This window comes from Leptidea sinapis, chromosome 2 (assembly GCF_905404315.1).
Source record: "Leptidea sinapis chromosome 2, ilLepSina1.1, whole genome shotgun sequence".
In the NCBI taxonomy this organism is placed as follows: domain Eukaryota; kingdom Metazoa; phylum Arthropoda; class Insecta; order Lepidoptera; family Pieridae; genus Leptidea; species Leptidea sinapis.
In genome coordinates, this window is record NC_066266.1 from 1672124 (window position 1) to 1816302 (window position 144179).

Here is a 144179-nt window from a genome sequence, read left to right on the forward strand (position 1 = left end):
AATTATATACATTATATATTATGTTAATGCAATGATATTATATACAATAAAGAGGTAGATATCGCACTACCGCGTGCAAATTGTTGCAGACAAATTCAGACAATTGTCGTAATTTCATTTAGTCGGCTAATAGCAGCGAGCTAAACGGGACGTTTTCGTGGCAAGATAATAATAATCTAAAATGCCAACCTGTCTGTTAAGAAAATGTAAAAACTATGTTTGCAAGATATATAAGAGTGAAGGTATTTAATACCATACGAAAGTATATAAAAGAACGTCGTATTTGTATTTTATCACGATTTTATTTCCTAATTTCAAATAAATCTCGAATTATTTACGTGGTGGTTTGAGCAAGATAGAGATTATGATGTCAACTGCAGCACGACAAGGACAAATAGTATGTGTCATAGATTAATCAACCAGAAGTGAAATCGTAGGCACCTTGCGGAACTTTGTTTTCTTGTTTGTTAGTGAGCGTCTTTCTTAAATAATATTATGATGATTATAATAAGTTCTGGCTTTCAAAGTCTTATAATAAAGGTGGTATAGAATGAGATTAGTAATAGCAGGCTATTTGATATTTTATTAGTTATTTATCTTGGAATGTATGTAACGTACTACGGAGGTCTACTCGCAAAATCGACAACGACACATTTGGAACGATACGATAATACTCCGAATATATCGCAACTACCCTGTCTGCTGCGGGTAGGAGGTAGTATATTTTAGGACAATTTAGGAAATGATGTAAAAAAGGCGTTGTTGCAGTTAATGTAATACGAAATTTAATATTTTTAATAAACAAGTGCGTATAGCTGAACAATCAAACTTTAAAAATAAGTTTTAGGGTAGGTAGCGGACGTAGGCAGTAAGTGCTATCTGCTTCCGTAGGAGTTTTTTCAGTAACACTGCCCTTTCGGTTTATCCCTTGCTAACTGCAGAAGAATCAATGAATAATTTTCTGTTTCTCCCATTATCTTATTGTTATACACCCTCAACAAAAATCTATTCATAAATAATATAATATACAAGAAATAATAATTGTGAACTTTAAACTTTTTGGGAGCCGTCGTTAGTAAAATTGTAAAAATGGAACCCTTATTGTTAGTACATTTCGGTTTTGTTTTGATATGTATATTTTTTATTATTTTATGTACAAATAATTTAAATCATCAATATGGCTATATATTATAATCAATATTAAATTATTTTTTTAAAAATCAATAACACCTAATTTACCTAATGTAAATGTAGTTTTACTACTTTATAACTTTTATTTCTCATGAATGAATCGTATTTTAGGCATAAATCACGGTTTACGGTAAAAAATCATATCTGGTGAATGATTCTGTGTTTTTGCTATGCAAATACGAAGCAATTAGCAAATTATACTTATCTCTTTTTCACTTGCGATAATTGCATTTACTATCCTTCTTTGACGTGTAATCGTAATGTAGTGTGCCATTGCAATGTTAAATTATTCATGTGTGCGTTTGTGTATCAATTACAAACACCGAATGTTGTCTAGGTAACCTATCTATACTTTTAAATATCATTGTGTTAATGTCGCGTAGCAACGCTTCGACGTATATGACGAGAGTTATCAAACTTCAAAACATTCATAATTTCAACAGCTCCGTCAGCAATACTCGTTGCTCAGCGAAAAAGTAATTACTTTGAACGCTGTAGACCCGGGTTCAGTACATCTATCAGTGTTTGGAATTTTTTGGGTTTTGTAAAGTTAATGGAAATTTCTAGTAAGTTCAGGATCAAATTGAACAGAAAAAAATGGATTGAAAATGTGTAAGGAGGCACGGACGATTAAAAAAAGAAGGATTCCGCGCCGTGATATTTACAACTGAAGCACTATTATGCTAGTGTGCTAACCGCACAGGTTACGGGGGATACAAGTTACACAATTTTTTCTCCCTTAAATAATCATATATGGCCACAAATACTTTTATAGTATTGTTTTTATACTTTTTCAAAACGCACGACGGCATTTTTAAAATATATTATTGAGACGCAAACAGATCTGTCACAGACGATGACAATTCTCATAATGGCGACGGATCGGCTTGTATTAGTATAAGTGTGTACGTGGGGCTAAGTATTTACACGTTTACCGGCTTGTTTTGGTGCTTCACTGTTATATGAGGTAACACGGAGCCCTTCTTTTTTTACTCGTCCGTGTAAGCAGGATAAAATAGTTAAAATAAACTAGTACAATTTAAATTATGGAATGGGAGAATCATTTTGAAAATAGAACAAGCGTGGCCTACGGCAATTCTAGTTCAAACTCGATAGTGTAAAGGAAAAAGAATGAAGAAAAGAAGAAGTGAAAAGTGGAAAGTGATCAAGGAAAAGAAGAAGAGGGAGATAGAAGACAACTAGTGTTCAGTTAAGTTGAAGGTACCACCGCCGATAAAAGGAACAGCGGCAGACCGGCGAAGTGGAAGTTCAGAAAAGTGGACGTAAATAGAGACTCGTTCCCATAAGCAAAGTATTATTTCCAATCCCTAACCCACTGTCGTGTCATTATATACATGGATTTCTGCAAAACCAGGGTCAAGAGATGCTTAATCGGCCTTTAAGGGAGTACTCTTGGAGAAAGAGGTGAGCAGTATCGAATCGGGAAAACTGCATCTGGTAATTGAATTATAAGTATTTCTCAAATTAATTCCCAGCAAATCTATAAAGTTTTAATCCAAATTTCATACTACCTTTGCCTTAAATGCCTTAGTTGTTTGGTCTGTCTGGCCACGAATCAATATTCTAGGAATTAATAAGACCAAAAGGGATGTTTTAAAAGCCGATTTTAATCATCATCATCAGCCGAAAGACGTCCACTGCTGGTCAAAGGCCTCCCCCAAAGATTTCCACGACGATCGGTCCTGCGCTGCCCTCATCCAACGTATTCCAGCGATCTTGACTAGATCGTCGGTCCATCTTGTGGGTACGTGGTCGCCATTCGACGACTTAACTGCCCCAACGCCCATCTGTCCGTCGAATGATGTGCCCTGCCCACTGCCACTTCAGTTTCGCAATCGTTTGGACTGTTTCGTTTGATTTGGTTCTCCAACGGATCTCCTCATTCTTGATTCGATCTAGCAGGGAAACTCCGAGCATAGCCCTCTCCATTGCCCTGTGAGCGACCATGAGCTTTCTCATAGGGCCCATAGTTAGCGACCACGTCTGCGTACCGCAAGTCATCACTGGCAACACACACTGCTTGAAAACCTTCGTCTTGAGACACTGCGGTATTAGGAACAAGAAGATTTTACGGAGCTTCCCGAACGCTGCCCATCCGAGTTGGATTCGACGAGTGACCTCTTTCTCGAAATTGGACCTGCCTAACTGGATTGTTTGTCCGAGGTAGACGTACCCGTCGACAATTTCGAGAGTACAGTTCCCAATTGTTATGGGGGTAGGTGCAACATGGACATTTGACATGATCTTCGTCTTGTCAATGTTCATTTTGCGCACTACTCCTTGGGAAGCTGTATTGAGGCCATCGAGCATATGGCTTAAGTCTTCCATGGTCTCTCCCATGATTACAATATCGTTTGCGAATCGAAGCTGGGTGATGTAGTCGCTGTTGATGTTGATGCCCAGTCCGTTCCAGACCAGAAGCTTAATGACATCTTCCAACGCAGCGGTGAACAGCATGGGTGATGTGACATCGCCTTGTCTGACTCCCCGCTGCAGTTGTTTAGGCTTCGAGATCTGATTCTGGTGGCGTTTCTATAAACGCCACCATGTCAGTCCGTTTCAAGTTGAAAGTTTTCGGGGTTTTAGATCTGGATGGGTGCGGCTCGGTGCGTAGACTTCACCAGTCGAGACCGCTCCAGTTTTGAATTGATATTCAATGTGCCTCTTACTATGCGGTGATCAATCCCAGTTTTCACTGAGTTGATCACGGAGACATCATAGAATATATGTCTTTTGGTCGACCTAATGAAGTCGATCTCATTTTTGGTGGCACCATCGGGGCTGATCCAAGTTCGTTTGCGTTGTTCTAGCTTCATGAAGAAGGAGTTCACCATATAGAGATCCTCTTTCTCCATGAAGTCAGCCAGCAGCTGGCCTCAGGCGTTCCGATTTCCATAACCTAATCGCCCCACTCTCAACTCATCGCCGCTACGTTTGCCCAGTTTTGCATTTAAGTCTCCCATGACAACGTTTAAGTGGGTCTTCGGAGTGTGAAGGGCTGTTGAGATGTCCTCATACATGGCCTCCACCTCGTCGTCTGAGTGTGTCAAAGTGGGAGCGTAAACTTTAATGACCTTCAACGAATACCGTTCAGTAATTCTGAGTATAAGGTACGCTACCCTAGTCGACACGCTCCCCACCTCAGTTACGTTGTTGACGAGACACTTGTGAACGAGGAACCCGACACCACCCTGGGACAGTTGGTCGCCCTCCTTTATTATATGTCCGCATTTATTATATGTCCTGACTTCGGACCTTAGATAACCCCACGACATCCCATCGTAATCTACTCACAGCTTCCTCCAGTTCCTCATACTTCTCGTCGGTCCGGAGTGTCTTGACATTGTATGTTGCCAGGGCCAATGGTCTTCGTTTGTGGTAGCGCTGCCGCACCCGGGGATTCTTAGCACCCGCTGCCCCGTCGCTTATGTGGCTGCTACCGTGACCACCACGAGCGGGGCCGCCGGGGTCTGGGGGCCAGGGCCTTATTGTGTCTTTCATATTTAGGGGGTTTTGCGATAATCACCACTCTTGGCAGGCGGGTTGGCGATCGCAGTAAATGGTGTGCTCTTAACGGAGATGCTGCTGCTCATCTTCCGTTGTGTGTAGGTATTCCTTAGTCGCCTACGACACCCACGGGAGGAGATGGGGTGGTGATATTCTGTTACGACACCACACGCACAAATGTTAATATCACCAACTAAAAATTCACAATCAAGCTAACATCAAAATAATTAACTGTAAAGTAGAAAAGTGTTTCTAGACTAAAATCAGCTTCTTATTTATTCTTAATAACGAATTATAACACTGACTTATATTCAAACAGTAATCGTACAGAGTTACGATCTAACTCGTCAACGTCAGGGAGACTGCGCCTTTTTTAAGACATCTTCGCCCTCTTCTCCTTTCACTTTCTATAATAATTCATTCCATTTCGTCCCTTTGTGCTAGCCGCAGTCTTGCTAAGAGGTTTCTTAACACGTTCTAAGAGTCTCTTGAACTCTTTGATCTGAACGAGTTAACTGTTCTATGTTTTTTAGCTCTCGTTCTCAAAAGTCTGGCAAAAGGTTAATAAAACACTATTTTTTAATTTACAAACGAACATTTTTGAATTAATCAACCGATTTTCACGCGGTTAGTAGCATTCGTCGGCGTTTTTTGAGTCTCATGAAGCATCTTTGAGTTTCAATTGATTGAACTCGGATTTCGAAGTAATTTCGTAAAACACCTTTTTCGATTTTTTTTCGTCAACGATAACTCACGATTTATCTAATAAGTATAGTTATTATTAGTTTTTTTGAATCGTTCGGTAAATAAGTTTAAAAGTTCAAAAAAAACAAATCGAAAAAAAAGTCGTACTTTAATTTGAGATATTTCATTTCATAAAAGCTACATGTCTGAATCGAATTGTATTCATAATGTAAGTTTGATCAAGCCCTTTCGAATGGTGCCAACCGCGATGAAATCGGTCTAGCTGTTCAAAAGTTATAACGTATAAGAGCTTTTTATATGCTTATAATATACCTTGTAACTAAAGATTCAGACTCTACACTCTTTATTACGCAATAGTTGCTAATGCGATTTAAAATGTATAAAATGTGGCCGCAAGGAAGGCCGATTTGGTGCTTACCTAAGACTTACTCAACATTTATTCCGCCTTTGGGCTTAAGAATAGAATTGCCATTTAGACATCCCTATTATTATAACGAACCGAGTAAGCAAATGGCTTGCTACACTTGTCCCATTTTTAAATGAACCTGGGAACACCGCGAAAGGAAAACATGCCAATTTGTTAGTGCATAGTTAACATCTAATATCCAGATGGTAGGAATGGTACTCAGGTCATACTGTAAGTTCCTGGATCTTCATTAATCATGCCACATACTCCACCTTTATGATATATTTACGGCTTTTCGAAGTATATTACGTTACTTTTTCTATACTTTTGCATTCTTTGAAGTCATTGTACCTATAAAGCAGTTTGTTCCAGTCTACTTGAGGGACGGACGCCTTGAATGGTCCCTTACCGAACTAAATCATTTATCTCTTAGCTCATGTTTAAATTTCGGAAAATAGCTACTCATTCATCAAAAACATATATGTCTGTTAGCGAATCTTCAGGAATTTTGGTCGCGTTTTTTTCTATATTCGCGATAGTCATCGAGAAAACACGCGAATTCATTATATTATTGAAATTTTTTAATTAATTTTGGCATGGTTTTATTATAGAAAGCCACGAGACATTGCACGTATCATGAAAAAGTTAATAATGTATTTAAGATATGTAAATTCAGGAGGTGTGGAATAACACTGTATTAATATTATAATAATTTCCGACCGCGTCATATAATTTCTGCATCCAATAAATAGCCAATGCCGTTATAAACGAAAGCAGTAAAGATTCAGAACAGAAGCCAAAATGTTGAAATATATTTGCGTGGCTCTCTTCATTGGTGTTACTATTGAAAGTGTAAGTTAACATTAATTTCTTTATTATTTGATTAATCTTTCCTATTAAACCCCTGCTTCCCTCAATTTTGCCGGCAATGATTCTCCTGATTCTAGTACGCAGCTGTTCTCTTTACCGTTTTGACAACTTCCATCTTTTTCCTCATTCTTCTTAGCCCTTCTTCATTCGTAATCTTGTCTGTCCATAAATATTTGTGGATGCGCCTATAAAACCACATTTCAAAAGCATTCAGTTTGTTATTGGTATTCCTGTCCTACATCCATCCCTCCCGTACACCATATGGATAGAACGTTACACTTCACCAGACGCCAGCGATGCTTAAATTTATTTTTATTGTGTCGATAAAAAGTTATTTCATTAAATTTAAAATTCAATAAATGTACTGCTGCTTTTTACCTCTTTCTAGCAGGAAGCTTATTGCCAGTCATTCATATAATATTTATGTATTATAACTGTAAATATATAAATAACAAAATGCAGCAGACTTGTCGATGACAGGATCAATTTAGCTAAGATCAGTAGCGATCGTTCATGCGTATGACGCATGGACCACACACATCCTATTAATATTATAAATGTGAAAGTTTGGATGTATGTTTGTACTTCTTTAACGCAAAAACTACTGAATGGATATTGATGAAACTTTACAATCATATAGCTTACACACCAGAATAACACATAGGTAAATAATTTATAAAACTATCGCGTGAATTATTCTTTATATGGCAAAACAACGTTTGCCGGGTCAGCTAGTAACATAATAAATTGAGAAATAGAACGACCCGTCAACTGAAATAACAGCCTTTTGAACTTCCTCACTAAACTCATCAACTTACAGTTAAGTTATCCATTTTGTATTACAATATACTCGTATCAAATATCAATGCAGTTTAATTCAAATCTCTTTCATCCCTAATGGTTATTGTCAATAGAATAATCCTTTACAATAGTTTTTTTAACTGCTATGCTTAAGCTATTCATTGTATAATTATTTATAAATTTTACTAATGGTTCTATAAATTTTTTCAGAGCTTTCAAGCTGATACAGGTAAGTAATTATTATTCAAACATTTTTTTATAGTTTACGTATAATTAGATATATCAGTCAAATAACCTTTTCTTACACTAACACAAGAAACAGTTTTATTTTAAATTTAAAATAGAGTTATATATACAAATGAATTGCTGTTCGTTGGTCTCGCTAATACTCGAGAACGGCTGGACCGATTTGGCTAATTTTGGTGTTGAATTATTTGTGAAAGCCCGGAGAAGGTTTAAAAGGTAAATAAATATGAAAATGCTACTTAAAAAAAACAATTTTGTTTTTCATTTTGATGTGTCGTCCCCCGTCGTTCAGAAAACAAAATGAAAGAATAGTTTAAAATTAACAGGCATTGACTATTTGACGTTTGAGTATTTTTGTTGCATCATTTTACATATTACATTGTAATTGAAATGATTTGTAAATCGATGGAAATGTAAATCTTGATATAAAAGAGTGGCAATGAGTTTCTTGCTACTTCTTCTCATTAGCTCAATCCTTTACGAAGTAGCGGTAGATTCAATAAGAAAAATTTTTTTTGACATTTATACGTGTCATTTCCGTAACCTACATAAAGTGATTTTGATTTGATTTGATTTAATAACTAATGAGCATTTTTATATTTTTCTAACTTTCTCAGGAGGTCAAAAATAAACTAGCTGTAGTTAATCTACCATCTAACTATAGATGGTAGATTAACTACAGTTGTTAACTAACAGATTATTTTTATGTACATTGACAAATCTAAAGTTTTGTCAGAAATTAAATTTCTGAACCTAACTATAATATTGACATTTGACAACCAATATGTCGATCCATCTTATATGTCGATCGATACCTTATATAAAGAGTGCATCCTTCTATCTTTGTAAGTGACGGTTACTAGACTTCGTGCGCGAGAACTTTCTTAGCTTCAGTTATCCTTTGTGATAGTGATATTTCAAGTGATATGCTCTTTTTGACATGCTTTTTATTAGCTTCACCTGTACATTTGTTTGCTTGTAACTTTAAACGGCCTGATTTTAGCGTTACAAGAGAGCGTCAGATTTAACACCGTTACACGTTATTTAAACATTCCTACCGAGATATATCGTATGCGAACAAGCTGTAGTTCGTTGCCGAGACGGAATGTCTGTTAGAGACTATTCGGGTACGGAATCCAAGCAAGAAGATGCGGTCATTTAAACATTAAAATTTGCATGTCAAAACCTCACAGCAACAACTAACCATCCCTTGTTAAATTACAAAATTGATAGAGTCACTACAATTGTATTCACTGCATATAATTACTAACACAATTAGATTATAAGTTTACTAACAATGGATCCTAGTTATATGAAAATAGAAGTTTTATTATTATTTATTTTATTATTATTATATGGAAAATCCCTTTTAATTTTACTTTCTAGAATATATTAAACTACTATGCTGATAATATACGAGTAATCTTATCACCAGTACATATTCTAAAAGGTTATTTAAACTTTTCAGATGTTCTAGGACCACCGCAGAGTGGGGAAGTACCTTCAGGTAATTCTATATTATTATAATATTTGAACCATAAACTTAAGATATACTGGCGTATAGACGACCGTCATGTACTGTCACCTGGAATATTGCCAGAGACAATAATCAATTGTGATCACTAACTCACTCTTGACTTAGGTTAAAACAAGTTTGCGTCCCTTTTTCATACAACGTTGAGTATATCAAAAAGTTTTATTTTAATATTTATTTGATTTTTAGACGGCGACAGGATTGCCAAATATGTCTCATCGGGATCTAGGGGACCTCTTGGACCAGGTAATCAAGGTACAGAAATAGTTTGACTTGCACTAAAATCTAAAAATAAATAGGGTGTAATAGGGAACCCATGGGTGATAAGAATGATATTGCCGTTTTGCACAAAATTTGAGCAACCTTGAGCTCAACAAATTATAAGAAGATATTTTGTATTGCTTCTTGAGAAGAAATATTTTTTTTACCATATAAATATAGCCCAGCGGTAAAAATAGTATTCTTTTGGGGAGAGGTCTGGCGAGTACAGATGACGTCGGAGCTCTTCTAAATATATCCTTTAGAGTTAAAAACGGTATATAGATCCTAGGCCTTGGGTTATCGCGGAGAAATAATACTGAAAATATAATGTTGACGAGACTGTCGCACTGCATATGTTCCACATCGGACTCGTACAAATAAATTCTCTAAATTTCCATGTATTCTGCCGTCAAGAAGTAATGTGTTAGTATTATTGTGTTTCGGTCTGAAGGGCACTGAAGCTAGTGATATTACACCAAACGAGACTTAACATCTTATGTCGCAAGGTGACGAGCGCAATTGTAGCGCCGCTCAGAATTTTTGGGTTTTTCATGAATTCTGAGCGGCACTGCATTGTAATTGACACGGCGTATCAATTACCATCGGCTGAACAAAAAAAGGTAACTATTGAGATATTTTCCAGTTTCGATTTGTTTATTGGAAAGCAAGGCATTCATCTAATGGTGAATGATGAGCCCTGCCCATTACAATGCTGCCCATTACAGTGAATTCCGCTCGTCAGTTTGAGATTTCAGATGTCAAGTCTTTTTAGTACAGTAATATTTGTTACGATTCAATGCATGAACTTTAGAATGAAACTATTGAACTGTAAACACTGGTTTTATTATAAATTACTACAGTACAATTTGGTAAACTGAATAGCAGAGCAGAAATGCGCGTGCATCGTTTGTCGAGATGTATGGGGAAGATCTCCCCCAACCCGGCTCATTCTCATTGTGTGCATATCCGGGCGTCAGCGGAGACGCCCGAACATTTCACAAGTTAAACCGAAACACAATAATGCTTCCAAACTCCTTACTGCTTGACATCAGAATAAGGCGCGTGGTATCTAAATAAATAAATTCTTTGTTATTAAGCTTTGAAACAAAATAGGCAAAAGCAGAAGGCTCAGTTTGACATGGGATCATGGATTCATGTTTCCATGTAGCACTATTTTTCTACCATCTTCTTCTCCCTGAGGTGTTGAGCTATCTTCTTGAAGTGAAACTTCTATATCGACGTATAAGACAAATTTTATAGCAAATCGTCAGGATTTTCGGTTACGCGCCTTGTCAAAAACTGACAACTCTGTCATTTAAAGTCAGTTCAGTTTTATGAACATACACATAAAACAAAAACAACATGGATCATAACAGAAAATCTTGCCTATAAAAGTTCTCTCTTACATCGTTAAAGAAGTTTCACTTCAAGAATGAAATTCCAGCAATTGATTGATAATGAAGTTGCTAACAGCTCACACTTTTCGAATTAGTTTTTGACTTTCATTAATTTCCCTTATCGCTTTGTCTTTAATTAATATTTTAATATCATTTAATTGATCAACAGTAAAAGGATCGCCATCACCGTGCGGGGGAAATGGTCAAAATGGAGGTAATTCAGTCTACAATAATTAAATATATATTAATAGATGTAAAGGTTAACAATACCTAAAGATGGTGATCTTTGAATATTTAAATGTTATAAAGAATGACTTGATACTTGCCACCACATTCTATCATGGCATTACAAATCACAAACTTAGATAATTTATAGGTACGTCTAGATCAAAGAGTATAATAATATATAGGGAAAAGATAGCCCTCTCTACGCTTTATGAGCTGTCTATTTGAAAACTAGCGCCATCTGGAGATTGGCCCCGAAAATAACTATATATAAGCTCGAAATTATAAAATTCATTTGTAATGTTGTGACGCAATTAAATAACTAACTCTACTTTTTAATGTAGGTATTGCAATTTTTTACCATGTTGGAATTGCGCGTAGAGATAGTTATTTAATTTTGTCACATTTCTATGTTTTGTCACAACATTTTATGTTCTCATAAAGGAAAGTTTTAGTAGTGTAAATATGAAAAATGGAACACGAGAGCTACATACATACGCAAACGCTAGAAGTAGCCGCCATTTTATGACCAGTGGGCAGTGACACAACTAGAGAAAAGTTGAAAGGTTTCATAGCGAGTGACAGCTGACAAAGATTTCATTTTCGGGCCAACTAGATATAACCGCTTGCTGTAAGGGAATGCTATGACAAGTGACAACCTGCCAGGCTTATGACTTTAGTGTGTATATATATATACAGCAACGTCAGTCTTTTCAGTTTTAGTGTGCGCGAGTGTTGCTTAAAATAAAGGCAGAAAAAAATAACGGCGTACTGCCGCTATTATTTCGACGTTTCACAGCTGTTCCAGTATATCTGAACGTATTATAAATTATCAGAGCTTGCTGGATTTTTTTGTAGAATATCTGTATTTATATCTTTTATATATCCTCAGGAACGTTTAAAAAGCTTTTGCGGTAATTTTAAACTGGAATTGAAAGACTGATACATGACAGTATTTCTTATTCATTATTAGATTATTATTGCCCACTCACTAGATGTAGGTGCGCGTTATAATATTATCATGCTACTACATTCGTAAGTGCGAACAAACAGCAAGTGACGGTGGCTGGCATAGGAATCGTGACGTCATCACGGTCACACTTTCGATGTCGAATGTAAATGCGTACTTAGATCTAATTGGTGTGGAATTTTAAGAATAAAACGTTTGTCATGTCAACTCACTTTGAGCGACTCTATTTAACACGATTATTTTCGAATGAACAATTATTATAAGTAGGTATTTTTAGCAATGTTACGAAGGTTTTTATCTACGGTATTTGTGTTTATAATTAAGTACCTATAGATATTTGGAAATTAAAACCTATTTTAGTACCGCACCTATTTTAGGGTTCCACGTAATGATAGTTTTAATTTTATGTATTCATAGTATTGTAAATACTAGTTCTAAGGAGTGGTAGTGCCATGTTGGGTCCTCACGGACACAACTGAATTGGGCCGGCACAGCCGGAGAAATACCACTCACCCACTCGAAACCGGCGTGAAATAGCGGCTACGTCGTTGTGTTTCGTCCGGTGAGTAGGGTATCCAGAGGCCTACATCCCCCCTCCCAAATACAAATGGCTGCCATTTGTATTTTGGAAAGGGGTACGGACTAAAAATAGACTACTCCAGGACGGTACCAGGCAATCCTGGAGAATCCGTCCCTGGGCGTCCACAATTAGGGCCTGCACCTAATAGTGGTTGCCCAGGCTGCGCCGCGTATTCTGGAGGGGGCAAATCTGCGCTGACTCGGGGCAAACAGAGCAGGAGGCTCAAACCACCCTCCTCCACACTCACTGTGGACTTTTGCAACATCAGGGGGCTTCTTTAAAATTCAAATGCCGTCCACTTTCACTTGGAAACTGCGAAGCCGGCCCTGCTCTTTTTAACCGAGACACAGACATCCTTCCTAGCTGATTCATCTTACGTTTTATACCCGGGGTATAATTTGGAACACTCCTTTATACCACCGGCTGGCGTGTGCGTTTACGTCAGGGAGTATGTCTGTTCTCGACGCCTGAGTTTTCATGAAAGACAGGACTTATCCACAATCTGGCTGCGTGTAGACTGCGATGACCATCCGCGAATCTACGCATGCGTATAGGTCCCATAGCAGTAACGCAGAGACTGACCGGCTCCTCGAACACATCCAAATGGTTACATATTCCGTGTAAGAGCAGATACCCTCTGCTGCCGAATGGCTAGGCTCACGTACCAGCGATCATGCAGGGAGATCTGTTCACGACTTCGTCTTAGCATATGGTCTGACGCAACTGGTTATTGCGCCTACGCGAATCCCAGCTGTGGCCATCGAGACCTTCTGTTGATCTCACATCCGGACGGCTACCTAGTTTCCGTTGTGGATCAACGGAATCTCTGGGATCGGACCACTGCCTGATCCGGAGCACCGTGCCGATCACGCGCCAAACACGGCCCCACTTATTAGGCTGTCGCCGCGTGAGGCACTATAGGTCAGCAGAGTGGGTCGAGATGCGGTATTTTTTTGCATCCTACCCGTGGAGGCAAATCTGTTTTTCGCTGTGTGATCCAGATGCCGCTGCTGTCGCTGTTGTGGATGTGGTACTGCAAGGTATGGAACTCTTCATTCCATCCTCCTCTGTGCCTATCGGTGGCAGATAATGACTCGCTGGCCCATGACGCGAAAGAGAAAGCTGATCTCCTGGGCTCCCTCTTCGCGTCCAACTTGACTCTGGATGAACAAGGTGCACCACCACCGCATATTCCGCGGTGCGAGTCATACATGCCGGAGGTAAAAATCCGGCATGGCGCCGTGCTTATAGCGCTTCTCACATTGGACATTCACAAATCGAGCGGGCCCGATGGAATTCCCGCGATAGTGCTGCGGACATGTGCTCCGGAACTGGCGCCGGTCCTTACCCGTTTTTACCGGCTCTCCTACTCATCAGGCGTAGTCCTTAAAATTATGGAAGGCGGCTTTAGTGCACCCGATCCCTAAGAAAGGTGTACGCTCGGTTCCGTACAACTACCGCCCCATTGCCATTATTACCTCCATGGAGTACTGTTCTCACCTCTGGGTGGGTGCCAGTACCAGCTTCTACCATTTGACCGCATACAACGAAGAGCGGTTCGAATCATCGATGATCAAGTTATCTCCGATCGGCTTGATTCTTTAGCATTGCGTAGAGATGTGGGTTCTCTCTGCATCTTCTACCGCATTTATCACGGGGAGTACTCAGAGTAGGTGTTCGGGTTGATTCTAGCGGCCGAATTCCACCACCGGACATTACGTGCAAAGTACCATCCGCATCACGTAGACATCCGGATTTCCACAACACACACAGCTACTTTGTGGAATCAACTACCGGCGGCGGTCTTCCCGAACAGATACGACTTAGGGACCTTCAATAAAAAAGCATACTCCCACCTTAAAGGCCGGCAACGCATTTCTTGACACACCTGTTGTTGCGGATATCCATGGGCGGTTGCCTCACGTCTCCCAATCCCGTGAGCCTCTTGCCGTTTGCCCCCTCTCATTTAAAAATAGATTAATTTTGTTTATTATATGAATAAATCCACATCCTAAAATACCACAGTGTCTATAATAGAAAGTAATTATTTCTTCACTAAATCAACAGGTAAAGATTCAGGACCTTCGCCGAAGGGACATGGCCACAAAGGTAAGCGAATCTACATTAACGTTTACATACTTAATCTAAACATACAATACAATGTCCAGTCGTGGAATATGGCTCCTGGTAACCCGAACAACTCCACAGAGCACTCCACGTGATAAATGAGGTAGAAAATGCAGAGCGTATCAACATCTCTACGTAACGCCAAAGGACGAAGCCGATCGGAGAAGACTTTATCATCGATGATTCGAGCCGCTATTCATTGTATGCGGTCAATTAGAATAATCTGGTACTGGAGAGCCAACAGATGAGAACAGAACTCAATGTGAGGCCAAATTTGGGCCTTATAAGTATTGTTGCAGGCGGTGGCTTTGTGAAGGCAGTTAAAGGAATGATTTCGAATCAAGGGAATATGACTTTTTATCGGTGAACGCACAAACTTGTGTCTTCTTTGGGATAAATTGAACTAAATTTTGTTTCTGTAAACATGATTTTTATTTCTGAGTCGTGAATGTTACATAATATAATATCTTTTTATATTATATTCATCGTCTCTGGTACCTATGCCACAAGTTATATTAATTATTATCTAACTTAAAAGTCTATGTCAGTTTTTGATTGGCCATGTTACTGCTATATTGAAGCACACATTTTTAATATAACCCTTCTTCTATTTCCAATATCTCAGTGTCTATAATTATATTAATATGATTTAAAATCAACAGAAAAAGGAACAGCATGTTCACCGAAGGGACATGGCCACAAAGGTAATTGGATTTATAATTTATGATTGATTTAAAGATCTTGTTTATATTAAATTGATTTAAAGTTTATATTTTAAATCTAAACACACTATTATTACTTCTTCATCATTTGTTTTATTAAACGAAATGAAATATTTTTGTTACACTTTATACTTAGTTCTTAATATTTACTTCTTTCTTTCTTTCTTTACAGGAGGGGGTAAGTCATTCTATATTTTTGCTGCAGAGAATCTGAAACATCCCCTTAACCGAGGTTCTTATATCTAGCTTCCACATCTCTGTTCGTCTCTAGTACCGTAGAAACAAGATCTTATGTTAATTATTACTTGAAATAATCATCATCATCATCAACGTCAAGGTAACAGCAAAGTGTGACGATTCTTTTTTAAATTCTGCCATACACCGATATAGACGTTTCACTTCAAAAATTCAATTGTAATAGACAATGTATTTGTCATTAAATGACAGAGATGTCAGTTGTCAGTCAGTTCGGTGGCACATAAAACAAAAACAACATTGCGCGTAACCGAAAATCGTGACGATTTGCTATAAAATATCTCATACACGTCGATAAAGAACCTTTTTAAGGGAAACTTCACTTCAAGAACTGCCATATCCTTTTTGAAGTGAAACTTCTGAATGCCAGTTGTTGATTGATGATGAATAATAATGACTAAATGCAAGCTTGACGATCTGCATAGCCCAGTGGTTAGCAACCCTACCTACTAAGCTAGAGGTCCCGGGTTCGAGTCCCGGTAGGTGCAAACATTTGTATGATGAATATGGATGTTTTTTTCCGAGTCTTGGATGTTTATATGTATTTATGTATGTTCAAGTAAGTATATTGTATTAAATATCATCGTCTTGTACCCATAGGACATGCTATGCCTAATTTGGGGCAAGATAATTTGTGTGTGTGTCAATATTTTTATTATTATTATTATTAATAAACCGCACAGTTTTCGAATTAGTTTTTGGCTTTCTTTATTTGCTTTTGTCGCGTTCGCTTTGCTTTAATATAATTTAATTGATCAACAGAAAAAGGAACACCATCACCGTGCGAGGGAAATGATCATAAAGGAGGTAATTCAATTTTTTTATATAAGAGGGGCCAAACGGGTAAGAGGCTCACGGGATGGGGAGAGGTGAGGCAACCGCCCATGGACATCCACAACAACAGGTGTGTCAAGAAATGCGTTGCCGGCCTTTAAGGTGGGTATGCTTTTTTCTTGAAGGTCCCTAAGTCGTATCTGTTCGGGAAAACCGCAGCCGGTAATTGATTGAGGTAATTCAATCTACAATAATTTATGTAGTTGTCGTTGTAAAAGTAAACACTGAGACACGACACAGAATTTCTCATTCATTATTATATTTTTATTACCCACTCACTAGATGTAGATGTTCGTTATAATATTATCACGCTACATGTGTATTTCTTCACTTAATCAACAGGTAAAGATTCAGGACCTTCGCCGAAGGGACATGGCCACAAAGGTAATGGAATCTATTATTTATGAAATTTGTAACGTTTATATACTTAATCTAAACACACAATACAATGTCCGGTGGTGGAATATGGCTCCTGGTAACCGGAACAACTCCTCAGAGCGGTAACGGATTAAGCTTACGCGGGGCCCGTAGCATATTCTTTCAATAAGCCCTTGGTGTATATTATGGAAATAGTCAGTTATCGAGTGTCTGACGTGGGTTGTCTCAGTAGGTAAAGCGAGAAATTCAATATTTAATAAGTTTTCTCGAAATATTATGCCCAGACAAAGATGAGTGGGAAATGCGGGGCCCCCTTTTGCGCGGGGCCCCCTTTTGTGCGGGGCCCGTAGCAATTGCTACACCTGTTTTGTGGCTAATACGGCACTGTCTCATAGTACTCCACGTGATAAATGAGGTAAAAAATACAGAGAGAATCAACATCTCTACGTAACGCCAAAGTATGAAGTCGATCGGAGGTGACTTGATCATCGATGATTCGAGCCGCTATTCATTGTATGCGGTCAATTGGAAGAATCTGGTACTGGAGAGCCAACAGATGAGAACAGATCTGAATGTGAGGCCGAATTTGGGCCTTATAAGTATTGTTGCTGGCGGTGGCTTTGTGGAGGCAGTTAAAGGAATGATTTCGAATCGAGGGAATATGACTTTTTATCGGTGAATGCACAAACTTGTGTCTTCTTTGGGTTTAACTGGACTAAATTTTGTATTTGTAAACATGACTTTTTTCTAAGTCATGAATGTTATATTTAATATCTATTTATATTATATTCATCGTCTTTGGTACATATGCCACAACTTATGTTAATTATTATCTAACGTAAAAGTCTATATAAGTTTTCCATTGACCAATTAACTACTGTATTGAAGCATACACTTTTTATATAACCCTTCTTCTATTTCCAATATCTCAGTGTCTATAATTGTATTAATATGATTTAAAATCAACAGAAAAAGGAACAGCATGTTCACCGAAGGGAAATGGCCACAAAGGTAATTGAATTTATAATTTCTTTAAATCAATCATTTAACGTGTATTTAAATCTAAACACACTATTATTATTTCTTTATTATCTGAATTAGTAAAGATAACGAAGCGAATTTATTTATTTTTATGAATTGTGGTTACTATACTTCTTAATATTGGTAGTTTCACAGCACAACTCGGAAATAAATTGGTATACAAATATATGATTGTCAATAATAATCCGGGTCTGCTGAGGCAATTTTTTAACAACACACGTTAAAAAACATTTTGCAAAACAGTCCGTCCGCTGCACCCTCGTTACAGTAAAAGTGTTCTGTGGCTGCACCTGTTTTTGTTTCATTTCAACAATGAGTTCCGACGAAGTGCATACAGCTTTTTGTATTTATTATATCTACCAATGTCACATCCCAAAGAACCGGTCTTTCTGTTATCAGTTGCATAAAATAAAGTATTTACTTTATTTCACTCCATCAGAAACAAACCAAATAGAATTAGGTCACGAATGATAGGTAAATTATGCGTTAATTTCCCTACCCGCAGGCGAATTGAGATGTTTTATTTAACAAAGTGTTAAGCCACACCCCTAATCTATTTATAAAACATGCTTTTGTGTTAGCAAACACGAAGACATGGCGCAGCGGATGCAGCTTTTAAATTTTCCGTGCGTTTTTTGACTTCTACGACAAACTTTTGTTGTTTGCCTCGCGCTTGGTTAACATTTAACATTTACTTGTTCATTTAGTTATGTTGGTTAGGTACAATTTTATTCAATGTCCATGACTTATGGAAAACCTTTACACCATCGAAAAGTAAAGATTTCAAAGGATAGAAAGTAACAATCTTTTTGGAAAAAGCTGATATTTTGACGGGCAAATTTTCAATTGAAAATAAGGGTTTCTTTTCAGATATTTGAGTGAAAATAAGGTGAAAAAATAAATATTTCAATTCTACGTTTTTTTACAATATTTCATGTTTTTGTTTTGTAAAAGATAAAAACCAAATTACTTGGTTTTTTGAATTTTTCACATTAACTTTGCGGCTATGTGGAAAAAGTGTGAAAACAAAAGTTGTAGATCGTTGTATTACCTACAACTTTGCCATTTAACTTTATCCCATGGGATTTTCAGTTTTGCCGGAAATCGAGATAAACCGTTTTTTACCCTAAAACTTTCGAAACATATTTCTTAAGTTCTTGGATACTTGTTTTGTACAGTAGGTACAGATACCAGTGGGAGGCTTCTTTGCAAGGCTAGATTATGGATACCACAACGGCGGCTATTTCTGCCGTGAAGCAGTAATGTGTAAGCATTACTGTGTTTTGGTCTGAAGGGCACCGTAGCTAGTGAAATTACTGGGCAAATGAGACTTAACATCTTATGTCTCAAGGTGACGAGCGCAATTGTAGTGCCGCTCAGAATTTTTGGGGTTTGTTAAGAATCCTGAGCGGCACTGCATTGTAATGGGCAGGGCGTATCAATTACCATCAGCTGAACGTACTGCTCGTCTTGTCCCTTATATTCATAAAAAAAGATTAAGCACGTAAATGCTAAAAGATACACACTTTGAATATTATTTTTCTTCTATTTCCAATATCACAATATCTTTAATTATATTAATATGAATCACTTAATCAACAGGACACAAGGGAAAAGGCCACAAAGGTAATTGAATCTATAATTTATAATAGATGTAAAGTTAACCTCTTTTAAATAGACACAATTATTACCTCTTTATAAGATTAGAGATTTGACTTGGGTTCATTCATTCTTGATTGAATGAATAGACAGAAATAATAAACTGTACATGCCGTGCAACAGATTAGCTAGGATTATGGGTTCCTTCATAGGTCTTAGTATTCCATTTTACAATAAAATACCAGACAGACATATAGACATACTAAGACTTACTGAGCACAAAATCAAGAAATATATTAAAGCTTCTTTGACAAAGAAGGCATTCTATGGTATATTAGATTATGTAGATCTGAGCTTTTACCAACTTAGCCAACCGTTCGAGTGACGTATCGATCGTAAATCTTGTTCAACTCAAGGTTCAAAACAAGATTGTGGGTCCATCTACAGGATTTACTTTATAGTTGGTAACCTGCTTGACCCCAATATTTGCATATTAGTATATTAGGAAATTCACTTGAGAGGCGAGGGTTCAAGTCCCGCATCGTCCATAAATTTTGGTACAAATTAAATTAGTATATTAGATCTCATTTAGAATATGTTGCAGCAATCTGGAATATGCAATCTACATTCAAAATTAGAAATGGTACGAAAAATAATCTAAGAACCCTTAATTACCGTATGCATAACACTGCTCTTGCAATCAATTGTTAGTAAAACAATACCCTATCCTTGAGTAACCATAGACGGTTAATTGACGCAGTAACCCTCTATAAAATTTGTACTAGCGAGTCGTCCCATTTGTTATCTGAGATTAAATTTCTTGCAACATTTATAGCTACAAGATCGCAAAACTTATTCCACGTCTCCAAAACTAGGACCGCTATTGGCAAAACTGCGCCACTTCACAAAATATGTACACTACATATTCTCACGTTCTCAGTTCGAATCAAATTTAAGTCTTGTTATTTTTGCTTTCTATGTTCAAGTTTTACAATTACAATCTATAGATATATATATATATATATATATATATATATATATATATATATATATATATATATATATATATATATATATATATATATATATATATAAGAGATTTCTACGTATACTCACTATGTATAGTCACTCATCACGATTTCTCTGGAACCATTAGAGCTAAAGTCTTGAAACTTGGTAGGAATATTCTTTTCACCGAGTAGAGGTCTGTCATCTAAGGAATTTTCCAAACTAACGGATTTTCCAAAATTCCACCCGCAAGAGTTTTTTCTTTATTATGAACAACGTCTGTCGGGTCAGCTAGTTATATATATAGCTTACTTTTACCAAATTTTGCTAACCTTTGCTGCGATTAACTTTTACTGTAAATTGTACGTGCAGTGTGCACGCTTGCAGACAAGCAGATGTCGCTTTTATCTTTAACTTTTTCTTTTATATTTTTTTTTATGTTCTCAGTGAGACGTTCCAAGGGAACAATTGTAATTATTTTAGTTAGTTATAATTTGAATGTGCATTAAATTTTTCTGTTCTTGTTTTTGTCTCCAATAAAGTTAATAAATAAATAAACTAGTTTCACAACTATAGACAATGCACTTCGATATTATGACTATATATGATTTACAACTATAGCTTAATTATTTATTGCGATACTGGACGGTGGACCATTACTATAATGAAATCTACTTGCAACTGTTTTAATAGCTTTGGTTTTTATACATTTATTAAGTTTCATTTATTATTTTAGGTTAATCAAGAAGTCACCCCTCCGGATCTAACATAGGTGAAAGGTAAATTTTTATAACTACTTTGTGATGGATGAATAACCCCAATCATATTAAAATAATCCGTGATTGTCTCTTTTAGGCACAATGGTAGTTTTCCAATTACAGAGCATAATGCGACTCAGTGCCGCATATCACCGAATTGTGCTGATGTTTAATTGGCACGTGAATTAGTTGTCAAGTACACCAGTAGAGTGCGCTAAGTTCAGTGTTGAAAAAAAAATGCACGGACTAGAAATAAAATAAGGACTCCGTGTCACCTTACAGAACAGTGAGGCACCAAAATAAGCCGGTAAACGTGTAAATACATAGCCCCACGTATACACTTACACTAATACAGGCCGATCGGCCGCCATTATGAGATTTGCCATCGTCTGTGACAGATCCGTTTGAGTCGCAATAGAATATTTTAAAAAAGCCGTTGTGCGTTGTGAAAAAGTGTAAAAATATTAATATAAAAGTATTTGTGGATATATGATTATTTAAGGGAGAAAAAATTGTGTAACTTGTATACCCCGTAACCGCACACACACTAGCATAAAGCACGGACAAAAAAAAAAGAAGGACTCCGTGCCGTGATATTAGCAAGTGAAGCACCTTTCATAATCATATATCCACAAATTCTTTTATAGACTATTGTTTTTACACTTTTTCACAACGCACGACGGCTTTTTTAAATATTTTAATGCGACGCAAACTGATCCGTCACAGACGATGGCAAATATTATAATGGCGGCCGATCGGCTGGTATTAGTGTAAGTGTATGCGTGGGGCTATGTATTTACACGTTTACCGGCTTGTTTTGGTGCCACACTGTTATGGAAGGTGACACGGAGTCCTTCTTGTTTTACTCGTCCGTGGAATAAAGGTGCTTCATTTGGTAATATCACGGCGTGGAGTCCTTCTTTTTTTACTATTCCATGGATAAATGTTATGTTTGTACCTTCATCCATACTTCCATTTTTTTTAATACAGTCTGAATAATTAAATTTTATTATTTACAAAAAACGACTACACGAGATTAATTAAAATTCCGGACTTCTAAATGCAAGGCCACACAAAATATAAAACAAAGTGTATCTGATTATAAATGATGACGCGAAGCGAAGTTTTAATTGCCTTACAATATACATACTTAATAAATATTATTAAAATACTTATGTGTGATTTACTTTAATTAATAACATTTATTAATTAATTTCAACAAATAGCAATATTTTAATTATATATTCAACGCGATTTTCTTACTACCAAGTAATTTAAGTCGTTTTATTGATTGTTTATGCGTGGAAAGTAAAGCAAATGGCCGCCTGAGAAATAGGAAGTCGACGAGAAGGGTTGATATACTTTTTTTTACATTTTCTTATCCGCATGTTTTGTGTTATTTATTCAATTTTAAGTGGTCATATTATATTCATTTCATAATTTTGGAATATTTACATTGTGTGTAAATGATGCGAATTGGTGGGGCAGAGTCTGGCATGGTCCTGTGCGTTAAGCCTAAGCTATGTTTTGACTTTTCACACTTAACAGCGCCATAGCACAGATAATATTTAGTTTGTCAAGGTTTGCACCATAGACCAAGTATAGTAACTAGACATCGGTTTGGTGTGGCCAACATGAGACAGAAAATATCCTATATGATATATAGGTACCATAGGTACATACTATAACACAAGTGTTCTTTTACTATCACTTTTACATCGTAAAATACAACATCGCACCATATTTCCTTCGACTCTACTTAAAAATTGTCACTGATGTTGAATAAATAGTGGATATTTCACACGTTTCACAAAATATCTGTGCAGCACTGTCAAGTTACTATACTTAGTATAGACTAAGTATAAACCATAGGGTTTGCACATCATTTATTGACTATTCATCATTATTCACGATAAACGATAAGGAATTCGAAATTTGTTAGAGTAGGGTTGTTGCGATATATTCAGAGTATCTGAGAGTACTCGATATTGTGAGGCGATGCTGTAGTTGTCACATTCAATGTTGAGCATTATGCCAACTAATGCGTATTTGTGCTGTAATTGGAAAACTACCACACACTGTATTACGTATTGAGAAACCTTATAGTAGGTATAGAAACATAGAAGAAAAATTTAAATTAACGTAGGTTAGATATATGCATAGGAAAACTCAATAGAAAAAACTATATAGTGGTAAACTCAAAATTATTGTTATGGTGGTACATTACACTAAGCTATAATATAAACATAATATTGGCCTTGCTAGTAAGCTCCTTTGCAAAAACGGGTACTTTTGGTTTTTTCGATTACTTTTAGTACCTACAGTGAAAGCATCTTATTCGTGGGGTATATGTTCCGTTAATATGCACCGAATACAGAAACCGTAAATAAAAGAAATGATTTAAAGAATTTTGAAATTATTTCTCGCTTGGAATTTTTTAAATCTTCAATTTGTTGTATTATGGTCCATTTTATTTTTTTATTCTTCCTTTTCATTAATATGTATAGAATCCTTTTATTTACATGTATAACCCGATGTACCGATTAGATCCACGAATAAAAAAATCTTTAGCCGCAAATAAAGGTTGGGTGGCATAATTTTTTCCACGAAAAGTGAAAACGCGAATGAAGGAAGCGCGAATAAGGACCCTCAACGGTATTTAAAAATAAATTATATTAATAATAATCACGAATTTAAACATATTTTGTAAAAAGGATTTGATGCAAAAAATTAAAATAAATACAATTTACTGATGTAAAAACACTTGTTTGGGAATATTGATGATAGCACAAGCTATTTAAAGTATTTGCATTGCGTACAATTCTAAAGTTACATCAAGTTTACAATTACTTCTCTCTGTCATGTAATTCAGTAGTGACAAAGGTAAGATAAAGACAAAAAGTTTTAAATTTGGAAATACTTTCCTTCGCGTTTATTAATATTCAGCAAAGCTTATTTAATTAGATATAATACAAGCTGCTATTTAATTTTAAGATTTATTCTGTATTATAATTGTGTGCATTGTTTCAGGTGATGACGTCGTTAATTCAAATCAAATGTCGACTATTTTAGAATAACTTTTGTATACTTACTTATAAATTAAAATAAACTCATTAAAATTTACAAGCATTAACTTGAGATTTGTTTTCTTTTTTATAATTATAATCCATAAATATAATAATATCATAAACTTCACAATATTAACAAGAAAATAGTTATTTTATTAAAACACGAATGTGATAATAGTATCCCATGAGTGATTTAATACCTAATTATCAACAAAGAATCTTTAATAGAGGATTTAAAGCATGGGTCTAGATAAAATATAATAATGCACTCAGTGAGTACTTATGTAGTGTTAGTTTTTATGTCATAAATTAACGGATACTACAGTAGTAAATGTATGCTTTAAAAAAATGAATATAAAATGTAATTGAGGAACAACTTCATAACCAGTTGTCACGAGGAGGATGATGACGTGGTGACGTGACAAGCCAGAAGCTGAGGTGTCATATCTCAACATCTGGATATTTTGCATTTCACCACAGTGCGGTTTACAAGAAACTTTCTGGCACAAACAAAATGTGGAATGATCTTTCTCGCGCAATGCTTCCACATCGATACGACACAAGTGCCATCAAAAAAGGCTCTCACTCACCTAAAATGCAGGTAACGTTCGAGTAATTGCTTTGGTGCTGCAAGAGAATATGGGCGGTAGTGATCACCAAATGATCCGTACGCTTGTTTATTACCAGTGGGAGGCTCCTTTGCACAGGATGCCGGCTAGATTATGGGTACAACAACGGCGCCTATTTGTGCCGTGAAGCAGTAATTTATTTATTTATTTATTTTATTTTATTTTGGCATCAAAAAACAAAAAAAAACTTATAGTGCCGAAAATTACAATACAACAGTCATTTCAGTAATGTAAATCATTACTGACTTTCGGTCTGAAGGGCGCGCTAGCTAGTGAAATTACTGGGCAAATAAGACTTAACATCTTACATCTCAAGGTGACTAACGCAATTGTAGTGCCACTTAGAATTTTCGGGCTTCTCAAGAATTCCTTCAGGGCTTATCAATAACCATCAGCTGAAGGTCCTGCTCGTCTCATCCGTTATTTTCGTATAAAAAATTCTCTTCTTTATAAAAATAATACCTGTCAACTAATATTTAAAAATTTAAGTACTCATTATAGACATTTAGTACTTATTAATTAAAATAGTACTTATTAATTTGATAATACAAAATGTATTATATACAATTAACACAATATTTTATTGGAAAATATTAAAAGAACAACATTTTACTTAATCATTTATTGACTCCAGCATATGTACACATACAACAAGCTACCTTTCCAACGCCACTTTGTAGAAATCAGTACATATTGAGTGAATTTAAAACGTTTTAAATCGACATTAAACATTAAGTAACTTCTTGGCAGTGTTGGGCGCTTACGTTTATCCGTTTCGATTAATCATTACATTAATATCAACGATTATAATAAAAGTCGATAATAATACTCGTTTTACGTAAAAGCGAAGGTGATGAAATAAATGATTCACAAAAAAATATATAATTTAAGATACTATGTACAGCGAATGACTATTAAATAAAAAATCTTGGTAACCTAGTGGAACATTTAGCGTTGCATAATTTAATATTTCGCAAAAACTAAATTGATAGATAATTTACCATAGATATAATTAATGATTATGTGCAAATCAAAGACACACGATAAAAACATTAAATACTGTAATTCCTACTGCGTAACAATCTCTCTCTGTAATACGTTTATATTCAGTTATATCGACAACGCCGTAATACGCCAAATCTCGAACATCCGGTTCGTCTACAGAATTTTTTTCTTTCTCAAAATCCTTTAAGTCGTGCCTACCTGGATGATTTTTTAATACTGCCGATGTAAAATGAATTGTGTTTTTAAGTTACCTAAATGATAACGTAATAACCTTTTTTAATAGTATGATATAACAGTATTGGAGTTAAATTATTAAGAAAATTATAATATGGTTCGTTTATTATTCGCTATGATGCAATAGGTGTAACATAATATGAAGTGTATATAATTTTCGCAGTCTTGCAACCTATGTTGAGATATAACTACTGCATTCGCGATGGCCATACTAAATTGTATAGTATTAGTTGGTTATTTAGATTAAAGAGACATATATTAAATACTAATTTTAGTACATCATAGGACAAAACATAATCCCAGTTTAAATATAACAAACATCTAATCCACAAAACTATAAATAGCTCTCCATCCTAACAAATTGCATCAATACAAATATAATTGCTACAATACAAATTTATAAATGCGATACAAATATCATATAATTGGATCTAAATAGGTGTCAAAACACAGGTCTAGACCATAAGACAGCCACTAAGTAATAATTAGGCGTATAAATGACATACAATTTTAGACAACATAACATATACTTTTATACTGAATAAATACAATCTTTGACATAACTGAGACCAATGCAAAATAATTGTTATACTATAGCTATCTTCAAAGCTCGTGGATCGATATTTCCATAAGTATAGTGTGTTAGTATGTCCTATAATTTCATAATGAACAGTTCTCTACACATTATCTAGACGTGGTAACCACGTTTCCCACAAGTTTCGACGATAGCTTTACTAGTTAGTGAAACGATCTAAGAATTTGGTTAGTTTCTATTATTTAAAACACTTATTCAATAACGATACATTTAACTACATCTATATAAATATCACTAATAATTAATCACCGTCTATCTCGACGTTTAATACACAGTTTGACCAATTTACATACAAAAGATTTTGGGATCTACAAAGATTTTATGTAAATTAGCCATTTTTTTTGAGTAAACACATGAAACTGAAATGTACTACCTTGGCTTAATAACACAAAATATATATACGCATCGAATGGCTGTTATTTTTTGACAAATCAATTAGTGATAATATCATATCCTATTTTGAATAAAAATATTTGAATTTAAATTTCATTTTGGACAACTAGCATAAGTATTTTTTAAATTAAATTTTTTTAAAATTATAATTGTTGAATCTATTGAATGAGAGATTTATTAATTATATTTAATTTTTTAATTATATTAGAGAGAGAATTATAAATATTTTAAGATTTCAAAGAACCCTATGAATCTGGAAATGATTAGATTAAGAGACAGATAAGAAACAACAGCAGTGGTAAAAGATGTATATATATGTGTGTGTGTTATTAATCCAGTTAGAAACATAATAAATGCATATTCAGTCAACATTACTCAATACAATGAATCTTTGCACTTTATTGTAAACCTTAATAATATTTGTATTAGTGCAAACTAAATATTTTGCATTTCAGCAATACAAAACTAAGCCGATACAAAAGTGCTTAAAAGCACCAATACAAATTAAAACTAGCCCCAATAGAGGTAAAGTGTCAGATACAAAAATGTGTGAAAATTAAATGGTGTTCAAAATTTGTACGAGCCGTTCGAAGGCCAGTTTGACCTTCAAATGGAATGATTTGTCAGTCTTCAATCAATGTAATACGTGATTTTAATTATTGAAATTTGTACTTTTAAATATCAAAAAAAAACCTGGATACTGTGCTACTGAAGCCTTTGCATTTATTGATATCACCCACCAATCAAGTGAGCATTTCAAAAATTTCGCCGTTGGTGTTATTTTTAAGTTTAACCTCCCAGACAGGTGCCACAACGTCACAAAAAAAAACAAACAAACAAGCAAAAAAAAAAAAAAAAAACAAACAAACCTTGTGTGTGCATATAGCTTCAACTAAATCATATTTAATCGAACGTGATGTATGTAGGGCAATGTGAAATATTTTTCAAGGGTTATTGCAAGTAACCATACTTTAATCATTTCGAGAAAAAAAAACCTGATAAAGAATTATAATAATTACCTTCGAGGCGGATATACATGATTGAAGTTAAACAATATCAAGATAAAGTAATAATAACTTTACAAAACCAATTAATTTATATTGCAATAATGTCTTACTGTCGCTGTTTGTTTCTAATTCATATAAATGTACGCTTGTTTCATGCGCTGTTGTTAAGCAAAATATAAATAAATATATATCACTAATTAATTAATAAAATAATAATTGACAGTTATTAAAACCGTAAATTTTCAGATAAACGTAGAAAAAAACCGAATGTAAAGTTGTCAATGTACTTTAACCGGTTTTTTTCGACTTTTCTCGACTTGTTCCTAAAAGAGTTTAGAGTAAAGAATACCAAGAGTAACAGAGCTAGTAGATGGCGAATGGATAAAGCAAATATTTGCACGAACCATAGTAAAAATAGAGTGACGTTATCTCTACCCAGGGAAACTTTCTCAATTGTACGTTTTAAAAACCATTTTATAATCAAGTATTACATTGATTACCTAATTATACATTTATTCTACTAGCTATATTATGTATATATTGTGTATATGTGTACTTACTCCAAAAAAATAAATATTTTAAACGAAACTTCTAGCGATTTTACTTAAAAAACCTATTACGCAATAAAACTGCTAACCTTAAAATGTTATTCAAGCCACCAGTTCTCCTTTCCCTCGATATTAAATGGTTAACAGTTGTAGAGAGTAGCAGGTTGAACTCTGGTATCTGTAACTTCCCATATAGCTCGTGAGTGCGAGCGAGAACAGTACATCGACAATACTGCTCTTTTCTGTCTTCTCAATACTATACATATTGAAATCAAACAAAAAACTGTCCTTAGACTACACCGCAAATTTTGTAAATTAATCAAAGATAAGTGTACAGTCATCAAAAAATTCAAATAATTGCAAATAATTGTGAATTAATCGAAAATTTATATTTTCGTACAAAAAAAAAGGCCATTTTTTGCAACGCAAAATAGCGTCAATGCCCGCTTATAGTAATTATTGTATATTATAGTAATTTAGTACTAAATTGCGAGATGTCATAGTTTTTCCTAAAATGTTAGATAGGTATTTTTTTTATGCGCGTGATTGTAAACCTAAAGTCAAACTATAAAAGTCTACAATAATTATTGTATAACACAATCTAACAGTTTCATAATATTTCTAGTTTTAACCAGAACTATTTTGTAATGTTGGCAACTTTAATAACGAGTTCTAATTATTGTTGGTTTGCAGAAATACACGCAATTCTCGATATTTACCACTATACCTACATGTCAATAATTATAGAATAAATATTTTAAGTATAAAATTTAAAAAAAACACAATCATATGCATAGTTTCGTGCGCTAAACATTCATGCACAATAATTTGCGTTTTTTCACATGGCAATACATTTATGTTGCCAGCTCATGAGTGACTAAAGCAGGCAACACCCGTTTAAAACACAATTACCGAACATACAGCGTTTTAATATATGCCTACACGACAATATGTAGTAGCTTAGTGAGCATTTTACTCGGCATTCCTTAAAAAAAACTGTAAAAAACAAAAAAGAAGATTTATAATGCCAAATTTCAGTAATAAATACGAGATAAATTTAATGAAATATTAATAAATATAAATGAATCAACTACTAACAGTGACATACTGATATTCAACCACAGAGTATATTCAAACTGTCAAAACCTCACCACAGCTTTCATTTATTACGCATTTCGCGGGTGAAAAAAGGTACCAGTTATTGTATTTTTATTTAAAAAACACATTTATTAATTTGGTTTTTGTCCGAAGTTTCAATATAAAAGATTATACACGACACTATAACTGTAAGAGTTGCATCGAAAAATCTAAATTTTAAACATTCGTACTCTGTCTTGAATTATATAAATTAAATAATGTATAACTAAACATAAATTTTATAATCAACGATCTCTATAATAAATAAAATTCAATCGCCTGTCTAGCTGCTTTGCAACGCGTAGTTCGGTTTCCATTTGTAAGCCCCGTTTTTATCTACGGGAGAATTCCGTTTTCATAGCTGTAAAATAAATAGATTTATTAATATATTTAAGTTTGGAAAAGGTAGAAGTTTTTCTATCCGAAAGTTACATACATTATTATGAAACGGACAGGCCACTATAATCGACCAAGAGTGAGTATGCCGCGTGGCGATCGATTAAAATAAACTATGACTGTATAAAACAAGTGAGCACAAGAGATCGGTAGTGGAACTATGTGGCGGCAGCAACGTATTCTGTACTATCGACACTATTAACACTATTGAGAGACGGACTATACTATACTATACAGGAACTCGTTATAATAAGAACTTTCTTTCTTCCTGTCTCGTGGAGGAGATCACTCTTAAACGGATGGTAGTTGTCTCTCAAGCGTATCTATAAACTGTGTCTCTATGAAGCTGTGTGAACTGTGTTTAAAAGTGTGTCCATGCTCACAATATATACTCATTTCTATCCCTGCCACCGTTCCCCAACCGTTTCCCATGCCTCAAACACTTGTGCAATTTATTATCTAAAAACACAATTTTACAAAACACATTTTAGAGAAACTTTACAATAACAGATGCTTAAACAATAACTATGGGACCTTCACGCCCTGCTACGAGTACGCAGTAGACCCTTTTTTTTATTATCCTCTCCAAACCTATTCTTTGTAAAGGAGGCTACATATTACTTAAACTGCTAAAATGGACACATCGTAGAAAATAAGTAACTGGCCGCATCTGCACATCTTTCAAATGCTTTCTAAATTACATTTAGTGAAGTGTCACAAGGAATTGATGTTAAGACGGCTAATATTCCTACTTTCAACTAATATTAAACTATACACTAAAACCCGACGAACCTTTCCAGCTGTTGAAAAAGAGCATTGGAACGTAACTTTTGCTGTATTCTGTACAATTATATATATATATAAACAACAAGACACACAATCACCTATATTAAAAGGTCGTCAAAAACGTCCGAGTGGCGTGGTGGATACGTATTAACTTTTAACATTAACAGACATACAGGTAACGGAAACGTAGAGAGACGGAAGTCTCTTTCGCACATTTCTTCTGCGATGTATTTTGTTTTAGCAATTGAGATGTAATTATTTAGCACAATGATTAAAAACGTCAAGTTCGTTACATAATTTTGTAAATTTAAAGGGGCGCTTACTTGAAATACGTCACTCCATCCTTTTTGAGTTTGGATATGCTGTTATTGGGACAGTCTTCCACTAAACACTTTGTCATTGCGTGGCGGTGTATTCAAAGCGCGGTCGAAACACAACTGAAAGAAAACACTGCCTAATAGATGATTAGGCAGAGCTTAGCTTCAGACAAATTTTGAGAGTCTAGTAGTTTATTATACGTCAATGTATATTGTGTATATTATAATGTTTAAATTAATGGTGATGTGATCTAGCGTCACTTAGTCAACTCGGAGTTTAATCGAACATTATATTTTCCACACTATTTACAATTTTGTACAAAAAGAAGTGTGTGTGTGTACTTATGCACGCACGCAGAAAGTTGGCGTGATGAAAAAAAACCTTAAAAATAATTATTCCTCGTGCTATTTCACGTTTGTAGAAAACACAATATTGTTATAAAGAAAGTATTTAATACAACCAATGAAAATATTATTACACCGCATTATATAGTAAAATAGCGTGTAATTAAGTATCATTATATTATTTTTATACAATTAGGGATTTTTTTTTTAGACTTGTATATAAATTGTAATTTATTTAATTCTCGTCCATTGGTTGTGGTTCAGTAGACATATGAGTTACAAGACTTAGCAGCTGAAGTATGATACAAATGGTTAACAAGGTGACGTCAGAGTGTCGTAAAGTCGCCCTGATAATTTTTCACTAACATGGCGCGTTAGCAAAAATGATCATATATATCATATAACTTCTCGAACTCTCCTCACGACAACAGACCGACTCACCATCAATGATCTCTCTCTTCATAATCGCAAATTGGCTCTTCACTTCCTTCATCAGCTCTAGTTTGAAAGCCTCCCATTCACCAGCGGTAATGCAGCCTCCGTCACTGCCATTTCCGTTTACCTGCTGGGTTTGTATATAAAATAACACATTATCAGTAGAACTAAAGTCCAGCCGCGAAGCAGAAAGAATTTCGTACATTAACCTCTTATTACATAAATATTATATTAAATCAAGCGAGACATTATATTAATGCGGAAGTATCTGGGACAGTTAATAACAGGCGAAAGTACAAAAATATTTCTGCGTCGCACTCGGAACATAACTATATTTGCAGAATTAACCTTATAATCCATAGATAAAGAAAATAAATCTTATCTATATAAATACACAATAGCGATTATTTACGATATATTGTGATCGTTAGCTGACCAATGAACTTTCAGTACCACGTGCTCGGACGCTGGAAGTTGGTTGATAGAATTATTTGCATTGCGAATATATAGGAGTCTAATGGGTTCAAAAATGGATGATATAAAGTTTCCTTTCATTTATTTAAAGGACTTAGTTGCAATGAGTTTGCTCCCATTCCTAATCTAGGACCAAATAAAGTGACCTTCCGAAAAGGTGTAGTATTCAAATATTTTTTCATCAAAATAGGATATTTTATTTCTTATTGAAAGTCAATAATTAACAGTTTACCTCAGACCTAAGAAGAACGGGCGCAAGAAACTCAGCGGGCTTTTTTTTCATAAAAATATGGTTACAATGTAATAATGTATAATAAAATTTATTATTTAATAGCCTAAGGAGGTCGCTCCATTCCTAATCTGTGATCTCATTAAGAAAGTCATTATGTTATAGTAACCTTTAAAACAAACGTTTTTTTTATCAATTCTTTTGAATTTTGTAGAGTGAAAATGTGCAGAGATTTTTGTGAGAATTTTCTTAAGTTACTAAAAGAATGTGCCATCCATTTGTTTAATATAATATAATACTAACCTTGAGTATTGTTTCTTCACTCGCAGACCCAAACCTCTTGCGAACTGATCGGGGAGACTGAGGCGGCTGCTGTTGTGGTGATTCAACGCTCGCTACAAACATAACTTATTATTTTAATAAATTACTTTAAAAAATATCAACGAATTAATTTTTACATTATTATTAGAATGTAATTCCAAAAAAACGTTCCAAACCACAATCATGTCGAAATTGAGTTAAGAACCCAAAACTGGTCACGTGATTCATATTAACGGACTGACAAAAAATGGCAGCCCTACTGTTACTCTTTAAATGACATCATAACTTAGTAAACCAACCCACATGTATGGAATACACCAATATTTTTAATAAACTTTAAACACGAATTCTTTAAAGTGTGATGTTTGTGGCTTGGAACGTTTTTCAGTAAATACGTCCATTATGAGCTTAGATTATTTATCTTGGTTCATAATAATAATGTAAAATCTAGATAGACAGCTGTGAATATGACGAAAAAAATTGTGGTTGACAGTTAACATTCTTTTTGAGTACACTAACACAAAGTAACATACAAATCGCGAGTGTAAGACGTAGCACACTAAAGTAATAAACCTGGCCTGTTTTCAGCGGATGTCTAGCAGCAAGAGGCTATATGAAGATATATAAATTGTGTAAGATTATGAGTAAAAATGTGTATATGTGTTGTTACGCGAACCACTAAAGCCTATGTATTGTCGTCGTGTCGTGTTAACGCAAATCTATACATTACCTCTACAATATGGCCGCAGCATTTAAAGGAGAATAAACTATTTTTTAATAACAAACTTTGTAGTACTATTTAAATGATAAGAAAGCTTGGGTATGCACTGCCCTAAAAGATTGGAGCTCTCAATTAATTACTCTTAATAGAAATACACGAATGCTGCGACCGCTAGATTAGTGTACTTCAGTTATTTTCATAGCATCATGACGTACGGCATTTTACTATGGGTTCATGCTACTGACATTGATATAGTGTTTGCTCTGCAAAAGAGAGCTGTTCGTACTATAAATCAGCTTGGTTATAGACAGTCTCTCAAAGATGAATTTAAAGAAATAAATATTATGACTGTTCATAGTCTGTACATTTATGAAAATTTAATATATGTTCACAAAAATCGTTACCTTATTGCTCTTAATAGTGATTTTCATTGTTATAACACTAGAAATAAGGGATGGCTTGTAACTAATTCTAGTAGGCTTCATAAGATACATAATAGCTTTAAGGGTAAATGTATCCACTTCAATAATAAAGTCCCAGCCACTGTTCAGGCATTATCTATAAATAAATTTAAATGTTTTATAAAAAAAATGGCTCTGTCGTAAATCCTATTACTCCACTGCTGAATATCTAAATGATCGGACAGCCTGTGACTAGATTATGATTTCTTTATAGCGATAGAAATGACTGTACAATATTATATATTCTTATTGAAAAGAGCGCAAAAAAAGAATGCTGGGAGAGTTTCTTGCGCCGCTTCTTCTCTCTCAGAGCGCCATTTGTTTCCGAAGCGGTAGTAGTATCTAGTAGTTATTAGAAATGACATCAAAAAGAATTCTAAAGGAATCAATTTTGAGAAAATAAATGCCTTTTATGCCTTTTAATATTACATTAAATATTTTAATATGCGTATATATATACGGGGAATTTGAATTAAATTTCTTGGGTCACACGAACTTTTAAAATATTTGAAATATTCTATAAAACACTGTACAAAAACTATTTGTGTAAGCTATAAAATGCTATTTGTCTGAAGTATAACGTTGCGATAAGAAACTTAGTGGAGTTTTTACCAGTGGGAGGCTCCTTAGCACAGGATGCCGGCTAGATTATGGGTACCACAACGGCAGTAATGTATAAACATTATTGTGTTTCGGTCTGAAGGGCGCCGTAGCTAGTGAAATTATTGGGCAAATGAGACTTAACATCTTATGTCTCAAGGTGACGAGCGCAATTGTAGTGCCGTTCAGAATTTTTGGCTTTCTCAAGAATCTTGAGCGGTACTGCATTGTAATGGGCAGGGCGTATCAATCATCATCAGCTGAACAATTATAAAAAAATGTGCTAATGTTATCATTCCTTGGAAGAGGTGTTACAATAAAGAACATCACTCTATTTCATCACTAACACATAAAGCGTGTATAATAGTTGCACTACAAGGCGTAAGCTATACTTTAATAAAAAAAACACTGAACTATGCAGCTGTGGCTAAAAATACAATCAAATAAAATTGCCTTGCGCTTGACAACAGCTGCGTACCTCGTACCAGAAAACACAGTGCAGACGATAAGCGACAGTTACTATTTCGAAATGTTTCTTAATTATTATTAATCATTATATAATATTTGACATTAAACTTAAGGTCGTATTGTATTTTAATATAGCCTTAGTTGGTGTTACTTTATGCTCAGATCACAGTAGAATCGGTTTTCTCATACAAAAATTGGTTGATATATTACATACATTGTAACTGAAATAATTTGTAAAAAGATGAAGCTGTAAATTTTGATTGAAAAGAGTGGCAATGAGTTTAGTACATACAACAAGAAAAATTTTTTTTGACATTCATAAATTTCCGTGACCTACATGAACAAAGTGATTTTGATTTGATTTGATCACACATCTATAGGGATATCGTAGGTTCTACTGTAATTTATAAAATTATTTAAATATAAATATCGAGCCCGTTAGTCAAGGTATAAATGTCTGCCTGCCAAGCATTGGGATGAGGGCTCGATCCTCAATAAGAACATACTGTAAAATTGGCAATTTAAAATTCTGTTCCCTTCAGACATTTACAACATTACATAGAAAGCTTTTGTGACAACCCTAACATATTTGTAGGGTTTATTTGTTAATTATTATACATATGGTTATGCTTCAAACAATGGAGTAAATGCAACATAACACAAAGCAAAGCACACTCACGGGGAGTATTGCCATTACAATTGGCTGGAAGTCGGTGCGGTAGAGTGGCAGAGCGTTCCCAGGTCTTCATCGGAGTGCCGTTGTTGGAGTTTTCTGATGAGGACTCCTGAAATAAAAATATTAATAAATCAATTTTTTATAACTCCATGTTAGTCCTGACTTTTATATAAAGAAACTTTAAAAGGAATTTGCAAGAAAATATTTTGGAACCATTATACAAATTTAATTTGTACCAAAATATATGAACAATGTGGGACTCGAATCCGTGCCTCTCGGGTTCTATCTGAGAGGTACCTTCAAACTTTTGATATTCAAATTTGTATATATATAATCCCAGAAGTGAGGAATATCACTTAAAACAAACCATTACAGTCATTATTATTTTTTCTATATCCCCCTTATTCATAGTGGTCCGCTAACTTTAAACAGCCGCTGAGGAGTGCTTTTTCTCATTCTGACTTTTATTTTTATGATTAGCAATGCTTTTGGTTAGCAGACTATTATGAATAAGAGGGTTCATGGCAAGATCTTATCTTACCATAGTTATGTCCAATATGGTTATAGTCCAATGCTATCTTTCAATAGGTTATTGAAATGTAAGTAAGTGTATAAGGATAGATTTGTCTACCTCTAGTAAGTTAAACTAAGGATAGATAGGTTATTGAAAACAGTCGTTAGTGAGTAAGAGACAGCTGTCTCGCGTAGTGCACGTTCGGGCAAAGAATAAGTAATAAGTATGGGTTAAGTCGCCTTGTGTGCTAACCGACAGAGTAAAATATACCAGAGCAATTTATTACCTTGTATACATATTTTTTTATGATAAAAAAAGCCCGTTGAGTTTGTTGCGCCCGTTCTTCTCAGGTCTAAGGCATTCGTTTTAGAATGGGTGGTAGTTTTTAACTTTCAATAAGTGATGTCACATCCTATTTTGAATGATAATATTATAATTTAAACTAACCGGTGCTCGGTCCAAGTTGGCTCGTCTCCTTGCCAGTGTCCTCTGCATCTCATGCATCATGCAGTGTAGACTGGCACGTTCTGCTCCACTGCCACTGCCCGAACTACCCCCACTGCCAGAGTTTCCTCCAGGGGGCGATGCCGCTTCTGTGTTCGACGCTTGCTGAAAATAAAAAAGTGGCACATTAGTTTAAATATAGGGCAAGTTATTTCAAATATGTAGAATTTATTACGCATAAATACAAAATCAAGGATGGTAATTTTTACTTTATGGCATTTCATTATTAGAAATCTTAATATCGTCTGAGAATAACGTTGTTAATTTATTTAAAGAATTTAACCTGTATGCTCTGAGGATTCAAAGGCAAATATGTTTACATATACATAATACATTTAAGTCCTATTGTGGCTTATATAACAAATGGGCATACAGTTTTTTTTATAAGTACATGTATATACATAGCTTTTAAAGTAAGTTAAGTTAGTAAGTTAAGAGTTAAGTAGGTTTAAAAGTAAGTACATAGCTTTTAAATAAAACACTTTTAAAGGATTAAAATGCGTGTAATTGAAACTGTTATTACATTAGATTTTTGGGTAAAAGTTACATTTTTAACCGACTTCAAAAAGGAGCAGGTTCTCAATTCGTCGATTTTTTTTTAAGTTTTGAGGTAATAATATAATTTTTTAATACCTCAAAACTTTCGACTAGGTGAACCGATTTTGATAATTCTTTTTTTATTTGAAAGCTGGTGCTTCCTGTGTGGTTCAGATCTGACAATGGCATCCATGAGAAAATCACAAAATTCTTAAATGGATAATAAATGGAATAATATTAAATGTGGATTATAAATTTATATTTATTTTTAGTTTTCATTGCTGCATTGAAAAATTAAGTATATCTACACAAATTGTTGGTTACTGTACTTCAAATACACTAAAAATCAAAAAATAATAACAAAATAAACAACCGACTTAATTTATTAATTAATTAGATTGTATAAAAATATGCAATTATTTTATAGCATTTTTTATCTGTTGTTTTGCAATGGTGTTTTTGAAGTCTGATGTTTATTTTGTTAAATTTTATTTATTTATTTTCCAAGTCCCATCTGCGTCCCCCTGAAAAGGATATCTGAAAAGGTCTTGAAACGTCGGGTAAGCTAAAATAAAATGTAATTTCTACGCAATAATGGTTTTCACCATATTTACACAAATAAAATTAATTCGATAGTGGCTGATAATACCTTAGCCTGTCTCTTCAGCCTCGCTTGTTGCAGTTGGGCAGCGAGCCCCGTGGGATCGGCAGGCTGCGGGGGCGGAGGCGGCGGCGGTGGTGACACGACTGCCCCCGGCGGGGGAGGAGGTGGCGGGGGCGCGGGGGCCGCTGGCTGGATGACGGGGGCCGGTTGTGGCTGCATCTGTAACGTATATTTAACGATGGTGGCCTTAAACGTGGCAGTATGCTCTATTCTTGTATGCTGACGACCTGTATAGCCGATTGGTTAGCGATCCTATCTACTAAGCTAGAGGTTTTCGGTTATAATAGGTGCAATCATTTATAATTATGATGAATATGGATGTTTGTTTCAGAGTTATGGAATTTTATCTGTATTTATGTATGTTAAAGATTTTTTTATATATTCATTTAAAACGTTACACACTAACATAACAGCAGAACAAAAATCACATAAATTTGTCCGGATTGCTAACATGAGTTGAGTTCGTAATGATGATTAAAATTAAGAACAGAAAAAACTTAATTAAGTACATACACAAAGTTTACAAGCAAAGCATAATTAGATCAGGTTCGTATTCAACCAGTCATCACTGAATAATATCTCTATACGAAAACGGGACACCGCTATCTCCCGATAGCGCTATTCCATCGCACACGCACAGCAATATGACTATTCGCTAGGCCGATGGGCGGTGACAAAAATACCCGATGTTTGACCCAATTACTATGTAAGCTACAGGTTGTTCAAAAATGCAATTTTAACTTATCTCTAAATTTTTTTCTTGTGATACTAATTTTTTAAAAATGAATCAATATCATTTAATAGCCGAAAAACCAAATATTGTGTTGTAAGCGTACCATAAATGTTATTGGACTTTAATGTTATTAAGTGATTTTTGTAGTAGTTATTTTGTAGAAAATTTTACTTTGAATTTCAAATATTCGAAAATTCTTCCACAAGAAGACAGTAATTAAATTTTGTGTGTATCGATAAGATTTTACAGTGCCTGAAGAGATCGTTATATTCATTCGCTTTATGTTATTCTTTTACTACTGGGAAGACAAATTTTAATATCCTAATTTGAATGTTTTCTATTTTATCTAGGTAGGTTTTAAGTAAGTAAGTATATTGTATTAAATATATCGTTGTCTTGCACCCCATAACATAAGGCTATATGCCTTATTTGGGGTAATCTAATTAATTGTGTAAAAGTGTGTCAATATTATTATTATTATTATTATTCTTAAAAATCCCTAAGTCGTATAAATACACGAAAGTAGCTGCCAGTAATTGATTCCATAAAGTGGCTATACAAGGTAAGAAATCTCTTAAAAGCACGTGCCACAATACCAGATGTCAACGTTATACGGGTGGTAATTTTGCATTTTAACTTAGTGTCCCGTGGTGAAATTCACCTGCTAGTTATAACCCAAACAGCTGTGCATTAATAGCATTGTCCCTGATAAATGCGGTATTTTGCTATATCAAAGAAATATAGTCTTATGTACATAGATATATCAAAAAAACTTTTTTATTTCACAACTTACCATGGGGGGTGGTTGCGGAGCAGCCGGGGGTGTTGGGGGTGCAATAGGGCCCTTGAAACAAAATATATATTAAGTGTCACTGCTACTTGATTCATAAATATGGCGTAGTCAAGACCGTCGAGCCACGAGCGAGTAAGAAGATGTTTATATTTCGCCGGATTTCGCTCATTACATTAAGAATTATTTATAGAATGAAAAACTAACATATCAAAGCGTTGATGACGTAATAGGATGCAGTTTGTTTGCTTTCCATGGATCCTCCCGTACGATCCTCGTCTGCCACTTACCAATGTGTTTTCGGTTTTTTAATTCATTTTATGTATGTTTATTGGACTCTTTATAAGGTCAGCAATGTTGAGATTCCTCAGATGTTACAACAGAGTATAGCTGAGGTGATCACTTTCTATTGATCCGTTTGAATGCCCTTTGTACCAAAATTGATGCACGATGCGGGACTCAAAATGCCTCTCGAGTTCCGTTCGAGCGCTCTTAATAACTTAGCCAACCGTCTGAATGACTGTAAAGTAGATCCTGCCTGCAACTGTTAATTATAAATCCAGGAAATCCAAGTATTCCTGTTGATTTGCCGCCGTGAGATCGTAATGATTTCTTCGTAAAGTGTCCCGCGAAATATATATTGTGGTTTGCCAGCACACTCAGGCGAATATAGAAGAACCCAGGATCTTGCAGAAGAGGTGAGTACCGGCTATTCCCTTTACTCCAATGATTCCTGCTCTGTCCACCTGAGTACCCTTTTTATAATACAGTCCACTTTAAATTCTTCGGCGCCACCACATACCCAAATTTACGATCGATGCGTCACTCGGACGGTTGGCTCAGTTGTTAAGAGCGCTCGCACGGAACCCGGAAGGTGCGGGTTCCAGTGCCGCATCGTTCATAAATTTTGGTTCAAATAAAATTTGTATATTAAATCCCAGAAGGGATTTCACTTAAAAACAACTTACTAATAACTGTTTGATATGTATAAAAACGCCGAGTTCGGTATTTATGGGTACAGAGCTCACAAGATGTTTATATTTTTTTATGAAAATAAGGGATGAGACGAGCAGGAAGTTCAGTTGATACGCCCTACCCATTAAAATGCAGTGCCACTCAGGATTCGTGAAAAAGCCAAACATTCTGAGCGGCACTACAGCTGCGTTCATCACCTTGAGACATAAGATACTAAGTAATTTGCCCAGTAATTTCACTAGCTACGGCGCCCTTCAGAATGAAACACTGCTTCATGGCAGATATAGGCGCCGTTGTGGTACCCATAATCTAGCCGACTTCCTATGCAAAGGAGCTTCCCACTGGTATATACTTACATTAGCTGGAGCTGGCAAGTTCTGATGAGGGGGCACTGGCGGTGGGGCACTCACAGTATTTGTCCCCACGGCTGCAGCTGATAGAGACATATTTGGGGGCATCGGGGCACTAAAATGATAAATATAAAAAATATAATTTTTAAACTTTATTTCGTCTACGGTGACACAGGCCGCTAGCCTATTGTGAAAACCACTTTAAATTTACTACACGGCCACATTATCTCTGGAACGTGTAGCCCCTCTTCCGTTCCCCTTTCACTCCCTCGCGCTCGCCCGCTTGCGTCAGTACGGCTTGCAGTTTCATTACCGTTAGGTACATGTCGTGATATTTTCGTGCTATCAGTGATTTTTTGTTGTTTTTGATATTTAAATTGTTACGTTTTGAGTTATGTTGTTAATAGTTCTGTAGTTTCTGGTGTTTTGCTACCTTTTTTTAAACAAGTAGTTTTAAGTAACTTGATTATTCAAAAGTAGAACTTGCTAAACAGCTCCACAGAATCTGTTTAGTCAACACAAATATTTTAAGTGAATAAGTTTTTATTTATCAGGCTCACATACGTATTGATTCTTTAGTATTCATTCCAAAAATCGGTGAATCTAAGGGCTGGAGTCGAATGATTGGGAATTAACGAAGCTATTCGGCAACATTCGAAAATATCGACACCAGTAACTCTGTCGACTAACTCTTTTGTTAAATTGTATGTAAAAAGAATCTTATAAAAATCAAATATGTATTGAGTATAATTACTAAATAATGTATAATCTATACATATAAATACAATTTGAGTATCTGTTTGTAATATTGAAATAACCGTTTTTTACTACATGTATATGAATATATATAGTTACTATAATAGTTATAGTGACTGTTAGTTCCGGCTAATCTCAGATATGACTGGACCGTTTTGAAGGGACTTTTATTGGCATTATCTTTGGTAGCTAATGTAATAAGGAGTTACTTAGGCTACGTTTATTGTAGAATAATTATTTTGTTTTATAAAAATAAATTAATGTTGCAATGTTCAAGAAGCTAACTCTAAAAATGTTAAGAACTGGCCAGTAAGAAACATTGCTAATGAAAACATTTTTGAATTTCAATTTTAGAACTCTTTTGTAACCTAATGTAGTATATTGTATTCATTTGTCATAATAATAAAAATAAATATAATGAGTCTGCCGCCATACAGTCCTGACCTGACGTCCTGCGACTTTTATTTATTCCCAAGAACTAATAGTTATTTATGCAACTGTTGTGTAATAGGGGGTATTAAAACACGAATGTGGATTTATCGATGGATGGTGATAATAGTATCACATGAGTGTTTTAATACCTAATTATCAACAGTTGCATACAAGACTTTATCTACACTCATAATATAAATCCTCTAAAAGATTCTGGAACATTTAGCTTACTGCTATCATTAAAACACCAGTCCTAGTAGTAACCTAATATCGTTCATTACTGATTATATACAAATAAACTAAGTATCAATGAAACAATTATTTATTTTTGTAGTATAGTGCAATAATTAAAATTCACTCGAATATAAAGTTCTTTTGCAGCGTTTAAAATGAATCGCTCATTTTTTGTAAACAAAACAATAAAAATATCTAAGAAAAATGGCGGGGATCCGAATTACCTCCTTTTTTTACGGCGCGCGACGTTCTGGTAGTGTGGAACGCGCGTAAACAAAAATGTTCTTTTTTTGAAATTCATACAGATACCACACATCGAGCAATAAGAACGTGGCTGTCTGTTAAAACTCTTTGAGCACGAAGGGATTGAAAAACAAAATTAGGAGTGTTGTTATGAAATTCAGTACAACATTACAACACTCGTTTGGATGATGTAATGGTTATTAGAACATTGGGTGTTTTAATGTTGGCAATAAGCTAACTGTTTCAGAATCTTTAATAGAGGATTTAAAGCATAGAAGACACCCCTGAGGAAGAATGGACCCACTGCTTTTCTCAGTGGTTGCATCGAATGCGACGATGTGAAGAGAGGAACGGAGATTACTTCGAAAAACAAAAGTATAGGTAACTTTCTATAACAAGCCGTTTTTCATTTTCTAAACATATTCAGTGTTACCTAGGTAATAAAGCACGCGTGGCAACCCTATGATTAATAATATTAGCTTTTTAATATTAAAGAATGATTACCTGTTAGTGCGATGATGTCCGTGCGGCGGTGGCACGTGAGCTGCATGAGGAAGTGTGTGTACACCGTGCGGGGGGGGTGCGGGGGCCGCGGGGGCCGCCGGGGCCACGGGCACGCTCTGTGGAGGGGGACAGATAAACAATATTAGCTTATATTTATTTTTACCATGCTCTAAATAGTAGATTTTACAACGAGTGCACAAAACGAAACACTATTATCCGAGAGTTTTAGCAGCTTGAGCCGAAGGCGAAGGCTGATAGTAATGTCGAAGATAGAATGGTTTTGTAGACGAGTTATAAACTCTGCTTTTCATTTCGATTGCGAGGAAATAAAACAGTAGTATAACATGGACATTTTTAACAATTTTAGCAAATTTGACGAAATTAATAAACGCACGAAAAAACAAGACCTACTTCCCGCCGCTTTTATTTTTAATCTTACGACATTGATATTAGGCTTGGGCTCCAGACTCATACAACCTACTATTAAATTAATTTTGTAATATATATTTAATTAATAAAATAACCTACCTGTTTTAATTTTAATATCTTTTATGTCTTAAAAAACACACGAGGCACATAAATTAGAGTAAATATTATAAAATAACAAATTCTATCTCTAAGCTTTTTTGTGATTGGCTAAGGAGAAGAAAATGAGCCGAGTCATACGGCTCATTTTCTTCTCCTTAATATAGATACATTTATGAGTAGATACGTTAATGCACTTGTGCACAAAAATCGATTTTGTGCAGCCTATATCGTGCACAAATAAGCAATTTTAGCTACGCTGTCGAGGTAGGCACTGCATAGCTAGTGCTTGACCACTCTGACGTTAGTAAATGCACTTTGCGGCGCGCCATATTGTGACGTCACGCGACTCCAAAAATTACAATAATCGTAACTACAATTAGATTAATTAATTAGACTGTATAAACATACTCAATTATTTTTATACTTTTTAGTGCACATTATATATATTGTTTTGGAATAGTGTTTTTGAAGGCGGTTGTTAAAATAAAATATTTTACGATTTTTAATGAATTTAAATTTTGAATGATAAAATACTCGAACGATTTGTTACACAAGCCAGCCTCAAAAGAGTGACGATTGTAGTAACTGCATCAATCCACATTCTAAGTCTATATGTATAAGTGAAGGTATGCGAGCATTTCATCTATAATTATGGACGGTGTGGGATTGAACCTGCGCTTCTAGGGCTACACCCCAGAGCCCCTCCAACTGAGTCAACCGTCCGTGTTAATTGTCATAATTTGAACATATACATTATATAAGAGTCACTTAGATTGGTCCCTGGTCCCATACTGTATGCATATAGCTATAATGAAATTTAATAAATTTTGGAATGGTTTCTTTCAAAATTCAATATATGCGTGGTGTGTGTGTTCTGATCATCATGTCATTTATATAATCATTAGTTTGGAGGCAAAAGGCGAAGAGCACGACATCCTTCTCTCATAGGCGATGCGCGACTGAGCAGTCGCGCTATCGTAAAAAATTCGCATCGCGGATTGTTTGCGGTAAAATATCCGCGCGGATTTTTTTCCGCAAGTGCGTGCAGCTTCATATAATATCATATGTCACAGACTTTAGCGGAAAAAATTCGCAATGCGTGCTAAGTTATTCTTAAGATAGGCGCTGCATAGCGGGCATTTGCGCATAGTGTAGTATGACGATACGACTATGCGCACTCTTCACGGCGCGCCATGTTGTGACGTCACGCGGACATTGGCACAAGAAATAATTAAATAATACAGAAACAAAAAGATTTTTAAATTACAGAATGTAAAAAGGCAATAAAGTATAAAATATTAGTATAAATAAAGGTGAATTAATATTTTAGATATAAATAGTTTCCAAAACATTAAGCTGAGGCTGTGTAGCGGGCGTTTGACCGCTGTGACGTCACTACATTACACGCACTCTTCACAGCGCGCCATGTTATGACGTCACGCGGACATTGGCACAAGAAATATTTAAATAATACAGAAACAAAAATTATAATATTTCTAGACATAATATAATCTACTACACGATAGTAACCCTTCTTTGTCAAAGTAGCTTTAATATGTTTCTTGAATTTGTACTCAGTGAGTCCTAGCATACTGTCTGATATTTTATTGTAAAATTTGAAGATATATGAAGGAGCTCTTAACCTTAAATAACCTACACTGCACGTAAAGTTGCTTTCTTAAATTGAATGAATTCGAGATGAATGTGCTTCTACAAATCAGCACCTTTCTCGCTCAAAGTAGTAACATTTATGCCTTTAATACGAGAAACAAGGAATTGCTAGTTCTACTTTACTAATTGGGTATTACACTATCCCCTCACTGAGTTCGAATGGCGTGTTTACACTAGACGAGTAGGGTCCTTAAAATCAGGTAGCTCTTCTTTTCCGAGGTGTTTTTGTCTTGGTAATGTAAAGGTGTACCCGTGCACAATTTCACTGGACGTTCGAATTTCATTAAAGTATTTATTGCTACAAAATAAATACTTTTTCGCAATAAAATAAAACAATAGTCGTGTGAAGTATTTATTATGGAAATTTTATTGAAAATGTTTAATAACTAGCAAATGAAATTGCTTTTTCCGTGGAAGATTTAGAGGAAAATCTGAGAATTTATTGTATCGAGTCCAGTTTTGTCAACCGTGTTTCGACTCCTATAACTTACTAACTAGAATCCTAAACATAACATGTTTCTCATCAAAAAATATTACAATTTCATATCTCTTTGTATTAAAATATGGTTTTTGGGACTCACACTTTTTTTTATCGAATAGGAGGACAAACGAGCATTCACCTTAACATTAGTAAACTTGTTACTATATACATATATATATTCTTGATAATGTTATATATGTACATAGACACATAATTGGATTAGAAACGGTGGTAATCATAATGTTAACACCAGGAACAGACATAAACTTATATTGCCTACTAATCAGCTAATAATAATAATTATTATTAATTTTCAGTTTACAAGACCCATAGTTTTACATATATGTTACATTATACAATAAAACAAGTTAAAAATAAATATTATTTTATACTTTTTCAACAAGATCCCAGAAAATATTCAAAACAAATATATAAAAAAAATTCAAAAGAATTGTTAACAAACGTTCGCGTGGCAAAGGTTACTATAACATAAATATTACTTTCTAAATGATACCACAGATTGGGAGCGACCTTCCTCAAGCTATTAAATAATACATTTTATTTTACGATATTACATTCTAACTCTATTTTGGTAAAAAAAAAAAGAAGCCCGCTGTGTTTGTTGCACCGGTTCTTCTGAAGTCTGAGGCATACCTTTTCGAATGGTTGGTAGTTTTGACTCTCAATAAGTGATATCATATCCTATTTTGAATAGACATATTGAATTTACTTACAGTGTGATGATGCACCGGCGCATGGTACTGGCTCGGGGGCGCATGATGCGGCGTGCCTGGCTGGTGATGTTGTTGCGGGATTGGTTGCTGGTGTTGATGATGAGGGGCGTGGTACTGTGGCTGCTGGAGCATGGCAGCGTCTTCTCGGGTCATTGTCCTAAAATACACATTTAATCTTATGATATTTACTAGCCGCGCAATTTTTTAATGGAAATAAATTTTATTTTATTCATCTTATAACAAACACAATAAAAAAACTAAGTAACCATAATCTAGAAAAAATTTCGCATCGAATGGTGATAGTTTCATGTCAATACGATCAGTGGTTTAGGCGTGATTGAGCCTCAAACAAAGACCATTTTCACTTTTTTAATTTCACTTTTCACTTTCTTAATATATATAAATTGCGCGTCACGTTGTTTTTCCGCGATGGACTCCTAAACTAATGAACGGATTTTAATGCGGATTACTTCATGGAGTGCAGTTTAGTCCAACTTGAGAGATAGGATAGTTTGTATTTCGATTTGGGACCCATAATTAATTTTATTTTTAATATTTGTTTTGTAATCTATTCAAAACTAGCCGCGCCGTCCGCGTCGTCAATCTTTATGTATGGAACAACGCTAGCGCTCCGCACAGACGTAAGTATAAATGTGAAGGAGACCGCGTGTTACGCTACTCTTCTATTACTTGTACTATGGTATAACTCACCTGTATCCCATGTCCTCGTCATAATGGGTGTTATGTCCGTTGTTGTGACCATTATATGGTACAGGCGGGTTGGGAGCCTGTGGAGGCACTGGCACTGTGTTGTTTGTTGCTTTGTTGGCAAGAACCTGAAATAATAATATAATTATTAAAAAAAAACCAACCAACTTCAACAAAAAACTATTCAAAAACAATATATAACATACACTAAAAAATAAAAATCTAATTAATTAATCTGATTCTACTTTTAATTGTTGTTATTTTTTTGATCGGTGTCCTTCCGCCGCGGCCCCACGTAGTCACGTTGCGCGTACGACACAAGCGCATCTTACCTGCGACCTTTCTATGTAACTGTTTATATAATAACAAACCTACCGTGGCTGACACCGACACCAAAAATAACAATAATTGTAACTAAAATTAGATTTATTAAGTTACTACTTAATGAAAATACGCAATTTTCTACTTTATCCCACTAATATTATAAATGTGTAAGTTTGTATGTCTGGATGTATGTTTGAACTTCTTTAACGCAAAATCTACTGAATAAATTTTGATGAAACTTTACAATAATATAGCTTACACACCAGAATAACAAATAGGCTATAATTTATAAAACCATAGTGTGAATTATACAAAATATAAAAGAAGTGTGATTGTTACTAATGAATACAACTAGCACCATCTCTTATCAACTAGCAAGGAAAAAATCAATACAATTTATATGGCAAAACAACGTTTGCCGGGTCAACTAGTTATATATATATATTTTTTATTTTAAGTGAATTGAGATTCACTAACTAATAATTTGTCTTAAAAATGTAGTACTACGCTAGTGCCTACGCTAGCGCATGGCTACTAGATTTCTTACAGGTTGCTCTGAAATGACATTATTATTATTATTATTAATATTATTATGGAAAATGTATTTAGGTGAATCAAGTATTTTATTTTTGAATATTTTTTAAGATAACGTAAAGTAGTTTAGTAACTACCCGTGTGTTCATTTAATGTCTCCTTTGTTGCGCTCGTTGTATAAAGATCCTTGCATGACAAAAAATGGGTAGTTTTTATGTGGAATACTTATAAAAGCTACATACCTCAAGTGTGTGCATCATAGCTCTCGCAAAACTGTCAGCATCTTCTCTGCAGGAGAAGTTCAGGCCGTAAACATGCCTTGCATCTCGCCATTGGTGAAAAGTCGCCGTAGCCTGGTTATACTTCAACCCTCGTACGATCCCGCAGTTTATTACCACCTGGAAATAGCGCAAAATAAATATAATAATAAAAAATATTTTTTTATATTAATATATAAAACTACTTCGATTTGCACTGGATGCCGGCTAGATTATGGGTACCACAACGGCGCCTACTTCTGCCGTGAAGCAGCAGGCTGAACGGCGCCTAGCTATTACTGGGCAAAACGAGACTTTAAAACTGATGTCCCAAGGTGACGAGCGCAATTGTAGTGCTGCTCAAAATATTTGGTTTCTCAAGAATCCTCAGTGGCACTGCATAGTAGTGGGCAGGGCGTATCCAATATCATGAGCTGAACGTCCGGCTTGTCTCGTCCCTTATTTTCCTAAAAAAAATCTATGCTTTTTGCAAACTGAAATGTTTATAATTAATTAGCACTTATTACATTACATCTATCTATAAAAATGTTTTCACATGCGTCAGGTGTAGTCCGACAACTTCGTGCGCGACCGTCCCACGGGGACGGGGAGGACAGACGGTGGCGGAGATGGGGTACTAAACATGCCTGCGGGACCTGAGAGACGGTCGCGCACGTAGTTCTCAGACTATAGTATTTCTCTTAATAATGATGATACAAGCAGGCTATTCACGAAAAAGTAAATCTTCCAAAGGTGACAATGAACAAAAAAATAAATTCTAGAACTGATCCATCTATGGTATGGTATCTGCTATGGTATTTGTCTTTTATTGCACTCACCTCATGATCGTTGAGTTTCCTGCCAACCACCCTAAAAGTGTTATGCTGTGTGTGATGGTAGATGTGGACCTTGGACAACCCAGAACTGGTACCCGAAGGCACCCAGCGCTTCAGCGCGTCATCGTACACCATGACCGAAGCCCTAGCACTGCTTATTGACTGCTCACTGTGAACAAATAAATGGGCTGATAAATATTTGTTTTAAATCTCCGGATTTAAAACATTCCGCTGTTTGTGTAGCTTCAAAGCGAAGGTTTTTTCGTTTTGTATCAACATTTTAGAGAGCACGCCATCTGTTGTTACACTAAGGCAAATATTTGTTTCAATTAAAATAAGTTCACACTATCGTGGTAATATATGACATTTGAGCATAACCTACCTATAGCCATATTAATGGCTTATTTCTCACATCTAATGGCTATGCAGTTTTGTAACGCTTTTTAGGTACAACGCTATCTGTTTTTTTTTGTACACTACGACAAGCATTTCTTCAATTAAAATACGGTCACACTATTGTGACATATATGTGACGCATAGCCACATTAAAGGCTTCATTCTTGCCTCTACTAATAACCACATCACTTTCCTGAAGAAACAATTTGTTACTTTAAAGTGACAACCCTCACTTCTGGGATTAGTTATACAAATTAAATTTGTAACCAAAATTTATTAACGATGCGGGACTCGAATCCGCGACCTCTCGTGTCCCGTCCGAGCGCTCTTTCCAACTGATCCAACCGTTCGAGTACGCATGGGTCGTAAATTTTGGTATAATATATTGTTCAACGCTCAGGTTATGGCTCGAGGTCAATTTCAATTACTTTGATTTTTCGAATGTTTTTTTAAGTTTTCATTTAACACATTTTATCTCGTTCCTGTTCAGACTAGGGTTGTTAACTATGTTCTACAATAGAGTTTTTATTGTACTATATTATTCTAATAATCTATAATACTTATAAGAGTACGCTAAAATAATATTTGGCTGCGGCAGCCATAAACAATTAAGTCCATGTGACAATTCAAAATAAAGTATAAAAAAATTATAAACTACATTTATTGATTAATCTGGGCTCATTATACCATTTACCTTCTCTGACATGAAATCGAACGAAAAGTTCGCAGCCTTAATTCAATCAGAGAAAAACAGAGAGGGATTTTATATTATTTATTTTTGGCATTGCTCCAAAATAGAGGTTAACTGTCAACCTAACCTTTTTTCGGCGTTTTCACAGCTGTCTAAGTCAATCTAGACGTATTAATAAGGCTGTATATATTTGAGAGATTAAGTGATCAGTTCATTAGAAAGAGACGAAAAGTGGTTCGTAATAGCACCAACAATTTGGGTGTTTGGCATTACCATCAGGCAAGGTTACATAACCTGTCTGAGCCCTTTTGTGCGGCCCACATCTGACTTATATCTTTTGCCATAGCTATAAAACCATCAGTGTAGGCGATTTTACGAAATACAAAAAGGTCGAATCATGTTCCTAAACTGGAGAACAAGGCTATATCCACCTACAGTATTTTCGAAACGATAAGCTATCTTGCTTCAAAGACCGGCAACCATTAGAACTGATAGTATGTGATCATGATAGTCGTCGAATAAATATATAGCTATATATGAATTAGAAACCTGAACATTAAGGCCTCATTCACACGAGACCTAAAAAACCAAAATGCATTCTGGGTACATCCTCTGTATTAATAGAGATACAAAAGAACAGTTTGAATACGACAAGTAGTAAAGGCAATACCCGGTTAATTTTGTTTAATAATTTTCGAATGTATATATAACATTTGACGAATTGTTGGAAATAGTGACGCCTTAAATATATTGCGTAAGCATCAAACAGTCACGTCGGTGCGGTGCACTGAACGCAACTCCTTTTTTTTAGCTCTCGTGTAAATAATAATATAGAGTTTCAAATTATGGTCTATTCGATTTAATGCAACCTCCACCGCAGAAATACAACACTACTCGATATAAAACCGTCGCGTTTTAAAAGCGCTGACGTGTGAATATGTACTTGGGAATACAGTCCGATTAAACGTTTTTTTAGAGGACGTTAAAAAAGCTCCAGTGCGAATGAGGCCTTATGAGGGTATCGTGGTGATAATCAACGGTTCATGGCAGTTCTTACTTTCCACATAAAATAAATTCTGCTATAGAGAGTGACAATAACATTACATGCTGCAACAACGCTTGGTAATCGGTGGTGCGTAAAGGGGCTTTATGATGGGGAGAACAACTGGGAAGAACAACTGATGAGAAAGTCCCAGCCCATCTTTTAAATCGTATAACAACTTAACCTACTTAATATAAAATTATACAAATGACCTGGGCAGAACCAGATAAGAATGGTTCTTGTATATTGTATGGCATCATTATCCTCTATATAATCTACTATACTATAGTAAGCCTTCTTTGTCAAATCGAATCGAAAAAAAGTCGAATCCTAGTGAACTGACTGGTATTTTATTGTAAAATTAACTCTAGCAAACGTCTTAAACGGCATACTACAGCTTTTTCAAATATTTTTTTTTCTTTAATTCAGTAATAATTTTTCTAAAATAGTTATTTGTGGCCTACTGTCCGTTTACCAATGACCAAGTGTTTCGACAGAGTCTCAAACTAGATAGATAGCTTTCGAATGTACGTTGTGGGTATGTTTGGCCTCGAACCCACGAACCTTCAATGTTACTTACGTAACTTAGCGATATTGAGTTAAAAGTTATAACTGACGACATAGTATTGTACGAATCATATATATTTTTGGGTATTATTTTGCGGAAATCCACTATTATCCAAATTTGTGATATCTTATGAATGTGAATTCTCCTATGTTTTGTCTTTAATCAACTCGACACATGTTTCGCCTCTACGCGAGGCATGCTCAGGAGATGTTCCTTGTTATTTCTTCTCATTAGCTCAACCCTTTACGAAGTAGCAATAGATTCAATAAGAAAATTTTTTTTTTGACATTCATGAGTGTCATTTCCGTGACCTACATGAATAGAGTGATTTTGATTTGATGTTGACTCGCCAAATTCTGGCACGAGACTGCAAAAAGCATCAGCCTTGTCAGACCAAACCTAATAATAAATCATATAACTTAATAATGAAAGTAATCGGTGTACATACATAAAAAAATATATCAATCGAATTAAGAACCTCCTCTTTATTGAAGTCGGTTAAAAACCGTAGTATGTAGTTAGTCTATGACATAGACTGACATGATGCACGTGTTGTGTTGTTAAAAATGGCGCCAAATTTCAGGCACTTGTGTGTGTCGGGATGCATGCAAACCCTCGTTTTTTACCCTTATGGTTGCGTACCCAAAGAGTGAAAAACGGGAACACTAATACAAAAACTCTGACCATCCGTCCATCTGTCTGTCAACTGGCTTTGTATTAACGTAAAACTTAGGTGATATAATACTCTCGCAATAACAAACAATAATAGAAACCGGGATATTTGATATTTAAAACTTTTTTAACTTTGATCACGACTCATATATTAGATGAAGCATCTTATAAACTAATTCATTTGCATATTACATTTATTGCAACATGCTCTATTTATTGAAAATAATGGCCGTTGAGTTTCTTGTATGTTGTTCTCACGAGCTCTTCTTTTACCGAACATATGGTAGATCCAGTAATTTAAAAGAAATATTAATAGTGACGTTTCAAAAGCGCTTAGTGTAAGCCTAATTGTATAAAGATTATTTTACTTTGACTTATAATCGTGAGTAAAATTTCGGTGAAGGACATTCAATGTATTAATGTACTGTACGTCCACGCGGACAACGTCGCGGGCAGCACCGAGTGAATTACTAACAAGGCGACACTAATTGTATAACAAAATACGCTTCATTATAGTTACAGATATTTGCAGCAAAAATAATCTCGAAAGTTTCAAGTTTGTACTCATAATATTCCAGCAGACAGATAAAAAAGTACTCCCTAAATTGAAAACATAACGGCTGGCTGACAACGGAAGTGCTTCCCCAGCGAATATAATAAAGGACTAAAGGTTGATGCTGCAACTATGCGATAAAATATAATTGAAATGGCTGAACTCGTGTTCAATACCGCTGCTAGTTTCTAAAGGTAAATTATTCACGGCAGCTACGCGCTCAGAGTTACGAGTTGTATTTGGACCAAAGAATTACAAATACTAGCGTATAGGCAAACCAGTGGGAGGCTCCTTTGCACAGGATGCCGGATAGATTATGGGTACCACAACGACGCAAGCATTATTGTGTTTCGTATTTTGCGTCGTAGCTAGTGAAATTACTGGGTAAATGAGACTTAATACCTCAAGGTGACGAGCGCAATTGTAGTGCCGCTCAGAATTTTTGGGTTTTTCAAGAATCTTGAGCGGCACCGCATTGTTATGGACAGGACGTATCAATTACCATCATCAGCTGAACATCCTGCTCGCCTCGTCTCTTATTTTCATAAAAAAAGCAGAGCGTGTGGGAGAGTAGAACTGTCCGTTAGTTCTTCTCTCCCACACTTCAGATTGATATAAGGGAATTGAATCTATTGTAACTGTAACCGATTTTAATTGACAAGTTATACCTGTTCAGCCACGGTAACTTATTATAGCTAACACAAACATTGGCACATTATTGGTCACGCATCATCGGTAAGTCATGCGCAAGTATGTATATCCCAAGTCTACGGTTTTTTAACTTTTGGTTAGTTTGTAGTTAGAAGGTATAAAAGGCATTTATTTTTTCAATATTGATTCGTTTTGGTTAATTCGTAGTTAGAAGGCATATAAGGCATTTATTTTTTCAATATTGATTCCTTTAGATGTCATTTATTTTTGATATCATTTCTAATATATAGACACTAACTACCGCTTCGGAAACAAATGGCGCTCTGAGAGAGAAGAAGAAGCGGCGCAAGATATAAAGCATTCTTTTTTTTGCGCTCTTTTTAATGAAATATACAATATTGTACTGTCATTGCTATTGCTATAAAATAATCATAATCTAGTCCCAAGCTGATCACTTAGATATTCAGCTGTGGAGTAGTAGGATTTACGACAGAGCCATATTTTAATAAAACATTTAAATTTATTTATAGATAATGACTGAACAGTGGCTGGGACTTTATTATGAAATTGTATACATTTACCCTTAAAGCTATTATGTATCTTATGAAGCCTACTAGAATTAGCTACAAGCAACCCCTTATTTCCAGTGTTATAACAATGAAAATCACTATTAAGAGCAAAAAGGTGACGATTTTTGTGAACTTATATTAAATTTTCATAAATGTACTGACAATGAACAGTCATATTATATATTTCTTTAAATTTTTCTTTGAGAGACTGTATATAACCAAGCTGATATATATCACGAACAGCTCTCTTTTGTAGATCAAAATACTATATCAATGTCAGCACCATGATCCGACAGTAAAAGTTAAAACTCAATGTAACTAAATATCCGATCTGACTTAGTCTCATTAATAAACGCAATTAAAAGTTACTCCAAGTTTAAAATTACTTCTCCCTGTAATTTTGTAGTGGCAATGGTAAGATAAAGGCAAAAAGTTATAAACTTGGAATAACTTTACTTCGCGTTTATCAATAACACAGAAAAAGATAAACTTACGCACAAGGTTTTTGGGCAAAAAACATTTTGAAAAAAGTTTTAGCGCCAGACGGAAAGCTGCGGATGGCAATACAAGCCCAAATTATACCACCTGTTTGGCGAACCTGATATCTTGAAGACCATACGACATTTAAATCATCAAGTAATAAGAATAACATATCACAGTAAGGTCCTTACTAATCTTTCCTTTACTTCATAGTTATATTAATATTTTTGTGTACGTATCAGACCTCGTCTATAAAAAGGAGGCATTTATTTTCTAAAAATTGAAAAATCCGTTCTTAGCTGACCTCTACCTGAAGAAAAGAATATTCCTACCAAATTTCAAGTCTTTAGCTCTAATGGTTCCAGAGATATCGTGATGAGTGGCTATATACGTGGAAATCAATATAAAAGAGATAAGAAATATATATATATAGATTGTAATGTCATTACTATTGCTATAAAATAATCATAATCTACTCCCAGGCTGTCCGATCACTTAGATCATGTTCAGCAAATTTAAGCTTCATATTAAGGAAGTTTAAATGAAGAAAGCAAATTAAGTTTCGGAATATATAGACGATAAAATAGTATGTATACTGTGAAAACTGTAAAGGGAGGATAAAACTTGGTGAGTTTCTTGCCGGTTCTTCTCAGAACAAGGTCTCCTGGTAGTCTATTGAACCAATGGCATGAAAATTTACTTTCGTAAGCCTACAAATTATACCTAAATGAATAAAGAAATTTCATTTCTATGGTTTAAACATCTGGGTAAAATTTATGTTATTTACCAGTGGGAGACTCCTTTTGGATGCCGGCTAGATTATGGGTAGCACAACGGCGCCTATTTCTAGCAGTAACGTGTAAGCATTATTGTGTTTCGGTCTGAAGGGCGCCGTGCGTAGCTAGTCAAATGACTGAGCAAATGAGACTTAAAATATTATGTCTCAAGGTGACGAACGCAGTTGTAGTGCCGCTCAGTATTTTTGGACAGGGCGTATCAATTACCATCAACTGAACGTTCTGCTCGTCTCGTCCATTATTTTCATACAAAAAATATTATTTAAGCTTCATAGAGAAAACCCAAACACTCCCGACTTAAAATAATACACGGAATTGTATTAGAGTGTAGATACAGAATCGAGGTCCTTAAGATTTATATAACGCTGGCCGGTAACTGTACTTATTACAAAGGCATTACCGAACAATGTCTTTTGTTCTGTAATTTGTTAATAAACAATAACGGTTAGAAAATGAAAGTTGGCTTATCTCAGGTAGGCGGTATTGTATCTCGTCTTTATGAGAAACCTTAGTGGTCATTTTTCCATACAAACAATTTCGACTCTTCAACTTGGATTTTAATAGTAATAATATAAAAATTACTACCCATATAATTACCAGTGGGCGAGTGGAGTGGTAGATTATGGGCACCACAACTGCACCTATTTCTTCCGTGAAGCAGTAATGGGCCGTAGCTAGTGAAATTAGTGGGCAAATGAGACTTAACGCGTATATTATAGTTCATTTGAGAATTTGTTTTTTTTTTCGTACTAGAAACACATATTTCAAATTTAAGTATACGTACAGATTTATAGATAAAGTTGAAAATAGATTGAATTTTATATAACAATGATAAGGTTATCACGTGCTGCGAATCTATCTATAAGAGATTTGAATTGAGGAAGTGAAAACTATACAATTTTGTGTGTTAGAGTTATTTTTATAAAAAAGAGACAAACAAAAAGCACAGGGGTCACCTGAAGGTATGTGATCACCGTAGCCCATACTCTTTCGTAATAACAGAGAAATCACAGGAGCGTTACCGACCTTATAAAGCGTCGAATAGGTAGGTACATGATATGAATTCGAAAATCGAAAACACATTGATACGTGGTAGTTCCAGTTCAGTGTACATTGCTGACCAAGAAGGGAGAATATTAGCGAATCCGACGAGGGTGTAATCGTGGGACTGGCGCCTTCAACTGAGTAGGTCAATCAGACTTTCTACCGAACAACACATTGGTATTTATGGTACACTAACGAAAAATAATAATTTTTTCATAAATATTAAGCGCATCGAACTATTTGAAGACCTATACAGGTAATTGTTAAGTATGACCAGGAGATTACTCCGTAACTATTACAAATATCAAAAAACTTAAAAATGATATCAAAAGTACGTTAACTTATTATTAAATTACATCAATAACTTTTTTTAAATCAAACGAGAAGTACTATCATATGTTTTAATAATGAATACTTCAAAACATTTGGTACAACTTTCTTTCCCGAAACCAAACAGTAGAAAGAATTTCCTTACTTGCATTTTCAGGTCAATTGACATGGCACAGGTACCATTAAATAATTCTCATATACTATTAGATGAGAATTATTTAAAGTTATTTTTATGCCTATGCCGGCAAAACTCCTGTGATTTCTTTTGTGTTGCAAGAAAGTGAATAGCGGTGTTTACATAAGGTTATCGATTAGGTTCTTTGACAAAGTAAACAATGTGCCCAATATGACGTAACGGCCCTAAATCATCAAATTAATATACTCACTGTGCCCAATACTCCTCCCAATTCTTCTCCTTACTAGATCCATATCCACGAGGCAATGTAGCAGTTTTGGATCTACCATTCATAGACGCTGCATCTCTTTTATCAGGTAGACTCAGGACAGAATGTCTCTGAACTGGCTCCGAACGAAATGACTGCAAGGAAACTTGAGATCCTAATTCTTCGAATGACTTTAGGCTTGGAGAGTTAGCATGCCCATTTTGGATACCAATCCTATCAGGTCTATAGCCCAGCTCACTGTTTCCTCTGGATAGTTGTGGTCTCCGGTACTCAAAACTATCCTTATTGAACGACTGGGTTCGCTGCATCTTCGGTGACTCCTGTACATTCGTTAGGGAGGGCATTTTACTCTCCAATTCCAAATCGATTTCCTGTTCAATCTGCGTCTGAACATGAGCCAACATCTCCTCCAAGTCCCCTAGGTCAGGGTTTACATTCATTTTGATTCTTCGTTGCATTTTATTCACTTTTCACTTATCATCACTAAATTCACACAATAATTTTCCGTTCAACAGTTCATATTCTATTATATTTTATACAAACAGGGTTCCCAGTGTTCACATTTCTTGTAACTACATGAAAATATCGCAAAACTCGATAATATGTTCTGTTATTATACAATAATTGACTATTACGATAAGTTCGTGAATAGCGCGACACACGTCCTTTCGCGCCGAACTCTAGACGGCAACTGACATACAAATTATAAACCACTAGTTTTTTATCAACCCAGTGAACCCACAAGTTGACAGCCTCATCGTTCCTTATCACTTGACACGCGATATTGATAACATCAATATGGCTTTTATGCAAGACTAATAAATGATATTTCTCAATGTATGCTTGATTTTAAGTTAGCGGGAACTGCGTATGCGCATGTTTGTGGATTACGAGAACTTAGATACGGAACGGAACTTCACTGTGCTTATGTACATATTGATAATTAAATAATTACTATTACAGAACCCATTAATGAGAAAAAAAAAACATACAAAATTCGTTCAATTCAATATTTTTGCCATTTATCGCGAGTTAGCCTTATTGTTATTATACTAATGATCTCCATATATTTTATTTAAAATTTACAGATGAAATATAATATTATCATTAGTATATGTGGGAGAGATTACGCTTTCAGATTTAAGAACAACCATATTAATTACGCGTTTTTTTTTTTACGATTGCCTAACTACTATTGACTAACATCGATTAATCATTATTCATATAATATGTAGACACGTCACGTTGTTCACAATAATTAGTTTAAGATATACCGCTTAGTGAGAAATGTTTAAGTTTATAATTACATTTTATTTTAATTATTTTTCTTCTTATTTTTATAATTAATATTAACTGTTTTTCTCCAATAAATTAATAACCGGCCAGTGGTCTAACGGCCGTTTTCAATAAGGTATCTCTAGTTACGGACGCGACACATTAAACGGTGATAGCAATCTATCACCGTTTAATGACAAGATCGTATATATCCCTAGTTATGTCCAATATAGTTATACGACCGTTTTCAATAACCTTTCTATCCTTAGTTTAACATACTAGAGGTAGACAAATCTATCAATTTACGCTAACTTGCATTTCAATAACCTATCGACATAAAGCATTGGACTATAACTATATTGGACAGAACTATGGATAGATAAGATGTCGTCATTAAACGGTGACAGCAATGTATACGTAACTAGAGATACGTTATTGAAAACGGCCGATAGTCCAACGCTTTATGACGAATTGTCGATAGGTTATTGAAATGTAAGTAAGCATAAAAGAATAGATTTGTCTACCTCTAGTAAGTTAAACTAAGCATAGATAGGTTATGGAAAACGAACGTATGTCACATGAGGGGCGCGTTTAACGCGGCTATGTAACAGTATGTTCTTATAGGCTATATAAGATTCCTTTAGCATTTGGAATGAAAAATCCTGACGTCGACTTCCTATGACCCTAATACTCATCAAGTCATTAAATATAAAAAAGGTAAAGTTAGCAACAGTGTCACGAAGTAAGTCGGCAGAGAAATCGTGTGGCCGAGTGATAGAAAGGCAATCTTGATACTATTACATTGAGCCCATATTGGTAGGATGAGCGATATTATTGCTATTGTTATTAAGAAAAAACACCTAGATTTACACAAGTATTACAATTTTATATAAAACAATTTTAAAAGGATTGAAACACGGTTCGGAAAGCATTCGAAACGTCGGGTTAAATTAATAGATAAATAATAATATAAACGTTGATTTTAATTTAAATTTTAAAGTTTGAAAACTTGAATAAGTAACAATACAATATTTAACACAGTACAGTTTAGAGAGATTTATTTAGCTTTTTTACCTGTTCTGTGATATTTAACAACGTTGGACTAATATAAAGCAGAGTAACCAGGATAATAAAAAAATGTCAGAGCCCGACTCAGTTTGAACCAGTTTTTTTGAAGTGACTGTCTCGCTCGCCTATGTAAGTCGACTCTAAAGGAAACGCGCTTGGAGAGCATTACTATATTTCAAATTCAAATATTTTTATTCAAAATGCGATGTGACATCACTTATTGAAAGTAGAAAACTACCACCCATTTCAAAACGAATGGCCCAGACCCGAGTTGAATAGGCGCAACAAACTCAGAGGGTTCTTTTTTCATCAAAAAACATGTTTACAAAATAATATTGTACAATTAAACTTATTATTTAATAGCTTGAGGGCGTTCGCTCCATTCCCAATATGTGGTATCATTGTGAAAGTCATTTATGTTATAGTAACCTTTACTACACAAATGTTTCTTAACAATCCTTTTGAATAAAATAATACTTTAGTTTTGAACATTCTCTGGGATCTTATTGTAAAAGGATATACATCGCCCCACAAAAAAATTGTTAAGAAAATATTTTTAGTGATTGACGTTGACGAGAATTTTGTTGATTTTATGTCAATAAAGTATTCTTGACTTTGACTTATAAATTTCAATCGATTTATATACCCGCGCCCGCTTCCGCTTATAATAACATGATCGCGGCTTCGTTAAGAACATTGATTTCATTTCAATATAAGGGCACTCCGGTTGCAGGAAATAGAATGATAAAAACTTGCCGTGACTCAATTACCTATAATGTGTTTACGTGGATTTATATATCATTTATATGAGTAATTTTTACGCCGAATGCGTCACGATTTTAATCCGGAAAATGTATCTGGTTTGCTTCAATAAGCCAAATGAGTTTTTGACGCTTTTTAAGAGTTTACTGAGATGAGCTATGGAAAAATGATCAAGTGTGAGTCGGGTTCGGACATCATCATCGGTTCAAAAATGTTTTCTTTTAGATTTACATGGTGACCATTTTGCAAATCGATTATAGTTTTTATTTTTTGACGACTTCGTAGCTTAGTGGTGAAATTGTAACCTTGACTTTAAAAGTCTAGTAGGCTACGGGATCCGGGATAGGTGAATTTTTTTTTGTATAATGAATATAAATATTTATATTAGCAATGTGTTTATTTTACATCATAAAATATTTTAAACTAATAAAGTAGTTTTACATGTTTTTTTTATTGGTATTTGTGACGGAAGTTCAAAAGTATTAATGCTATATAATACATAGTTTCATTCATTCAATCTATCAGAGTTAAACGGAAGTAACGTATTTGATAACACTATTAAAAGGCAAAAAATTATTATTTTAACATATTAAGTGATTATTTTATTTAAATGTAGGTAGGTACCGCCACTTAAAGGAATTGAAATACTTTTAATATCTTAATATGTTACAAGGCATTGCGTATTCAGTTTTTATAATAAAAAACGAACTAGTGCGTATCGGACTCGCCCGCTAAGGGTTCCGTACATATTATTAGGCACCTACCTATACTAAATATCAAAAAAGGGAAAAGAAAAGTTTTTCTTTTCATTCTTCGTCATAAATCGAAAACTGTGCATAATAAAAATAATTAAATCTGTTTAAGCTTGTGCCAATGGACCCCTTTCTTGCGATACGACATTCAAAAGTCCCTGTTTTTTTATAATTTTATTACAAAATATGTGTAGTTTTCAGATGTTTTCCTATATTTATAGTATAAGACGGTGCTACTTACCAAATTTCATGATTCTAGATCAAAATTACCTTATACATTTTGATTCCCTTGTGAGTGTTGAAATATACGTTATTTGCGGCGTAAACGGCTGTATCATTATATTTACGACTAGCTGACCCGACAGACGTTGTTCTGTATATAATAAATAAAATTATGTTTTTTTATGAATTGAAATGTTACTATCACAAAGGCCTATCGAAGTAAGTAAATTTCTCGCGCACGTAGCGGTAATCGTCAGTCACAAAGATAGAAGGATGCACTCTTTGTCTAAAGTATCGATCGACATATAGGATGGATTCTAATGGTTCATAAATTTAATTTGTGACAAAACTTAAGATTTATCAATCTACATAAAAATAATGCGATAGATAGAAAGCAATTGTAGTTAATCAACCAACTATTATGTAAAATTAAGTATATTCTTTACCTCCTGAGAAATTTAGAAATATATAAAAATTCTTATTAGTTATTCATTTTAAGCTATTCTTTCAATTCGACTTCTGGACCACGGGCACACATCAAAGGAAAAACAAAATAATTGTTGTTTTTACTTAATTCCGAGAATTTTCATATTTATTCACCTTTTAAACCTTCTCTGGGCTTCCACAAATAATTCATGACCAAAATTAGCCAAATCGATCCAGCCGTTCCCGAGTTTTAGCGAGACTAACGAACAGCAATTAATTTTGATATATATACATATAGATAACTTAGGAGTTTCTTCTTTGCACAACTTTAAAAGATTGAAGAATATAATAACACATTGTTTTAGTTTCAACTCGATACTACCACGCGTTCCCGAAATATAGAGTCTTGACAGTAAGATGGACATTGTTTTGCCATATACAGGGTGTAATCGTTAAGTGTGCACAGGCGATTACTCCGTAACTATTACAGATATAAAAAAACTTTAAACTGGTATCGAAATAACTTTATCTAATGAGAAAAATGACAATAATAACTTTTTAAAAATAAAACGAGAAATATCCAAAAAAATTACATTAAACACTCCCATACACTTTATTCCTTAGCAAGTACAAAATTTTGTATTCAAGCAGATGTTTGAGTTGACGTCCTCATTGTCCAATACAATGACGAGCTCTATTTACAGTTTCTAAATGAACTTTTTGCGATTGTGGCCCACTAATGCATAAGTTTAACACTATCCTTGGTGACTACACCCTGCTCCCAGATGCTGTTTGTAATACTCGCATCAAGAAAATACTGTAGTACGTATATGCGACAGGGCTTGACGATGAGTTATGAGTGGTAAATACAATAGTTCAATTCTGGACGCGGTATTACTAGGAGTCATTAGGATTAGACAAATAGCCACTTTCTTAAGATCTTCTCGGAAACACGCTGCATCTCATGGTAGAAGTACTATACCGATCTGTTCGGTAGTTGTCGCAGTTTAACCGAAGGAAAAAAACGGCTCACCATTTATTAGCATAGATGATTATAACTTGAGAATTGACTTTAAATAAAAGAACACAATATATGCTGTCGCGACACTTGTGGGAGGCCTTTGCACAGGATGCCGGCTAGATTATGGGTCCCACAACGGCGATTATTTCTGCCGTGAAGCAGTAATGTGTTAACATTATTGTGTTTCGGTGTGAAGGGCGCCGCTAGAGAAATTACTGGGCAAATGATACTTAACATCTTGTCTCTTGGTGACGAGCGTAATTGTTGTGCCGGTCAGAATTTTTGGGTTTCTCAAGAATCCTGAGCGGCACTGCATTGTAATTGTCTCGTCCCTTACTGTCATAAAAAATGTGTTCTACAAAGTCGTAATACAATATTTCAATCTATCATCAATACTTTCGCAGCGCACGCCATGTAAAGAATATTTTAGGTAATTTTTTTACACACTGGGTTACATTATTAGACTTTTAGTAAGGATCCCTAATTTTTTTGAAAATATAACACAGCCGGATATAGTGGACTCTTCCCAACAGTAATTTTTTTTAAGTCTGTTCAGTAGTTTCCACGCCTATTCAATGCAAACAAACAAACAATCAGATCTTTCCTCTTTATAATATTAGTATAGATAGTATATACTGACAACCTGTAACAAATGATAAGATAATTTTCTCAGCAGTATGATATGAAGGTAGTTTACAAAACATTCCGTCTGCAACGTGGGAATTTATAAGCAATCATCTTCCACAGATTTAATAGCTACTCGTACAAACCGTTAAGTTGATCACAATATGTGAGTATAACGAATGCTAATAGAGGTATGTTTTAATTTTTGTTTTGTTTTCAATTGCTTATGTCTTTATGTTATTATAAATACAAATATATAGGTATTCTTTGTGTTATATGGATATTATTTACCAAAATAAAATTGTTTCTTGATAAATTAGAATAACTAACTGTATGTACAGTGTTCGTCCGGGGCAGCACTACCACCATACATATTTCTGCTGTCAAGTCTCATACCTACCAAATATATCGAACATAAAATTTCTAGAACCACAATAATCATTATATTCCATCTTGCAACTGCGTAACTGTGCTTGGAATAGAATAATATTAAAATCGCTATACAAAAATAGGTGTTGATCGTAGACGGGTGACAATTTGAAGTTGTATGTATTATAAATAACTAAATGCCTAAAAAAATTGCCAACAACACATATTTTGGGGTGGGTGACCATTATCATATAGGAGAATGAAAAACAGATGTTGGCCGATTCTCGGACCTACCCGATATACACACAAATTTTCAAATAAATTCGTTTAGCCGTTTTGAAAGAGTTTGGTAACAAACACCGGGACACGAGAATTTTATATATAAGATGACACATATCGCTCCATCGGGGTTACGTTAACGCTACGGTTTAAGTCGTCATGTAATGCTTTAGCACCCGGAGCTCTTGATACTTATATGGGCCGATGATTCAAATCAAATCAAATTCATTTTACGCGTCCGTTAAATTAAACATTATTAAGATCTTAGATCTATTATTAACATACAATTAAATTAGATATTAGTCAAGAGATTTAGATATTAAGGGATTTACAAATTTTCCGCAAGGTTATAATGCAACAAAAATGCCGGAATGAATTCCATGATCGGCATTTATAAAGGGGTTTTTGCGCAAGTCACAAGGCTTCGAATAAAAGTCCAGCTTCGGAAAGTGGGGTTGAAAATAAAACAACCTGTACCTAACACCCGTGTAAGCCTGCAAGAGTTGTCCTTCAGATTTCTTCCTCTAAAAGGTTCATACAAAACATGATTGTGAAATCCATGTTGAATTTGAAAGTGCATGGATACAAATGCTGCTGCAAGTAGTGGCCAACTATTAAGTCAGCAGTAGACAGAAAAAATGATGTCGATGACGTCAGGTCGTCGCTTGGTTACGGTGTGCAAAACAAGCATCACTAGGATATTATTATTAATTCTTAATTTAAATTTATATAATTAAAAAATAAATTTATCTTTTCTGTATTATTGATTGAGGTAAAGGTGTTTGTTTCTGATGCTGATTATTATTATCATTATTATAATGATGAAAAAACAATGAAGCCATCTGGGTTAAGTAAAAAATGTAGGTATTTATTTTTCTGTTAGAACTATTATAGCGATACAGAACAACAAAAGTCAAAACGTGAATGTATATCACTATATGTAACGGTAATGAAACTGCAAGCCGTACTGACGCAACAGGACGAGTGCGAGGGGGTGAAATGGGAACGGAAGGGGGCTTCACTTTCCAGCGAGGTCCAGAGATAATGTAGCCGTGTATTCATGAAATCATATAACACCAAAAATGAGTTTGAAGTATTCATCTTAACACCTAGTGTTCTCTATCTTCTCGGTACGTCACTACTCCTGGTAGGAAGTAAACAGCAGAATGACAATTGATAACGCTCCGTAAAGCGCGCCAAAACTTTCTAAGTATAAAACAACGGCACAGTTATTAGGTAGGGAAAGGAAATGAACACAGGAAGAAGCCAATCACATCGCTGAATGTGATTGGTTGACAATTAAAGCTGTCCCACTCAACAGACACGTTGGATAAAACGCGCCAGCTAGAATTAGTTTATACTGCCTTCAAAAATACTCAAGCGAGTCGGACTTCGACATTTTAGCGCCTTACAAATAAACTTGGTTTAAAGTTATATGGGAATTGATTTTAAAATTATGTACCTGAGAATAAACCAAGAATATGTAAAATATTGACTATATCACTGACAACACTATTTAGACGCCTCTTAATATGCCTAATTTTAGGGTAGATAGTTTGCATGAGAGCGTCAATTATTGAGTATTTAATATACAGTAAGTTATCACTTATGTGACGCAGTCATTGCCCACTTATATAAAAATTCCAACATGGCCGACCAAGCACAAAAGCTATAAGTTATAATGTGCCATTTGTCATTGTCTCTGCGTGACAATACCAACTTCGTCTATTGTTATTGGTGCAGCGTCGGGTTACCTAGTTTCATAATTGCTAGAACGAATATGGCAACAAAAAACTTAATGCGTATATGGTTTGTTATGGAGTACTTTACTAACAGGAGACGACATTACCATACCATCTAACCACACAATCCATACATAAATAAAATTGATATAACTGTTGCCGCTACAATAATATATAATAAAAACCAAAATGGCAAAATACCAAACTTGCATAGGCAAACAGATAAAAAAAACAGTGTGTAACAGTTTAGCGAGATTAATGATTTTTTTCCCCATAACAAAAAATGCCAACATGCATGTGTTTCTATGTACGGTACATATACACAATATACAAACTTACTAGTTGATCCGATACACGATGTTCTGTACATAATAAATAAAATACTGTTTTTTATCGAATTGTCAATAATATTTCATAACATATAGAATTATTTCTTAAAATATGATCCCGGTTGTTATAATGAAATTGTTTCACAGCAGAACTGTCAAACCATGTGTCAATAAATTCTCTCATAGAAAGGATGTCCATACAAAACAAATTTTGGCAATAAAAATAATTATGGGTCCCAAATCGAAACTAATAAAACAAACTATCCTATCTTTCAAGTTGGACTAAATTGCACTCCATGAACTAATCCCGTTAATAAACCCGTTAAAATCCGTTCATTATATTATGTATAAAACGTCTTTGATTAGTAAAGGAGTTCACTGGAAACAAAGAAGACAGAGGTGTCGGTTACGTAAACAGTACTGCCAAAAAAATAAATACAATTTTTTGGTTTATAGGGTTCCGTACCCAAATGGCACAAAACGAATCCCTTATGGATTCGTCATGTCTGTCGGTCGGTCCTTCCGTATGTCACAGCCATTTTTTTCTGAAACCATAAGAACTCGTTTTTTGTAAACTGAATAGTTTGCGCGAGAAACACTTCAAAAATATATGATATTGTTATGATGTGAATTACCATGCAAACTTCCACCGAAAATTGGTTTGAACGAGATCTAGTAAGTAGTTTTTAAATCGAAAACCTACAAGAACTTTTATATTAGGTATGTTACTCGCATTTGGCCGCTTTCCATAATTATAATATTCACCATCACAACAAAACACCTTTACAGCAATATATAATACAGATAAAATAAATCGTAATTTATTTATATTATTATTAATAAATAATGTTTATAAATAATAGTTTTAGTATTATTAATAAAATAAAATAAATAGTCCTATTGATGCTTGTTTTGCACACCGTAACAAAACGACGATGTGACGTCATCATCATAGGTATTTATTAGTCAAAAAATATACGTGTCGGATTAGTAATAACCAACAATATACTAAAACCATCTCCAAAACACGCTGCGTATGGATTAAGTATTATGCCGATCGGTTCAGTAGTTTTCGTCGTATAGCCAATGGAAAAGAATGGCTCTCCATTATTTAATATAGATATACTAGTCTTTCCCGCCCGCTTCGCTGGGCGAATTTTAAAAGGAAATAAATTAAATTTTATTTATCTTATTACAAATAATAATAAACAATTTAGGATAAATTTCGCATCGAATGGTGGTAGTTTCATGTCGATACAATCTGTAGTATAGGCGTGATTGAGCCTCAAACAAAGACCATTTTCATTATATATACATAGATAGAAGGTGTATGTACTATTCAGTAAATGACGTAAGTTTAAGCTTTAAATTGATATAGACAGGAAAACAACATCACGGACAGGAGGATAACAATTATTATGGGCGTAAGTCTTAAATCCCTGACATAATTACATGTCATTATCATACAGCTCCGTACGTATCCAACAAATATTCTCTGCAAAAATGTTTATGTCCTGAGATCAATATAATGTAATGTGAAAAAAACAGAGGCACCTAAAATGCAGAATTATAGTAAATGCATTTTATACAAATAATATCCAAAAACTTCTTTGTCCACATCTAAAGATCGAAAGACAGATAAAGTTGCAGAATAAAAAGTAAGCGTAACAGAAGTATGAAATAAAAATATTTATCAGAAATGAGGAGATCCGTGGGAGAACCAAAGTAACCGATATAGTCCAAATGATTGCGAAACTAAGTGGCAGTGGGCAGGGCACATAGTTCGACGGCCAAACGTTGGGGCAGTAAAGTCCTCGAATGGCCAACACGTGCCGGAAGGCGCAGTGTTGGTAGGCCCCCTACAAGATGGACCGACGATCTGGTTAAGATTGCCGGAATACGTTGGATGAGGGCAGCGCAGGCCCGATCGTCATGGAGATCTTTGGGGGAGGCCTTTGTCCAGCAATGGACGTCTAACGGCTGAGGATGATGATGATGATGTAACAGAAGTAACACTTAGTAACACCTTCTAAAGAAATAGCTACTTTAAAATCGCGCTGCTAAGAATCATTTTAAATCATACACAGTGCGTAGCCGTGTTGGATTCATAACACATTCATAAATAAATGAGTGTATGCACAAATCGCACGATACGTCTACTAATGTACTAAGGTGTAATGTGTACGTTTGTTTTGTTGTTGTAGTAGTTCTTTTATAGTAAATATTATTTAACATATTCATAGAGGAAGATACCCACGAAATTGACGGAGATTGTACACGTTGGTGACCGTACTTGCATAACTCTTTTATGAATAGATTTTAGTTTAATATTTAACTTTGTATTTATGTACTTGATGATAGGAAAATTAATAAAGTTTTTATTAAATTTATTTATTTTTATATATTTTGACTTTGATTGACAACCGACCAACATGTCTACCTCGAGGTATCCGCGCGCCAGTATGTATGTTTTCGTACCTAGGCGCAGTGACAGACATCAGTTATGAGCGGAGGTCTCCTACACTTGCCTCGCTACAAACACTCTCTTTCGTTTCATAGCTTTCTTTCCTCATTTGTGAACCGGCCTTACCGGAACAAATCTCTCATTCCCTTCACCATTTGCTATGGTCACACCTAACACCATAACTAACACCTAATATAAAACCCTTTAGAATTCTTCATAATATTTCTTAATCGCTTTATCATTACTGTCTTGTAGCGATAAAGTCGAGTTTTGTGGAAATTGCTCTGTGACTCTGTCTATAGTATTTATTTACTTCTTAGGGTTCCGTACGCGTTCTGTGTGTATTTCTACGGTATAATCACAAATTTAATGTAAAATGAAGGATTTTGAAATCCTCAGTGCAAATGAAAAAAGTTTATTTTTTCAAAAGTATTTCAAAATTTACCAGTAGCAGTATACCCCAACAAATATCACTTGGGGACTTTCAAAGTTGGAAGCAATCGCCCACCTTAAGGCCTGCAAAGAATCTCTTGATCTTGCTATGTTCATTGGTTGTTAATTTTTTTTATGACAGTAAGGGACGAGACGAGCTGGACATTCAGCCGATGGCAATTGACACGCCCTGCCCATTACAATGCAGTGCTGCTCAGGATACTTGCGACATAAGATTTGCGCAGTAATTTCACTAGCTACGGCGCCCATCAGACTGAAACACAATAATGCTCACACATTACTGCTTCATGGTAGAATTAGGCACCATTGTGATACCCATAATCTATCCGGGATCCGGTGCAAAGGAGCCTCCCACTGGTAGCTCATCATCACCTATCCATATGAGACTCTTGCCCGTTAGCCCCCGAAACTATAATTTCAAAATACATAGTATTATATCTTGTACCAAACCCTTTGTGGCTGAAAACGACTCGCACTTGAACGGTTATTTACGAATTTTATTTGTCCGACGAATTTTATACTTCCTGCACATTCAAATTCTACCGCCAAATATTGACGACCCATATAGCCGAATAGTGACCCTGAGTACTAAGCTAGAGGTCCCGGATTCAAATCCCGGTACAATCATTTATAATTATGATGAATATGGATGTTTGTTTCCGAGTCATGGATGTTTAAAAGTATTTATGTATGCTTTATTAAGTATATCGTATTAAATATATCGTTGTCTTGTACCCATAGTATAGGCTGTGCCCAGTTTTGGGCAAGATAATTTGTGTAAAGTGTGTCAATATTGAATTAAAATTGAAAATTATTATAAAATAGCGATGTACACTGCGTGCATATCATATAGGCAATGCCTTTCTCGTTAAGAACCTAAATAAATATAACACTAGTGTTGAAGTTGTTTTTATTTAATTTGTATTATATTATTTGGTTGGTAGCTAGAATGACACAAACTAAAATTAAGTTGACCAAATGGTCTGGAAACTATTTGCGAAACACAAACATGTTCAACATTTAGAACTCAACACTTAGCGCTGTCGGTTGACTAAGCGGAACTACTACAACTAGTTAGATCTATAGTGCGAGTGCCTACCGCACCTGTCTTCATAAAAATCGAGTTATTTATATGGAATGTGCTTTCTTGTGCGGTGTTACCAGGATGAGACAGGATACCTACAAAAAAGCGTGTACGTGTGTGTCTAAAAGGCCGGCAACGCTCCTGTAAGTCCTCTAGTGTTACAGGAGAATGGCGGCCGTGATCACTTAACAGGTGACTCGTTTATCATCATCTTTCATAAAAAAGTGTGTGTGCGCATGCAAGAAGTTTTACTTCTTTGGCCTAAAAAAGCATACATTCTTAAAATTATTTATTCCTCGTGCTATTCTATGTTTGTAGAAAGAACAATATTGTAATATTGCAACAATGGTTTTGACAATTAATTATTAAATAACAAATACGGCTGTACGGGCTTGAACCCTTTGCATGTCTTAATAATGGACGAAGAAACCAAAAAAAAAAAATAACGAATGTCGCAAACGTCAGAAAATTTTATGAACCAACTTCAACCTGGTACTTTTGTGTTACAGTGATGCGCGGGCATATATATTATAATTTCACTCTCATAATTTTTTCATAACGCGCCGAAAGAAGTATAACTTCAACAAAAAAAAAATAGAAACTACGAGCGACCACTAGATACTTTAATACTTATATACATATATCCGTTAAGTTAAAAAATACAAACTACCAGTCATAAGAAACACCAGGGAGAAAACTAACTAGATGGAAGGACGACCTTAGACGGACAGTTGGCCCTAACTGGATAGACGTAGCACAGGATAGAGACGAGTGGGCATCTTTGGAGGAGGCCTTTACCCAATCCTGGGTTCTTGGTAACAAATTTAGTTATAATTATTACTTTTCTTACAATATTTAAAAAAAACTTTGTAAAAGCAAGAAACAAATGGCTTATTTATTTACCAGTCATTATGAAGACAACTTGACCTCGAAGGTACGACCTCTAAAGCTAAAGGCACAGTAAAAGACATTTAGTTCGACGTATCGATTTGCGATTTAGCCCTCATAAAAGTATTCAAGGAAATTGGACGAAGACTAATACATGATCAATGAGTTTACTGTCGCATTATGCGGGTATTTGTATAAAAGCGTTTAAATGTATAAGCAGGTACAAGCCTTTACTGACGTAATATTTAGATGAGTTTAGGCTTAGCGTAATCTTCGTTTACGTTTTTATCGTCAATTGACATATGAATTTATACTGAACTTAAGTAAGACATGTGTTTCATCACACTCAGCTAAGTAAAGTCTGAGCAAAGTCTAAGTAAACTCCATAGATTTCAGGCTCAGTGTACAATGGTGGTCATAATTTGATATAGATTCACTTTTTACCAGGGGCGTGCAGAACCTAAGCAAATATAATCCACTAGTGATAGGCAATATTTTAGTTCCATTATTCTATAACAAAATTTCTATTGAACCCATAAAGTTTTAGCTTACTTACTTTTAAAACCACAAAATTAACATGTTGAGAGTAAATCACAATGACAACCTCTTCGCGATATGTGTGCTATATCTAAAAATTATATTATTAAGGTAGGTACTTGTATCTACAGTGTCTACCTTGCGAGAAAAGCAATGCACACTCTTGATTTTTAACTTATTCAATAATTTTGTTTGTTTAAACGGGTCAATGATTTCTTTCCTAACTGATTTCACCAATAACACTACAATTTAAACATAATAAAACTTAGTTTTACTTAAACTACTTCAAATACCAGTCTTGATCTCGATTTAAATCATTTCACTGACAGATGTTAAGCACATTTACGAAAAAAGATTAAACATGACAAAAAAAAAAGAATGTATCAAAAGTCTTATCGATAAGCATGATCAAAAATCAAAATTCTTATATTTCAATGTTTTCTGTCCAACGCGTAAACTATTCTAAATGCAAGCGTTTAGGTAAATGGATTTCAATCTGTCCGTTTTCATCACACGTCCACTCAATTGGAATTGATGGACGTATCATCATAGGGCAACTATTGTCGACCAATACATATCGGAGTGAAATATAAGCTGAATACCCACAAAATAGTTCCCAGGGTGCTTAAAAATGCTTTCGTTAAGAGCCCAGTGTAAAATACGCACAGTGGGTATTTTATGGCAAAAAAATATTATAAGCGAAAGGAACTGCAGGGTTATTCACCTTAAATTGAATTGAAATTTGAAAGTGATGCCTATTACAATGCAATGCCGCAGAAATTAATGAAAAACACAAAATTTAGAGCAAATATTTAAGGGCCTATTTTATATCATTAAACGAGCAATAATTGTATTCAATTTTGAGTCAGAAAAAGTTTGAATATTGTGTGATATATATATGGAAACGGTTCCAAAGATTTTCATAAAATCAGGATTACGGGGGCGATAAATCGATCTAGCAAGGTTTCAATATTTAAAACAGTGTACTTCTATCCATCTTTAAATGAGAAACAGCTACAATAACATTAGAATAGAAAGGCAAATTTCGCCACTGTATACAAGACTGTAATAGCTCAGATGGGTGATTCAGAAGACCCCGGTTCGAATCCAGATGTCCTATTAGTTTTTTTTTGTTCAAGTATTGTATATTCTTAAAAATCCGAGCAAGTCTCGGTGGTCCGGATATTATCTCATTATGTGGCCTCTGATATTGACAGGTGTAGTTCTTTGATGTGCGGTATTCGAAACTGAGCCCCAGAGTAAATCGTGATATCGGTCATCAAAGAAATCAATAGTAATATTGAAGTGTACGAAAATGACGGCCAAAGACTCCTGCATATAAATAGATATAACAGACATTCTTAACTTTTCGTTAGATTATTTTTAACATGAGTGAGTTTGAATAAAACAATTATAAAAGGTGACATTAAAACAGCACAAAAAAGGCATGTCATGTAAATAAACTCAGACATTCCAAAAAGGGGAATGAGACAGTTTGAATGCTATAAAAGTGTTTGATATCCATTAAATATGGTAACGCCGTGGTAAACAATACTAAATCTTTACTTAATGATTAGTAATCCCATATAAGGAGACGTCCAAACTTCACAAACGCCAACGCTCGAATGAGCTGCTATGGTCGGTTGACCGAACGTAACCCGCTTTCCTATTTCAATTCTTTGACTACCCACATAAATTACTTGACGTTGACTAGATTGTGAAGTAAATCTGTATACCGCTGTTTTTCTTGGAATAACGCTAGATGCCAAACTCCAATGGGGCCCTCATATAGAAAAATTTATCAAGTAGATTAAGTTCTGCTGCATACGCAGTAAAAAAGATTAGTTCCTTAACAGACATTGAAACTGCAAGATTGGTTTATTTTAGTTACTTTCACAGCATTATGTCATATGGTATATTATTATGGGGTAATGCTGCTGATATTGATTCTATTTTTGTGCTGCAGAAAAGAGCTGTTCGGGCAATTTATGGTATGGGACCAAGAGAGTCGCTTAGATCTAAAATTAAAGATTTTAAAATTATGACTGTTTCTAACCAATATAAATATGAAAATTTAGTGTATGTTCATAAAAATGGCAATAAATTTCAAAAGGTATATGAAAAACATAATATTAATACTAGAAACAAAAATAAACTGTTAATGCCCACTTCTAGGCTTAGTAAACTCGACAAGTCATTCGTCGGTAATTGCGTTAGATTTTATAATAACCTTCCTGAGAACATAATGGAAATGTCTCTCAACAAGTTCAAAGCCTATATTAAACATAAAGTTATGGAAAAATCATATTACAATTTAAAGGATTATTTAGATGATAAGAAAGCATGGGTATTAATTGCTCTAAAAGATTTGAGCTTTAGTTACCCATAATTAAATATAATAGTATTTATAATTATATATTAAATATATAGTATGAATAATTTTTGGAAAATTGATAATTTATACTAAAAGCAAAATGGTCAAATTATGGGTAGAGGTGTTTAGCGAGTGTTGTTGAATATAGTTTAGATGAACATTCTTGTTTTTAGTTATTTGGTTAAGTTCCTGTGACAGTTTTTATCATGCTCGCTTAAATGTCACTGCTTGTGGCGGCGACGTGGGACGGGTCGTTCCCTTCCCTAAAATATGGTCGAGGGAGGCGATGGCTGGCCCATGCGTCATGCTCGTGAACGGGCGCTGCTTGCGGTGGCAGGATGATCCTGTAGCCGGAAACTGACACATGGTTTTAAAATTAAAATTTTTATATTTTTATAATTGCTAATAAAATGGTCGCTAAATACCTTTATTTATTTACGGTGTGTGTGAATTAATGCATCTACTGTACCATGGCCTGGTATTATTGTTGATACAGTAGTAGTCGGCCGTGAATGTACTCAATAGCTCTTGTTTTTTACGTATTAATTTACATTTTTTTTTGAGTATTTGTAGTTTGAGTATTATTGCTGCATCACTTTACATATATTGTAACTGAAATGATTTGTGAGTGATTGCCACAAAGAGTTTCTTGCCACTTCTTATTAAAGCTCAACCCTCAAAGGAGGTGGATATAAAAAGAAAAGTCATTTCCTTGACCTGCCTGAATAAGGTGATTTTGATTAGATTACCATAGAGGATTGAGCTATTGATTACTGTTAGTAAAAATATAATATTAATTACAAGTTTAAGCAGAATTATCAAATTGTAAGTAGAGGTATTTGGTGAGTATTGCATGATATGTAGGATTATATGGATGTGTTAGGATTATTTTATTGTTATTTGCTGAGTTCTCGTAACAGGTTTCATCATGCTCGCTTAAATGTCACTGTTTGTGGCGGCGACATGGGACGGGTCGTCCCCTTCCCTAAAATATGGTTGAGGGAGGCGATGGCTGGCTCATGCGTCATGCTCGTGAACGGGCGCTGCTTGTGGTGGCGGGATGATCCTGTTGCCGGGGACTCGGTTTCAGATTCTTTAAAGTTATTGTGTATACATATATATGTATGGTTATATACATGTTTATTTATTTATAATCGCTTATAAAATGCTCACAGAATACCTTTATTGATTTATGGTGTATGTGGATGATGCAGCTACTATACTCAATAACTTTTGTATTAATTTACATTTATTTTTTTTGACTTACTCGTGTAAGACATTGACTACTTGACGTTTGAATGTGTTTGTTGCATCATTTTACATTTTACAAATTATATTGTAATTGAAATGATCTGTAAATCTTGATATAAAAGAGTGGCAATGAGTTTCTTGCTACTTCTTCTCATTAGCTCAACCCTTTACGAAGTAGCGGTAGATTCAATAAGAAAAATATTTTATTTTTTTTTGACATTCATAAGTGTCATTTTCGTGACCTACTTGAATAAACTGATTTTGATTTGATTTGATTTTATTATATACACGTTAACATCCAAGATATCGTTACGAAAAATCATTGCAATAATATGAATAAATTTCCAATACTTTTCCGAAAATTGGAACTCAAATAAAGCCAAAACTAATATATTTTAACTGTTCTGTGGCTAACATTGAGTCAGTTAAATTAATTATAGAAAGTACGTTGAATGGTGACCAAATGTGACGAAAAAAGTTGGAACTGATGCTTTTTATTTAATAGCTGTTAAGTCTCGGGCAAACAAATTGGTTGGCTAAACAAGTCTTATTGGCTAAAAGAAACATTGCCATACTTGTCAAGGTATTCAACATGCTATATTACAAAACATGAATTCGTTCTCAAGTTTTTTTTAAATTAAAAAACGGTAAAAGAGTGTTTTTATGAGTTTTACGAGGCGAACAGAATGTTCATTTCATTCATTCTTCATTCAAATTGTAATAGGGTGTTAGAAAATACTATGGATTTCCCCACAATAACAAACCATATGACATTATGTTATGGAAGTATGTAAAATAGACCTACAGATATGACATAATTATTATGGCATTTTACTTTGGGGACATGCTTCTGATGTTAACACTATTTTCCCACTGCAGAAACGAGCTATTCGGGCCATCTATAAATTAGGACCAAGAGTGTTATTAATAAATAAATTTAAGGAAATAAATGTTTTGACTATGACATCGCAATACATATATGAAAACCTTGTTTATGTAAAAAAAATATTGTTTAAGAAAAATAGGGACACTTATAATGTAAATAATAGAAATATGGATAAGCTTGCTGGTCATGTAAGTCGACTTCATAAAGTCACAAATTCATTCAGAGGGTTTTGTGTACGTTTTTACAATAAGGTCCCTGTTGACATGCAGAACCTACCCTTAAACGAATATAAATCAGTTATGAAGAAAAAGTTGTATACAATTTACCTACGAAATAAAATATTTTTATTTGTTTTGTTTGAGACCTAACGAGCTGTTTTCAAATCAGTCAACTGTATGATCTTTTTAACGGCAAAAGCTGCAGAGCTCAATCTATTTGCTAAGTTATTGATATGTGGGCCCCATTGTAAATTACTATCTATGGCAATGCCAAGAAAAACAGTCTTTCAACAATCACCAAATGTATGTAATTTCACTAGCTACTACCATTCCTGTTTCACGGAAGAAAATGGCGTCCCTGTGGTACCCCACCTAGACCCCTGTGGATAGAAGCCTCTCCCACTGGTGTAGATTTTATCTGCACTTTAAGAAGCTAAATAACCCATAGGTAATTCGACCATCATCTATATACCTATATAGCCCAGTGGTTAGTGACCCTGCCTACTGAGCTGGAGATCCCGGGTTGGGATCCCGGTAGGTGCAAACATTTATATGATTTCATATAAATGTTTTTTCCGAATCATGGTTGTTTTTATGAATGTTTAAGTAAGTATATCGTATTAAATATATAGTTGTCTTTTGCCCATAGTACAGGCTATAGGTACCTAGTTTGGGGCAAGATAATCTGTGTAAAAAAGTGTGTCAATATTATTATTATATACATTATGTCTATGGCGACAGATTTAAAGCCTGGTTCCCGAGAGAGTGCGTGCGGTTTAAAACTCACAATGAAACTTCTTTATCAACGTATGAGAGACATTTTATAACAAATCATCACGATTTTCGGTTACGCGCCATGTTGAATTTGTTTTAAATAAGACTGATTAGTGTTAACACTAAAATTATGAATGCATATAATGATTGAAGTAGCTACAAAGCTAAAGTGAATAAATTAACTTGTCAGAAAAACTGGCAGAATACCCAACCGGTAACAAAACCTTGGTATAAATAAATGTATGGTGATGCATATTTATCGAATTCCTCATATGGCAAACTAGATTCTTACCACGACTTTTTCCGCGTAGAAGACCCCATAGTAAAATACCGTACGTCATGATGCTGTGAAAATAACTGAAGTACACTAATCTAGCGGTCGCAACATTCGTGTACTCTGTAATCTTTCTAACTGCATATACCGCAGAGCTGTGTCTATCTGCCAGATGGGCAATATGTGGACCCCACTGAAGCTTTTTATCTAACGTGATACCCAAGAAGACCGTAGTGTCCACAAGTTCCAATCTCTGGTCATTTATAAGTACGTTGGATTGTACCTCCGCCGTGTTTGGTGTAACGAACCGTTAACACTTTGCTTTTTTACTGTTTAAGTGCAGATTATTCGTCTCAAACCAAATTGATTTTTGTTCATTAATTTACAAAAATGCATTTGTAGATGTTGAAGCAAAAGTTTTTCAAAAATTTTACTAAAACAGGCAGCACAGAAATAGGTCTGAAATTAGCAGGGTCAAAAGAACTGTCCGATTTAAACAAAGGTATAACTGCTGTATTTCATGAGGTCAGGGAACACACCCTCATCTATTTTTAGTACTCAATAACTTTTGTATTAATTTACATTTACTTTTTTTGACCTACTCGTGTAAGACATTGACTATTTGACGTTTGAGTGTGTTTGTTGCATCATTTTACAAATTATATTGTAATTGAAATGATCTGTAAATCTATATAATATAAAAGAGTGGCAATGAGTTTCTTGCTACTTCTTCTCATTAGCTCAACCCTTTACGAAGTAGCGGTAGATTCAATAAGAAAAATATTTTATTTATTTTTTTGACATTCATAAGTGTCTATTTCGTGACCTACTTGAATAAACTGATTTTGATTTGATTTGATAATGCATTCATTAAATATTATTGCTAATTCATATGTTATAATGACAAGTAGGTATATTACAATATTAGTCGAATGGCCGCATAGGTCTTTTGTATTTTTTAGGTTAATTAATTTAAAGATTTTTATTATATCGCTACCTGTAACATACTTAAATTTCAAATAAGTGAAAGTTTAAGCTGTGATACATAATAAACTATACAGCCTAATTCAAAATTATAATTTAAGTGATAAAATGCATATATTTCATAACAAATTATTGTGAATTATAAATAACTAGCGGACCCGACAGACGTTGTTCTGTTATAAAAAAAAACTCTTGCGGATGGAATTTCTTTAAATTCTTAGCTGATCTCTACTCGGCGAAAGGAATATTTCTACCAAATTTGAAGTCTCTACGCCTTATGGTTATTGGTGACTATATACGTGGAAATCTCTTATATATGTATTTGATTTGATAATAATAAAGCGTTTTTCGTCTTAATTAGCGACACCTTTATTTATACCAAAAATGTAAATGGATTTGCAGCGGTATAAAACCTTTGTTGCAACAATAAAATGCCCTGTTTACTCCAATAAAATATGCAGTTAGGTACTAACTTAACGTTGTAGGGATAATTTTGTGTGTGTGCAACTATGCCACTTTACGAGCAAGTGTGTTGAAGACAATAATATAACATATTAGTAAAATTTATAATTTCATATTTTTTCTTCTTTACACCTGCATGATCCTGTCTGATATCATCATTCCGTATTCATTCCGTTCTCCGTTTACCTTCTCTGTGTCGTGTGTAGGAACTATCTTGTAACAATGTTGTTCCATTGCTCTTGTCTTGGAAGTGAGTGTTAATGATTTCTCAAATTGACCTCTCGGTAATCGAATCCACGGGCGGCCACTATCGCGATCTATTTACGAGACATTGTCTGTGGTTGACCGCAAAAACAGTAGAATATCGGGTCGATTTCATTCGTTATTCAAGGTTGCAGCGACGGTTCCGTATACAGATCAAACAATGTAAAAATGTCTTGTTGCCCCTCAATTTATTTTAAACAATAATTGGTTCATATAAATTCATATATTTCGAGTATTCTCGAGTGTTAATTCCACTAAAATTTGTCTTTAACCAATTCGACACGTAATTCGTCTCTACTCGAGGCATCCTCAGGAGATGTTCACTCGCCGAGTTCTGATACAAGACTAAAATTCAGTCTTAGAATCTTAGCGGAATTAACGTTTGGATGATTATGGATTCCCGCAAAATAACGCTCATTTCAATATATTTTTTGGTTAATTTAAATGAAATTATGAGATGTGGAGATAGGACTATTTATATTTAGTCCAAACTTATGAAGAATAATACGAAAATTTAGGCCTAAAATGGATATATAATTATAACTAATGAACTTCAGGATAAATGGAAGCCACAGAATTTAACAGGCTCGAACAACCCTCAAAGAAACAATTAAGTCCAGCGCTTAATTATGTCTTTGAAAAGAAGAACTTATAGCTCCAGAATATTGTTATGATTGACTTAACATGGACACTCTTAAAAGGCCTAGAAAAAACCAAAGGAGCATAGCGTCAAACGTCAAGATACGATGAAAAAACGCAAGTCATAGGTGGATTAGAACAATTTCACAATCAAATAAAGGTAGAGAGGTCATATTATGCGGGAAAATAAGGATCGTTTCCAAGATATGTAAGGAATAACTATATTAATAATAATAATAATAAGGAATAAATATATTATAACGGGTCAGGAGACTAAATAGTTCGTCGGAAAACATCAGCGTAAGTTGCTGCAATGGCAAAAGACCAAACAATGTAAATGATATTGTTAATTGCTAATAGATTATTAGCAATTAGTTAAATTAAAAAAAAGCATGAAAGGCGGACTGAAAATAATGCATAAAATAGCAATAGTACGAAAGTTGACTTCAAAAGATGACAAATAATTTCTATAAGACAACAAAAGGAATCTAAATCATTTTCAGAGGAAGGAGGAAAGATTAACTTTTAAAGAAAGTCCAAGAAGAATTGGCACTCTCTTGAAATTAAATCTTTTGACAAGTTAAGAAGAGCCATGGAAAGGAGCAAGCATAGTTTCAAACCTTACGATAAGATAAGAAGAATCGATCTTCTATCAAAAACGCAAGTGATAGATGAATTAGAACAATTTAACAAAAAAGTGACCAAGTCAGGCGGGAGTCTAAGGATAAGAGTAACAAGTCAGTTACCTGATGTTATCCAAGAGAAGAATGTAAGAAATTACAGTAGACAAATTAATGTTATGATTCAGGACTAAAGGGTTTGGAAAACGCAGTAAATTTTCACAAATAATTTATTACACGACGCAGTAGTCAATGATATACTCCTTATAACACTAAACACAAGAATCGATTAACATAGATATCGACCTGACTTGAGAGCTGTTACTGAATGAATCAACGAACCAAACGTTCTCCTACTTATACAAGAATAAGTCTCGAATATTTTCGAACAGCAACATGTTTTTGTAAACAACTCTGTTAACAAAAACAACTAGGTATATCAAAACATTTAAGTCCCTAGTTATTTTTTTATCTTTTCCACATTACGCAGGAAATATGTAATCTTGTTATTAAATAAACAAACAAATCAATATAGGTCATTATTTAATTAGCGTTATCACATACACACAAATAACGGAATAACACCGGACGTTCAATTATTCTCTCTTATCGAAATACTGCTACGAGTATTATATTGTTCAAGGAAAAATTTACCGGCAATCAAATTGTTTTTTTTATTTTATGTTATTTCTCTTATTACCTGGTGGTAAGGGGTACATAAAGACAGGAAGACGCGGTGTTACGCCCCCCACAAGATGGACCGACGATATGGTCAAGATCGCCGGAATACATTGGATTTTAGCGCAGGACCGATGTCTCCCGGCTGATGATGATGAAGGGGTACGTACTGCCCATAACATAAAATTCTAAGCAGAGACACAAGATATTAAGCCTTAACTTGGTGCGGCACCCTTCACAACAAAACACAATATTGCTTGCACATTACTGCACTGACACACACACACACACCTAGCCGTCAGGCGGCATCCAGTGAAAAGCATGGTACCTACTTAATATAATAATATACTCCGCCTAGACTACGTCACGATAAGTGTTACTTTATTTATTTATTGGTAATCAACAGCGTTACAATAAACGTTAACGTTAACATTGATTGTCCTTTTCAGTAATTTGAGGAACCTTCTGATTGACTTAATGAAATTAAAATAAATTATTAACTAGTTTAACTTATTAGTAACTCGTGTGATCTATCTCCTTAGATTAAAATTAATTTATTTATTGAATTATTAGTTCATAATTGCTTTAAGTTAAAAACATATGTTGCTCGGGTAATTGAATCACACACAGTGGCAACACATCACATTGACAAATGTCAATCTGACAGCTCGCCAGTTTAATCGCTAATAATTATTGTCGTGTCGCTCACATCTATAGCGTTGTTTCACTCGAAAATGGTTTGAGAACATCATCGCAACTGATGACTTAGTCTTAGGAGAATCACGTGACGAAGCTGTCACGGGATGAGAATACCAGGCGGAGTATATTATTATACCATAGTGCAAAGAAGTATTGAGGTACAATTGGGGGGCCATCCATAAATTACGTCACACTTTAACCTGATTATCCGACTGCGACATGGGACAACGGGGATGCAAAGCTGAAGACACATGAATAAATCAAGATAAATCTTAAATATAAAAACTCAAAAGTTATAATGTAAAGAAAAAATTTAATAGGGGCGCGGGACGGGGGTTAAAATCCATTAAATTTGTGTGATGTAATTATGCATAGCTCCTTGTAATAGGTCTCAGAGACGTGTGGGCTAACATTAAAGTGAGTGTATATTATCCCAATGATATATGCACTTACAAGAAAATGCAGGGAGACCTCCATCGTTGGTCATTAGGAAACTTAACAGAAAATATTGATTCCTGCGAATGAACCATTTAAATATAAACTAAATGAAAGTCGTATTGAAATATTATAAATAGGAGCATTATTATGAATGCAGACAGATTCGCGACCTCGAGCGACATGACTTATTACTCAATTGGCTAGTCGACGACGCCGTATCTGATTTATTATTCTGTGATCGTTATTTTAATATCAATCAATCAACTGCGATATGAAATACGTTTTGAGTACTCATTTAAAATGGGATAATGAGGACAAACGAAATGTTGTTCAATTATATATATTTACGACGACCTGTATAGCCGAGTGGTTAGCGATCCTACCTACTAAGCTACAGGTCCAGGGTTCGAATCCCGGTAGGTGCAATCATTTATATGATGAATATGGATGTTTGTTTCCGAGTCATGCATGTTTATATGTATTTATGTGTGTTGTGTGTATATTGTTAAATATATCGTTGTCTTGCAACCCATAACACAGGCTGATAATTTGTGTAAAAAAGTTTGACATTATTATATATTAAAGTATACAGTGTTTTATTAACTGGTACAGTATGGGTATACCTAATCCAGAAAATATGCAGAAAACAGTCTGATGAACCATTAGCCTTGCATTAAGGATTGGTCTCCGCTGCGCTCCAACTAGAAACCATTAGAAAGACTACACCACAGTGGGCGTACTCGAGCCAGTCTCGAACAATGTGTGACGTTGACGTGCGACATGATTTGAGGTTGCGTAGTAAAAGTTTGTTAAAATAATATACAAGAAATAAGAGAGACACTGGGATCGCATAACATAAGTAATATTTTTGTATTTTATTAAAATCAATGTAAAATAACATGAAGCGCAGCATCTAATAGTTGCTGCAATAAAAAAGCTATTGTTCTAAGGTTGTACGGTATCTAGTTGGAGCGCAGCGGAGACCAATCCTTCATCTATGCCATTAGGCTCTATTTCAAAACAAATTTTCCGTAGTTATGTCATAAGTCCAGCGTGAATATTTTATACATTTATACATACACAATTTTATTTTACTTTTTTATTCATTTTGTACACGCAGTCTATAGATAGAACCCAATTAAAGATCCAAACTCAAACCCACATGCACACACTCACTCACACACACCCACACAGTTTTCAGACTTGTTTTAATTGTGAGATAATTGTAAAATTTGGTTATTAATCATTTTTGTTTATTTCTATATAGTTTATCAAGTATTATGTATCCGCTAAGGAAGTTGAGAGATATTCCCAATACAAGTGTCCTAAGACAACACACTGGGAAGTCTCAACCACTAAAACGTAGGTACATGCAAATTTTGAAATAAACGAAATTTAATTTTATTTATAAATTCACAATACAATCTATTTGTTATATTTCATAAAAATACCCTGCAGATTATCTGCATTATAATAAGTGAGGGATACATTTTCGGAGTTCTGACTTTCGGAGAGGTGCTACTGTATTATACCTAGTAAAGTAATAGTCTGTATTCTAATACGTATTCAAGTGTATGTATGTCTCTCTCTTCATAGCTGTGTATAAGAGACAGCAGTAATACATGAGTTTCTTGCGTCGCTTCTTCTCTCTCAGAGCGCCATTTGTTTCCCAAGCGGTAGTAGTATCTAGTAGTTATTAGAAATGACATAAAAAATAATTCTAATGGAATCAATTTTGATAAAATAAATGCCTTTTTTACATTACCTATTGATAGTTTCTGGATAACAAAGTGATTTTTCTCGGGATCATCACAAGGTAGGTAAATCTGGAGACATGGTATTTCCGGCACTTGTCGACGAACCCCCGAGAGAGCCCTGCATGACTAATATATTGTATATGTACCTACCTATTTAATGTTTTCGCATTTTTTTTGGGACCAGACGAGCAGGACGTTCAACTGATGGTAATTGATACGCCCTGCCCATTACAATAAAGTGCCGCTCAGGATTCTTGAATAACCTTTAAATTTAACTTTTTAAAAGGCAAATTGGTATTTATTTTCTCAAAATTGATTCGTTTAGAATTATTTTTGATGTCATATTTATAATTTTTGTTTGTGAACCGATCGGCAACAAGCTAACACTAAATTATATGGGGAATTTGCCATACTTAATACATCGCTGAAGCCCGCATTTAAAATGGCTGAATCATTTTAAATTTAATTTCTGATATTAGCGTGCACTAACAAATAAAATAATATAAATAAAACAACATTAATTAATTAAAATGTAATAATACTTCAGAGTATTGTACGTTCCTTCGCAGCCATTTGTATTATACGTCAAAATTAGTATTAGTACTATGGACGCTCGCGAGAGGCGTTTCAAATAGGCACAAAAAATTTGCAGTCAAACATATGGAACAGCCTGTCCAGTGGTATTTATACAGGTCAGTGCCTATTACTTACTTTAGCTAGGGCTCTCAGCAATGTTATTATTGTGGTCCATGTAGTGTAATGTAACACTAATAAAATATTTTAATAGGATATTTTATCGTATAAAATACTCTTTATATATAATAGTTTATAATATTTAATATAATAACTTGTATTATATATATCGTATAAATAGTCACTTTTCGACACATACTAGCCATGCACATTAAGATCTCACAAAAGAAAGACTTGCTGTGAAAAAAAAAATATCTGTTACCCAAAGACACAAAACCCTCTTCTTTGTCAAGGTCTGTATGATCGCAGCCTTAAACAGCCACGTAATAATATTAATTTATAAACAATGACAAAAAACATGTTTTTACTTTGTATGGCATTATAGTTAATTTTATTCATCTGTAAGTGTACAGTGTGTATTTGACTCCCCCCCCCAATAAACTCCACGGCGAGCGGTCCTGCGCTGTCCTCATCTAACGTATTCCGCGATCTTGATCAGATCAGAAGATGTTTTTTAAGAAACTTTTTTTATTTGTGATTGATAATATTTTATAAAGTTTTCGTAATCCACAAAAAAATAAGAATGAAGGTAACTAATAGTATACAGTATTTATAATATACGACATAACAATCATCGAAATATTATTTTACCAGAAACTTTTATACAAACTGTTTCAAACGGAAAACCTCAAGTAAACAATTTAAAATAACAAGTTATTTTCATGTTATGCAACACTCAATCAAATCAAATTCCACTCACACAATTGTTCATTGTCATAATAAAACATTGATCACTCAATGAAAAGTAGATACACGTATGCGCATGCGCATTACTCGCGGGCAACTGAACTAGACAAAACAGTAAACTAACACTAAGGGCGGGAACGGTGCAGATTTGTTTATATTGGACATAGATTAAGTTATAATCACGAAGATACTCCAAAATGAACATGAAAAACATTATTCTGTAGTCAAATTTAATTTGGCTCGAAAGAATTTTGTACAATATAAATTTGTATATATTTAGTCCGAGAATTGGGGGAAAATAATAAACTGATGAGATTTGAAAGAGCAACATCTCAAGTCAATTTCCTCATATCCAACGGTTAACAGATATCACCTGTAAAGTAAATGCTGTAGATAAAGACACAACCTGAGAGTTAACCAAGATATTCCAAAATTTACGATTTATGGTGACAGTTTGTAAGAGCGTTCGGACGGAACTCGAGAGCCGCGGGTTCGAGTCCCGCACTGTCCTTAAATTTTAGGTACAAATTTAATTCGTATAATAAATTCAATAAAGAGGGATATCACTTAAAAATGACAAATTGTTAATTCTGTACTACTAACTTTAAAATATGTACTATGCTATATTGTAAATATAATTTTCAATAGATTTTGAAGTAATAACTTATTTAGGCTCACTTTAATTAGCGCGTATTGAATGAGACTGAACTGTCACGATTCGGTACGTAACACTCGTTCGGGTAAACTCGGCGCGATCAGTCAGTGCTTCTTACTTTAATTATAATTGCATGTATTGTAAAATATATTATAACTAATTCGTTACTATTCGTAAAACTACGAATATACAACTAAAAAATAAGTATATTATAAATAGTATGTGCGTTAAGAACAAAAACTGATTGTATTTCTTATTATTAAAATCGACTTGGTGTTCAGTTGTTTCGACCGCGCTTTGAATGACAAAAGTGTTAAGTGAAAATTTTCCAAATCATATCCAAACTTAAAAAGGGAGGAGTCTTATTTCATGTTAGTGTCCCTTTAAATTAACAAAATTGAATAACTAACTTGACGTTTTTAATCATTTTACTATAAAATAAAAAATGTTCTTGCCCCGTGTTCGCGTCCGTCTCGCGCGTGACGTAGTGTTACTACATCTAATGGGCGATACAATAGACTTTGAACATTACTATCACGAAATAAGGTGTTAATTAAAATGAATGTTTGAATGTTATCTGTATAAGTTGATGGATACATACATACAACGCCGCATTTTTTAACGATCTTTTAATAGGCGATTAGGAGTCCAGTTGTTTATTGTACCTAACCTGTACGAAGTTGAATGCCTTATAAATGGCGAATTTCTGTGACATATTGTTCTACATATTATAAACCACGGCTAACGAAACAATGGAACGAAAGAGAAAGGTATATAGGCGAGTGAAAGAGATAGTATTCTTTATCTTGCTGGCCGTTGTTTACTGCGATTTAACAAGGCATAGTAAACTTATTAATTATATAAATAATGATAAGCACATAAATGCTACAGTAAAATAAAGGATGCTTTTTTATTTGGGTGAGAATTGCTATACAACAGTGCTGCTCTAAATTCAATTCAGACATATAGTTTTATCTTCCCACAATAAGTATAATACTTATGAAATTATGCAGCTTTGTGCTCGAAGTTATACCGCAATGCAGTTTTATAATTATAATTATGTGTAACTCGCAATCATTAGAATTAATCCTGCCCCGGATTAACTTACTAAATGCTTTACATCTTTTCAATGTAAGTTTAACGTCAACTTTTTCCGGGTCACGAAATACACGTTTAAGTATTCGTTTATTGAATATTATACTCAGAGTTAATTCTTTAATACGGAACCCAAGAGACCCAGCAGTAATCTTTAAGTGTTCTATTTTGGAAATAAATTACCATAATAAAAATTAACTAAATTATCAATTTTTTTTTGTAATACACATAAATGTAATTATACCAATAGTTTCAAGAAGTCCCAGGAACAACGAAAACGCGAAGCGAAAGAATTGGTAAGCATTATTGTGTCTCGGTCCGAAGGGCCCCGCAGCAAGTAAAATTAATGGTCAAATGAGACCCGTAATATCTTATGTTTCGGGTGACTCGCGCAATTGTAGTGCCGCTCAGAATTTTTGGGTTTTTTAAGAATCCTAAGCGGCACTGCATTGTAATGGGCAGGCCGTATCAATTACCATCAGATGAACGTCCTGCTCACCTCGTCCCTTATTTTCATTTAAAAATAAAAGACTGCGAATTATATGTCCTTATATGTGTACATAGAACGTCATTGTGTTCTACACATAGCTCTATACTGAACATGCAGACTATGGTAGAGAGAGACAGCAAAGAGAGAGCAAACGTCTCTCAACGTGGTTGCCTATAAAAGTACCGAGAAACTGTAATAGGCATAAACTAAAGTTCAGTTCTGCACAAGTGCGCATTCGCTGTTCATTGACATGAAATAACAATAATATTAGTACGATTGGGTAGAGGAAGTTAAATTTGATATTATATACAAATAATAATATCCTCGAACAGATTTAATTAGTTCATAGTTTATGCTAAGATAAATAAACATATATATGTACATGATAAACTGTAGGTAGGTACATAATTTTCATCCATAATATAAAACAATTATCCATAGCATAATAAAATCGTGAGCGACGTATTTGTACGTTATATATATACTTAAAAAAACTTTGCATATGATATATGTAACCGAGTCGCAATTTTTTTCTTGTGTAATGCTAATTAAATAAAATTTGAATATTTGGATATTATGATTCAAGTAAGAGTCAATTTTATTAGCAACCTATATTTGAATAATGATTATGCGTACATCAATATTTGTGTTATGATTCCATTGATCAAATAATTATTTTTTATGAACTACAAAAAAATCTGATTATTATTATTATAGGATGCACCGATGATCTAGTCAACATCGCCGCAATAGGTTGGATAAGGGCAGGAGGTCTCCTGCAAAATCGACAGCGATATATTACAACGATACGATAATACCCCAAATATATATAGCACCTATCCTACTCTAACCGAATATGTTCGTATTCCATATCGTTTATCGTAACAGCATCGTAACCATAGACTAATATTTTGATTTTTTTATGATGTTAGAGTGAATGAATTACGCGCAAACCTTGAAAAACTAAATATTATCTGTGCACTGTCGCTGTTAAGTGTCAAAAGTCAAAACATAGTTTAGGCTCTAAAGACCATGCCAGACTTTGCACCACCTATTTGCATCATTTTCACAAAATGTAAATATTCAAAAATTTTGTAATGAATAGAATATGACCATTTTAAATTGAAAAAATAATACAAAACTTGTAGATAGTAAAATCTAAAAAAAAGTAACTCAACCCCTCTCGTCGACTTCCTATTTCTCAGGCGGCCATTTGCATTTCTTTCTACGCATAAACGATCAACAAAATGACTTAAATTACTTGGTAGTATAAAAATCCTGTTAAATAGTAAATCTTATATAATTATTTTAATAATATTTATTAAGTATTTATATTGTATGGCAAATATATCTATACAACTTGAAACGATAATAACAACGATAGCCTAGAAGGTGTTGAGATTTTTTTTTTATGGAATAGGAGGACAAACGAGCGTACGGGTCACCTGTTGTTAAGTGATCACCGCCGCCCGCAATCTCTTGCAACACCAGAGGAATCACAGGAGCGTTGCCGGCCTTTAAGGAAGGTGTACGCGCTTTTTTTGAAACCCGGAAACACCGCACAAAGAACCTCATTCCACAGCTTTGTAGTACGTGGAAGAAAGCTCCTTGAAAACCGCACTGTGGAGGACCACCACACATCCAGATGGTGAGGATGATATCCTATGAGTTTGATTATTTGTGAAATTCGAATATTTGTCTCTGACATTTTCAACTAAGAGTAGCGTTAGGAGCGATAATATCGAAAAATGTTGCGTTCGTTCAATCATCGTTTCGATATTGAATACGATGTACTCGTAACTTAGAGTAGGATTAGCCACGATATATCGAATATCGATTTTAGGAATAGGCCCCCAGAGCAGGACCGATCATCGTGGAGGCCTCTTTCCAGCAGTGGACGTCTTCCGGCTTATATGACGATCAAATCAAATCAATCATATCAAAATCAGTTTATTCACGTAGGTCACGGAAATGACACTTATGAATGTCAAAAAAAATCTTATTTAATCTACCGCTACTTCGTAAAGGGTTGAGCTAATGAGAAGAAGTAGCAAGAAACTCATTGCCACTCTTTTATATCAATATTTACATTTACATCGATTTACAAATCATTTCAATTACAATAAAATATGTAAAATGATGCAACAAACATACTCAAACGTCAAATAGTCAATGCCTTACACGAGTAAGTAAAAAAAGTAAATGTATATGAATACAAAAGTTATTGAGTACAGTAGCTGCATCATCCACATACACCATACATAAGTAAAGGTATTCTGTGAGCATTTTATAAGCGATTATAAATAAATAAATATGTATATATCCATCCCTATACATATTTATGATCATGAACTTATGAATGATCAATATACCAGTGAAACATTGTTATAACAATTGAACAATCTACCAACAATTGAACGCATACATAAAAATAGATTAATAAAAATGACGCTATGTAGCGGTCACTATATAGTGAAATATTTTGCGTGCATATATTTTATGCAATTCGTAAGAGAATTTGTAAGAACAAAACTCTTGACAAACGCTTCAATTAGGGGTATTTGTTATAGTTTGGAAGTTGGAACGTTTAACGGATATTTAGGACACTGAAGACAAAACAAATAATCGAGATTCGAGAAGATTTTCGCTCGCAGTTATATAAAGATTATAATTAAAGACGAGAGGAGGAATTCTATACGGGTGTATTGGTAGTTTTAGTCGTAGAAATTTGATAATTGAAGTATTCTAATTGAAGCATCTAAATTTCTTTTTAAGTATAACTTATTTTTTTGTATGTAAAATGAATTCTATTCAAATATTTTTATTCAAAATAGGATGTGACATCACTTATTGAAAGTCAAAAACCTATTCCAAAAAAACGCATTCGTTTGGGCGCAACAAACTCAGCGGGCTTCTTTTTTCATCGAAAAAGTATGTTTACAAAGTAATATTGTACAATTAATATTAATTACTTATTATTTAATAGCCTGAGGGCGGTCGCTCCTAGTAACCTTTACCACACAAACGTTTTTTAACAATTCTTTTGAGGATAGTACAATAACACCCATAAACAACTTGGGTTTGTGTGTAGTGCCGAACGTCCTGAATGAAGATGTTATTAAAATGGTAACCATGTAGAGACCATGCTTTGCTTCAGTCCTCAATATAAAATAAAATAGTTTTCTTTTTATGTATCGTTGTGTCGTTTTTGTGAGTTATAACTGTTATGGCGTGTTTGTGGGAAAATGATTAGAGTGCATTTTTGTAGCGGTTTTCCGACACCTCCCTCTAGTGAAAAAAAGAAGTCTGGGAGAGTTTCTTGCGCTTTTTCTTCTCTCTCAGAGCGCCTTTTACTTCCGAAGCGGTTGTAGGGTCTAGTACTTATTTTAGAAATGACATCAAAAATAATTCTGAAGGAATCAATTTTGAGAAAATAAATACCTTTTAGTATAGTGTGAAGTGACACTGCCAATAGATAACAACAGGTAATTATGGTCATCAAAACAGCAGAGTTCTGTATTGCAAATAGTTTAACTTGTTATGATGTGGCCATATTGTAGCGATAAGGGCCAGATTTACGTCACCCATTGTCGCGACACCTCTTGAGCAATCAATATGTCATATCCACTATAAATATAACTTCTAGAGTTATTATCTTTGTGCCCTACCAAGGAAATATACTTAACTTGTTAATGTATTATATAAAAATAGTAGGTAACCGTGAGATTCTTTGTTGGTACATACTGATACAAATCTATATTTTCCAAATTAAATTTGTACCAAGATTTGTGGACAATGTGGGACTCGAACCTCCGCCTCAGTATACGCCCCAGCACTCTTAGCCAAGCGTTCAAACAACTAAGCCGACCTTCGGAGTGACGGTTGTTAAATTTTGGTGTGGTTGGTAAGCGCGCTGGGGCGTTACCGAGATGTGCGGGTTCGAGTGACACATCGTCCACAAATTTTAGTATTAATTAAATTTGTATACTTACTAAATAAGTAGACTTGGGGAGATTGGATATCTATTTAAATTAATAAATATTTAATTCTCAAAGTCTGTCTCGGTGTATAGAGAATACCAGCGTTGAGAAGTAAAATCCCCGACATAATGCTGACTAGACACCATTTTGGTTAGAAAATTTATTGAGGTAGGCGTTACTTTGCGGAAATCCATAATTATGAGACATTCGGTCTCGTGCCAGAGTTTGGCGAGTCAACATCTCCTGAGGATGCCTCGTGTAGAGGCGAAAAACGTGTCGAAAGATTAGCGGAATTAACACTAAAGAAAACTCAAAACATTTAGACCATTTTGGTTGTTTAATGTACAATATGTTTAAAAGATTTCTGTAAACTTTTTGAACCAAATAAGCCTTTTAATTATTAATATCCGGACGACCGAGCCTTGCTCGGATTTTTAAGAATGTACAAAACTTAAACAAAAAAAAAACTAATAGGACATCTGGATTCGAACCGGGGTCTTCTGCTTTCCGGATCACCCAATGTCCCATCTGAGCTATAATAGTCTTGTATATAGTGGCGAAATTTACCTTTGTATTCTAATATTATTGTAGCTGTTTCTCATTCAAACATGGATAAAACCATTTTTTTTAAATTGAAACCTAGCTAGATCGATTTATCACCCCCGAAATCCCCTGCATACTTAATTTTATGAAAATCGTTGGAGCCGTTTCCGAGATTCAGATTATATATATATACAAGAATTGCTCGTTTAAAGATATAAGATAGGATTATTGTAGTTCCAAAAGGTTAGGAGATGACTTAAAAATAACAAATTGTCAATATTTTCTGGTCCGCTAGTTTCGTAACTTAATTACAAAAACAATCAAGATAAGTTATATCATACACATTACTTATCGAACTTGGTTGGGTACACTACAGTTAAAAGCAATTGTTTTAAGCATTACTTTATCGTAAATTTCTTAGAATTTGTAACATACAGTCTCTTAACACATATTACCCTCATTTTAACTCAAGTAAAATCAAAAATCTGATCGAATTTATTTGTTGCGCGCAGCAGTTCCTCACGTGATGCAAGAGAGTATTGCAATGTTCTGACTACTACTCGGATTTAAGTTATTTTTTGTTAATAAGAATTCAAAGATAATTATGGTGTAATATGTGGTATGTTCCATATTTCGGATTTATTGTAGCACGTCATTTGCTTGTATGTATAAAAAATCAGAATAAATAAAAAACAAGATGGCTTATTGCTAATTTAAAAATAATTGCAAATTCAAAGGTCCCCACGTGTGAAAGTTTACGAAAGCCTAAACGAATAGCTTTATATTAGACGAATATATAATGTAATACTTAGATAATTTATAGGTTAACTCTCAAACTCAATTTTTGTCGCATTTCCACAGCTGTTACTGTCTATCTAGTAGTACAAATGATCGATAAAATAAAAAACTCAGAAGTAAACCCCCAGTAAGGATACCTTACAAATTTTATGAATAATGTTTGAAATATACGGCCAGCGAGTTATACAATAAATTGCGACAGGCAAAAGTTTGTCAAAGAAGTATTGCTGTTACTTTTTTAACAGGCTTTAAATTATTGTTTTACTTCTTTACTTAATCACGGAGAAGTTTTATTTTGGAAGAGGAAGACAAACATGCATATGTACATATAAGGTTCACCTGATTGGTGTGTCTATACGGTATGTCGTGACAGCGTCCCATACTAAACAACAGAGGAATCACAATGTTGCCAACCAAGCGGTCGGGGGGGGTTTATGGAAACGGTCGAATAAACGTATATAGGAACATATTGTTATGTTTTTCAAGTGATAATCCTCGTATCGTAGCATCGTACATATTTGTTTTCAAATTTTAATTTGAAAACAAATATGTACGATGCTTTCAAATTGATTGATGAACTATTGATTTCAATCCCAGAAGTGAGGGTTATCACTTTAAAAATATTTAACAAATTGTTTAGATTTGAAAGGGCAACATTTTAAATCAATTTCCTAATCTGCAAATATTGGGGTTGAGCAAGTTATCAACTGTAAAGTTGATCCTGTGATGATGCCACAACCTGAGAGTTGAACAAAGCATACAAGATTTTATAAACGATACGTCACTCGAACGGTTAGCTCAGTTGGAAGAGTACTCGCACGGAACGCGAGAAATCGTGGGTTCGAGTCCCGCATCGTTAAATTTTGTTATCAAATTTTATTTGCGTATATAGGAATTCGAAAATTGAAAAGACATTGGTATGTACCGGGGGAGGATTGGACCCGGGGCTCCGTACTGAGAGTCAACGGTTGTACGTATCAGAACAATACAAGTTATAGAACAGAAGCGTAACAAAGCTGTCTCCTTCAAATTTATATTGATCGACGTCTGTCACTCTACTGTATACAGGGTGTAATCGTTAAGGGTTACCAGGGGATTATTCTAACTATTACAGGTCCCCCGCCGCGAGACTTAGTCAATCGAGAAGTATCTAAAATTTTGATATTAAATACATTTAGAATGAGATTACAAAATTTTGTAGTACGAAATATAGTTTTATTACTTTGTTAGGTTAATAAACAGTTACCTTTAATATTCGTTCTAAGATAAAATAACATTTTAAGATAAGGAAATCAAAACCTATATACTAATCACATACTACATCTATGGAAATGTTTAATATAAAAATTTTGGATACTCTTCGATGGATTTTTAGGGTGCTGTATGGCAAAAAACGGAACCTTTATAGTTTCGTTATGTCTGTCTGTCTTGTCCGTCCGTATGTCACAGCCACTTTTTTCCGAAACTATAGAACTATGCTTTTGAGACTTATTAAGTATATGTATTCTGTGAACCGCATTAAGAAAAATAGAAAAAAAAAAACAATAAATGTTGGGGGTTACCTATCCTTAGAACAGAAACTCATAGTTTTTTTTTCATCAAACCTATAAAAGTTGCAAAACGAACGTTAACAAAATGAACGTTACATGCTGCTACGGAACCCTTCGTGGGGGTGTCTGACTCACACTTAGCCGCTTTTTAAACAGTTATTGATATCCTTTTACTGATTAGGAACGTTCGTTCGATATCTGTTTAAAGTTTTTTGATATCTTTATAATCATCTGGTCATACTTAAATTTTGGTTAATTTGATTTATTCAATATTTTGAAAATGAAACCAAGTATAATTAAAAAAGAAATATGTTTGAGCTTGAATGTTTCATTACGTTTTGAGCGAAGCGTGTATTGGCGACCTAATTTACGTGTCGTTTTAATTTCCGCTCTCGTCCGACCCATTACAAGTTTGGGAAATGTGTTTTATGACATCGCTGACGAAATACACCGGTGATGGCGAAGGGCTTTGTAACTGAATAATCATTTAGATGTTTTTTGAAATTAATAAATGAAGAATCTTTGTTTAACACTTAGAAAATAATTCAGAAACTGGGAGTATCTTATTAGTTCTTCTCCCCAAGTCAAAGCCTCTTTCGTTACTCTTTTCTCGTTACTCTGTGGTAAATAAACATATTTCTATTCTATTCTACAAATATATTTTTTAAAGCGACTGCGTAGCTGCGGACCTGCGGTGCTTGCGCTCGAATTAATGCATGACGGAGCTAGGGCTGTCAATTTTTTTCTAGAAGATATAGAGTATTTTCTATATTTCTTCTCCAACTTGTTACCTAAATTAACGTTATATTATGAGGCATATAATCAGTCAGATTATGGCTGCAGTTAGAAGCGCCCGGGCGTTAATGGCTTCAGCTTCCAACAAGTTTAGTTAGTTCAGTAAAATAGAGAATATTATTTGTTAAGTTAATGAACATGTGACAAAAAAGTTTATTGTAAAAAAAATTTTAGTATATTCTTTTAGTGTAATAATAAAGAGCTACATGAAATATAAAGGACAATGTTTTACTTTAAAGTACGGTTGGCAACCCTGGACGGGCGGGAATGATCCTGAAAATGATGTCCAAAATGCTATGAATTCCTTTTGTATATTTGCTCTATTGAACGATATTAAAAATTCCATACCAGAAAATGGCATATAAGAAACAATGTTATCTATTCTACTACTGGATTTTAACAGGGTGTCTACTCGTCCACAATTTTCTGTCTCACTATATAGTAATAGCACAATTGTTTGAAGTCTAAATTAAAATTATTTTTTTACTACTTGTTTGTACTTTTTACTGCATTACCACTCGTACAAATTAAAAGTATTATTATTTTTTTATATATATTTATAGCATAATTGGCACCAGGTCAAATGAAACTATGGTATAAATTAATAATAAGATAAAAACAATTTTTTATCAAATTAATACGAGATTACATGAATGGGAGTACTAGTAGAATTATATTTCAGCCCTTCATTTGCAAAATACTTCAATATTTGCAGAAGCTTTAAAAACATCAGCCTCTCCACGTGTGTGGCAGCCTAGCTAAACTCTATAAAAAACGACACATTCGATGGTATGAAACGTGCAGTCATTGATAGATTGACGTATGACGGCTATAATCTTGTAAAAACCGGAGAAAGCCGAAATCCACTACATTTAAAACAACTGTTCGCTTTCAAACTTAGCCGGATTATACTTCTTCATCATATTGTTATTACTATTTCAAACTTATGACAAATCTCACTGTACGTTTCATACTAAACCAAATTTCAATTTTAAAAGATTTTAGGGTTCACATAATTCATATATCAAATAAATTATCAAAGATAATTTAAATGTCTCTAGAGATTGAGAAAACAGTTAAGCTTCTAATGTAAATTTATTACACTGAGGTTCTTCGTCTGTGGCAGTCGTACTCTGTGGCGCAGAGTCAACAAAGACGAATGCAATGAACTATTCAAGAGAGCCAATCGCCCGCGGAGCGTTTGCATCGCTCTGAATCGGAAATTCGCCCCTTTGAAACATTGCACTCTCGAAATAGAACTTTAGTGACAGGGAGTCTAGAAACACCACACGCATATATATACAATGTGTCCCGGCATGTAGTAATAAAACTTTAGGGATAGTAATTATAAACTATTTCATCGACGAAGTACCCCATATTGGGGGTCAATTCTAAAACCCTACCAGTCTGCTTTACTGCTACTTTTATTTTTATCTTAGCAAAATTCAGCTAATTTTGTAAAACACTAGTTTAAGTTCAGTGTCTTATAGGGGCTCAATCTTTGTCTTATTTTAAAGGCAAAGGTGTAATTTAAGGCATGTATTTTTTTTAAATGATGTTATCAGCTACGCTGTCCAACCAATAAAATTCCCATGACCCATCGCTCGATAAGCAAGCGTAAAAGTGTATTTAAAAAAATAATTCATAACAAGACAGATGTCAAATAGCGGAAATTTGACACTGCAACAATATGGCGGAACTAAATGAAGCGAAAAATGGCGGGAAGCCGTACAATAAAGCACAGATGACGTAAATATAAGCTTATTTAACGAGATTGTTTTAATTATGTACGCTAATATAAGCTTGACTTGTACATATTCCATAGAATAACAAGAAATACTTAGTACTGTATCTGTTTAATCTTTTATCGTAAAGTTTTCACGTCCTATAATTTGCAAGCGTATCGCGTACGTGTCGTAAAATATATCATTTAAATGATCACAAAAAATTGATTAGTTCCCTATCTACTATATTTTCTTGAGTACTGAATCCAAAATTCTATATTCGGTCTCAAAAATGTTCGCAGCCTTATCTCTACCTAGCCTCCAGCCTGTGGAAAGAATCCTCCCAGGTAAAAACAAGTAACAGTTCGAACTTCGAATATACAATAATTATATTAATATCGAAGTATGTCGCGCAAACGCTTTTAAATTGTGCTGTCTGGTTATGAGACACTTTCCCAGTTCTTTTAATTTAATCCTCATTATTCAAAGTACTAACAACAGTTAGCGTAAGTGACTACTTAATTTGGGCGGTTGTCGCACACGCTACGACAAACGGATGAAGCTATTAAATCATACAAATGTGGTCAGGGTCCCTAACGGAACATTGCTCCTAATTCATAAGCTGAAGCGATTAATATAAATAATATAATATTCAATAATCGGCGAAATGCGTCTCGATCGTCTAACTATTCTCAGATTTTTTCGACTCGCATCAATTATTTTGTTTCAGATTTCGATGAGAGGACCGAAGATAAATTTGGTTTGGTGCAAAATTAGCCGAAAGGTGAAACACGTCAGGGTAGGTACAATCAAAGCAAAATCGACGACCCGTTAACGGTTTCATTTAAATTAAGATTTTTATTGCAAGCCCCATTAAGAAAATGTAACACAATAAGTATGAGCGTAGGTGATGCAAAGGCAGTGCTTATGAAAAAAAAAGATTAGAAAGGTTTCTATAAATAAATTGCATCATTATGGTCATAATTATATAAATAAATAAATAAAATAAGATAAGCCTTTATTCAGACAAAACACTTAATTTTATTCATAATTATCACTATTTAATTTTTGGTTTATTTTAGTACCAGATGAAAGTGAGAATTCGCTTTATTTTTAATAAAATTGGGAAAATCATTAAAAAATATTTCCATGTTTTTTTTAAATTGAATTTCTATAGTATCTTATTGGTCAGACTGTAAAGTAAAATATACGGCCAAATACTTTCAAACAAAGCACTCTGATTCTTGGTACTCTTGATATGGCCGCTTTGTAAAACATTCCCGATCGTGTTATATAAGCCTGTACTGCCTCGAATGTCCGCGAGTATTCAAGAATGTACTAAACACATACGTAAATGAATCTTGTTCGTGAAGTTGTTTACAAAAACAAGTTTTTTTGATAGCTGTTACTGCTAATTGTTGATCCTTATCTGTATATTTCAATGCGGGCATCGAACATTTGACATATTAAGTATCTATTCTCATAAAAAAATATGTAAATATTATTTTTTACTATTGCGTTATACATATACAATCTACAGTTAAAGTTTGATAACAATTTTGTTACAGTTCCTAATAGATAAAGCAACAATTTAATCCCTTAACATTAACAACTAACGAACTAAAAAAGTATACTAAGCGTCGAATTAGAAAGAAATATTAAGCCTGTGACTTGTTCCACGCCTCGTATTCCGCGATCATTGAACGTAAGTTGCGAAAAAACCTCATCCGTTTGTCCTTCTTGGTGTTGATAGATGGGCATATTATAGTTAATACACGTTCGTGTTCACGACTCTGCCTGTGTTAAAATGTACCGCTCTAGTGCCTTATTAAATTTACGCACACACTCACGTGCTTCCTTTACATACACAACTCTTGTCATATGCCGGTTCCGGGTGCTTCAGATCTTTCCTTTTTGTTCTACGACGTCTTCCGCGACTAACTTGACCACACACTTACCTTATATATTTCATAAGTCATTCATTCTTCACTCATTCGCTCCACGTGTTCAGCATTCCTTTCTCAGTCCCTGTCCTGACATCTTCTTTCACACCACAGCACGCTCGTACTACCCCATTCGGAATTCTGTCAATCAGTCTCACCCCACGCATACCACGCAGTGAAATATATATATATACCAAGCCGCTTAGGATTCTTGGAAAACCCAAAAATTCTGAGCGCCTACAATTGCGCTCGTCACCTTGAGACATAAGATGTTAAGTCACATTTTCTCAGTGACTTCACAAATTCATCCGATGTGGAGTTGGTCCCAAATGAAGGTGGCGACCAACAAACAAACAGAAATTCTGACAAAGACAAAATATTATTGCGGTCCTTTTTATTCATAACAGTTAACAACGGTTAATAAACTGTATTGATATTTGCGTGTCACATCCAGGTACAGTTCACCCTAGATAGAAACAGTCAGCATTTAAAATAAAATCAGCCATAAAAATTCAAGCGAAAAATGTAGGTGCAAAGTTCACACTACCGGTTTTGTTGGTATACCTTTTGTCAACTTCGTGACAACGGTAAATTCGGAGGCGTTGATTCGAGTATTTCTCGTCGGTAATATTTTGCGAGCTCGTTTTGACAAGCTTTTCAATGTTTCCATGGAATCCGGCTAGCATTGTGTTTTCGTGTACATTCATCGCAGTAAAAATTATTGTTGTATATTTGAGGTTATTTATTACAAAAATACGATTTACCAATAGGAGATTTATTAGTTGGGAAAGCCGGCCGTTTTCTGTCGTCAAGTAGTAGTTAATGTATGTAATGTTTTTGTTTGAGGGGCACCGTAGCTAGTGAAAACCCCATTTAACTTTCGTTTGGCTCTTTCAATAATTGAAAGCGGTTTTTTCGTGTGGACATAGCCAATAGCTATATCCTTTGCTGTGTGTAATCTTTACACTGTGCTTATTTTTGTTTATCAAGGACATGCGTTAAAGCGCAGTCAACATGGCACGTGAGGCATGCCTTTATAGAATGACAAGCGCGCGCTGTGATTCCCGGTTTCCTGCATCAAGTGGATTTCTGTGCCACAAAGCGTTTAACAACCACGACGGTATTAATTATAGCTATATCGGCTGCCAGTACCGTTTTCTGGCAAATAGTTCAATTATCAAATATAAAAGAAAAGAATACGATAAGAACCTTAATTTTCTGCAGAAATTTAATGGAAATAGTCTACACTTCCGTACATTATCGAACCGTTTCCTAAATCAGTCGTCATGCCTATGAAGCTCTAAAAAGCCTTAACGTATTAAGCCGTACAGACGAGGCTAGTATTTGGTCGAGTTATTTAGTAACTAAACGTGTGTGAATCCACTCTGTTGTATTTTTCGGGCGTAGAACCCCCCACGAAGCGAGACTGCTTACTATTTCATCAAGAAACAACTTATATCACTTGTATACTGTACTCGATCGTACATGTACTGTAAGACCTATTCCACACACAGCGAATGGTCTTCCGTCTCTTTTACTCAACACGGCAAACTCAGTCGCTCTTTTGCTTCCTAGTTTTCTTTTGACGCTGTTCGTTGTATGTGAATACGGCCTTTTTTGAGCAGTTGCGAGTGGTTTCTATATTACTTGGTTCTACGACTCAACACTAGCATAGTCTGATAAAGCCTTTAAAGTTTTGGAACAGAGATCTAACGAGAGAGCAACTCGAAATAAACGAACTGAATAGTACGGTCACATAAAACCTCATACGGGGTTTATAGCCGTTCATTCCAACGTCGCATAATTGTTCGTTATTTTTTATCGTCACTTCCGTGGCTGACTCATTTCTTGGTGACCTAAGCTTAAGGAAATTGTTGTGAAACATAGGTAATAATATAGAAGAAGAGATAATTGTATGTAGGTAATGTATTGGAGTTTCAATTTTCATACGGGAATTCTTATTTATTGATTCATAATGATTATAGAGGACGTATACAGGTGTCCACCGCTATGCCATAAATTCAAATATTTTTATTGAAAATAGGATGTGACATCACTTATTAAAAGTCAAAAACTACCACCCATTCCAAAACGAATGCCTCAGACCTGAGAAGAATGGGCGTAACAAACTCAGCGTGCTTTTTTCCATGAAAAAAATATGTATACTAAGTATTATTGCACAATTAAACTGATTATTTAATGTCCTGAGGGCGGTCGCTCCACTCCCAATCTGTGGTATCATTTAGAAAGTCATTTATGTTGTAGTAAAATTTACCACACAAACGTTTTTTAACCATTCTTTTGAATAACGTAATACTTTTACTTTGAACATTTTCTGGGATCTTGTTGTAAAAACATATAATACATCGCCCCACAAAAGACTTACTAACTCGACTTAACCGAGTTGTAGGCATTATTAGTTAACATGGAGAGGAATTATTTTAAATGTTGAAAACATTTGACAGAAAAAAAATCTTCACATATTTAATTTTAAAGCGGGTTCGATTTTCGGTTATGGAAGGTGGTTTTTGAAAAATCTGTGATCGCAGTATTTAAATAAAACACTTTTTAAATTATTAAAACGCGATTAATTACTGTGTTTTTACATTAGTTTTTGCGTAAAAGTTACAATTTTATTGTTATTTTACCGAACCCGAGGTTTCATTGTTTACTTTTTTTTAACACTTTAGTGCTTAAATCCGTCGCTATTGAGCTTTAATAATAATCTGATGATTCAAAGGCTAAGAATTACGTACAATGAATAAACGATGAAGCATGCACTTATTCGTAACAAAGGGATTTGCACCCATAAATATCATATGTTACGCCTTGGCATTCTTCAGATTCTTTGTGTACCATTTACAAAGCGTTGGGCTTATTTAACAGAAGTCGAGTAAGGTTTATGAGAATTGCATTTTTTTTAAAGTAAAACCTTTTTTAGGCGCTCGTTCGGGTAATGTTGTCTGAAGTCAATTTGAATATCTGTCAAATGAAAGAATTACAAAAAATGGCGCCCAGAATAACTGATGAGGTTTTATCAATAACAAGTATTGGACTTTTTTTTAGATTTGGAAGATAATCTCTTCAAGAATGGCCTTAAAAAAGCTTGGTGTGCTCAGAGACGCGAGACAGTGCTTAAAGTCAGTGCCTATTTTTTTATGGAAAAGCTGCCCACATTCTATTGCAACATACAAATGAATAAATTACCAAATCATAAAAAAACACTATTTTTGCAATGTATTTAATTAATATATTATAGTTCATTAACTATAATTATTTTTGTGTTCCGTTTGACGCGTTGACAGTTGTGTATGGAAATCTGTTGGTTGGAAAAATAACTGTTCTGGGCTGTTCAGGTATATGATATTGATATTTGGTTCCTGCGCTGGTTTTTAGACAATTATTTTATTGAGTATGAGATTTTGTAATGGTAATTGGTACCTACCTTACATATTGACATTTCTGCTGATTTTACATTAAATAATTTAAAAAATGTTTGTGTGGCAGAGGTACTATAACATAAATAACTAATCACATCACAGATTGGGAATGGAGCCCCCCTCATCAGACTATTACATAATTAGTTTTATTGTACGATATTACATTGTAACTATATTTTATGAAAGAAAAAGAAGTTTCTTGGGCCCATTTGTCTCAGATCTGAGGCATAGTTTTTGGAATAATCGGTTGCAGATTTTAACTTTCAATAAGTGATATCATATATTTTTATTAAAACTATTTGAGCGAATTCTTTGAGCAGCTCTTTGAATGTGGTCGAATGGAAGATGCTAGTACTGGTAGTTGGGACTCAGAGGTGAGAACAGTATTCCATGTGAAGTCGAATTTGCGCCGTAATATATTATTACAGGGAGTGTGTTTCAGAATCACGGGGAGTGTTCCAAAGAGCTGTTTCACCTGATTACTGCCACCAACTTCCACTTTTGCACAACACAAATTAGGATATCATCCCCACCATATGGATGTGTGGCAACGCTCCACAGTGCAGTTTTCAAGGCACTTTCTTACACACCAAGCTGTGGGATGAGCTTCCTGGTGTGGTGTTACGATACAACATGGGTTTCTTCAAAAAAAACGTAAACACCTTACTTAATGTGTGGCAATGTTCCTGTGATTCCTCTGGTGTTACAAGAGAATGTGGTTGGTGGTGATCACTTAACACCACACCCATACACTTCTTTGTCCTCCTTTTCCATAAAAAAGTCCTATATTCCGAGCTTTTGTGCTAATGTTAAAAATAATTAACCTTCCAAAGTCACTATTACAGAAAGGTCACAACTAAAGGACACATCCAATGGGAATTATGTTAAATAGTTTTAAAATGTTAATTGTTGCATGTTCATATTAATTCCGTAGGGACTAGAGTAATTTAGGTTAATGACATAGGAGACTAGCAGTTTCAATTCAGTTACAGTTTATGAGTGTCAACAAGTATGTTATATACTTTATATTAGGTTGGAATCTATAAATTTTGTCTTGTCATTAGTTTGTATGTTGATAAGTTAGCCATAGCACACAACATAAGTGATGATAAACATGATTTTATTAAACTTGTTAGGTAAGGGTAACCCTCTCGGACTCTATTACTGAGACTCTGCTATCCATCCAGTTTCTTACGCCGCTTCTTCTCTCTAAGAGCGCCATTTGTTTCCGAAGCGGTAGTAGTATCTATTATTTGAAATGACATCAAAAAGAATTCTAAAGGAATCATCTATCTGTGTGTACCTCATAAATTTCCACAGATATAAAGCATAATGACAGTATGTAGTATAATTGCCATGTTAATAATAATAACACTTTATTCATACTACAATTTTGTTGATTACAATTAACTACATTTTAAAAAGTGAATGGTCATAAGTAGAGACCTGATTATATGCATTTGCTTAAGTCATCCTCAGCACAAATCTAGATAAGATGCATATTAACAATATTTTTGGCAGATTTAGCAGCTGGTTTTGGTACTATAATAAAATGATAATTTGTTAATGGGATGGCAGGACTTTTACTAAGAAATATAAGAGCTAACCTAGCACCCAAGTTGAAATTCTGCTTAGTTATGTTTAGTGGACATTCAGTGATTATTTTCAACTTATTAAAACATTTTTAATGATTGAAAACAATAGTACTACTTAATATTTGGAACAATACTTGATTGTGTTTATGAATATATTAAATATTGTTAGACATAATCATCTTTCAATGGATAGTTGTACCTTATTGTATGCTGTTGAAATAACTTTTCTTTTTTTTCCTAATACTTATCATTTAAGGTTGCAAATTTGGTCAGTTTTTGTGCATATTTCAAGCTTTTAATGTTGCATATAATGGGGTCTCTAGTCATAAGTATTAAATATTTTAGTATCTATAATTGGAGAAAGCATGACTGATTAACTCAATCAGTCATCAACCCACCACCTACCCCTTGGTCTTCCAAGATTTATTTTTTCTCTTGGCACTGTACTTTAGTCCAATTTTTATTTGTTTATCTTGCCATAATTGCCACAACACAAATTTTTAAATGGAAGCAGTGTCATATTTTACAGAATGGTATGAAACCCTACTAAATCCAACCTGCACCTGACAGGTTTTTAAATACCATCACTTACACTGTGACAGTGATATTTTACAGCTAATATAATTGTATTAGATGCATCTTGGATTGGCATTTTGGTGCTCATGATATAGTTATTACATACTTAAAATTACACTTTTTAATATAGCTGTAAACCATCAATCACACTATAAATGTTTAGGCACTTTGTAACACTCATGCTGTGTTTTTCAGGTAAATGTTGTGTTTTAACAGGTAATGTGTAAATATGTATTTATTTAAAAGAGTAGGTGACATGTTACAGCTTTTATTCCAAATTTAAAATACATAATCAATAAAAACAATTGTAAATCCCATTTAAATGTTTATTTTATGTAAAATCATATGGAATTTTAGGTAATCAGATAGACACCCCTTGTTTTAATATATGTATATAGGATTCTAGTGTATTATTTCGATATATTTTTAATGTGTAATTTCACAATAAATATATTAAGTAATTTTCTCTTAAACTGCTGTAATTGTATTTCACGAATTTTACATCTAATATAAATATGTATTAGTCACTAGACCCCTCCTAATACAGGAAGGGTGCTGCCCTAATTCAAAGAACTGCAACTAAATTACTTGCAACCACATTTATCCAAGAAATTGAAGGTCACATTAAGCATTTAACGATATGTGGGGTGAAACAAAAATAATCCCTAAAATCAACGTGTGGGGTACAGTTTCAATAATCATGTTAAAAAATCGATAGTAATTGCAACACTGTTATTTATATTTTCAACAGCTTACGTTACGAGAATGTGCATGAAAAAGTAATGTTATTGTAACATTTCATTCATAAAAGGCATTAATTATGCCCATAATTCATGAAATCGATGCACCGTAACGATTTAATGTTTACGTTTTGTATATCGGTCAAAAACCTAAACAAAACAGACGCATAGAATTCTTATTTTAAATTGAGAATGAAGTTCCTTTTCTAGTCTTGAATAGTTGGTTACAATTAATATATATTTTTTGCTTTGATGTTGTAAGTACAATACATACCTCATTTTGAATGTTGGATCCTTTGTGAAGAATAAAGATAATCCTGATGCACTATAGAAGGGCACTGAACAGTGGTTCACTTAAAAATACCATATTATTTCACAAACATTTTCTAATTTTGAGAAAATGGATCGTCTATTAATTTGAAGGAAGCCATTTTTCCCAAAACTTGATAATAAAATCAAAGGCCGAAAGTCGAAACACCTCCGTCTACGCCTGTACGAATGGCTGAAACTTGAAGTTGAAAGCTCGGTCAGCTATTCTGGTACAGGCAAAACCTACGAACATTCTTAGGCCGTAACCACAGATAAACTATCTCTAAATTACTTGAACTATAATGCGTGGGGCTATAGTGCTAATAATATCATGAAGATTCATTTTTTGCATATGCTTCATTTACCTATCCAGAAGTTAAAAAAATATAGTTAAATGCTATTCCATACAGCTTTTTCACCCATATCTAAAATAAAAAATTAAGGCCTTAGGCCAGTGAGTAAGTATTAGTAGACACCAGCCGAGTGACTCATAATCCGCCTACTTGTTTGACAGATCTCTGATCTAGGGTAACAGACAAAAGTCAAAAGTGTAAACTGTAGCAATTTCGGATTTCACAATTCTCACAAACTGTTTTTCTTTTGCCGAATAGTTCTTTTTTCGAAAATACATAAATAATGGTGGGCGCTATGCCTATTAATATAGCACCAAAATTTTGTAACGGCGCCATGGATAGTTGTAATGGTAATGATGACAGTGAGATACAAGTGATGATTGGTAGTCGAATAAAAAGTAATGATGATTTTGGAACTGTGAAATATATTGGAGAAGTGCAGGGCTACAATGGTATTTGGTATGGTGTTGAATGGGATAATATCTCCCGGGGTAAGCACGATGGATGCGTCGATGGTATTCAGTATTTCAAGACCATAAATAACGGCGCTGGATCTTTTGTTCGTCCTAGCAAGATATCCCCTATGAAGACTACTTCTGAAGCTATTCAGCAATGTTATGGTGATCGAGAGGTAAGTTTAAAAAAAAATATATACACTTTAATTTACAGCACCCAGTTAAAGTTCAAGCAGCCTTGATTTTCCACCCACATTAAATTATTCTTCATTTGTAGGTACTTGTTTTTTGTTTTAAGTTGAAACTTTCACTTAATTTGGAGCACAAACCTTTTAATACTATTGATCCTACTCAATAAGTTCATATTTCTTGTAACTATATAATAATAAAATTGACACACTTTTATATATTGCCCCACCCCACGCCCCAATTATATTGCCACAAACTAGACAATGCCTGTACTCTGGGTACAAGAAAACAATATATTTACTTAAACATTCATAAATACATATAAACATCCATGACTCGGAAATAAACATCCATATTCATCATATAAATGATTGCATCTACCGGGATTTGAACCCTCTAGTTTATTACTCAGGGTCAGTAACTATTGGGCTATATGGGTTGTCATATTATATTAAAGTATTTATTTTTTTAATATTATTCTACTTAGTTGGTTTCTGTCAGAGAAAATCTTTATAAAATCAATATTTGTATCAAATTTATGTTTGTAAACTGCATTCCATATTTGATGGGTTGTGTAACTTAATATATTGTAGTGATTGTTATTAACTAGCAGTAGCTATTGTGTGTTAGCACACATTCACATAACAAAATTGGTCACATATTATCAAGATGTCAGGTTGTCTATATGCTAGTATAAAATATAGTCTATGGTTAAATAATAATAATACTGACACACTCCTACACAAACTATCTTGCCCCAAATTAGGCATAGCCTGTACTATGAGTATATCTTTATGAACGATTCGGGACTCGAACCCACAACCTCTCCCGTTCCGTGCAAGTGCTCTTCCAACTATTAAAGGGCTACTGATGATCTTATGCCTCAAAGTGATAACTGTAATTATAATGCCACTCCATAGTTTGGGTTCAATCAAGAATCCCGAGGGGGACAGTATAGTAATGAGCATGAACATCACCACCATCACACCACTACCATCAAGTGTCTTGTCACTTTATCATAAAAAATATTCTTTAATACCCAATAGATAAAGGTTTTGAAAAATTATATTTGGCTCCATACATAGATTAGATATATAAATGCTTGATATAATTTCTTTCAAAACTTGAAAATAAAAGGCTGAAAGTTAAAAGACCTCTGTCTTCTCATGGATGAATGGCTGAAACTTGAATGCAAAACAGTTCTTTAATTTATCACCCCACCCTGTTTTAATATTATTTAAGAATGTTCTAAATTCAAATATTATTTGAAATTAAAAAATTATTGAGTTTTTGTTAATTGTAACAGTTAATATATCCAGACTATGTATAGATTAATATTACTTCCAGGATGAGCTGATAGCTGCTCACCGAAGAACAGTGATCAATGAATGGAAACGAGAAATGGGAGCACCCTTCATTGAAATGGTTGGATTTGAGAAAATTCATCAAAAACAGTAAGTGAAAAGTGGTTGGCTGGCGGGGCGAAATTTGATTTGAAAACATGAACGTATTTATATGTATATAATATAATGTGTAATTATTACTGATTCAGATTAGAGGGATTGAGTCTCTTAAATCCATAGAATCATAGGATATTACTTTTTTAAACTTTGAGTATAAACCTCATTATGTGGAGTGCCATGTTACATTTATGTATCCAAAATTATTTTTGAATAGTGTTAGACTATGGCGTCTTTTTCTGCTGTGAGCAGCATACGTAAGCATTATTGTGTTTTGGTCTGAAAGGTGCCGTTGCTAGTGAAATTTCTGGACAAATGGTAATGTATAGTTATGGGTGGGGTTAACAATTTATAATGTTGTGTTTAAAGGTTATAGAATAATACATTTAAAACTCTAAACATCTTTTTATTCAGTAATTCGTAGTTACATTAAGTGGAGCAACACAACAACAATTAACCACACCCTATTCTATTCTATCTGACATCTGTCACTTATATGGTTACCACTATTATCCTGATAAATATTTTACATTTATATAAGGTAGCTTAAAAAAACATTCATATAGTTTTGATAAATAGAAAAGACACATTCATGAAAAGTATTTATTACTTGCAAAACAATCAGATTTAAGCCGAATAGGAACTTTTAAAATCAACATACATTTATTTTGGGTACATACCTCATGTTTTAAAATTTAACAAGACTATCAACTTTCGACTGACATAATTATTAATTTCTAATAGAATTTGAATCAAAAACACGTAATTATAATAATAATTAAAAATATTTAAGAAAATAAAAAAATTTACAATGCCTCCATCTTGCTCTAGTGTACAAACATTATGAATTATGTTTTTTGGATTGGCACGCCAAAAAATAAGTAATTGCAAAATAATGAGGATAAGAAACAGTTTTTTTTTGCAAGATTTACAAATAATAGCCCTCTTTCTAGTACTTATTTCTTGATCACTCATATCACCATCTCTATGTCCTATCTTCAGGCATTTCTCAAATTTCTTCACTTTCAGAATCATCTGCAAACATCCTGCGCTATTTGTGCAATGGTGCTATCTAATAGTTAATGATTGATAGGTTGAAAATTTGTGTGTATAGGGTAGGTCTGAGAATCGGCCAAAATCTAATTTTCATACCCCCAATGATAAGGGTCACCCACATTTTTATTTTTATTTTATTATGATTCAGCATTAAAAAATACATACAACTTAAAATTTTCACCTGTCTACGATCTACAGCTAGATTTTTATATTATTCTGTTCTATCTACAAATCCGCTATAGGGTTGCAAGATGGCAATCGAATACAATAATTATTGTAGTACGATATATTTGGTAGGTCTGAGAATCGGTTGTCATCTATTTTATACACCCCAAAAAAAAATTTTTTTTTGTATTACTTCATATGGCAATACAACGTTTGCTGGGTCAGCTAGTAAATAAATATAAATGTGTATAATATGAAAAAAGTAACTACGTGTAACAAGAGCAGTCCATGACGTGAAGAGCGCGGCTTGTACTGCCGCTCAGAAATTTTGTGTTTTTTAAGAATCCTTGGCGGCACTGCATTGCGTATCAATTACCATCAGCTGAACGTCCTGTTCGTCTCGTACTGTAATAAAAAAATGTACGGTGATTCAGAAGCTTTGGCGTGTGTGGCTAACTTGCAGTTGGTTATCTTTGAATTGCAGAAAAATGGACCGCCTTCAAGAGGTATGCGTTCGCGACCAGAGCATCTGCAAGGCGGGTGACGTGGCTTCCTTGTGCCCGAATGTGAAGAGCTTGGATGTTTCGCAGAATCTTTTCTCTAATTGGCGCGAGATTATTACGCTGTCGGCTCAACTCCCAAATTTGAGGGAACTGGATGTCAGGTACTTTATATATCTAATGTAAATGATGCTAAATGAGTGTGGTGGAAATGTCTCACGCATCTTAATTATTACATTGTGATAGTATTATAGTACAACTGATATTGTTGTTTAATGCGTTACTATTTTAGACTTTTTCCTTTTTCTGCGGGATCAGTGGGAGGCTCCTTTGCACAATAAGCCGGCTAGATTATGGGTACGGCGCCTATTTCTGCCGTGAAGCAGTAATGTGTAAACATTACTGTGTTTCGGTCTGAAGGGCGCCGTAGCTAGTGAAATTACTGGGCAAATGAGACTTAACATCTTATGTCTCAAGGTGACGAGCGCAATTGTAGTGCCGCTCAGAGTTTTTGGGTTTTTTAAGAATCCTGAACGGCACTGTAATGGGTAGGGCGTATCAATCACCATCAGCTGAACTTCCTGCTAATATTTTTCAACATGAAATATCTAATCTTTATCATAACTATAAATAGGTGTATATATACATATAAACGGGAGAAATGTTTTTGTTTCCTTTGATTATACTGCGAAATAATACCTATACCATAAAATGCAGCGTGTTTCGGCGAAGGTTTTAGTATATGATATGGTAGTGATTAATATAAGGAATTTATATATTTTTTAATTGTAAAAACCTATTTATTCACTATGCAAATAATTCAGTCAATGATATTTCATTACACAATATGACAATTAAGCGTATTTGTATATTATATTTTTACAAATACTAAATATATAATATTGTAGGGAGAAACTTTTAAAAGTACTTCTGAAGCTGTCTTTAATACTAGGAACAAGAACTTAAATGACAGTTTTATGTTATTTTTTAAAGTGATAACCCTTACTTCTGGGATTGATAACACAAATTAAATTTAAAAATAAAATTTATTAACGGTACGGGACTCGAACCCGCGACCTCTCGCGTTTGGCGCGAGCGCTCTTCCACTGAGCGAATCGTTCGAGTGATGTAAAGTTCATAAATTTTGATATGTATTTGTCAAACTCTCAGGTTGTGGGTGGCTTCATCTATATTCTATAGGATCTACGTTACAGATGATAACCTGCTACTTAGCTCGGTGGAAGAGCGCTGGCACGGAACGCCAAAGGTTCGAGTCCCGCATCGTTCATAAATTTTGTTTTTAAATTTAATTTGTAGAACATTTAAATCTTGAGAGTTCATTTTATAGCGAATAATAAAATCTTAGTGAAGTTTATACTTATAACTCGGACATTTCGTTGTCTGTCCAAAAAGTTTTAAGACAATGATATATCTGATTTTGCCATTTGATTATTCTAGCATTTTGCCTCTCCAATTCTCTTTTTACTAGTTACTTACTCGGCGCTAGTGTGGTGGTCTGTAAATATCAATGTTTATTTATATATTTATTTGGGCAACTAACAAATTACACTTTTACATGCTTAAACTTAAAATATAATAATAATATGGATAAGAGTTAATTCACTTATAAGCTACCACAGCATTCATAATTTTTACTACGTTTATAAGACAGTAATTTTAACAATTTAAAAACTAAAATGTATAAATGTTGTAATATATAATTTAAAATAAAAATGAAATATTATGTAATATGTTTCATTTTTATTGAAGTTATACTACTTTTGGCTCGTTAGGGAAAATATATCAGAGTGAATTTATACGATACACCGTCACGCAAATTCGACACCCTGACGTTAGCTGGTCAACTAGACCATTTGTATCATAATTCAGCTACCAAGCCTCTTGTAACTCATTTGTCTACTGAACCACAACCAATGGACGAGAATTAAATAAATTTCAATTTTTATACAAGTTTTAAAATACTTATAAATAAAATTATCTCTCTAATTATATAAAAATAATTAAAAAATGCCGTATGATAATAATTTCATTTTTCTACCAACGAACCGCATTACGCAACCACGAGAAATATTTTTTTGTTTTATTACATAAAATAAAAAAAGCTTCTTGCGTGCGTAGGTACATTTTTTTTTAATTAATACCTTTTTTAAATGTAATAGTATAATTAAAATAAAATTTATTTCAGCAAAAACCGAATGGCAATAGACATACCCGAAGACACCCTCATACACCTATCAGGCAACTTCTCAAACCTGGAGAAACTCAACATTTCAGTTTGTAACTACGAATGGTCTGACATACTTGCACTCTCTCATCTCTGGCCAAAAATCACGGAAATCATAGCAGCCTATAACATAATAGATAAAATCACGCCGCCAGATACATTGGGCACTTTGACAATACTACGGTTAGATGGGAATCCGTTGAGCTCGTGGTCTGAGGTGGTGAATCTGGGGAGAATGAAGAATCTGAAGGTTTTGAGTTTGAACGACTGTTATTTGCAGAAGATTAGGTTCAAGGATGAACTGGCCAATGTGGAGGTGGATCTGTTTGAGAATTTGGAAGTGTTGTTTTTGAACCGCAATAGGATTAATGACGTAAGTTTTTTTTAGTTTTCATCAACAGTAAAGTGTTTTTGTTCATTTAGGAGGGGAGCTATTTGAAGTTATCTCAATTGAATGTTCAGCGTTTGGCGAATATACAGCTTGTTAATATGCCTCGTGTAGAAGCGAAGTTTAGCGTGTTATTAATAATAATGGATAATATTCTGATGGAGTCGCGAAATAGAAATAGACACATAAAAAATTGCATTTTTTTAAATAATTAAATTGCTTTAAATGATTAAACATTCCTATGCAAATTGCAGTGGGGCCCCCATATTGAAAGATTGGCGAATAGGCTTAGTTCTGCAGCATATGCGGTTAAGAAAATCAGACGGTTAACTGACATAGATACCGCGAGATTAGTATACTTTAGTTATTTTCATAGTATTATGTCCTATGGTATATTGTTATGGGGCAGTGCGGCCGATATTAATACTATCTTTGTGCTGCAGAAGAGGACTATTCGCGCGATTTATAACCTAGGTCCTAAAGAATCATTAAGAGAAAAATTTAAAGAAATAAACATTTTGACTGTTGCTTCTCAATACATTTTTGATAATGTTTTGTATGTTCATAAGCACATTGAAGAATTTTCTAGAAACTGTGACATTCATAATGTTAACACGAGGAACAAACATAAACTTGTTATGCCTACTACTCGGTTGGGTCGAGTTAGTAAGTCTTTTGTTGGGCGATGTATATGCTTCTACAATATGATCCCAGAAAATGTACAAAACAAATGTGTTACGAAATTTAAAAGAATTGTTAAAAAACGTGTGTGTGGGAAAGGTTATTATAGCATAAAATATTTTCTTAATGACACCACGGACTGGGATTAAAGCGAACACCCTCAGGCTCTTTAATTATAAATGTTTATTGTACGATATAACATTGTAATCCAAATTTTATATAAAAAAAAAAAGCCCGCTGAGTTTCTTGCGCCCATTCTTAGGTCTGAGGCAGTCTCTTTTGAATGGGTGGTAGATTTTGACGTTCAATAAGTGATTATAAATCCTATTTTGAATAAAAATATTTGAATTTGAATATGGGTTATTTATGGGGCGTATTAAAATAATAAAATAAAGACTGCAGTGTTTGTCACCGTAAAGTTTTGTTTACTTGCTGTCAAAATGCGTCCCAATTAGGATATTTTCGATTAAATTTTTATCAATATTTTATATATTAGAAAAAATAAAAATTAAATTTTTATCTTTTCTTAAAAATAATGGGAAAAAATAAAAATAATGCGAAAAGTTGTGGTGGGAAATTTCTAATTCATTAAATATCCAATAAAGTCTATAAAAATATTTTTTGATTTTATAATAATAATATTTAATTATTGGTTTACTTTACTTTCACAGTGGCGGTCAGTGAGTGAACTGAATAAATTAAAAAACCTCAAAAAGCTTTACTTCCTCAAGAATCCGGTACTGAACAATGAAGATTATAACACAGACTCGCAGCTGATTATCGCTAAGATTGGAACACTCCAGGTAAAGTATATACACCACTATTTTAAAATTACCAAACTGAAAGAAAAAAAAAACGTATAGTAGTTAAATACAAAAGACTTTTTATAATAAGTATTTACCCGCGTTAGGCATGTTAATATAATTAGTATTAAACACATCTTATAACTATATTTACAATACTATGATGATATAAAATTAAAACTATAGCTATGGGGAAGCATACCAAGAATACTGGTAGCATTTCGATATTGGATAGCTAGGCATGATCCGTTGACCGAAATAGCTGCCAGCGCTTGGTTTGCCAGTAGCCCTATTGAGGCGAGAAGATAGTACTTTGTACATTCACTGCGCCTCTGGGCCCCACGGGCCAAGTGCCTCGGCTTGGGAATGGAGCTTCTCTGGAGAATCTGTGGTCTTGGAAAGTTTCAAGTTATTCATATTATAGATGTTTCGATGGATATGCCGATTGACAAGGAACAAATTTTAACTATGTTAAATTAATTAGAATCACTTTTAATTTTTAGCAGTAAAAATTAAAAGTGATTAAAGTAAAAATTAAAGTAAAAACTACTGAGCAAATGAGACTTAACATCTTGTCTCAAGGTGACGAGTGCAGTTGTAGTGCCGCTCAGAATTTTTGGGGGTTTCAAGAATCCTGAGCGGCACTGCATTGTAATGGGCAGGGCGTATCAATTACCATCAGCTGAACGTCCTGCTAGTCTTGTCCCTTATTTTCATAAAAAAAAAAATAAGGATAACAATATTATAATAATTAATATTTAATCGGAAATATCTAGAAGTGTTTTCAGAACAATCTCTACCACAGTGAAACTAACATATTAGATTGATTTTACTACGTAGTACCTATCTATTTGTTGCAGATACTATCTCTTCTCATTAATTTTTTTATGGAAGAGAGAACCAACGATCGGTCATGTGATGTTAAGTGATCACCGCCATTCTCCTGCAATATCAGAGGAATCACAAGAGCGACCGGCCCTTTAAAAAAGTATACGCGCTTCTTTTGACAGTACCCAATGCCCATGTCGTATTGTCCTGGAAACACCGCACAATGAAGCTCATTCCACAGCTTTGTTATACGTGGAAGAAAGTTCCTTGAAAATCGCACTGAGGAAGGCCTGACGAATGTGCCACAGTCAAACAGCTCATCGGAACATCCCCCGTGATCAATGCCGTCGAAGACAAACAATGAAGCGACGTCCCTACGAACAAGCTATCTAGTCGTTCACAAAGCACTAGGTCCCCGACAATTCGTGCCACTCTGTTGTCTGTCTCTCACCACATAGTTGAGTCTCTTGGAACTTGGAAAAATACTTTATCTCGTGCACTTTTCAAAGTATTTTTGGACATAGGCACCAGAAAGTACTATTAAGTAAGTGTTTGCGTTTGGTCAATTTATTTGTTTATGACAATAATGGATGATACGAGCAGGACGTTCAGCTGATGTATTGATACGCTCTGCCCATTCTAATGCAGTGCAGCTCAGGATTCTTGAAAGACCCAAAAATACTGAGCGGCACCACAACTGCGCTCGTCACCTTGAGACATAAGATGCTAAGTCTCATTTGCCCAGTAATTTCACTAGCTATCACGCCCTTATTAATAAGTATTGTATAAATCACAAAATGTTATTAAATTTAATATATTTCACCAGAATTATTACAAAATTGTTTATACAAGACAAGTGCTGACCTCGCAATACTTCGCACCCACTATTTGTATGAATTATCACAATATGTGATTTAATAAAAATGTCATTGACTGAATTAGTTGCATTGCAAATTTATAGGTATATTTCTAACTCAAAAAAATACAGGTTCAGATAAGTAATCACCAACGTAACTAAAACGTTCTCCGAAATACGCTGCATCTAATGTTACAAGAAATATTCCGATTGGATTAGTAGTTTTCGCAGTGTAACCGAAAGAAAAAACCGGCCATACATTTATTTGTGCAATATAGATTCTGACGTCACAGAAACTCCGCGCAAAATGCCGCGTTTGAATAGCCGAAAATTGTTGCCGGAAAAGAATACTTATTTTCTAATTCAATAAGATTGTTTTTACCAATAATTTGATATTTTTGATAGCTTTTAGGATGTAAAAAATCAATTTTAAGTATTTTTAAAAATCAAGCATATAGGGTATATGCACCGACTCCCATTTGCACGTCAAAATATAAGCTTTCTTAAATAATAATTAAGATTGTGTGCTTATTGTTCGTTGAAATCTCTACTTTCTGATGGTGTTTAAAAAAATATACATTACTATGGTAAATGTATTATTATATTTATATCCATGTTAAGTTGTTATTGACTATGAATTTAAGGTAATATTTTCTTTATAAGACTTCAACGTAATAATAAGTTGTCAACTACCCTACTGGAGTTTCTTATTCCAGGAATTGAACGGATCAACAATAACCCGGGAACAACGCCGTGGCGCCGAATATGACTACATAAAAAGATATGGAGCGGAGTGGAAGCTGGCCCAGACTGATGAGACGACGAGAATTGCATTTGATTTAGAACATGGCCGATTTCAGAAGCTAATTGACAGTATGTTTTTGTAGATAAGACCTTTCAATCATAATACAGCTTAACTATAGGTTATATAAAACCAATAACAGGCACTCGCTTGCCATGTGGGATCATAAAAATAGGGAAGTCCCAGGCCCAAGGATGTCGCAAGAGGCGACTAGCGGCTGTTCCCAATATACTATCAACAGATTGAGATAAATTACTACCTTCTACTGTCAGTAATTAGCTGTCAATAATCTGAAGCTGTCCAAATATACCCGATAAGTCATTCTTATCGCCAGTTCACTGTTGCTTTTTCCATACAATCTTCTATCGCTGATAAGCTATACGTCGTCCCATTGACAACAGCGTGTAGGATAAGATGAGTTACGGTCGTTAAGTTTAGTGGGACAGAAAAGTCAACGATAGTTACGATTTTTTATCTCAAGTAGGCCACAACAGGAGATAGACTGAATATTGGGAATGGCCGTTAGGTGAGCGTTTACGAGTGGCTCCTTTACACAGGATGCCGCCTAGACAACGGTACCCTTTTCTACTGTGTGCAGTAATGTGTAAGCATTATTGTGTTTCGGTTTTAAGGGCGCCGTAGCTAGTGACATAACTGGGCAACTGAGACTTAACGTCTCATGTCTCAAGGTGATGAGCACAAATGTAGTGCCGCTCAGAATTTTTCGGTTTATCAAAAATCCTGAGCGCCACTACATTATGGGCACTGCGTATAGATTACTAACAGCTGAACTATCTGCTCCTCTCGTCCCTTATTATCAAGTAAAAATATTAGAAACAGCATACACAAAGGTGCGTTTACAGTTAACAGTGAATATTCAAAGTGTAATTGCACCTTAGCTCCGGTTCAAAAAACAAGGACATGTATATAAATGTTATAATCATATTTTTCTTTCTAGAATATGGTATTCCAGAGGACAGCCTACTAGTTACACAACAGAAAACTACCACTCTTACATCTCAACTCGTAGAAATTACACTAAAAGATGAAAATGGAAAGTCTTTCAAGAAGAAATTCCCTTCGTCAATGGCCGTTCAAAAGCTTGTAACACTCGCGCAAAGATTATTCTCCAAAAGTAATAATGGCAAATTAACATTACACTTACAAAGCGAAAATTCAAAAGGTGCAAGTGAAGAATTGAATAACGTTATGAAAGATTTATCATATTTTTCTATAAACAACGGGGACGTAATCATTGTGAGATTCAGATAGACGGGAGATTTAACAAGTGCTATAGCAACACTAAATCAAGCTATAAAAATTTACTGACGCGTAATATTAAATTATTTAAATGTTTATGCTTTGTATACAGTATTACTGGTGAGACATTAAAGGTGCGTAGAAATTACGCGCGGCAAACCATCGACCGCGCTCGAACTTGCCGCGGGGCCAATCGCTCGCTGTCGGTTTTTGAGACCGCATCAACGGCGGTTTCTCTCAGTTGTACTTTTGCTGAGTTGGCTCTCGCAGCGAATGCGTAATTGATAATGAAATTTACCGTTTTGATACTAGAAAAAGGTATTGAAGACTAGTATACAAGTCTCAAGTTGCTAGAAATTTTAATTATTTCTAATAATGCTAATTTGGTTTACAAGAATGAACTAGTCTGTCTAGCTGCCGCGGGTTGTTAAAGCTGGATCGGCTGCCTCGCGACAATCGCGTTCTACTAAATTAATATCAACATATTGGCTCAAGTCGGGTCGCACATAATTTTTGATCGCAAATAAATGATGTATGGATGCATCATCGCAACTTTTTGTTAGTAAAGCGCAAGCGTCGACAGGTCCGCGCCCGCCTTCCCGCTTACTATCTCTGCGCACCCCGCGATTAGCGTATCGTTAGTGTCTCTGTCATCCTGAGTATTAATGAGAAATTGTACCTGTATTAACTGCGTTTTTAAATTCAGAAATAAATATATATCCTATGTATTTTGAATACTTGTTTTATTAACTAGCCACACGGTATCTGTCTGGACATTTGTTATTATTATTATTGTTTGGGTTGATGACGTTTCCTTTTATATTTCGCCAATGACGAGTGTATATTAATAGCTATATAATAAAGCCCGCTGAGTTTGTTGCGCCCATTCTTAGGCCTGAGGCTTCATTTTGGAATGGGTAGTAGTTTTTTTGACTTTTAATAAGTGATGTCACATCGTATTTTGAATAAAAATATTTGAATTTTAAATAAACTCAGCTATATGAAGCACGCTTTGTGAACTAATAAGGTCACGGTCAGAAACAAAATAATTTGTTACTGCTGAGACTCACCGCAAAGAACACTGTTCATGTAACTAAAACACAAAAGACACACACAATATACAGTATGGATGGCATATCTATGAAATTAATAATAATATAAGTAATACTAGTCCACAGAAGTTTCGCAAAATTAATTATTAAACTGAAAAAGTGAAATTTATCAAGGTAAATGAATACTTAAGTAAATGTACTAAGAGTAAACAGTACCGTACAGATAACGTACATTGACCTCTGGAATGACTCAAAATTACAAATAAAATTTCTTTAATTACCTTACAATTATTATAGTTTATCGATACTTTTTCACACTTATTTAGCAACCAAAACTTTTAATTCCCTTTTAACCTCCCAAGGCTAGGATACAAGTATTTTTGTGTTATTCGAATGTTTTAACAATTTTAACAAAATATAAATTGGTTGAACTTTTAAAAAAGAATTTTTTGTACGATTAAACTTACGAAACTACTGTTTTGTGAGTTACTACAAGGGTTTTTTGGTGTGGGAGATTCATGCTGTCATCCTATGACGACATTACGACCGACCTTCATTCTAGCGCTCTTCAAAAGCGCAGGAACACCGCATACTGTATGTATTGCTGTCATCTCTGGTCTGACGCACCCCAATATCAGCTCAAACCTATTGACCGCGTGCAACGCATAGCTGTTCGATTTGTCGAGGATCCAGTGCTCTGTCAACGGTTAGATCAATTGGCGTTGCTGGGAGTGTTCCGAAGAGCTGCTTGACCTGATTCCTGCCGCCGAATTCCACTTACGTACCACTCGCCACAAATTAAGATATAATGTCTAGCGTTCCTTTACAGTGCCGTTTTCAAAGAACATTCTTCCTTGACATGGATATCTTTAAAAAAAGCCTGTACACCTTTTTAGAAGCCCGGCAACTCTCCTGTGATTCCTTTGGTGTTGTAAGAGAAAGTGGGTGGCGGTGATCAATTAACATCAGATGAGACGTACGCTCATTTGTCCATTTAAAAAAATCCTGAGTAGCATCGGGTAAGTTACACAAAACATGTTAGACATTTAAAAACGTTATTGTTTATTTCTGATTTGTTTATAATTATTATCAGCTGTTAACTACTTAAACAAAAGACTTTTAAATACTTACTGCGTAGTGTTTATGATATCTCTAGAAACACTGTGTGCTAACAATTTAAAATTAAATAGCTTTTTGTGTATCGGGTATTATATATACCCTTTAAAAGAAACTTTTTATCGATTGATTTTGCCTTACCCTATGCCCTTTCGTGTTCTTTCGCTTCAGGACCGTCCGACGCGTTTGAAGTCACCGCGAGAATTGATAAAGAAACAAGGCAACGTCGCTTCTGTTCTGTCCGACAAACGAACAGTGACTTTGAACTTGAAGCGCGCGGGACGGCAACATCGCTTTTTGAAGTTCAAAGTTCATTGAACGCGCTGTAGAATTGGGTCACAAGGCCTATTGTCCTTCAAATTCTCAAAATTAAAAGTCTACATTTTCACCTAATTAGTGCACCGATTTCGTTTATATTTTGTGTATCGTATGTAGCTATATGGAATTGATAAATGCAGGATCCATACTACAAATGGTTAGATGGATAAAAGACAAACAAACTAAAGTTTGATATTATTTTGGTTAACTAACGAACATAAAATATAAATAAAAGGGGAATTAACAAAGGAGACTAAGGATTAGAAAGCAGTAGGGCGGGGGATATCAGGCGGAAGGAGGCCATAGAGAAGAAAACAGTCGAGGGCAGCTAAAATATGTGAGTGGAAGTCCAAACTCACAAACAGAGCTGTCTCTTAAATGCAGCTTAGCCTGAAGAACGCCTGCTCTAGCCCTGACTGTACTTTGTGTGTAACTTTAAAATTGCAGAACCAAGGACGAGTAGGAATTAAGGATCAGCGTACAGCGATGAACATCAGCGTAGTATTTAGCCAAGGCGGCTAAGATTTCGTTTTTTTATATCATTTATATCTAACGGTCTTAGTAACTCGATTTATAATTAAAATAGTTTAAGTTTAAAACAGTACCTATCATTTGGAAGGTATGTTTTCAGAATTTATAATTATATAGCGATAATATCGAATTAAAATATAATAATTTATAAATTTATGAGCTTTCCTGTCCTGTCCCAATCCCCGTGTAGGTATCGAAATCTTAAGTACCTACGTGCGGTTGCGACGCCTTCGTGGCTATGCAGTAGGGACGCACACGAGAACTTTGTTCGTCAACCATTTCACTGGTCTGACTGATTTTTTTTAAATGGGAAGCATAAAAAAGGAAAGCATATAAAAGGTTATTGCAATCCAATAATTAATTTTTAAGCTTCCTAAGAGACTGAAACAATCTAATTTAAAGTGATTATTATTATTATGAGATTACCATTCATGATAGCTACCTCGGAGCTTAATATAAAACATCGAGAGCGCGCATTTAATTTACTGATTTCTCACTGCTACGCTAAAAGACTTTTACAACCTTAAGCAACGCCAGCCATGTAATTTTGATTAAATGCAATTTCAGAAGCGAACGATTTAAGCAGAAAAAAAGTGTTTAAAAATACCGGCTTCTAAAACTAAAAAGAGTAAAATAACTAAATAAAGATTAAATTTAATACAACTCTTATGCATACATTTAATAAGCCTAATGTTAATGTTAGATTTTAAGTCGGTGCTAAGTCCAAATAATCCAGGATCCATTTCTGCACTTGATTACTGTCATGCTAATTTTCCATAAGTAGCTTCATTTTGATAAGACGCCCAATAATTTCCTGTAAGAAAACTGGATTGTGGTAGGTAAATGCACGTTCTGTCATATGGTTGAACTAAGTACATACTTACAATTATTATTTTTATTTGAAATACTCACTTGAAAAAAACATGTTCCTAACTTCAACTTCTTATACGGCAATAATTGTAGTATAACTTTCAATTAATTGTGAAGGTCATTTTTAATTATTACTCAAACACTTGTGACCTTGGCTCACATATGGAAAATGAATTTTACTACATAATTAATGTAATATGATAAAGATCATGTACGTTTTGTCATTTGATACAAATTGGATAGTTTCATATTTTTTATATTGTCTGTTATGCCATAGCAGTATAAAGTGTATAATGTGCCAAAAGTATCGAGTGAAACCACTCTGTCACTTATGATCCGAATTAATTTGGGAGGAGAAACTGAGGATGCTCCTCAAACATCCTTATTAAATTGTATCATCATGAACAGTGGTGTTTGTGGGTGAACAAGAAAACATAACACCAACTGAATAATAGGCCTGCGTTTTTAACAACAATGTAACTACAATGAAATCCTGTCGTACTGCAGCTATGGAGGTGTTAATAGATCTCCCGATAACCGTAGCAATAGCGCCAAAAATGGCTATAATATTGATAAAAACAGCGGTGTGAGTGCAAGTGCACACCCATTTAATTATTCCAAATCCACGGGCGTGTTATCACACGTGCTTTTGACCGCAGGACAAATAATACCTATAAATTTTGGCCAGAAAAAAAGTAAGTAATTATAACTATTATACATAATAATTGCTATAATTTAAGGTTATGTATAATAGGTTTCTCAAATGGTTTATTGTTTATGGCTCAATTTCAAATCAAAACAGAGAATTGATTTTGGTTTGAAATGTTGTTTCTTTGTTTCTCAAATTCAAATGTTGCAAGGGCTGCGTTGATCACTTAACACCAGGTGACCCGTACGCTCGTTTGTCTTCCATTTCCATAAAAAAATGAAATAAAGACGTTCAATGTGCCTACGTACTCGAGCACAAGAAATTCTCACATAGGGTTTATGGGCAAACTAATCCTAATGTAGATTCATACGTCTTAGCATCCATTTTACAAAATACTTAAAATTATTTATTAAATAAAAATAATAAGAAATAAATGTTAAAAATATAAGCAAAATAAAAAATATAGTATTGTTATCATTGATACGCGCACACTGGCCACATTTTATTACTCGAATACTCGATTGCTATTGGCAACTGAAATATCAACAAAAAAAGTTAGTTAACGAATGGCGGCGCGAGACAAATTTAAAGCCTTTGTCAAGGAATTTTTGTGTGTGGAAATTACTCGATTATAGACAGTTTTGTACATTTTACTTCAATATAATGGGTAATTGTTGGGGTTTATTCCGTCGGCGTCGAATAAGCCGTCATATAGTACTAATTCTAATCGGCCTGGACAACGCGGGTAAAACTAAAACTGTGAATAATTTAGCTGGTGAGAATGATGAGAAAGTTTTGCCAACCGTTGGATTTAAGGCTGTGAATTTAGTGCACAAGGATACACCCGTTACAATATATGACTTAGGCGGTGGGCCACAGTTTCGTCAAATATGGTCACAATATTACAGTGAAGTTCACGGCGTCATATTTGTGATTGATTCAAGTGATTATTCGCGGTTGGAAGAGTGCAAGGCCGTCCTCGAAGAAGTGTTATCGCACGACAAAATATCAGGTAATTCCGTTATTTTAATAAATTTCTTATCAGATAATGTAGAAATAATTAACGTTACTATGTATGAAATGTTGATAAATAGTAACATGAGTTACGAACATATAGTATGGGCCAACAAATTTCAGCATAGCTTTTTAAATAATTAATAATAGTAATTGTATTAAAAAAAACATTTTAGATAAAACTGGATCACTGACTGCATTTATTTTTACAATATTCTGATTTGAAGATTTTATTTTTTGTATTTTCTGTTTAAAATCTCCAATTTTTTATTTCGTCTTTTTTTATTATTATTTACTTCTTAAACATCAATTGGTAATATGAGAATAAATATAACTATACCTTAACAATATATTATATTGCTCTAAATAAAAGACCCTAAAGTCATCCTTCTCTTTAAACATCTGTTAATATGTTTGTATTGCTTGATCTGTTTGAGGGTAGAACTAACATCTTTTGAAACTGGCAATTGCAGGCAATCAATTCTAGGATGCTGATACAAATAATATATATTTGTATGTGATAAAAAGTGTACACTTTAGTATAGGAAATTTATTTGAATATTTCTCTCAGTAAATAATTTAGCTCCAATTTAAAACTGAAGTTGTGTTTTACTAAAATAATATTATTAGGTCAAAATTTATCATACTTAAATATTAAAAGAAAATGTCATTATTTCTTCATTTAATAATGTAGGTACTAGGTTTTTGTTGAACATTTGGTTTTCAAGCATAAAATGCAGTGGATCTAGTACCATAATATATGTATTTATAAACTAACATGAGCTTGATATAGAAATTATAATCAAAATATTGTATTTTTTCTTTTTATAACATTAAATTTATTGAAGGACACAAAAGTCAAGTGTTTAAAATTATTATGTAAAATATAACAATAAAATACTGGATATAATAACGATAAAATACCTTTATTAAGTTCCTTATAAATTATGGTATAATAGCTAACTAAGAAGGTACAGGAATTCAAATATAATAAGTAAGCCATATTAAGTATGTCACCTGAGTAACCCTCATTACTTATTGATCAGTGAGTCTGGGTAGGTACTGATTCAGTATTGATTATAACAGCAGGTGTGAAACAATACATTAATATTGCATAGTATTACAATGTATCTACCTGCGGAAAACTTCTAAAACCTACAACTTAACCAATCAAAATATTGCAAGCATTGTATTCATCAGAAAGTCTTTTTTTTTAACTAAATGTTCCATAAATAAAATATGAAATAGGTAATTTTTTACTATGTGATTCTCAATATATTTATTTATTTTTATCATCAAAATTACATACATAACACATTTAGTTATATAAACTTCTGATAGGTACAATTCTGATTTATGTAACATTTAAAGATGAAAACAATATCATTCAATGGTAACAGTGTGATTTATACAGTCAAAAATGTTTAAGTACTAAAATTTATATAAAGTTAGGATATTATTTATATGGTTTTATAATGAAGAGGATAACATAGGTATATACTACTTGGAAAAAGTACATCAGAGTTTAAGCTTAAAGTGTGAGATGTTTTTTATTTTTTTTTTAATTATCCTTGAAAATAGTGATTTCTGAAAATTAACCACATTGTATTATCTGCAAAGCCTGGCGACGGGGGTGTTAGATTGATATATGTTATTAGATTTCTATGAAAGAAAGAAGGAAACAAAGACATTTATTTAACAAAACACTTACAGGATACATTTAATAGAATAAGATTCTTATTTGGTTTCTTTTGTACTTTACAAAACAAAACGAAAAAGAATGCAGGTATTTAAATAGTAGTTGATTTAATATTGGAGAGTTCCTGTGCAGTGCAGGAAATTGGTTACTGACTTAGGATTATCTGTGACATGGCTGTGGCTGTGAAACAGCACTAATTCTCAGTAGTGTTTGTTTTTGTTTATAAGACATATTTTATATCCACTCCTATAGTACAGTCAGACACAACAAAAAATTAAGTTAAAGTTTAACTAAATATTGACAACTGAACCTGTTAACATACTGATATAAGCATCCTAGACTCCATTTAACCTTTTATCTCTTTGTCCTATAACATATGAGAGGCATGGCTATAAAGAATGGCATAGGCACAAAATTGAATTTGTAAGAAACTGTCATAACCATAATGTTAACACCAGAAACAGACATAAGCTTATAATGCCTACTACTCGGCTAAGTCAAATATGGTTTTACAACAGGATCCCAGAAAATCTTCAAATCAAAAGTATTATGTTATTCATAAGAATATTTATAAAAATCATTTGTGTGGGAAAGGTTACTATAATATAAATAACTTTCTTAATCATACCACAGATTGGGAATGGAGCAACCACCCTCAGGCTATTAAATAATAAGTTTAATTGTACAATGTTACTTTTATTGTAAAACATATTATTGATGAAAAAAAAGCCTGCTGAGTTTGTTGCGCCCATTCTTCTCAGGCCTGAGGCATTCATTTTGGAATGGGTGGTAGTTTTTTCACTTTCAATAAGTGAAATCACATCCTATTTTGAATAAAAATATTTGAATTTAAATTTGAATTTGAATTCCTAATGGTGCATTTTTAAATATTCATTCCACCAAGCATATTTCATGAAGTTGTCAGTAGAGATAGTTTTGCAGTAATTGCCTCTATTACCAGTGGGGGGCTCCTTTGCACAGGATGCCTGCTAGATTATGGGTACCACAACAGTGCCTTCTTCTGCAGTGAAGCCGTAATGTGTAAAGTAATAGTGTAAATGTATAGCATTATTGTGTTTCGGTCTGTAGGGCGCCATAGCTAGTGAAATTAATGGGCAAATGAGACCTATTATCTTATGTCTCAAGGTCTCGAGCTCAATTGTAGTGCCACTCAGAAGAAATTTCAAGAACCCTCAGTGGCACTACATTGTAATGGGCAGAGCGTATCAATTCCCTTCAGCTGAATTTCCAGCTCATCTCTTTCCTTATTCTGTTAAAATTCGGCTTTTTCTAATAATGCATGTGATCAGGTAAACCTGTGCTGGTTTTGGCCAACAAGCAGGACAAGACAGGAGCTCTGGATGATGTAGATGTAGTAGAGAAATTGAACATTGAGCCGTTGGTTAACAAGTAAGTATTTATATTACATTCTAGTGTATGTACAGTAGATCTGACAGACTTGTTCCTGCTCAATCAATTATTATGACTCATAGTACGGCCTGTTACCATAATTATGATATGACTAACGGCCGTCCCCAATATTCAGTCTATCTCTTACTTGAGATAAAAACCGTAACTATCGTTGACTTTTCTGTCCCAATAAACTTATCGACAGTAACTCACCTTATCCGTACACGCTGTCTGTCAATGGGACGACGTATAGCTTACCAGCGATAGAAGTTTGTATGGAAATTGCAATTCGCGGGTCCCAATATAAGGCGACAAGGTTGACATTGAAGATGACAGTAGAAGGTAGTAATTTATCTCTATTTATAGATAGTATATTGGGAACGGCCGTAAATGTATAGAATTATAGAATATTTTATAAATAAAACAAATAATAATGTGTACTGTTATTATTAAATGACGAAAAATAAAAACAATGAAGTATCACAGAGGCGGATTAAATGTCAATTACGCCCTAGGTAAGTTATCTCAAAGACAATCTTATAATTTAATGGCAAGCTTTAAATGGTACTTACTAGGTAAGTGCATATTGAGTAGGTCTGAGAATCGGACAACATCTATTTTTCATCCCCCTAAAGTTAAGGGTTTTTTTATTACATGGGTTACACGAATTTTTTTTTTAATTTTTAACATTTTTTTTAAATTTGTTTGATTAGGAGTCAGCATTAAAAAATACATACAATTTCAACGTTCACCCATCTACGATCAACACTTATTTTTGTATCGCGATTTTAATATTATTCTAATCCATCCACAGACACGCAATAGAGTTGCAATATGGCAATCGAATATAATAATTATTGTAGTACCATAAATTTTATGTACGACCGTAATCACCGCCGCCTACATTAGATACCATACCATATACCATAGGAAATACAGCAGTGTTGCCGGCTTTTTGAATTGTTGTAAGCGCTTTTTTTGAAGTTACCTAATGGCGTCTTATCTCATAGCCTTCATCGACCTTATAACACAGTATTATACGGCTACATTATACCATATGATCAGGGTGACTTTTACGACGCGCGTACACCGTCACGTAAATTCCACACCGTGACGTTAGCTGGTCAACTAGATCATTTGTATCATAATTCAACTACCAAGCCCCTTGTAACTCATTTGTCTATTGAACCACAACCAATGGACGAGACTTAGAGAAATTTTAATATATAATTTCAATTTATTTAGTACTAGCTGAACCGGCAAACGTTGTTTTCCCATATAAATTATTTTTAGAGTTAGACCGTTTCTGGGACATGGCAACATTACTTTATTTTTCTAAAATAAACGTAGCCTAAGTAAGTCCTTATTACATCAGCTACCTGCCAATAAAATCCCCGTCAAAATCGGTCCAGCCATTTCAGAGATTAGCCGGAACAAACAGTCAGACAGACAGACAAAAATTGTAAAAAATGTTATTTTGGTGTATGTACCAAGTAGAGTATATATATTCATATACATGTAGTAAAATACGGTTATTTCAATATTACAAACAGATAATCCCATTTTATTTATATGTATAGATGTATAGATACGTTTTAAAATAATAAAAAATCTCTAGTTGTATAATAAAAATGTAATGATATGTTTTATTTACTTACACGTTATGTTTGTTATATATATGTTAATTATAATTACTTTCATTAAATTGTGCGGTATAATAATATTTTCATTATTTGTGTTTAATACTGTTTTGTGCGTCCATAAGTAAGATATGATATATTTGTCTTTTAAAACACGTCTACGGTTTGGTGGTAAGCCTAAATATTACGTTATTTTTGATTTCAGATACAGATGTCCAACCCTAGTAGAATCTTACACAGCGTACCCACTGACGAAGTCGAAAAAGCTTAAAATCGATCCTGGCCTGAGGAAAGGCTACCAATGGCTGCTCAACTACATTGTCCGAAGATACGGCGACATAAATCTTCGCGTCCAAACAGACATACACACAGAACTAGAGCGCAGACGGCGAATGCTCAATCGCGTTGCGAACCGCGGTTCTCAAACTTTCACAGCGGTGAGCGACGACATAGCGACCCAAACCGGGTTTGAGAACCCCAATTTCGATTTGCAAAAGGCTGACGAAAATGGACTGATTGTTGTCAAACCTATAAAGCCGGCAAACGATTCGACAATCACTATCGAAAGTTTGGATGACTCTGATAATACAAGCAAGCCTAAGTTATCTCCGCTATTCGGAAGGGTAAGCGATTCAACTAGTGAGTCGGTCAAAATCGAATTGGAGCCGCGAAGTGAGTACAGGAAGCTCTCGCCAATTGTGAGGAAACCGATTAATCATATCGATTTTAAGAATCGACCGCAATCGAGCCCTACTTATAGGAATAAGGTATGTATCATAAAATACATAATAGATTTAAGTTACGGGTAAATGTATAATCAAAATCAAGTCAATAACGACAGTGAATTGAACGAATATATTAGTTGAGAAAGTCCGTAGTGTGTAACTTTAGATAGTAAAAACATATATACTGGTTCGATAATTTTTTTCGAATTTCAAGTCCAGAGATATCGTGATGAGGTGGAAATCTCTTATATATGTAAAGATTTATTCATGTAACAGCCAGTAGCGGTCGTGCTATTCCGTAAAGTTAATGATACATACATTAAGAAAGTCTGTTTTATAAGTAACCTATACACCTTCTTTTACGAAAGAATTACACAAAAAACTTTCACGTAACTTGATCTTTTTACCAGTTTTGATAAATTATTTTGTCCTGTGCTTCTCTGGGGCATAAAAAGAATAGGGAATTCTCAGGCCCAAGGGTGTCGTATGAGACGAATAAGGGCTTTTACCAGTGGGAGGCTCCTTCGCACAGGATACCGTCAAGATGATGGATATCATAACGGCGCCTCTTTCTGTCGTGAAGCAGTAATGTGTAAGCATTATTGCGGTTTTGTCTGAAGGGTGCCGTAGCTAGTGAAATTACTGGACAAATGAGACTAAACATCTTATGTCTCAAGGTGACGAGCTCAATTGTAGTGCCGCTCAGAATTTTTATGTTTGTCAAGATTTCTTATGTTTGGGCAGGGCGTATCAATCACTAGCTGCTGAACGTGCTACTCGTATCGTCTCTTATTGTCATAAAAAAATCATTTTTCAGCTGTCGTCAAGCAAGAGCTCGTCAGTTCAGGAGGAGAAGTCAGCGAAGGTGGCTGATACGAGAGTCACTCGAACCCCCGAGCTTGCGTTCAACAGACATCGAGTGCTGGTAGACGACGTGGAGCTGTCCACGATGCATCGCGAAATTGTACTGACAGATCGCGGTAATTACATCATTGTTGTAGTTATACAAATTAAATTTATAAACAAAATTTATGAACGATGCGGGACTCGAACACACGACCTCTGGCGTTCCGTGCCAGTGTTCTAACCAACTGAGCTAACCGTTCGAATGAAGTATCGTCATAAAATACTACCATTATACCTTGGGTCATTTTCCGTTTTTCCGCCAGCCCTCGAAATTCAAATTCTTTTATTCAAATTGGAATTAAAATCACTTAATGAACGTCAATAAAGTACTACACATTCGAAATAGTGTGCTCAGACCTGAGAATAGGTTATGGGTACCACAACGGCGCCTATTTCTGCCGTGAAGCAGTAACGTGTTCCCATTACTGTGTTTCGGTCGCCGTAGCTAGTGAAATTACTCTCGAAACCCATTACTCTCGAAGTCTGGAAGGATGGTGTTACTATTGGCGGATACAAAATATCAAATTTGCGCTACGCAGATGATACTACTTTATATGGAAGAGCTACTTCTCAAAATGGAGCGCGTGAGTCTAGAGATTGGATTAAAGTTTAACCGCAGTAAACCAAGGTGATGATTGTAGATCGAATCCACAATAACTCACCCGACCTCATGCAGATTGGGAACTGCAAAGTTGTGCAATCTTACGTATATCTTGGTGCGCCGTATGGCGATAGCAAGAACTGCGATGGACAAATAGAATATGGAAGAACAGAAACATAACAAAAGCCACGAAAATCTGGCTCGTCCAAACACTTGTTTTTCCCATATTTTTGTATGCTGCAGAGACGTGGACGTTGCGACAGGCCAGAAAAAGAAAATTTATGCTCTGGAGATGTGGTGCTGGAGGAGAATGCTAGGAGTTTCATGGACCGAGTTTCGCACCAACGTTGGAGACGTCCGTCTCCAAGAACTTGGCATAAAACAACGCCTTTGGGTGTTAATACAGAGTCGCATTCTTAAGTTCTTCGGACACGTCTCCCGGCGCGAGAGTGAGTGCATTGAGCGCCGTGTCGTTCAGGGCAAAGTGGAGGGTACCAGAGGGCGGGGACGGTCGCCCATGCGATGGACCGACCAAATTAAATCCGCTGTGGGCGGTCCATTGAATGAGTGCACAAGACTGTAGGCTAGCAGGGAAAAGTGGCGAAGTCTCGTGGGGCGTATCACATCTGCCCAAAAGATTCCACTTCGTGATGACCACGACCGCTCTGTCAAGAGTGTAACGACGAAGAAGAAGCTAGTGAAATAACTGGGCAAATGAGACCTAACATGTGTGAAGGTGAAGAGCGCAGTTGTAGTGCCGCTTAGAATTTTTGGGTTTTTTAATAATCTTCAACGGCACTGCAATTCAACACATTACAATAATGAGCAGGGCGTATCAAATACCATCACCTGAACGTCCTGCTCGTCTAGTCCCTTATTTATATATTTAAAACATACAATAAAATTTATAATTAAAAACCTGAGGGCATACGCTCCATTGAAATGAACTGTACTAGGAATAGCCCCAATGTATTCCGTCAACAGTCTTCTGATAAGTAATGTTGTTCCAGTTCACAAAGCCTCCTCCGACATAGTTCCAGCCGAGGCGGCGACACTGCCACTAAGCGCCAGGCCCTCATCGGCTTCTCAGCTCATCAGGCGACAGCTGGAAATGTCTTCCCACCATCGACGTCGACTTAGTTTGCGATGTAAGTGTGGAGACAGATTTAATTTCCGATGAATATTTTGTTCCCCGGGGCATAGTAAGAAGAGGGAAGTCTCAGAACCAAACGTGTCATAACACGCGACTGAGGGCGTTTACCGGCGGGAGGCTCCTTTGCACAGGATACCGGCTAGATACATTATGGGTACCACAACGATGCCTTTTTCTGCCGTAAAGCATAATGTGTAAGCATTATTGTGTTTCGGTCTGAAGGGCGCCGCAGCTGGTGAAATTACTGGGAAAATTAGACAACATCTTATATCTCAAGGTGACGAGCGCAATACTAGTAATGGGCAGGGCGTATCATTTACCATCAGCTGAACGCGCTGCTCGTCTGGTCTCTTATTGTCATAAAAAATGTTTTAGTTTAGACTTAGTTTGCCATGCCAATGTAGGTTTAATTTGCGATGAATGTTTTGATTACACTTTGTTTGCCATGCCAATCTAGGTTTTGTTTGCAATAAATTTATTAAGTATTTTCTTAGATTAACGTGGTTTACAATGTAAAAAAAAAACAATTTGTTGATCATGGCCATTATTGGCATGTTCTAGTGAACAAAACCTCATTTACAATGTAACTCCTTGGGTTAATGTTTGAACCTCAATAGCTTTTGACCCCGCCCATTTTTCATCAAGATTTTTCCAACTATATATGGAGGTCTGTATTACTGACGAATGGAATTTCTAACGCCGTCTTTGTGCTTTATGTATATAGATATGTATTATGCACATTGTTTTAGATATGCAACGCAACAAAACTAGCCCGGAACGCAATTCGATGCTAATATATGAGCCGGGCAAACAGAAGCAGTTGGATAAAGGTGACTTTGAATTCACCGCCAATACCAAATAGGTTTGTATTTCGTCACTATCTTTTAGGAGAATAGTGTGTTAAGGTGGGCACAAATTACGCGCGGCGCGTTTATACACGTTCATTTGCCACTCGAGCCTATATGTTGATATAAATTTATTTATTTATTTATTTATTTATTTAGAAATACCAACATTTGTTTACATTGATGCGTTACATATTTATAATATAGACTAAATATAATGTGCTTAATGTAACAAACAATTACAGGTATCTACCACATGCTTTAATAATTTTCACAAAGTAAATATTAGTTTAAGGGAAAAAAAATAAAAATATACGCTAACAAGTAATAATGGTTAAATGATTTTGTTTGAAATTATTATTATTTAAGATTATTATATATATATTATAAAACTAAGAAACATAATTATTATGACTACATTTTATTCACTAAACTTACATACAAATAATTTACGAACTGTATAGACAGAAGTCGTGAAATTAATATCGATGTAATCGCTATATATGTTTACCATCTTGCACAGCCTAGGAATAGGAGAGTTCGCTCCAAACATACATCTTCGAACCGGTGGAACTAGCGGAGCAATTTGCTTCCGGGGATATCTACTAGGGACACGAAAATTAATTTTATTCAGAAGCTGAGGACAGTCAATCTTGTCATTTAAAAGTTTTAATACAAAGATAAGATCGATTAGAGTTCGCCTGTCTTCTAAGGAAGTCATTTTGAAAAATACGAGTCTATTAGCATAGGTAGACAGACTTTTTCTTGAAAGTCCGTTCGAATAAATTAAATGCCAAATAAATCTTTTTTGAATTCGCTCTATTCTTAACATGTGTGTCGCATAGTGAGGTCTCCAAACTACCGATCCATATTCCAATATGCTCCGTACCAATGAGTTGTAAAGTGAAATTTTTAAAAAGTTGTCACGAAATACTTTTATGTTTCTAATTAAAAATCCTAACATTTTAGATGCCCGAGAGGTAACATACTCTATATGGGGAACGAAAGTTAACTTAGCATCAAAAACAATGCCAAGATCTTTAACTTGATTTAACTTATGAATAGAAGTCCCATTAATGCTATAATTGTACGCTACGTTACTTCTTTTCCGTGAAAAAGTAATAAAGTGGCACTTAAATTTAGTAGAACGGCGAACCGTGGGTTCGCCCGCGGCTGCTAGACAGACCAGTTCATTCTTGTAAACCAAATTAGCAATAACTCTAATATTTCTGGTACCAGGAGATTCCTATACTAGCTTGTAATACCTTTTTCGAATATTTAAACAGTCTATTTTACATTTTTAAAGATTAAGCGAATACAAGCGAGCGATCGACAGAAGCTTCTATGATGCTATCTTAAAACCGACAGCGTGCGGTTCGCTCCGTGACACGTTGACACAACAAAAAAATACACACAGAGTTGCATTGTACATAAAGACCTTATTCGATTTTGTTCCACTTTTAATCGCTATTTATTTTTTTGTTGGATAAACCGGTTATAAAATGTTTTTTCATACATATTTATTATCGAGTCATTTGTCCGTCGTCAGTATTGTGTTTGTGGCTATGGTTCTGATCAATACTACGGAGCTAGCAATAATAGCTATTGCTTTAGACGAAAGAGAAGAGCGGCATCAAGAAGGAAAGTGAAAATGGTTCTGTTTCGGAATTGTGACTTCACTGATATATGCGAATCAACCTATAGTCGGTCAGTTTGTCTATACACCCAGCGATATGCATATGAAATGAAATAGCCTAAGATCTGAAGAATGCTGGATTCTGCAGTTATCTGTTTTTTTTGATAAAACTAATTTTAAATGAATAATGTGGAGGGAGTATGCAATTTATTAGCAATAACTTGGCATTTAAAAATTGGCCCCAATTAAGTAACCTGTAATTATTTTTTTAACGTAAATTTTACGTCATTGTAAAGGGAATTATATAAATAATTGATAAAAAATTAGTTCTGGCAACCATGGATTACCTTAAATAGTAAATAATATGCAACTTCAATTTCGTATTATATAAAAAAAAAACAGGTAACTAGGATTTTGAACGACATTTATATATTGCGTGTTACAATTTTTGTTTTCATGAACGATTTGTTTCTTAATTTAATATATAAAATTACTCCTGTTTCATTTAAATGTTCTAATTTCAGATGGAGCAGTACTGAGCGGTGCAGTATTGTTTACTTAGATTATAATTTTATGTTAAGCAGTATTTGTTGATTTTGTAAATTTTAAGAGATATTTCAGTTTGAAAAATATATTTATGTTATAGTTTCGTGGTCCATGAGTTTAATGTCATATGGGACCAAATATGTATGGGTTACATTTAACATTTAAAACTGTATCTTGAGCAGTCAAAGGAATTAATACGCGGGTGTAAGCCAGTACATTAATACTTTTTAGCCAGATGGATCTTAGTTAATGTGCAATCAATGACACTGGTTAACACTTACACAACGACACACTTATGTCAAATTCTCGCTGCCTGCGGCACTATAGGGATATAGATAAAATAAAAAAAAAGTGTTTGTGTACTTATGGACGTAAGCTAGAAGTTATACTACTTTATTTATTTATTTACAATTAGGTACAATAACAGATAACAAGATAAAACTTTCATCCAATAACAAGTACAGGATACATTTTGTGATCCTGAGATCCAATTAAAATTGTACACATCATTCACCAAATACAGTAAAAAAAAATAATAAGTGGAAGTATTTATGCAATTTTAAATAGTCATGTTATATTCATTACATTATTTGTAAATGATACCAAATAGGTAGTCTGGCACGGTCCTTAGCGCCTAAACTATGTTTTGACTTTTGACACACAGCGGCATAGCACAGATAATATTTAGTTTTTCAAGGTTTGCGCATAATTCATTCACTCTAACATCGTAAAAAATCAAAATATTAGTCTAGGGTTACGATAAGCTATATGTAATAACATTTGTTAGAATAGGGTAGGTGCGATATATTCGGAGTATTATCGTATCGTTCTGAATATATCGTTGTCTATTTTGCGAGTAGACCTCCTGGTAGCGGACCTTATTCGATGGTATGTCGCATTGTCCATCGCATAATAATATTATTAACATCAAGACTGTACCGAGTACGACGCCAGACTTGGTGCGAGTCGCCCACCGGACTGTCCGATGGCCCGGCCGTAACAAATCCGAGCATGTGTTTAGGCCAGGCGTTTCCAACCTTTTGGTATTAACGGCAGCACACTTTAAGTTCATCAAAGTTTCCAGTAAAAAATAGTAAAACTGGCGCTTAGAGGGTTCCGTACATTTTTTCTGTGTGTTTAGCTTACTAGGTAATGAAATGTTGAATGATTTTACTTAGATAATAATAATATAAGTCTAGATAGACTCTTGCTGTTAGTCAACCGATAAAAAAGGCCAGGAATATTAGTTTAGTGTGCGTGACAAGCTAGGTCTTAAACTCTATTTTGTATAACACGTTGTGTTATAAAATAGAGGTTAGTTCAAAACTTTTTTTTCGACGTTTTCACAGCTGTCATAGTCTATCTAGACGTATAAATGATTTAAGTGATCTTATTATGACGTGCAAACAGATACAGGGTATTGAGAATTATATTAAAAATTAACATGTTTGTACTATTGATATATACGTATTTGCGTACTGGTTTGTTAAATACATTTCGTGCGGTTACGCATCTGTCCCTAGCGCGCCGATGATGTATGGCGCCGCGGGCAGCGTGCAGTTGACATTAGTTTATTTATAACCCCTATATGTTAATCTAAATCTTTTGATTTATCCTTTTTGTACTTATTTCTACTAGAAATATGTCAATAGAAAAAACTACGATTTTGTAGAACTTTCGTGTTGAAATTATTGTGATATATTATGTAGTATATAAATATTAGTGATTCGAAACTAATTATTATTGACTAAGCAAACTAATTGCGTTAAGGTCCATTCGTAATGAATAATAATAATGAATAAAAATCCGTGTGAAGAGAATGGTAGGTTTTTGTTAGGGTTCAATGACCGAAATTTTCTTTGCCTCGTGACCATTGCCGTGAGTATTAGAAAAACCTAATATGCTTAGTATTCAAATTACTCAGAAGAAGAGTTTTATTCATTTGGAATAATTAATATTATAGTAATAATATATTATTAAATAATATAGATGAATATTGTGTAGCTGTATTTTTGTATTTTGTGTATGAAAAGTAGTTTGTTAATAAATAGTTGATTATATCATTTTCTTCTGGTTTTATTTCAGTTTTATACTTTGCTATATAACTTGACAGACGCAGTTTTGTCTTTAGAACGGAACAGAACGGAACAGAACGGGACGTGGCACGTGCGTGGCGGGACTTGTTTAAAATTTTTCGCCGGTGGCGTAAATGACTTCGTAAAAAATAGCGACCTGAATAACTCAATGAAACATGGACATTTAACATTTCCATAAATTAGAAATGCTTTTATTGTCATAAAATTGCAATATTACATGCTTTTATTGTTACACCTATCCATCAGAACGGTCCTAACCAGCTTGTAAACAATTATCGGCCGGTCTCCAAACTCTGCATACTGGCAAAAATACTAGAACGAGTAGTATATGACCAGCTATATCGATTTTAAGGCTTCATTTTAGTCCCTCTCAACATGGCTTCGTCAAAGGAAGATCCACCATATCAAATCTGGCTCTCTTCACAGATTTTGTATCTGATAAAATGGACAATCGAAACGAAGTTGACGCAGTGTACACTGACTACAGCAAGGCCTTTGACCGAATTGACCATAACATACAACTACTCAAATTAGCTAAGGCTAAATTAGAGGTAATCTGTTTCGCTGGTTTTCTTCCTATGTAAAAAATAGATCGCAGGCTATTTACCTCTTCATGGCGCAGTATTCCATCGGGTGCCGAGGCCCTAGTAAGGAACCCTGTGGTGTTCCTTACTAGGGCCTCTACTCTTTATTATTTTCATTCAGGATATTGACACTTGTTTTCATAATTCCAACATTTTGCTCTTTGCTGATGATATGAACATCTTTAGAGTAGTAAATAACTAGAGAGACCAGATTCTTCTTCAAGATGAACTATGTATTTAGACTCGATCAATATTGCCAAGTTAATAGATTAGATCTTAACGTTTCTAAATGTTTTGCCATATCCTTCACGCGTAAGCACAACGTATATAGATCCACATACAAGTTATCGAATCAAGAACTGGATCATGTATCTACTATACGAGATTAAGGTATAACAGTTGATAGTAAGCTACTGTATGATAAACATGTGGACCAAATTGTGAGTAAGGCATCAAAAATGTTGGGATTCCTAACCCAATTATCTAAAGATTTCACAAAAGTTAAAACAATTAAAGTTCTTTATTGTGCCCTGGTTAGAAGCAACCTTGAGTATGCATCTCAAATTTGGAACCACATATATGAAGTGTATATTCAACGTATAGAAAGAGTCCAGAAAAAGATTTACTCGTTTCGTTACTTTCAAATTTAAACTCATTTCTGATAAGAAATATGAAGGTTTATGTGGCCAGTTGCATCTACTGCCACTTACCATTCGAAGAAATATAAGTGATATATCCTACCTCACCAATATTATAAAATATAATACGGTTGATTGTGCGCAGCTTCTAGAGAAGTTACTCTTTAAAATTAATTAATACACATCCTCGTACCTTTTCCTGTTCAATTAATTTAACATTTCTACCAACTCCATCTTGTAACCGAGTGCCATATTAATCGTGAAAGATTTTTGCTCACTCATAATTGTAACACACTCTTTTAGTCGCTGGCTATAAAGTAAATGAGATAATAATAATAATCGATATGGGATTGTTCAAAACAAGTGCGTACACTTTTCTTAAAGCTTGGCAAGGATACTGTAATTCCACTGCAGTTGGCGGCGGTGATCATTTAACATCAGGTGATCCGTAAGTTTGTCTTCCTCTTCCATTAAAATATCATTTTCTAGGAACTCTTTTTGGCAAGTTAATTGGACAATGGCAATGCAAAAGCATCGAAGATCATACCGCTGTGTTATGTTAGATTTCTATGCCTAGGGTAATAAAGAAACACACAATTTTTTCTTATAAGCCTTTATTTACCCTCACCAAAAAAAATCCAATAATTCAAAATAAAATAATAAATGAAATCTTAGTTGTTTATTACTCTTGAAGCGGACAAGGTTCTTCAAACGCCGGATACTTTTTTTATCCAGTCTCTTATTTCTCCATTAGTTGTGTTTGTAAATACTACAGGATACTTATCGCAGCGACCCTTTATCGAAGCAAAGGAAGCTATACCCACTTGCTCCTTTGTATCTTCCATCACAAGCGCTCCTCCAAAGTCACCCTACAAAATACAAAGTATGGTATTTTCAAACTATTAAGCGGGCCTCTTACTCAGCTTTATAATTTTCAAATTATAAATTTCTTTAATCGCTATTGGATATTTACAAAATTAATTTACTCTACTTGATTACAGCAAGTTACAATTATGCCATTCTTGTAGGTCCTAGAAAATATATAGCAGAAAAGTTTACTGTATATGTAATATTGCACTTAAGGCCGCTGCATACGTTGCGGGTTTATATACGGACTGGATGGAACGGGAAGTTTTGGAAATATCGTTTCATGCAAGATGTACATAAATGAGCATAATTATGTCACGCAGACAAGGGCGGGACGGACACGTGGCACTCACGGGACGGGAAAAGTATCGCCGTCGATGATTTTTTAAATATTACATTCAATAAAAAAGATAGCTTAAGTAGGTAATCGGGGAGTCTCACCGATGGATCTCCCCGGGGGAGATAGCAAGAAATACATCCACTCCCACTCAACAACTTAGAGGGGAGGGGATGGCTGAATAACAGCGGTGAATGGAAACATGAATCCATGATACCATGTTAGTTGAAGCTAAGTCTTCTTCTTTTGCCTATTGTTTCATCACCTAATTATGCATTTTATTACTGTAATGTTTTGAATGGCAATAAATAATTTATTTACTTATGTTAAGGTCGTCCTACCCTACGCGTGCCGTACCCGTTCCTGTTTTCGCCACGTGCCAGCGTTCAGAACCGTACGATAATTTTATAACTACGCACGATGTACGATCGTACACTACTATCTTACGCAGGTTATAGGATAATTTCCATAATGATTGATGATAAAATTTATTGAAGTAGGCGTTAGTTTGCGAAAATCCATAATTATCCAAGAGTATTGAGTTTTCTTTAGTGTCAATCCCTCCAATATTTGTCTTTAAACAATTCGACACGTATTTCCCCTGTACACGTGGCATCCTCAGGACATGTTGGCTCGCCAAACTCATAACTACGCGCGAGACTGTGTTTTATTATTACTAATTGCTCTAACTCATTTAAGCGAGATCCTTTTTCACATGTATGTAAAATATTAAAATTATTATTGAATTGTCTATAGACAAATATTGGCGGAATTAACACTTAAGAAACCTGAAAACATTTGGATTCCATAATGATGTAAAATTTGGAAACTATACGGATAGTAATTATACTTATTAGTAAGATTATATTTAGCTCTTAAGCGGTTTACTTGAAACGGAGGCAATCCCTGCCACTTATTTTGAATAGGTAATATAAAAGCACTTTGTTGGAAGTAAATTATATTCATTTCTTTGTAAAGATCGGTACAGTTAATTTGTTAGTCATCTCCATGGTGAATATGTATAAATACGTAGATTATAATAAGTTTTGTTAAAACCTTAAACCAATCACTGCTAGCTGCGGTGGTGGGGGTGGGAATAAATGGTGGTCAGGCATTACATTTAAATAAATGTTTATTACGTTATATAATATAAGTCTTCGATAAAAATGTATAGCCATCAGGTAAATAATCATAAAATGCTTTTATGATTCCTCCTGTATTTTGTTTCTTTATTCTTACCGTGCATGGATTTTCTCCTTGACCTTCCACACATCCCATTCTCATCGTCAAATCCTTCGCGTATCTAATGCAAATCCCATACCTTTGCACGACTACCTTAGCGGCTTGAAGATTTTGACTATAATCCCCTTTATTCTGTAAAATTGAAGACAGAGTGCTATTTTTTATGAGGAAAAGGTACAATTATCGCGCGAGTTGAATGCAGTCGAGGCCTGTGGTAAAGAATGGTAGCATCTCCCCCCGCTGTCCGCACGTCTCACCTCGCGCGTCTACAATGTAGTGTTGTGCCGTAGTCGTCGCTTACCATGTTATTGCTTTAATACTAAAGTTGTTATTTGTTTGATTTTAATAATTACTAATCCGAGACTATCAGGTTCCTTACCAAAAAAAAGAGTTTTGATTCATCCCCAAGCACGAGAAATGGCGAATAATGTTATTGATATGTGTTTTTTTAAATGAAAATAATGGATGAGACGAGCAGGACGTTCAGCTGATGGTAATTGCTACGCCCTCTACATTACAATGCAGTTCCGCTCAGGATTCTTGAAAAACCCAAATATGCTCTCGTCATCTTGAGACATAAGATGTTAAGTCTCATTTGCCCATTAATTTCACTAGCTACGGCGCCTTCAGACCTTCAGACCGTAACACAATAATGCCTACACTTTACTGTTTTACAGAAAAAATCCTGTGATTCCGCAATAGCAATATAGTTAATAAGTCTTTTATTGGGCGATGTATATGCTTTTACAACACGATCCCCGAAAATGTACAAAAATGTGCTACTAAATTTAAAAGAATTGTTAAAAACGTTTGTGTGGGAAAGGTTATTATAACATAAACTAGTTTCTTATTAATACCACAGAGTGGGATCGAGGGAACACCCTGAGGCATTTTAATTATTTTTTTTCCATATTTTATTTAAAAAAAAGCCCAATGAGTTTCTTACGCCCGTTCTTCTCAGGTCTGACGCTGAGTCTATTTTGAATTGTGTTTGAATTGAAGTGTGTGTGTGTTTTAAAATTAAAGTTAATTAAGTCATACGTTAGTGTATCCCCATCCAGCCACCACAAGTTTCGTCCCAGCCTTTAGCTCTGTTCCAACTTTGGCAAGAGTTACAGGCGCGATCGTTTTGCCATTCAGTTTTAAATTTTCTTCCAATTCAACCACACCACAGTCGTAGTCCATTGTGTTTGGGTTGAATTTCGGATGCGTCTTCAACTGTCCTTTTATATATGGTGAATTCTGTTGACAGATACAATATAGCATTCACTAGTCGAAAATAAATATCATTATGAATGTGAATTTTTGAGCGCAGCTTCACGATTTTTGGACACCATGACGCTAATCTCTTTGTAGTATAGTGTGAAGTGATATTTATTCAAAAAAATAACAATTTTTTTTCAAATCATTATTCAAGTAGCCATAACATATATCTTGATTATCAGTTCTAGTGTAACAATAATGCTACTTACATTAAAATATAAACTTGAGATACCGCAGGCGTAGTCGAAAAGTGCAGCAACTAATACTACGTCCAAGTGGGCGTACTCAAGCCAGTCTCGAACAATGTGTGACGTTGAAGTGTCACATGTTCTGTTAAACTTTGCTAATAATTGAAACTAAATTACTGGGTTGCGTAGTAAAACTTTGTAAAAATAATGCTACAAGAAATAAGAAAGGCACTGGGATCACATATTATTAGTAGTTATTTTGTATTTTATTAATATTAATGTAAAATAAAACGAAGCGTATTTGTGTTTCAAAATTTTAAAGATGAACACAAGCATCAATGTTGAAGTGAAAATTCTTTGCGTGCATGAGGTTAGCATTTTTTCGGATGAAACGCAATAAGGTGACAAGAAAATATGGGATGTTTTGTCCAAGAAGAGGGAGAGAGTGATTGAGAGACTTGTCTTGATAAGTCGAGAAGTTCTACGGACAGTTATACACGCCCGCGCGGGCACCTGTTACCAAAAAAGCTGAAGACCCAAGAGAGAGTACGAGATTAGTATGAAAACTCCTAAAACAACCGTACACAAACTACAATTACATCATCCACGTCAAGAAAAACTTCATAAAAAATATTCACAAAATGAAAAGTACTGGGCCAAACTATGTAAAATTTTTATAGGACCATACATTCCGGATCAAACTAACGAAGAATGTGTACATACATAAAAAGGACTGTGGTTTTATGAAACCACGATAAAAGTGAAACTTTTTATCACATTATAGACATTTAACTAAAATGTTTGGAATAATATTCCATTAAGGGTATAAAAATCGCTTTATCAATCTTAATTTTATGCTTGTAAAATTGGAATGATAATGGGAAATAATAAAAGTAGACTCTTTAGTATGTGTTATTGAAGTGTGTGCCTTAGCCCTGCTTAAAAATATTGGTTGAAAAGGATTAACAAACAAAATAGCGTAGAGCACTGGCACAAATGAGTAATTGTCGATACACTACACGATCAGCTGCTGCGAACTATAGGCGCCGCCCGACCGTCATGCGACATGCAATACACAGACGAAAAACTTTGAGACGATGTAATAAAAGTTTCACTTTAAAAAATACCGAAACTAAGCAGAATTAACACAAAACATTTTTATTATAGAACTTACTTCGGTTGATTCAGCTCCATTTGTGAAACCACATCTTGCATAAACTGAGTCACCCCTAAAAAAAAGAAAACAATTAATAGGTTTACTCTCTACATTTTTATAATGTTGGCAGTTGAATGGGACAAACATTCTTTTTTGCGCTCTTTTAAATAAAATATACAATGTTGTAGTGTCATTATTGCTTTTGCAATAAAATAATCATAATCTAGAACAAGGCTGTCCGATCACTTAGATATATTCAGCTGTGGTGTAGTAGGATTTTCGACAGAGACATTTTATAATAATACTGTCTATAACCAAGCTGATATATAACATGAACAGCTCTCTTTTGCAGAGCAAACACTATATCAATGTCAGCAGCATGAAAACCCCACAGTAAGATGTATCTTACTGTGGTACGTCATGATGCTATCTATGAAAATAACTGAAGTACACTAATATTAGTATATTACTAGTAGTACTAATGTTAGAAGGTTTTTAGCTTCTACCATGTTATATATAGCATTATAGCAAATAAAACTGGAAATATGTTTGGAGCAACTGAAACGCTTTAGAGTAAACAACCACGGGATATGTCCATATGACGTCATCAAAAGCACGCGCAAATGGTGGCGTATAACATAAGCAACTCAAGATTCAATGTTTTAAATTACACTTTTAAAAATAATTTGAATATTTTCAAGCCTATTTATATTTTTTCTTTGTTTTAAAGATTTAAGTGATAAATTTAAATCATAAAAAAACATGTACATTCTCAGACACCATGCAACTATAAAATAAATAAATATTAATATAAATACCCTTGGCCGCAAACCGCAGATGTCAGAACATATTTTTCATTAAGTACAGATCCTCCACACTCACGATAATATGATTTTTCTGATACCACTATCAGCCAGGCTTGATAAGGAAATTTCTCAATGGTGGTTTGATAGCCACCAATAATTCTTTGATCCGCTCCGGAA

The 144179-nt window shown here is 34.5% G+C and overlaps 5 protein-coding genes across 24 annotated transcripts in view; 3 read left to right on the forward strand and 2 right to left on the reverse strand.

Moving 5' to 3' along the window:
* The first annotated feature begins 6534 nt into the window (after positions 1-6534).
* LOC126974706 (collagen alpha-1(IX) chain-like) lies at positions 6535-24574 on the forward strand. 16 transcript variants are annotated; one of them, XR_007731578.1, is made up of 13 exons: positions 6535-6682; positions 7712-7730; positions 9216-9254; positions 9471-9527; positions 11109-11153; positions 14782-14823; positions 15504-15545; positions 15736-16625; positions 16995-17036; positions 18000-18041; positions 19674-19697; positions 21415-21457; positions 24467-24574. XR_007731578.1 is itself a non-coding variant. In XM_050822315.1 (11 exons), the coding sequence occupies exons 1-10, from the start codon at positions 6632-6634 to the stop codon at positions 21417-21419; spliced, it is 357 nt and encodes a 118-aa protein (XP_050678272.1). In that variant the 5' UTR covers positions 6536-6631; the 3' UTR covers positions 21420-21457; positions 24467-24574. The 16 variants fall into 16 exon arrangements, 13 of the variants coding, with proteins under 13 accessions (XP_050678272.1, XP_050678355.1, XP_050678263.1 ...); XR_007731577.1 differs by having other exon boundaries at positions 6536-6682; positions 9471-9536; XM_050822315.1 differs by lacking the exons at positions 15736-16625; positions 16995-17036 and having other exon boundaries at positions 6536-6682; positions 11109-11142; positions 14780-14823.
* Positions 24575-25740: 1166 nt separating this feature from the next.
* Positions 25741-106357, reverse strand: LOC126974674 (protein enabled). 5 transcript variants are annotated; one of them, XM_050822249.1, is made up of 15 exons: positions 85764-85933; positions 57770-58359; positions 49594-49759; positions 48740-48895; positions 47643-47767; positions 46932-47088; positions 43518-43633; positions 41355-41463; positions 40027-40077; positions 38486-38659; positions 37243-37404; positions 36285-36390; positions 33338-33429; positions 32338-32461; positions 25741-30413 (listed from the first exon to the last, which is right to left on the reverse strand). In XM_050822249.1, exons 2-15 carry the CDS (start codon positions 58243-58245, stop codon positions 30385-30387), a joined length of 2043 nt encoding a protein of 680 aa, XP_050678206.1. In that variant the 5' UTR covers positions 58246-58359; positions 85764-85933; the 3' UTR covers positions 25741-30384. The 5 variants fall into 5 exon arrangements, with proteins under 5 accessions (XP_050678206.1, XP_050678191.1, XP_050678198.1 ...); XM_050822234.1 differs by having other exon boundaries at positions 85745-85933; XM_050822241.1 differs by having other exon boundaries at positions 57770-58478; positions 85745-85933.
* A 243-nt stretch (positions 106358-106600) lies between these two features.
* LOC126974700 (tubulin-specific chaperone E) lies at positions 106601-118849 on the forward strand. The gene is made up of 7 exons (XM_050822281.1): positions 106601-107057; positions 108418-108524; positions 110236-110415; positions 112458-112869; positions 114237-114368; positions 116769-116925; positions 117813-118849. The coding sequence occupies exons 1-7, from the start codon at positions 106710-106712 to the stop codon at positions 118124-118126; spliced, it is 1650 nt and encodes a 549-aa protein (XP_050678238.1). The 5' UTR covers positions 106601-106709; the 3' UTR covers positions 118127-118849.
* A 3806-nt stretch (positions 118850-122655) lies between these two features.
* LOC126972995 (ADP-ribosylation factor-like protein 13B) lies at positions 122656-136890 on the forward strand (the record flags this gene model as incomplete). The annotated part of the gene is made up of 8 exons (XM_050820121.1): positions 122656-122696; positions 123595-123662; positions 126674-126773; positions 128619-129180; positions 129956-130118; positions 131656-131793; positions 132548-132660; positions 134804-136890. Coding segments are annotated over 7 exons (1185 nt in total), but the record flags the coding sequence as incomplete, so codon positions are not given.
* Positions 136891-138807: 1917 nt separating this feature from the next.
* Positions 138808-144179, reverse strand: part of LOC126978143 (trypsin-7-like) — a 6998-nt gene continuing 1626 nt past the window's right edge. The window contains exons 2-6 of the mRNA XM_050826892.1: positions 144007-144179; positions 143215-143270; positions 141631-141831; positions 140587-140721; positions 138808-139012 (exon numbers count right to left, since the gene is read on the reverse strand). The exon at positions 144007-144179 is cut by the window's right edge and continues 4 nt beyond it. Of these exons, the coding sequence (XP_050682849.1) occupies positions 138851-139012; positions 140587-140721; positions 141631-141831; positions 143215-143270; positions 144007-144179 (727 nt within the window). The 3' untranslated portion in view covers positions 138808-138850. The remainder of the gene's footprint in view (positions 139013-140586; positions 140722-141630; positions 141832-143214; positions 143271-144006) is intronic.

Excerpts from the sequence above, each read along its gene's own strand:
- LOC126974706 (XM_050822298.1), top strand. The coding sequence starts at position 6,632 with ATGTTGAAATATATTTGCGTGGCTCTCTTCATTGGTGTTACTATTGAA. Across the intron at positions 9,255-9,470 it reads GAGTGGGGAAGTACCTTCAG|ACGGCGACAGGATTGCCAAA; the intron begins GTAATTCTATAT and ends TTTGATTTTTAG. Across the intron at positions 15,546-17,999 it reads GAAGGGACATGGCCACAAAG|AAAAAGGAACAGCATGTTCA; the intron begins GTAATTGGATTT and ends TAAAATCAACAG.
- LOC126974674 (XM_050822249.1), bottom strand. The coding sequence starts at position 58,245 with ATGCAACGAAGAATCAAAATGAATGTAAACCCTGACCTAGGGGACTTG. Across the intron at positions 47,768-48,739 it reads CTATGATGCACACACTTGAG|GTTCTTGCCAACAAAGCAAC; the intron begins GTATGTAGCTTT and ends TTATTATTTCAG. Across the intron at positions 41,464-43,517 it reads GGACATCATCGCACTAACAG|TGCCCCGATGCCCCCAAATA; the intron begins GTAATCATTCTT and ends TTATCATTTTAG.
- LOC126974700 (XM_050822281.1), top strand. The coding sequence starts at position 106,710 with ATGGTGGGCGCTATGCCTATTAATATAGCACCAAAATTTTGTAACGGC. Across the intron at positions 110,416-112,457 it reads TTGAGGGAACTGGATGTCAG|CAAAAACCGAATGGCAATAG; the intron begins GTACTTTATATA and ends AATTTATTTCAG. Across the intron at positions 114,369-116,768 it reads CTAAGATTGGAACACTCCAG|GAATTGAACGGATCAACAAT; the intron begins GTAAAGTATATA and ends TTCTTATTCCAG.